The 117,813-nt window shown below is 41.6% G+C and overlaps 3 protein-coding genes across 3 annotated transcripts; 1 reads left to right on the top strand and 2 right to left on the bottom strand.

Moving 5' to 3' along the window:
- The first annotated feature begins 12,709 nt into the window (after positions 1-12,709).
- nat8l (N-acetyltransferase 8-like) lies at positions 12,710-35,591 on the top strand. Its single transcript, XM_080895859.1, has 3 exons — positions 12,710-13,393; positions 14,628-14,792; positions 28,241-35,591. Exons 1-3 carry the CDS (start codon positions 13,090-13,092, stop codon positions 28,606-28,608), a joined length of 837 nt encoding a protein of 278 aa, XP_080751985.1. The 5' UTR covers positions 12,710-13,089; the 3' UTR covers positions 28,609-35,591.
- poln (polymerase (DNA directed) nu) lies at positions 30,753-117,369 on the bottom strand. The gene is made up of 30 exons (XM_080895627.1): positions 117,271-117,369; positions 111,466-111,678; positions 110,581-110,656; positions 108,826-109,194; positions 107,353-108,590; positions 105,149-105,267; positions 100,159-100,920; positions 99,590-99,759; positions 99,382-99,494; positions 98,754-98,890; positions 97,528-97,596; positions 97,384-97,444; positions 97,055-97,119; positions 92,632-92,715; positions 92,379-92,474; positions 90,431-90,487; positions 89,947-90,003; positions 87,511-87,576; positions 71,799-71,856; positions 65,426-65,503; positions 57,717-57,828; positions 55,696-55,778; positions 52,026-52,157; positions 39,562-39,672; positions 39,338-39,416; positions 38,760-38,827; positions 38,270-38,331; positions 36,072-37,761; positions 35,741-35,802; positions 30,753-30,866 (listed from the first exon to the last, which is right to left on the bottom strand). The coding sequence occupies exons 2-28, from the start codon at positions 111,605-111,607 to the stop codon at positions 37,675-37,677; spliced, it is 4,551 nt and encodes a 1,516-aa protein (XP_080751753.1). The 5' UTR covers positions 111,608-111,678; positions 117,271-117,369; the 3' UTR covers positions 30,753-30,866; positions 35,741-35,802; positions 36,072-37,674.
- On the bottom strand, positions 111,865-117,264 carry haus3 (HAUS augmin-like complex, subunit 3). The gene is made up of 5 exons (XM_080895744.1): positions 115,364-117,264; positions 115,065-115,274; positions 114,378-114,610; positions 113,401-113,677; positions 111,865-112,356 (listed from the first exon to the last, which is right to left on the bottom strand). The coding sequence occupies exons 1-5, from the start codon at positions 116,354-116,356 to the stop codon at positions 112,129-112,131; spliced, it is 1,941 nt and encodes a 646-aa protein (XP_080751870.1). The 5' UTR covers positions 116,357-117,264; the 3' UTR covers positions 111,865-112,128.
- Positions 117,370-117,813: the final 444 nt, after the last annotated feature.

Raw genomic sequence — 117,813 nt, 5'->3', positions numbered from 1 at the left:
TCTGCTGCACCTCGTGCTCACATGCAGTGCAGAGAAACACAGTAACATCATCAATAAACTTCAAACACTGATCAGATGGACACTCAGAGGTGAAAGTGGGCTGAAGCCCTCTGCAGCAGAGCTTTAGATTCACGTGTTTTTTGTTTTCTCCATTTAATTTAGTTTGAGTTTTTTTGTGGGTGTGATAACCTTTATGATAACTTTGATTCATCATGTAAAGGAGGCATATTTATTAAGGCAAGAGTACAGTAATACGTAGACATAAACATCTTACATTAATGCCTCCTCAGACTGGTTGTGTTGATAAATCTCACTAAACTTTAAAGAAAAAGTCCTGCATAATACTGTTTTTTGTTGCTGTTAATGTTGTGATGTGTTGCAGGTGTTCCAACTTTCAGCTTACCTTTGCTGAGCCCAGAGGGCAAGGCAAATACACGAGAGGAAAAATAAATATTTACATTTCTTTTTTTTGCTAAATATGTTTGAATGGTTTTTTTACTGGGTCCTGATAGAACATATTTAATTTATATATTGTTTAATTTTAGCCTGTAAGAACCTTTACTCTGGCACTCGTTACCTTGACCTTTGACTAATGACATCTATCCAGTTCACTGAGGTGAGTCTATCTATGATACGTGTACGTTTTCAGACTCTGATAGGACGCAGAGGTGCGCGGAGAGGAGCAGATTCAAACCCAGAATCTTCATCATTCAAGCAGCAAAAAATAAAGAAATGTCAAGATCACTTTGTCTCTATCAGAACAGACAGTGTGGGTTAAAGCAACAAGATCCCAACACGCTAAATGTGGGACAGAGTGAATGCTTATGTGGGACAAACATGTGTTACAAATTCTGTATTTCGTTTTTTTTTCCAGAGATTTATTTGTGTTTTCATCGTATTCCAAGTCTTGTGACTTTGTGACACGTCATTCATGATGACAGGTTTTCTTTTACATCTAGTGAATAAAAGATGGACTTCAGTCAAGTCTGTCCTGCAGATAAGAGAGTCAAACAAAATGTGGGACATTTTCTAAATGTGTGTAATAGGGAGGAGGGCTAAAGATGTCCCATGCCTATGTGGGGCCAGGACCTTATCCCAGAAGACACTGGGAGATAGGTGCGGTACAACATGGACATGTAGCCCATCGATCAAAGAGAAGCAGGTTTAGGAGTCAGCTGAAAGCACATGGAAAACATGCAAACTGCACACAGAAAGGCCCACAGGTTTGACCCAAGAAGATCACTGTTATAAACGGATAAACTGACTGAAATCTCTCCAGACATCTGTGTGAAATGTTTCAGATTAAACACGATTAGTTTTGATGACTACAGTCAGGACCTTGATCACATCTGTAGACTCTTGATAAGATGACAGACTGTTGAACGCTTTGAATGTTATTTATGCACAGAATGAAGAGTCAATCCACGCCTGATCTTTATGTGGCAGGAAATATCTTTTTTCTATGAGAAGTTTCCCGACTCTTCTTTTTCAACGGCTCTTCTGCTTTCACTGAGACCCGGGGGCGAGGCAAATAATCCGAAACAAATATTGTTAACAAATATTTACTCTTTGTTCTGCTAAGTATATTTGGATAATAGATGTCTTCTTACAACAGGGAAATGTCCCATCCAGTGAAATGTTTTCTCATGTTTTGCAAGTTACGTGACACAATATGCTCCAAGCGCTTTAACACAGCGCGGAGGGTCAAGTGCAGATATGTAGCTTTGTAGAAGGTTGTAGAGAAACTGCTTTACACTTTCAGTCCACTGTTACTGTCTGTTTGATCTACACAGAGCATCAGGACTACAGGAGCACTCAGCATCAACCTGATGATGACACGAAAATGATGGAAAAATTAAAGCAGCTCAGACTTCGACTTCCACGTTAATAAGATGCTGTGGAGTTCTATCTGTCACAGGGCAGGAAGACATTTATTTCTAAAAGCAAAAGATGCAGCATGAGATTCCATGTTCCCACTAAATATATAGAAATAAATAGGAACTAGGACCTTCCATGTTGTTTTGTTCTATATCTGTATGATTGGTACGGGTTACTACAGATTCCCACCATCTTTGTTACTATTCTGTAGAATTCATTAAACTCCTGAATCTTTTCTTACCACAGAATCTGTAATACAGCTGTCGTAATCTGTACAGTTTTAATGTGCAAGTGTTAACAAAAAACCAAACAGATGCTCAGAACCTGAAGTGAAAACATGCCGAATTCCTTTTACACGGCTCGTCTACATTTAATGAGTTAGAGTAGGTACGCCCTCAGATCTGATGGAAATCCAGCTCAGAGATAAACCGTGTCAGTGTGAAGCATGCACTGCTCACTTTCTGCTGACACGCTCACTGAGGTGTTAATCCACCTCCAGAGGGAAAACTCAGTGATGCTGTTTCGGTCTGAATTATATTCCTGGAAGGTGTTAGAGATTTTTAGAGCCTCTCGGGTGCACTAAGAATTACTTTAATAATGATCATAGCAACAGCTCTCTGATGAAAACACAGCGTTTTTACAGTTTACCGTGTCACACTAAACTCTACAGTCATGGCAACAAAGCTTTGGGAGTGTCGCAAATTTGGCCTTTCATTTTTTTATTCAGAGGGTTTTCTACATTTTTATAAAGCAAAGAACAGTTTAAACATTTCACAAGTTTTAAAGACTTTTATTGGCACAAAGATCAAATCCTTCTAACCCCCCCAAAAAATTCTTCACCTTTATTTAGCTTGAAGCAGTAATTTTGAGTAAAATGCAACTGAAATATATAAAGTTAAAGGTTTATTTATTATTATCATTTATCATAAAGGAAGATGTGCTTGTTATAAACTAAATGCATGACAAGCAGACACATTCTTACACATGACATTTTACACCATACTTTTCTTTTAGGATGGGGGGTGGGGGATGTGACTGACGGTGATCCATTCTTGCCTTATCAGTCCTTCAAGTAAGTTTTTTTGTCCATGAATCCAAAATATTAATTTGATACTGTCCAGGGGCGATCGTGGCTCAAGAGTTGGGAGTTCGCCTTGTAATCGGAAGGTTGCCGGTTCGAGCCCCGGCTCGGACAGTCTCGGTCGTTGTGTCCTTGGGCAAGACACTTCACCCGTTGCCTACTGGTGGTGGTCAGAGGGCCCGGTGGCGCCAGTGTCCGGCAGCCTCGCCTCTGTCAGTGCGCCCCAGGGTGGCTGTGGCTACAATGTAGCTTGCCATCACCAGTGTGTGAATGTGTGTGTGAATGGGTGGATGACTGGATATGTAAAGCGCTTTGGGGTCCTTAGGGACTAGAAAAGCGCTATATAAATACTTACCATTTACTGTCCAGGCCTCTTAGTTACTGTCTGTGCATCGTGACACGGCGCTCCATTATGCTTGAAAATGGCCAGACTGTTGCTAAGTTGCTCCTGAAACACTGGAAGAAACCAGTGTTTGAAGATGTTTTCAGTCCTCATCCCTATCAGCTTCCTCCTCTGCCACACCAACCCTCTACATGTCCTCCTTCACTGCATCCATGAATCTTCTCTGAGTTCTTCTCCTTCTGCCTGGCTGCTCCATCTTTGTTCATAAGTCTTTGAAACTAATGATTTTTTTTTTTTTTTTACAATAACATAGAAACGTAAACTAAATAAAAAAGGAATCAGCAAAGTGTGTAAACAACAAAACGTGTGGCACTGCCAGAGCCTTTGCCCTGACCGTACAGTACAACTGAACTTAATACACTCATCCCTCAGTGCCTTTCAACAGCTGCTGTTTGTGTTTAGTAATTTAACTCCTTTTCTGCTTGCTAGCACCAAGTTAACAACGTGTGATGAGATGCAGCCCACAGTCTTCTGCTGACTAATGAAAAGCACAAGTGCTACTGCAGCGTTCACTGTTTCTAAAGCCACTTTTGCCGCTAGTGATGTGTTAAAAACACAAAGCAGTGAGACCAGTTTTTTTGCATCTGTTCTGAAGACTGAAACTGAAATGTTACAGAAGCGTGAGGCCGGCCTTCACTTTACAGCAAGACATGTAACAAAGAAACATAAAACACAAGTTACTTTTTCCTACATCCAGCTTTTAACAACGTTTTTTGTTGTTCATGTGTTTTCTTTTACTTGCTTTCACTCGCTGAGTCTCCTTATTTTATTTTCAGTTCAATTTTTTTAATTTTATTTTTTCTATGTGTTTTATTTAATGTGTTTCGTGCTTTTGGATTGCTGTAATAAAAGAATTTCCCAACTTTCAGGTTCAGTAGAGTCGACTACATCTTATGTGGCCTTTTGTTATTTGAATTAATTTTTACTGAGCTGTGTGGTCGAATTAAAAGTGTCATTATTCAGAGCAGCTGTGTGAGATTTTCTCAGGACATCTTGGCAATGAAACGTTGTGTTTCCTACACGATCTAATGCCTTGTTTGTCCCTAAAGAACTTCATAGCTCCAGCCTTTGACCCACGACCACAAGAGGGAGACAGGCCTCTGGTAAGAGCTCACTCACAGAGCCCAGCACACGCACAGATGCCTGAAACACACAGACCTTTTTACACTCTAAGTTTAGAGCACTGAACTTGTCCTCCATCAATATTGTAAGCACATACTGTACGGCACGGATAGATAATTTGCTCTGCAGGGTGGATAATATCGACACTTGGTCCCGGGAGCATAAATCTGAATTATTTCCTCTGAATTTAAGGAGAAATCGTCCTGGACACACGTCTCCCTTCAACATCCTCAAAGTCGGTTTAATTGGATGCTTCCTTGATTAAAACTTTCCATCATTTTGCTTGTTAAAAATTCATCCTTCCCCTAAAACCCACGTTACTAAAACTGCAAGCCAGATCAGGTTAAACTGCTTTCACTGGTAATTTTATTAGGTACACCTTGCTAGTACCAGGTGGGATCATTTTCCCCTGCTGAGCTGCTTTAATTCTTCATGGCACAAATTCAACAAGGTGCTGGAAACATTGCTCAGAGAGTTTGGTTCATGTTGACGTGACTGAGATCTAGTGTCTGTGGAGGTCATTTGCATTCAGAGACGCTCTTCTGCATATGTGTGCTGTAAAATGTGGTCGAGTTACTACTGACTTCTTATCAGCTGAAACAGTCTGTTTATTCTCCTCTAACAACAACAAGGCAGAACTGCTGCTCACTGGATATTTTCTCCTTTTCAGAGCGATCTCTGTAAGATTTGTCAAAGAGAACGGTTAACAGCTTCCACAGATAAATCATCTTCCCCTCAGCACAGACTTTATGTTGCACTAGCATTCTGTAAAGAAAAGAATCGGTGAAAACGTGGCTCCTTCAGATGACTTTCAACTAAAAGTCTCCCAACCAGATTACTGGTTCTGCATAAGCGAAGCAGATAAAAAAAATATATAAGAAAGCCAAATTCATTCCAGCTCAAGCTCAACAAAGCTCACTGAGCCCTGCTTCTACAGCCTCTCTGACAGAACTGTAGGACAAACTCCTCAAGTAACGCTTCAAAGTTCCTTTCTTGGTCTTCCTCCAAGCCCACACCAATTATCTCGCTCCAATAATCAACTCCAAATAGCTGGCAGCCGGACCAAGAGGAGACTCTCCACACCCACGTGGGCGTGGTTAATATCTCACATACACCTCAAACAAAAGCATGAATTAATCAAAACGGAACACAAGACTAAACCAAACCGAGTGTGTGGCAGCGAGGTTCCCTCATTTAGTGCCACATGTTGTAAGATAATCAGTGCAGAAAAGTGTCCGTGGCTGGTTTTTTGATGATTTTGTCTGTAGATTATTACCAGTTTGACCAGTAAAGTACTGGGAAACTTTATCTGAAGCGCTCCAGGTCACATTTTTAACCTTTTCGTGCAGAAATCTCGACGTTATTTAAATGGTAAGTGAAACACTGTGTGTGGAGCAGGAGTGAAAATGGGTTAGAAGAAGAAAAGAACTCAAATTTGTACTTAAGTAGAGTACTTGAGTAAATTATTTAGTTAGTTTAAAGCACTGTTTGGTTCACTAATAAGGAAATATTCTTGGAATCAGGGCTTTCCTATATCCTGTTAATGTCTCTGACATTTATAGGATTTCCTTCCTGGGTACACCATGCAGGTGAAAAATGCGTGGGTGTGCACCTAACCATAAACACTCCATCTTCATTACGTCTCACATTCAGCAGCACATTTTAAGGTCATTAAAAAGCGTCTCTTTCACCCCCGCGTGTGCCGAGTTTCACTTTACCTCTCATGATGTCTTAATTTCTCTAATAACTCGAGGCGTCCATTCACATCCATTTGAAGCAAATCAGGCTCATAAACACAATTTTAAAAAGATCTGTGAAAGAGCAGCCTGTGTACGCACGGCTTTATGAAACTGACAAACTCACATTTCAGAGTTTAACATACAAGTCTATCAGTTTCATGGTCGATGCGGCCTCTGTGGGAAATGTGCTTCAGCCTTAAACTTGTGAGAAGAGTGCCGCCAGTCTGACCCAGTAGCCAAAGGAAAGGGGAGTCAGAGGTCACGGCAGGAGCAGCGGCATGGTGCGACCTTTGGAGGAGGAGGGGGTTTCCTCAGCTGCAAGGAAGCACAGACTCAGAGGTCACATTCGAGATTATTGGAACAATATGTGGGACTTTCAGCCAGTCAGAAGCAATTTAGTCTAATAGTTTAATCCAAAGTTTAATATCCTGATTAAGTGGATGGGTTAGTTTTTCTTTAAGGTAGAAGAATGCTAATTATTATTATTTATAAGAGTGATATAAAATATGGGATTGGGAAATAGTTTACAAGTGAACACCGAGCTACGTTTGACTTCTGAGAGTCCGTACGAAGCGTTAAACGTTGACAGAAAAGCCTTTAACACGAGCATTAAAGTTGAATTCACTTTACATCTAAGCCGCAGCACTTTGTAGCAGCAGTGTCTGATAGATTTACCTGCACCACTGAAAGTCCACCCAGACTCACTCGTGGCACAAACAGCTTAAGGAAGAGAGCAGATGCTGTGAGCTCAAAGCCACATCGCTGTGCAGAGACATCGTTCGACACGTTTCGGGCTTTCAGCTCTCTGTGGCGCTCGACCTCAGATGAATTCTAATCCATAGGTTGCCTCTGTTCCTGAAGCAAAGCCGTGCTGTTCCTTTGATGAAAACGCTGAATTGTGCGATGGCATTTGAAGGTCACAGTCAGCATGTTGCTGTTTTGTGTTGCACAGCGCACCAGCCGCAAAAGACAGAAATGTATTTTAAAAGTGACATTTGTGTTGACCTGAAGGTGAAGCTTTAAATAATGATGGAAATGTAGAGAAAACTTAAAATTTCTGCAACACAATTCAATACATTTTTGAATTTTCTCAGCTTTTGAGGACTTTTGTTGTTGACTTTACTAACATTTACATGCTTAGACTAAAAGTCTGGCAATCTCAATTTTCTGGATCACCTTATTAGAATAAGTAAGTGATGTTAACAATAAAAAATGGCTAAAGCTGCATTTTTAACCTCCCTGAGGACGGCTTTGTTTTTCCTCCTGGTTGAAAAAAACGGGACTTTTAGTGTGCTGGTAAAAGTGGGTGTAGCAGAGTTTTGCAGTGGAAGTGTGCTGCACCCGTAACCTAGAGGTCGATGGCTCAAAAATATGATCTGCTATGAAAACATTCAAAGTCTAAACAACTGGAGTCAACCATGCACAGCAATGGGCCGCAAAGAGAGAAGTGCAGGTTGGGAGTCAAGCTTCAGGGGTGATTTATGGCAGAAAAATCACAGCAAGAGTGAAAGGAAGGCTGGTTTAGTTGAAGATGTTAAACTTGTTTGGAGAGAGAGAAATGAGTGTCTCAGAGGGTTGGCACGGGTTGAATGGGAAGGCTGAGAGAGGGGTGGTGGATGTACTGAACAAAGGGTGTTGAAGGTGGAAATGAGGAAGACCTCAGAGGAGATTCATGGATGCAGTGGAGGAGGGCATAGAGGGTTGGTGTGGCAGAGGAGGATGTTAGGGGCCTGAACAGAACAGAGATATTAACTAAACCTCCAGTATTCAGTATTTGAACCATTCAAATACACTGTTAGTGCTCAGGTGAATGCACAATCTACACTGAACAAAAATATAAACGCAACACTTTTGTTTTTGCTCCCATTCCCCATGGGATGGACGTAGAGACCTAAAATTCATTCCAGATACACAATATAACCATCCCTCCCAAACAGTGGTCACAAATCAGTCCAAATGTGTGGTAGTGGGCACATCTGCTATATTGAGATAATCCATCCCACCTCACAGGTGTGCCACATCAGGATGCTGATCTGACATCATGAGTAGTGCACAGCTGTACCTCAGACTGCCCACAACAAAAGGCCACCCTGGAATGTGCAGTTTTTTGCGCTATTGGGGGTCTGGGGACCCAGAACCGGTCAGTATCTGGTGTGACCACCATTTGCCTCATGCAGTGCAACACATCGTCGCATGGAGTCTATCAGATTGTCAATTGTGGCCTGTGGAATGTTGGTCCACTCCACTTCAATGGCTGTGCGAGGTTGTTGGATATTCGTGGGAACTGGTACACGCTGTCGTATACGCCGGTCAAGCACATCCCGAACATGCTCAATGGGTGACATGTCCGGTGAGTATGCTGGCCATGCAAGAACTGGGACATTCTCAGCTGCCATCTGCCCTGAACAATGTGAACCATGATTCATCCGTGAAGCGCACACCTCTCCAACGTGCCAGACGCCATCGAATGTGAGCATTTGCCCACACAAGTCTGTTACGGCGACGAGCTGGAGTCAGGTCAAGACCCCGATGAGGACGACGGGCATGCAGTTGAGCGTCCCTGAGACGGTTTCTGACAGTTTGTGCAGAAATTGTTTGGTTGTGCAAACCAATTGTTCCAGCAGCTGTCTGGGTGGCTGGTCTCAGACGATCTTGGAGGTGAACCTGCTGGATGTGGAGGTCCTGGGCTGGTGTGGTTACACGAGGTCTGCGGTTGTGAGGCCGGTTGGATGTGCTGCCATATTCTCTGAAACGCCTGTGGAGACGGCTTATGGTTGAGAAATGAACATTCAATGCACGGGCGACAGATCTGGTTGACATTCCTGCTGTCAGCATGCCAGTTGCACGCTCCCTCATTGCTTGTGGCATCTGTGGCATTTTGCTGTGAGACAAAACTGCACATTCCAGGGTGGCCTTTTGTTGTGGGCAGTCTGAGGTACACCTGTGCACTACTCATGATGTCAGATCAGCATCCTGATGTGGCACACCTGTGAGGTGGGATGGATTATCTCAATATGGCAGATGTGCCCACTACCACACATTTGGACTGATTTGTGACCACTGTTTGGGAGGGATGGTTATATTGTGTATCTGGAATGAATTTTAGGTCTCTACGTCCATCCCATGGGGAATGGGAGCAAAAACAAAAGTGTTGCGTTTATATTTTTGTTCAGTGTAGTTTTCCAGAGACAAATGTATTCATATATTTTACATGAACACTAAGCACAAGGAAGGAGACTAAATATTAAGGATAAGCGCTTCAGACACCTCCATGCACTTACAAGGACGGATACATACGTGATGCCTTCATCTGTGAAGCTGACTCCAGGGAAAATACAATCTGCAGTAGCTGCAACTGTGCATGACAAATAATGCAGGGCTGAAAAACTGTATTAGAGTGAAGCTTGGTGCAAATCGTTAATTCCGAGTGAGATAATTGTGAAAACTTTACTGAGAAGAACAATTGTTAGCTGCTATTTTTATTGTGTGTCTGGATCTGTTATGTTGACAGTTCAACAAACAGCAGTGTGACTGCCCATACCCACACCCCACCCACAGATCACTCACACACTACAGGGGAATATAAACAGTAACGCAACTGGATAAAATTAGATCTAAAAATGTTCAGAGAACATCAGCAGAAAGTCACAAATTGTGGTTTATAAATTTAGGATAAATTTCTTTACAAGGATTCTAAAAACAAGTTTAACCGTTTAAGGTTTCACATTCCCACCATCCATCTATTTTATTATGACTATTCTACTCAGAGTCACAGGGTGCTGGAGGTTATCCCAGCTTTCATAGGGCAAGAGGCGGGTACGTCCAGGATAGGTTGCCAGTCTATCACAGAGTTAACACTGACAGGTGCACAACTATTCACTCCTACACATCCTGGTCACGTGATATTTTGCCTTCACTGGATCATCCCCCTTCAGCCTAAATAAACTTCTTGCTTTCAGTTCAACTCCATCTGTCCAAACACGTCTGCTTTTGCATCTCCAGGAAGTTGGAGTACCCAGAGAGAACCTACACAAGCTCATGGTGAACATACCAGGCAGAACCAGGAACCTTGCTGCTCTGACGCAGCAGTGCTAATTATCACACAGAAAAATCAATTTAAAAACTTCAATTTTGATATGAATTCCTACTTCGATTACTGGATTATTGCCTGTGAACATCCATTCTGCTGTTAGCATGGTCGTCAAATTTGATATTTTGGTTGGATGGCACAGGAGATGTGATGAGGTCACTAAAACTGCAGGGTTCATCATCTGGGGACCACGTAATGCAACCAGAAGGGTTCATACCTCTCTAACTGGCACGTTTAAGATTAAACTGAACATTTTATCGTGTGCTAATTTTGTTTTAATTTTGTAACTACTGAAATTTTTTGGGATAGGCTCCGCCCACCCCCGCGACCCTGAAATGGATAAGCGGAAGCGAATGGATGGATGGATGGATGAAATTTTTTGGGATAGGCTCCGCCCATCCCCGCGACCCTGAAGGGATAAGCAGAAAAGAATGCATGGATGATTTTTGTTTTTTTTTGTAGCATTTTGGAAATGTTTCATAAAAAAAGACTTTGTAACCTGCACCTCATTGATCAATGCTCGATGTCTCAGTTAAACTTCTGACCTCGTGGAAAGACTATTTGAAATGATGAATTTCCTTTAAGTCTTCTTTGGACATTCAATTAAAACTTTGTCTTGAGAGCATTATTAGAGCCCCCTCAGAGCACACACCTGCTGCTCTCATTACAGGTCTGACTGCACAGTGCAGTTATTAATGTGCATGCAAAACACAGCATTTACTGCTGCACTTTTGTGTTTCTTGATTTTTAATGTGAAGATATTTAAACAAAAAATAGAAAGCAGGCAGTAAACCAGACAAACTGCATTGCAGTGGGTCTTCAAAGTGAGCGGATGAAATGAAACAGAAGATTTATAAAGATCATAAACACGGATCTTTATTATGTTCTTTAACTTTGACGGTGTCGCATATGTTGTGTTTACAACTTCTACCTTTGCCTACAGCACCTGAAGGCAGCACTACCGGAAAAAAGCGGAAAAAAAAGAGAAGCACTGCGCATGCCCAGAGCATCCTCCACCCGCACAGTGAGAGCCGCTGCAGAGGAGATGCTGGTGCAAAGAAAAATCATCTCTCGCATGTTTGCAGAGCAAACGTCCGGACCGAGCAGACTTTGTGACTCTGCAGGATATCCACCTGTCCTCCTCCTCCCACCCAGAGAGCAGCGGAGGAGGAGGGACACCTTAAAGAGGAGGGAGTGGGGGTGGATGCAGCTTTATCAATAGCAGGTTGCCGCTGACGATCCAGTTCAAACTAGTTTGCTTTGAGTATGCGACTGTGGCTCTACAAAGAGCTGCGAGCTGAGAGCCAAAATAAATCTTCCACGTCCGCTGAGCTTCAACTTTTACTGATGATAGCGCGAGAAAGGCTCGGCAGGACACCAGGAAATAGTTTGGTGATGCCCAGTAATGTTTATACTAATATAAGGAATGGATGTTATACTTTTAGAGTGTATGACATCATCATATGTTCTCAGTGGGTTTTTTGCCTCCTCTAATAGGTGGTGACACTTTTTAGTCTAATCATTGTTCAGAAACCGCCTAAATAAAACTTTTTGCTGATTCTGCACAATAACCATCGCAGTCACACACAGGGAGTGCTGTGGGGGGGACAACAAAGGAGCAGACCAAGCATCACCATCATCATCCTCATCACAGCTGCCACGGACGCGCGTAAAGCCGGCACTGCCGCCGATGTTGATGCGCGACGACTCTGCGGCAAATCGGTTAATGGCAGGTTACAAATGCGCAGTAAGCCGAGACACGATGTCCATGTTGGGGGTGATGTATGACAGGAGCTGGGCGACAAAGCGGAGGGAAGCTGTGGAGGAATCACTGCAGTGCAGCAGAGCTGTCAGTCAACCGGCAGAGGAGGCTGCACGCAGCCCACTGAGAGCCGCCGCCGGGCGTTAGGCTGACCGGCAGCTGATTTCACACTTTATTGTTGAATCTCTGAGGATATTGATGCTTCCGTATCACATCAGGGCATTTCCCCATCCCTTTATTATCACAGCAGCCTCCTATCTGCGCAACAGCAACGGTGACGCCAGCTTAAGAGTCTTTCATTTTTTGCCACAGATTTATTACTTTAAGCGGCTACAGTCACCCTTTAACTTCATAAATCCCACAGGAGTTTTATTTCCTCCATCTCTCCCTCTGATCTGCACTCTCCCCTCTGCTAGGATTTCCTCCTGTTTTACGCATCGCCCCCGCTTTACCTTGCGCCTTTGTGCTGCATCTCTCGCAGCCACTGTATATCACAAAATCGGGGATCCTCCTCATTGTAAGACAGCACGAAGACAGAACTGCTCAGAAGCAGCCTCTCTACGCAATCTCGCCATCGCACCCCCTCCCCTCCTCGTCGCGGGCCCACTTTCTCAAAATACACACTTCTCTGGCACACATACATAAGCCTGCTCAGATGCGGAGGGAATGAGCGAGCCTCCCTCCTCCCTCGTCCATCAGCATCTAACAGCGCACTGCCTCTACCAATCTGTGCAGCCAGAGGACCACCCCAACCCCGTGAACCCGAATCTACCCGCCCTGCTCGCTTATAAATACCGCTCGATTTACACCGGCAAGTCTTGGTCTTCGGAAACGCTCAGGGTTGCAGCAGAACATCCCCCTTTCGTCTTACCCCCCCTCCATCGTTTCGCTGTTTTTTAAGAAAATCTCACGAATCATCCATTTTTCCCCCACTATCATTACTACCCACTCTTTTTCCCCCTCCCTCTCTCCGAACTGCACTTTTTTTTCCTTCTTCTTCTTGCGGCCAGTTGCATGCATTGTTCGTCTCCCAAAATGGTTTGCGAGACTAAAATTGTTGCGGATGAACACGATGCTATACATGGGACCAAAAAAGAGTCGATCCTGTGGAGCTCTCCTCCGTCCAGCACGCCTCTGAACCCCGCCGAGGCCAAGGATGTGAGGAAAGACGTGGTTTTTATCCGCGAGTTTGAGCGCGGGGATCAAAAGGAGGTACGCCGCATCTTTTACGAGGGTATTATGGAGAGGATACCCAACACAGCTTTTAGGGGGCTCTGGCAGCAGCCCAAGACCCAGTTTTTATACGTTCTTCTGACAAGTAAGTACCCTCACACTTCCGTGTGCCGTGCAGCTTATGTGTGTTTCAGACCAACTTTTTTTTCTGGTCATACGCATCTCAAAAGCTTCAAATGTAACCTCTAACATGGATTCATGTGCGCAGGTAAATGTCGCTGTTGCGCGTTTTTATTAGGTCTGCGCCCTGAAGCGATTCCTTTGAGGAACTTGCCTTCAAAATCATGCAGAAATCTGATGCTTCTTTGTTGTCGTGGCTCTGTGGGCGATGTGCAGTTAAGTTGAGAAAAAGGCTGTTGCTGCAGCAGCAGCAGCAGCCGCCTCATACTGTGCCACACCGGCCACGCTGCTCCTACACGCCAACAAAAGGCATGGCAGGCGGCATGGTGCATGTGTTTAACCGATGTGATGACATGCCGGTGCTTCAATGAATGACTGAATGAATTTGAGGATTGGCCCAGAGGGTGCGCGCACGTACCCAAAAAGCACTCCCCCGCCGCGCCGCCAAATACACACAAACACACATGAACACGCACGCACGCACTCCCCCCCAGTCGCCGCCTCGTCACCACCACCACCTCCGCCCCTACACAGCAGTCAATGCGCCACATCTCGTTTGGCTTTTTGTTGATGTTGCCGGTTTAGGTAAACGCGTCTTGCGTCACAACATGTACGGTTACGCACATTAAAGAATAAAAAATCGCATGAAATCTGCTTCACATACCCCCCTCTTTTTGTTGTTTGGATATTTGTCTCGATCCTTCCAACCAAATTTGATCCTGAATACTGAAAACCTCGTCTGAGCGGAAGCTTACTACCCCGCGCATTTTAGCGCTTTCTGTTTCGCTCCACCTGGAGTGCAAATGAGCGAACAAAGTAGCAACTAGGTTACTGCATGGCACGCAACATGCTACGCGCAGCATCCATCCTGCTTGCTTCTGTCTCCCTTTGCGCCCCCCAGCGTTACATCTTACTAATAACTCCCAACATGGACTGCACTGGTTGGATGAATCCAGCACTAATACGCTCTCCTCAGGCAGAACAAACTCTGTCGTTCTGTTAACTTTTGTCTCCCAGAAAATGTTTGATGAACGCGGGTTTGTGTGAAAAATTATCCAAATATTTGATTCAGCTGTTCCTGATATTAATGCTTACAGATGTCTTGTTGTGTATGTGTGTGTGTACGGGTCCGGCAAAAATCAAACATGTGATTTTCTCTTCTGACAGGTTTTGTTTATTTTTCTTCCATTTCTCCATAGTAATGTGCTTTTACATGACCAAATCCCTCACGCTGACCTGTTGTGCACCCCTCATTCTCATGGGTGCGCGCTACTACTACAGCAGGAAAGTTATCCAGAACTATCTGGACTGTGCTCTGCACACGGACATGGCTGACATAGATGCATATTACATGAAACCCACAGGTAAGAGGCAGGGAACACATCACTGTTACACACACACACACACACACACACACACACACACACACACACACACACACACACACACACACACACACACACACACACACACACACACACACACACACACACAATGTGTGTGGTTTTGTCAGTTCCCAGTGCTCCACCATCACCAGCACGCAGTTAGTGGGTGAAAAAAATGCATTGGCGCACTGAAAAGTTTGGGCCTGTAACTTTTAACAAGACAAAAAACCAAAAACGCTGTTTTTAAACACAGCTGTGTCTAAGAGTCTTCAGGCGATGCAGAGGCAAATCATCAAATATGCAGGTCGTCTCCCTGCTTTCCCACCCCTCCTCCCATATCTCTGTCTCCACTCCTTCCCCCACTCTGCTTCCTCTCTGGGCTCTGCTTGGACACTGAGGTAGGGGGCGGGGAGTAAAGGGTGGGGCGGGTGGGGGTGGCATCACAGGGCTATTGATCGTGCAGAGGAGACTGCTGATACACTTTCTGCAGTACACTCGGTGTCGGCAAGGCTCATTTCCTCCACTAAAGCTTCTAATTGGAAAAATCAATCCACCTCTGGTGTCATCTCTGACTATTCATTCTCCTCGGGAGTTTAACTCCGGGCAGCACCGACAGACAGCCACGTACACGTGTGACACACTTTTTTTCAGACATTCCCCTGCCTTGTTAACTTCTTCGACACATTTATTCCCTGTTAACCCAGACCACGTGGCAAATATAAAAAGCAGGTGTTCATCAATTGCCCCCCCCACCATTGTCTGCTTCTCTCTGACATTGTGCCCTTTGGCTTGGTAATCCAGTGCATACACAAATGCAATTTAGCATTCCCATTATTGCTGCAGGGCTGTGATGGTTTAGATGGGGTCAGGCACCACTGCTCTTGGACAATGCTAATGATTATATCCGTGCACTCTGAATGGGCCCACGGGGATGAACACCTGGGTACCAGCACGCGGTCCTGATGGAGAGGCACCGCTGACGTCACTGTGGTGCTTTGTTTAAAGTGTGTACAGAATGGCATGGCACGTAGGGGTGCGTGGTTATATAGAGGAGGAAACATTTGGCCAATAACGGGGAACTTGTTGAACTTAAAGGCCCTGAAAACAGATCATATAAGTCAGCTTCTTTCTAAGAGGAACGGGCTCTAATGCAAACACACACTTTACTGCTTAATGAAAACTGGATGTGTATTAATTTAAGGAAGCCTGCATAGTTTTGATTATTTGCACTCTTTGGTTTCTTATGACATCATAGAGAGGGGATATTCCTAATATGGTCATCTCAGGGTCACAGTTCTGGCTGTGAGCACAAAAGCCCACCGACTTGCTGTTCAAACCTGTTTGTGAGGGGCAGCCAATGAAAAAAAAGTTGGCTTAAAGGGGGAGGGTGCACTGAGGGACTGCACCAAGGTTAAGTATAAGATAAATAAGGATTATATTAAACTGTGAATAATGCAAAGCTACTTTAAGAGAGTTTAAGAGTAAACATGAGCATGCACACAGCCCACTGTATGTATAACAGTAATTAGCCCTCTTTAATGCAACGCTGGCCAAACATGGTGTTGGTTTGTTGACAGCTACGACACTATAAGCACATAACGACATTTTCTGATGGCACTTGGATGATATTTATCTGTTGCATTTCATTTGCTGCTGCTTTAATATTTAAAAACAGTGATTAAGGGATGAAACCCCCCCCCCCCCCCCAGACATTTAAGTTAAAAAAAAAAGATAATTAATTTTTTTCCCTGGTACAAAATGAGAATAATGAAAAAAACAAAACAAACAGGTTAGTTGTTGTTATTATACTATATTTCTTATTGAACACCTATATTGCTATCGTCCCTGAATTTCAGAAGGACTTGGACAATAAACTGTCAAATCAACCTACTGGGTCCTATAAGGAAAGTTTCAATAAGATAATCAAAGTGTCTAAAAACAAAAAAGAACATGATCATGCCATATTTTAGCTTGTTAGCAGCAGATAACAGCAAAAGAATAAATCACAAGATAAATAACACGAGTTCATCTCTGAGGTTTACTTGACAACCATGCAAACACCAACTCTGTGGACTGTAGCTCTCTACGTGAGCCAAGTAGCTAACGAGTTAGCTGTGTCTGTGTGGGTGGGTCTGACAGGGAGCGTTTAAGAGTTTGCAACAGATGAGATAAGGACTTTTGTGTTCAATAATGTGTGTGTGTCTTCGAGGACTTCAAATAGGAAGTGATACAATGTTGAGTGTGTCTGGTGCTCAAGGCTTCTCTGTGTTTTGAGAGACGGTTTGCTGAATGTGGGAGGTCAAATAGTTTGAAACTCAGCATTGAATTTCACAATGCTTGTTTTCTTTTTCACCTTGAATGATGGGGATGTATGAGATGTGCTGCTTTAGAAGAAAGATAGAGCCAAACACAGGAAGACACGGAGTTCTTCGTGACACTGAAATAAAATATAAAAGGAATAAACTCCAATAAGCCAAGTCCACAGAGTAATAAAAGAAAAGCGATTCCTGACTGAAGACACATATCCCTCTCCACATGGCACAACTACACTAATTCATACTCTCACTTCCTGTGATCACTCACTCTGCAGCCTCTTAAGGCCAGCTGTCACTGCTTTCATTAGACCTGTAATGCTGTGTGTGTGTGTGTGTGTGTGTGTGTGTGTGTGTGTGTGTGTGTGTGTGTGTGTGTGTGTGTGTGTGTGTGTGAGAGCAGGCAGACAGGTTGTGAAGTAAATTGAGCTAACAATGGTTGAGAGGATAAATATGTACGTGTGTCTCAAATAAAGACTGGAGGCTTATTTCAATCCATCCATCCGATTCAGGGTTGTGGTGGGCTATCTTACCCAGCTGTTATAGGGTGAGAGGCGGGGTACACCCTGGACAGATCTGGTACAAAAATGCCACTTAATTGAAATTAAATTGATTGATTGATTATTTCAAAAATTATCTGATTTGCACTCAAACACACAATAATGTTTATAAGCTTAAATAAAAACAGCATTTAAAAGTACTCAACAAACCCTGTGAAGTAATGTAAATTTTAATCCGTTTCCTCTATTCAGTTTCATTTATATAGCACCAATCAGGAAAAACAGCTGCCCCAAGGTCAGGGGCGTAATTTCCAGGGGGGTTAGGGGGGTTATGACCCCCCCTCAATAATCACACCCAACCAATATAACCCCCCCAATAAAATTATGAATTATCTGCATAAATAGGCTGTTGATTTTCTTTACTCATTTCAGGTATTACCAGCAAAATAGTTGCATGTTTAATCATCTGGGAATTTACCCACATTTATTTATTTATTTAGACAGAGATCATGACCCCCCCCCCGCCAATGTTCAGCACTGTAATATTAGAGAGAAAAAAACAACAATTTGGCAGTCCCACATGGGCAAGCTCTTGGTGACAGCGGGGAGCAAAAACTCCCTTTTAGCAGGAAGAAACGTATAGCATGAGCGCAGATACAAAAGACTAACCAGCTACAGAAACTATTTAACAGATACAGGCGAAATAAAAGCTGACTTTATTTATTTTTCGACAAAATTTCTTTTTGACCACATCTAGTCATTTCATTTTGGAAAGTTTAAAATCTTTTTTGTTTCTTAACAAAAAGTAGCAGCTAAAACTTTTGGTAACTTGTAAAAACAACCCAGCTGGGCTATAATATAATGAAGTTTAGTGCTGAGACTATTATTTGCTACATGTTGGAGAGACACCAAGAGATACCAAAACCCAGCTTTGTGACTGATTGCTCGTTACAGTTATTATTTGTGCACTAATGTGCAATTTATAGCTGCCATTATTAAGCCTTTCTACTGCTCAAACCCAAAGATCTCCAAAGCAGTCAAAGCATGCTAAAAGACTTCTTTTTGGAGTAATTAAAAAAGTCCCGGCAGCAGTCGGATCATTTATCCCCTCTTTAGTCGTTACTTGATGTGTCACTTTAGGTCATCCTAAAGCCACTTACAGCCTAAAAAGCAAGTGTAATGAAATGAGGGTGTGAGCAGACACTGAACCAAGCTCCCTGGTGAGGCGAGATACCCGCTCATTAATAGCGGCTGTTTAATGAGGCGTCATGATCACTGCAGGGTCTCATCGAGGCAGCGGACATTAAAATACCTGCTCATCTCATTGTAGCCCTGTATGTGTGTGTCTATACATTTATGCATGTGTGTGGAAGAGGGATGGGGGAGGTTTGAGCTCATTCGGTTGCAGGTGAGGGCGCAGCTTCCTCTGCTGGTACTTGTCCTTATTTTAGGACTGAACGACAGAATGAGGGAGAAAGAGTATAAGAGAGAGTGTGTGAGGGAAAGAGGTGAGACAACAGGGCATCTGAGGGAGGGGTGTTGTAAAGTATAGCATTTACTTTATGCGTGTGGGGAGGGAAGATAAATCTAGGGCTTGCTGGCCAGCAGATAGACCAGATGAGTCACAATCATGGCCTCTGCGCCAAACACAGCTCTTTACAAATTTCAGTTTAGCTTCCTTATCACTTTAAAATTCCCAATAAATTTGGGCTCAGCTGGTTGTTACTGTAGTCTGCACAGTCTGCATCCACAACAGGAGTGTTTTTGTTGACTGGTATCGCACTTGAGAAGAGTATGAGCGACATGTATTTTATTTTAAACCGAAGCGTCCAGCCCATGTTGTGATTGTCATGTCCAGTTGTGGCCCAAAATGAAACTGCAACACACAAAGGAACCTCTATGGGATATTTCATGCACATCAGCTGGGATATCTTAGTTTAATGAGCTTCTTTGGATGCTTCCCTCTACTATTCCTTAATCTTTCTGGGATTTTTTTTTCACCCTCACACCTGTATCACTCCTCCTTTTCCTTTCCTATATACTTCATCTGTGCTGAAGGGGAGCAGGTGTGGTGGAACAGCTGGGCTATCTAGAATTCTGGCAGACACAAAGTAATGTCTTTGGTCATGAAGGGAAATGAAAAACACTCTTTACTGGCTACAGTAAACAGTTTATCAGTCCCTAAGTTTGTTTGACTGAGACCTAATATTAGGGAGAAAACCTCAACAACACTACAGTCCTCTATGAGGATGGACTTGGCAACAGTGGGGAGGAAGAACTCCCTTTTTCAAAGGAAGCGGCCTCAAGTATAACAAGGCTTGGCAGTACTCTGCTGGGAGTGGGAAATGAAAGTGAAAAAAGAGAGGAGCACAGAGTGAATCGGATCATGTTGAATCCTTTACATCACTGTGTGACTGCTGTTCTCAGACTGCACACGTCCAGGTTTGCTTCACAACTTAAAAACTAGACTTTTCTCCACTTAAACAAAGAAAAATTAATACAATTTCCACAGCAGAAAAAAAGGTAAATCAACCTTGTATGCCATTTTATCTCTGCCACAAGTGAATGCTTTTTCATGTCTCGAGTCAACACCGGGGAAGCGTCGCTTAGAAAAGTCCATATTTGACTTGTTGAAAATACGCAAACGCCTCTTTGGCCTTCAGTGGTGCAGGTGGCACGCTGTTATGTCTGCGCTCCAGAAGAAGCAGACATGAAAACTCTTTGCCCTCAGAGCTGGTGCTGCTCTGATTTCATAATCAGCTGAGTGGGGCTCAGACTGCTTTTATCCACATATTTTGTCCCAGGTTCAAAATATTTTCAGCACATCTTAGAAACCACCTCAAAGCCTTGCTGGTACTTTTAATGTTGGAGCTAGATGTCCTTAAACTTACACCTTCCGTTACCAGTTTGAGGGTTTGTGCCCACATAAATAACACATTACTTAAAAAATATAATATATATCTGATTAAATACTAGGACATGTTTTAGTTTTAAGTACCATCATAAGCACGATTCCTTTAAAGGCTCTGCTGGACGCATACCACCTGGAGAATACACGCTTGTCTTTTAATTTTTCCTGCACGCTGAAAACACGTGAGCATCTGCCACTTGTCGGTTCAGTGTTTTGAGGAAGTCGATCCCATCATTAATAATAGATTGCAGTCTCGCTACCTCCGGCTTTTGTCTTACATTCTGCTTAAATCAATGGCGAACAAAGGTGCTCGTCAGAGAGACTAGATGGCGTGTCAGCGGCTTCATTAGTTTTCGCATTGTGTATTTTCTCGCTGTCTTGACTCGCTCATTACAGAGGAGCCTGTTATCAATAGACGAGAGACTACGTGCATGAAGATTAAGACTGAGTCTGCAGTTTAAGGGTCGCGATTTCTAAAGGAACAATAAATGTAGATGTAATAGGTTTGAGCTCCAGTAACGTTAAAAAGAGATAAAAAATTATTATATTGAGCAGAACTGAGTTCAGCTTATTGAGCTCAACAGTCCCAGATTCTCACGTGGCCCCTCGGACAGGAAGATTAATCGCCCACCTCTGGGTTAGATTAACATTTTGCATTCGGTCGTGAAGCCCACACGGGTGACCTTTGACCCCGAGAATCAAACCAGAGAGAGATCGAGAGAGGGCAGTCGGAGCAGCAGCTGTACGCTGATGGATGCCACGTACACATTAAAGCGCAAGTGTGCAAGAAAAAGGAAGCGTACTCGCACGCTTGCGTACAAACAACATGGAGACGTGCTGGCGGACAGGCAGGCGGCAAGACGAACAGTCGGGCGTGCGTAATGAGTTCCTCTGTGTGTGTGCTCATGAAGCGTGACAACACACACGTAGGCGCATCAGTCTGCTTTGCATTGATGAGTGCTCACGCGCACATCTGGAAACCGTGTCCTTTGTGTGACAGTCATCTCTTCTCAGCATTCGTCGCCCGTGGCCAAGGAAGATACTGCTGACGTGTGGGGTTGTGCGTGACAGGTTAATCCATACTCCCAGCATGCACTCTGACCTGAGGAGTACAGTGTATCTGTGTGTGAGTGCATTACAGAGACTCCGCCTTAAGTCTTTTTGCTTTAAAGTGAAAATAAAACAGTATTAAGGGATTTTTATATATACAAAATAACTTGGAACCCCCCAGGTCTCCCCCCCCCCCAACCATATAAACATAATGCAAAATGCTACAAATTGAAACTCATATGTGCAAATTAATGTTTAATTAATGTTTTTTAATTTGTCATTTTCAAAAAAATGTAGTTTCTGGCGTTTATTTCATGATTCGGGCTATAACGGGTTAACCATATGTGGACCACTTATGCTAATGTGCCCAGTGGAACAAAGCGCAACATATGTGTGTGTTTTTAGCACTACAAGTGACAAAATGTGACCAGAACTGTTGGGAAGAAAAATAATCGTATAACACAGTCTGATAGGCACCTGATGAATACCACAGGGAGATCTCATTCCCCACAGAAACGCGAAATGTAATGTCTGGCGGGGCCGGATTAATCGTGCAGCGATACGACACTTTCAATCCAAAGCCATAAATCACTGTTGCTTAAATTGACTTTAATGTTCCCTGCAGCAATGAGACGCCTTCTGCAGGGAAATAGAAAGAAATACTTTGGTCACTAGAAGCCTAAACAATTAGCAAACACGCCCAAATCCAAGCCGCCGCCGATCTTTCGCCCAAAAAGCGTTAATACGGTGTTCGCTTCACAGAAGAGTGAGCTCCAGCAGAGCGAGGCAGCGTCTAGACGGAGCCCTTACCATATTAGGCCTCCAGGACAATCTTCTTGCACACAATAAAGCCCATTCCTGTCTATGTGCTCATGTAGTTTGTAGGTATGTGTGTAATTTTTAAAATTTAATGGAGGGTTCATATCACAGCATCAGCCAGTATCTAACACTCCCACGCGCATGCATGGAGGATTATTAATATCTACTGAGCTACTGAGAGAAATTAGATCCGCCGCATTAAGAATACAGTAATCAGATTCTTACTTGTGAGAGAAAGATTTCCACAACTCAGAGCTCTTGCTCCCTTTCTCACCCTTCACTCTCTGCTCAATCTATTTCTTATCTTGACATCATCTGTATTCTCCGTGACCCCCACCCCCACCCCACTCCCCCTGTAATAATGGCAGACCCCCTCCTTTGCGTTTGTATGCCCTAGCAGCAATAATGGATCCTTTCAGTCTCATCGCATTTACTGTTAACTCAGATGCTCGCCTTCCTCCTCCTCCTCTGCTGCTGCGTCTTTCACACAGGACAGCTGAATGACTTCTTCTTTTTTTGTTCCTCTTTGCTCTCTTTGACTAACTCCTTTTTCTGACTGAGTAACCTCATTCATACAACCTTCCAGTTACACACACTCGCTCACACACCAAAACATAGGCGGTACACTGTAGTACCGCTCCACTCTTAAACAGCTGCGGGAGCATCAGAGAGCTTAACGCTTTTCTCAAAGCGAGTTCCTCCTTCACTCACTCCCTCTTTCTAACTCGTGATACCTTGAAAGACTAAATTAATTGTTATTTATCATATTTAGCAGAAAAGTGGAAGCGTGTAGAAGACAGATATTTACAGCTTTAGTTAACTATTGCCCTCAAATATTTTTATGATGACCCTTCCAAACTCTAAGACAGGGAAAGTCTTTGACTCAGAGAGCTCGCCATCATCCTGTCTTAAAAGAAAGCCACCATGGGTGTGAAGTAAAGCCATGCTAGAAGCTCTGAGAGGCTCTACTACCCTGCCCACACACAGGAGTGTGTTTCCATCTTAGTGTAATTACTATGCATGCTTAGATTTGCTAACAAGCACTAAAAAAACACAGCCTCCAAGGCGGGCAGTCAAACCAGGCTGCACTGCTTTGTGCATACGTACACGCCACACTCCTCAGGTCATCAGGACACGTTTCCCAAATTGTCTGTTTAAACTGCTAAGTTTCCAACATGTTCTCATCTTGTACCAGTTTTTCAGATAGGATCGGATCTTCCTTTTACGAACAAGCTGTCCTTTAATACACCAGCTAAGACTGGTTGCGTAGAGATAACGGTCCAGCTTTTGGACCCACAAAGTCCACCTTAGGAGTTACGAGCTGCAGGTTTCTCAGGCGGGACCCCATGGGTTCACCTCTATTTTTCTTCTTGGTTAGAAAAACTTGGTTAGATTTACGAAAAGATCACAGTTTGGGGTAAACAAAAGTAACACTGCGGGATAAAATGACCAATTTATAGTAGAGGCCCTCTGAGTTATGCCGTAGCCTGCAGATTCAGGTCACAGATGCCAAACGACACCCGGTGAGTTAATGAGCCACACCGAACAGGCTAAAATTTCCCATCTTCCCCTCTGACAGGTCAGTGCCTCTGCTGCCCCAGTTCACTGATTGTTCTTTAAGCTCCTCAATCACCTCCAACATTTCAGTGCCCAGATGCCAAACTTTAAATTTATTCTGCTGCTGTGTTCAATCATTTCCAATGTGAGTTTAACTGTGCGAGACTCCCAAAGTACCGTAAAAACTCAAAAAACATTTTAAACTTGTGAGGGTGTCAGGTGAGGACAAAAAGTTGATAACTTATCAGGACATGAGCGCGTACTGACGAGTAAAGACAAAGCCTCTGATCAGCTTAATACAGCAAAGAGTGCTTCACTATGGCTTCCCTCAGCATATCATAGCAAAACTGCAATGAGGACGAGGTCAAAGGGACGGGTGTACAGTGCACCCTCTCAGCTGTTTGGTCTTTGAATAACATGTTCTAATTAAACCAGCTGCAAACAAACATATGTCAGACATTTGAGTCATTAAATCAACACATCTGGACTGAATTTCCTCCAAACTGTAATCAACCCTGATTAAATTTCCAGCTGTTGTTCAGCAGTTTGTCGCGTGCATTTGTTTTCACTTAAACTTTAACGACAATCTCTCCAGTTGTTTGTGAGACACTTTACTTCAGATCACATGGACTGGATGGATTTACATTTTTTTCTAGTCTTAATGACCATTCGAAGGTCCTTGGACTACGAGCCGCATGTAACCACACACAAAGCGCTTTTTGCAATACACTTGATCTATCGCACATCCACGGCCACTTCAGAATCACAGATTAACCCATAATAACATGAGAAAAACTTTATTTACTCCAGATTTAAGGAATCCATTTGTTAACAAATGCTGCAAAGATGATAAAATGATAAAATTATTAATGATAACAATAATATCTGACAGATCTGGCCTCTCTGCCAGACACATGTATTGTGTTAGAGGGTGACACCATTGCTAACAGTCTCATCAGTGACCTCCTCCCCGCCACCGCTTCAGAAGTGTCCAGTTTGGAGCCAAAAACTGCAGATTTCCCTGTGCTCATCACAACCAAGTGATATAAAATCAAAGAATTTGCAGCATGTTGCAGGATCTCAGTTTCCTTTGGAAACAGAGCCTGTGACATATATGTCTTGAGTATCCAGAAAGAACCAACTGCATACAGTCAGGGTTCAAACCAGGAGCTTTCTGATCTCACTAGAGGAAAACTACAAAGATCTCAAGAGTCATTTTGGTTTATCCTCTGACTGAAATCATTCAAATGTGACCGACTTACTAAAAAGATTAGTTTCTATAAACAAGTGAGCTTAGATGACAAATAGCACCGAGCTAACAGTTTACTAATCAGCTCCAAGCTTCCTTAAAAGGTAGCTGATGAATCCAACACTAATGGTACTTAATACTAAATCACTTAAACTCTGCATGTGAGCTGCACAAACGAGCCCCTTAAACCATCATCCACCAAAACTCTGTTATGCAGATCCAAGTGGCCGTGAGAAAATAATGCTGTGACTGTTTTTTTTAGGGTTATAGGACTTTCATTAACCAGAGATTAAACTATATCGCCAAAGGTTTTCACTCACACATCCAAATCACTGATTTCAGGTGTTTCAATCACCTCCATGGCTCAAGTGCATGAAATCAAGCACCTATGCAGACTGCTACTACAAACATTTCTGAAAGTATGGCTCACTCTCAGGAGCTCAGTGGTGGTACTGTGACAGGATGCCAGTAGGAACAGTTTGGGAATGCCCCATTCCTGGTAAAAGATAGCTGCACATCAGTGCATGAAGCAAGGCCCAGAAACACATGGATGAGCGAGTGGTGTGGAAGAACTTGACTGGCCGGCAGAGTCCTGACTTCAACCCAACACTGTACCTTTGAGATGAATCACAGAGACTGTGAGCCACGTGTTCTCATCCAAAATCATTGTTTGACCTCACAGATGTGCTTATAGAAGAATGGTTAAAAATTCCCATAAACACTCCTAACCCTTGTGGAAAGACTTCCCAGAAGCACTGAAACTGTTATAGCTGTAAAGGATGGGCCAACATCATATTAAACTCTATAGATTAAGGATGAGATGTCACGCAAGTTCAGCAAATACTTTTGGCAACATAGCCTGTGATATTCTGTGATATCAGCAAACTGCACAGTCATCTGACCCACATTTCCAGAGAGGCAGACAAAATCTCTGATCTATCGCTTCTAGTCTGCAAAGTGTTCAAATCATTGTTTCTATATCCGATAATTAAATCCAATTTGGCTGCAACATCTCCACACTTGGGGAAACTCGAGGGGCTTCCAGCTTATAATGTCAGCACTAGGAGAGTGGGGATCACTTGGGGGCTGCCCGTTGCCACAGTTGTTTGACTCGCTAACAGAAGCCTCTGGATCAGCTTAACACAAGCCTGCAGGGCCATCAAATCCTCGCGAACACGTGGGACTGATGCATGATGTCAATTTCACCGCATGTTTAGTGTGCGTGTCTGTGTGAGGGAGCAGCAAACAGAGAAGAGGGAGATGTTGTGTGTAACGGCATAAAAAGTGAGAGTAAGGACAAAGAGAGAGAGTTAGGATTCAGAGCTCGTGAACAGATGGAGGCAGATTTCTGCTGTCCGCAGGTCGGCCTCTGCCGGTCACAGAACAGTCAGATTTACTTTGTCTGTCACAAACAGATGGCATTTTAGTACAAAACCACAGAAACACTGCCAGCACATGGAATAAGTGCTGCTGATGTTAGTTATCTGACCACTGGTATGCAACACAGCAGAAGGTTTAGAAAGTCTTTTTCTTTGAAAGATTACTGCAAGGGCACATGCATTGTCATGTTGGGTTTAAAAGTCACAAAGCTTCCAGGCTCCTAAAAGTGTCATTAAAACATCATGAATAGCACAAGTTTCTACCTCAGAAACATTTAAACGAATGTTAAATTACACTCAGGATGATTCACATCCTTCTGGCCTCTGAACCTGAAGTATTATCACTGAAAAGTTTCAGAGGGGAAAAGGAACAATTGCTCTGTATCAAAGCGAACCGTTTACAAACTGCAGCAGGAATAAAGATTGATGGTAAAACGGGCTGATATTCAGGCTCTTAGTGGTTCTGTGGTGGAGGAGCATTGTCTGCTGACATTTTTCTATGTCGGTCAAACCTCATTTGTCTGCCTGGACGTGTGTTGAGTGTCTTTGTCTGTCTGTCATCAGTCTGATTAATCCTGAGATGCAGCAAGTCCCTGATAGTGTATAAGCATCTGTAACATGACAGTGTTTTGGCCCAAAAACTCATCTTTAATTGCTATCTGACATCAGAGTCTCTGCTCCAGTATGCTGTCAGCTTTAAGTGACTGCTCTGTCATGCCTGCACTTTTAATCAGCAGTCCTCACTGAGTGGATAACGTTATTAAGCTCCAGTCAGACCTGCTCATTCAGCTGCTCCCTGCATCCCCTTTTTTCTATTTTCCATTCATTGGTTTTTCTACCCAGAGCCCTTAAGTCATTACAACAGCCATGCAAGGCGACGTTCATCTTGAGATCAGTTCCTGCCTCATCCAACTATTTTGCAACCAGTTATAGTTTTCATGTCCTGTTTAATAGTTTAAGACAGTTATACTGCTTGTTTTGTGTTCCATGCAAGAGATATTTCAGAGGTCTGACATATGATCAAAGTCATGGCAGTGTACCGGAGCAGCTGACTGTGAGACACCTTTATCCAAAAACACAAAAAGATCACCATCACAGGCTCTGTTCTTCACCTTCATGTCAAAGTTAATTATTTCCTCTCATACATGGATACAGTGATGTTAAATAATGAGGTCAGTGTATGTGCAGCTAAATACTCGGTTTCAGACAGTCTGTTTTCTGCTCTTAGCAACCTAGAGAGAGTAAATATGGTCGCTTGCTATTCAAACCTCCTGTTTGATATGGGTGGCCAATCAGAAGAAAGATGGTCCAAACAGGGGCAGATAGCCTATCCTAGAATGGATTATTTTGAAATGTACAACTATTCTAACAGAGGAAAGAATAAAAATATGGAGCTATGAGCTTAATAGGATGAGAGGCTGACAGGCTTAGCACAAAGACAGTAAAACCCTCAAAATTAAGAAACGTAGACAATAAAGAAAAACCAAACACCTGCTCTCAGCAGGTTCAGCTCCACTAACATTGGAGAGATCCCAGTTGGCTGTTTGCAGTGTTTACACGAAGCTTGGCTAACAGGCTGCTAAATCATGTCTAATATAATTCTTGCTTTCGCAGTAAGACTGGATTTTGTTTCCTGTTTCCTCCTGTTAGGTTCCTGTTTCTGGGTGGCAGTGCTCGATGGTCGTGTGGTGGGCATCGTGGCGGCGCAGGGCCACGAGGACGAGAACATGGTTGAGCTGCGGCGGATGTCGGTGGACTCTCGCTACCGCGGCAAAGGCATCGCAAAGGCGCTGGGTCGTCGCGTCCTGGAGTACGCAATGCGCAACAACTACGCCGGCGTGGTCCTCGGCACGACGGCCGTGAAGCTGGCTGCCCACAAGCTGTACGAGTCGCTGGGTTTCCGCAGAACGGGCCAGAGCGAAGACTACCGGCTACCCGGGATGAGCCGCTCGCCGCTGGAGAGGCTCTTCTTCCAGATCCGCCATACCCGCTATCGCCTGCAGCTTCGTGAGGAGTGAGAGGTGACAGGGAGAGAGAGAGCTGGAGAGTTGGAGATGGAGAAAGAGAGGGACAGAGAGAGAGAGAGCAACGACCCTCCTTCACCTGAGAGCCCTGACCACGTCCTCTCCTCTGACAGCTTTTATTTATTTTGTGTCATTAGGGATAACTTTGAGTATGACTTAACACTTCTACTATTTCACCCTTAAGTCACTAACGTTTTTACTACTATTATGCTTTTTTTTTTTGATTTTTGTATTATACTTTGACATTTTAAAGAAGAGTTTGTTTCTATTATTAATAATCTTTTATTTTTTGTATCTTTAATCCTTCCTCTCACCTGCGGGAGAGAAAAATTGGCTTTTTCCAGAAGACATCTAACTGGCACCCCCATCTCAGCACCCTCCCCAGCCCCTTTGGCATCAAGAAAATGTGATTTTGATCAACATTACCTTTCATTTATGTTTCTCTGCTCTCCTCAAACCTTCCCTCCCCACAGCAAAATCATGTTTAGTTGCTCAAGAGTGCAGTTTTCTATGTGGGGTGGGTGGATAGAGCAATGCGTGGACCGGGGGGAGTACATAGACTCCTCAAAAAAGGGTTAAGGGAGTTTTTAGCACACACTCTCCTTCATAAAAATGATTTGGTGTGTGAACAGACACACAAACCGAGTGATCCGGCTTTTAGCCACCTCTCCAAGGCACCATATTGAAGCACAGCGAGAGTGTGTTACTGACCCCGACAGTGAGAGAGAAGAGATGGCAAGGATGGTTACTGGAACATGTGCTGTGTGCATCCTGCATCATGAATAAACACAGCGCATCTTCCTCACACACACCTTCCTCTTTACTCTCCTCACTGATGGTCCGATTGGATAACAACCCCCCCTTTTCTATGTTCTTTCCCGGATCGATGAATCACCTCCTTTTCTCACTGGAGCTGTGGGGAGGGTCTCTGGCTGGTTGCGGTGACAGGAGGGTGGCGCTTTCTCGCTGCAGTGTGTCACACTGACAGATCCCGAGATGAGATATAGCTGCACGTCAGAGCTTGTTATGTGTGTGTTGTGAATATGTGACTGTGTGTATGTGTGTGTACGTTTGACGAGGCTCTGGTCTGACAGCAGACCGAGTCTCAGCTGTGTGCGATGAACCTTTCTCACTGAATCAAGTATTATGAAACTAAACATTAGTACTTTCTTTGTGTACTTTTAAAATAGTTTACTGATTGAATCAAGGTCAATTCTAACACTTTGGATACAGTTCAGTGTTTAACTGATGATTAGTAATTTTATAACTTTGAAGAGGAAACAAACTTCATTTAAATATGCAAATTTTACTGTCAAAACTACAACAATTACAAAGTCGCTGCAGTCTACACTCCGCCTGCTTAATCCAGGTTATTGGGGAGCAACTTGAGTAAGACTACAAGCAATACTCACAAACCTACAGTACATGACTGAGCACAAACAGCAGTTGATTATTTTATCTGATCTATTGGCACTAGTGTTTCCCTTTCCTCCATGTACTTATATTGTGTATACAGCTGAAAAACTGAAAAACTCATGTAGCGAACGTCAGAGTTTCTCCCATAACACCTCTCTCCATCTCCATCCTCCGAGCGTACGACCACCAGTAGATTCAGCCATCCATACTCTGAGCCTCAGTTATGTTATTAAACCATTTGTAAAAAGTCCAACCTAAAGCAAAACATAACAAAAAAAAGCACATAATATATAAAAAGGGAAAAAAATACAGATGTAATTGTCACAATCTTAGCACTGGCCCTTCTTGCCTTGCTTTCCTTCCCCTCCTACCTCCCATTCATGAATCTGTCTGCAACCCTGGGCTAGACCATGCACCCTCCATTTGAACCCTCCGCTGACCTTTGACCTATCCTGCTCAAGTTTCCAGCCATTCCTGGCCCCTCTCTGCATGTGCCACAGGAGCCTTGCTGCACTGCTTTTACTACTCCATTTGAAGCTTGTCGCATCAGCCGTAGACCCCCGCCCCCTGATCTGATGTCATCTAGGCAGTGTGGCGCTGCCTGGACTGGCTGGAGCTAAGTTGCACATGATGTATGGTTGTATGGGTGTGACGCAAAAGACTCAGAGAGTGAGGGAGAAAATGCCTGTGTGTGTGTGTGTTCAGAGTTGGTGCAGACACTCACCAAATGCAGCACTGCCTGGATGACATTATGCCTGCCAGCCAACCAACTGTAGAATGCAAAAGCAATGCAAGTGTGGCATGCCTCTGTACCCGGTGTGTGTACGGTGCCTGCCCTAGAAAAGTGTAGAAAAAAGTGAATTGATATATATATACTACATATATATATATAAAAAAAAGAAAATAAGCTTCTTCTTTGATATAAACATATAGAAAACAAATATGTGTTTCTTTCTTCGGAAAAAAAAAAGAAAAAAGTTGTACCATTTGCATGAAATGTGTCTTTGAATGCAAATATAACTTTTAGGAGAGAAACTCCTAACACATGAATTACAATGGAAAAATGGACGTATTTTATTTTCTCTTGTTTCTTTTAAAGTAATGGTTTACGTTCTTAATTGTCATGACAAGGGCGTGAAATTAATACCAGCCACAAGCCAGTGCTTGTAAACCTTCACCACTGTATCCGAATCTAAAAGCCTTGCAGAATTGGAAAGTAATCAGATTAATCGGTCACCAGCTGGGGGTCGATTAGCAGTATATCCTTTCATAAATTGGAGCAGGATTGAAGGAATGTGACTCGAAGTGTGTTCTTCTTTGGTAAGATTTGCTAGATTTTCATTGAGCATTTGAAAGTTGATGATGCAAAAGGGGGAAAAAAGTCCCTGCTAAGTTGACACTAAAGGAAACACAAGTTAGATGATTAGATTTTAATTGTGCTCAATGCCTAAAATGAAACATGCACTCGTTTTCTTCTGCATCTAATTCTGAATTACACTCCCCACAATATTATAGATTATATATAAGGATATTTGTATATTATCCCCATAATGAAGGCAAGACCCTGGACGCTGGGTCCGATGACACTAAGGCTTCTTCTCCTTAACTCTTCCTTAAATTTGAGCCACGAGAAACAACGCTCTTGTAAAGGAGGCTCAGCCGCTGGTACGCTTTTATCTTTAAAATAGCGCCAATTCAAGAAATCCCACTGAAGCACTATAGAGTAAAAAAACGAGGCACGAAGGCACTGAAAGCATCAAACAGTTCTTTCAGATGTTTTCACTGGGCCGACACGTGGAGGATGCCTCACACCACCTTGATGCATCTGCTTTGAACTTGGTTGTTGCTGGAGAGTCAAAAGGGAGCCACACTTTATTTTATTGTGATGTTTCTGGAGCAACAGCTTCTCGGGAACTTCACAGAGTACCGAACACAGAAGTTAGAGCCAAACTACAGCATGAACACTAAAAGCTATGGATCAGACTATAACATTTATTTCACCTCATGTACAATCAGATATCACAGTCAGTGGGACAGAAAACACAGTGGTTATCCCTGCCAGTGTATTCAGGTCCTCCCTGCATGGCTCAGCCCGGTCTTTATCAGACTTGCTTGAGGTTGAGCCTTCCTGAGGTGGACTGTTAAAAAACGAAATAAAAAAAAAATCCTGTCTAGATCTTGTGGAGGAATGTGAAGTCTGTCGATTCTGAGCCATTTCTGCTGCTGCCAATCTCAGTTTTCTGCCTGATGAAATTTTATAAAGCTCCTTCGTGTATTATGGGAGGAACTATTATCCACATTCATACATATTCTGAACAAAAAGGGACGGTATTCAAAATGCCTTTGCCAAGGCCTTATGCACTGGAATCAAACACTGGAGTTTAAAAACGCTGTGGACTGCATGACTTGAGGTAGTTGAAGGGTGACTTTGAATTGTAAAAGGCAAAGTGCACTGACTAAAATGCATTTATTTCTAGTCTGAGTAATGTCTGTTTTCTACTTAATGTGAATGCTACACCCTGTGAAGCCTGACCTCCGTGTAAAACTGGTAGAGCATACTTAATGTTAGAATGTAGACGGTATGCAGCGTCTATCAGAGTGTATATTTAGTTACGCACCGTTCCTATGACGTATTTTGCTGATGTACAATCCAAAAACCAATCTCACCGCTGGTTTCTGTTTGTTTTTCCTGTGATTTGTTTGAGCGTGAGCTTTCCTTCCTGAGAAGGTATGCTGCATGGACGCCTCTCCTGCTGGAGAAGGCTCTTTTAGTTCAGAGGGCTTTAAAATAATAACAAAAAGATCACCTGATGCTCTTCTCTGATGGATAAAACAGAGGCACATCTTCAGCATTTATGTATTTATTTATTTTAACTCAAGTGGCCGCTTCAACTTCACGCTAGGTACAAAAACGGTTCCAGTGTCACGATTATGTCACAATATTCATTCAGTTTATCTGCTAGTAAAGGAGCATAGACCTGAAAACTGCACAAATGTACAGATCCTGTGGGTGTGTTGCGTTACTCTGATGCTGCGTGTCCGTGCTCAGCCGCTTTGTGGGCGAACATTCAAAGGCATGAATGTAAACTACCGACATTTTATGTATGTTTTTTTTTGGTCTGGTTGCTTTTTGAACGAGAAAAAGTGTAAAATAACAAAAAACAGAAAATTGGGTCTTTTGTTAGATGACTCAACCTCTCAACATTAGACGTTAGACTTTTCGTGCGATTGTAAATAGCCGCCATCTCTTCCTGCTGCTTATGTATTATTTACTGCAGCCTATCATCCTTGCTGGTTTTAACCGATCCCGATGGAGTTTTTTTTTTATTTTAGTCTCGGAAAATGGATGTCGCCTGGACTGTTCCACCTGACGAGGAGGGCGAGGGGCGAGGGAGGAATGTGCCACGTTGGCAATTGACGGCGGGTGGGGTGGGGGAGCTGTGGAGGAGGGTGGAGGAGGCAACAGAGCTCCACAGCATGGACTCCCTCTCTCTCTCTCTACCTCTGGTGAGGACTTTGCTCCACTGTGGAGAGCGCTGAAGGACTCACTCTGGACTGAGGCCACGGGTGCCAAGAACACATGAAGCACTTGTAGCACAACTGTGTCTTGTTTTGCTAATACAGTACAAGGTAGTTTGATTTTTTTTACCATTTCCTATAAAGAACATGGATAAAGTTTCTCCTGTATCATCAACTGTATGTATCATAAAGATATATATATACAGGATACAATGTAATAGTTCATGCTACAACCCAAGGCTATTTTAGGAGGTGGAAATTTGCCAAAGGTGACAGAAACTGCTGTATTTTTAATTCCTCACACGGCTCCATTTTGTTCAGCACAGCCCTGTAATTTACTCGTTATTATCTGGAAAACTTCTGCCCATGTGCCATCTAAGCAAGCAATAAACACAAGGAGGCAAAAGAACAGAACAATGGCAAGGATTTTATCAAGAAACATGAAATGCTGCATTGATATTTACATGCCCGACACTGTAACAATTAGTATTGTAACATTACCGCTCATTTATGCTGAAGCCTGAGGGGGTGTTTGATTGTAAAATGTTTGGGGTTATTTTTTTTTTATGTGTCTTTACATAGGGGGTGTCAAAGATCTGCTTTTTAAAAGGGGTACCGCTACATATTTGTACAGAAGTCAAAGGGAAATGACACAAAGGGGCTAATGGATGCTAAAAAAAGAGTTCAAGCAGACAGGACCAAAAAAAAAAGATTGTGTAGTCCCACTCTGTAAATGCTTGCTTCTGTAAATCTCTTAACAGAGCTTTTATTCAACCATAAGGACTTTCTGATTAACTCGCACCATTTAAACATGCACTGCGACTTCACTTCCTACAGTCTGTCAGCACGACCGAAGCTAATCAATTAAAACCGTGCTGCAGCCGCCGAAATCACTGCTCTCAACTGCGTATCTTACCAGTGATTTTCAAAGGCTTCTTTTTTGTTTTTTAATCTACGATTTATTACCTGTAAAGCTGTAAAGTATATTTTACTGTATATAGCATCTGGGGGTCATTTTTACTCCTTTTTGTAACCATGCTTGTGGATTTAAAAATATATAAAAATATATTTTTAAAATAAGAGAATTGATTCTGCAGTAGTGCAGGTGTCTTAATCTGTGCTACCTCACAAGAGTCACACAGAAACAGCAGCAGCCACTTTCAGAAGCGCCGCCATTGTGGACTTCCTGTCTGCTTGAACTCTCTGGCGTTGTCGTACTGCGAGCCCGAACACTGCAGCTCTTTTAGCTTGTAGCACGCACACACACCAGCCATGACCATGAACATCAGGGGCTCTGGAGCTATCTAGCTATAGTAAGCTGCTGTAATGCAAAGAGGGCTTTCTCTGCCCTGGAGCCTTGTCATTGCTGTTGTCTGTTGCCAGGAAACTGACCACACAAAGCACAGCAGGGGGACTGATATGCAGCCACACTGTGGGGAGGCAGGCAGGTCAACAAGCCCGCCATGATAAAGAAATGGAAGGAGCGTAGATGGATGAGATGGATGGACTTGAAGTAGGGGGGTGGAGGTTAAACAGCATCTGAGGGAACTTTGTACCCGAGGGACCTGAAGGGGATGAAAAAGAGGCCCCTTTTCAAGTAGAACAGCCAGTACACAGCACCAGGGGCCCAGAAGGTTCACATGTATGAAGGAAGGAGGGTTAAAATCCAATCTTGCAACATGATTCTAATGTACATTATTAGACCAAGCATGGTGTGGTGATTTTTGCATATTTATTTATTCCCAGGGAGTTTGAGAAGATGGAGCATGAGATAGACAGAGAGAGAGAGAGCAAGACAGTAACACCATGTGACCTCTGTGAGACTGCAGTGGCATTTATTGAGATCTATTAGCTTTCAGTTCCCTTTCTGCCATTCGTTTGGAAGACTTCTGCATCACCACATGGGGATTACTCTTAATATTGTGATTATTAACCCTTTCTTTTATACTGAATACAATTGGAACACTGTATAGATGTAAAGATGGGATTTCTTGCATTATGATGACTGAAACATGGATGTACATATATTGTATCGATTAAAATGATGATGCATTTTACACGGTGCTGGAGTTGTTTTTTCCCCCCCAAAGAGAGCAGAGGGGAGGAGAGAAATGAGACAGCAATATTTGAACTGAAGTGACATAAATGTCAGCTGTGGGTGGGTGGGGGATATACTGCAGGTTCTACTTACACACCTCCTGGCAGCGAGGGAGAAGCTCATCTGGAGTCTTGAGAGGGATTTGGGATCGGCTCCTGTTAACGGCACAGGTCGCTGAGGTGAAGTTATCACTTAAATGACCACACTCAATAACCTCAATTACATCCTGGAAAAGAGATTAACGTTCAAGAAGTCTAATTACGTTTTTCATTTTAATTTAATGCCCGACCATTTTAACCTATCAAATCAAAGGTCAAAGCCCAAGTCAGAGTGGAGCAAAAGTGGGATACCAGCACAGTCTGCTGTGCAACTGACACTGCTAAATAAAACACACTCTGGAAAAACAAAGAAGTGTTTGTTTTACCTCCCTCGTGCTTCGAACAACTCCAAAAGCGCGAGTGTCCTCTTGAATTTGAACATACCAGGCTTTCGTTTCCCTCGCAAAGAGGTGGAGGAGGAGGAGGAGGGGGGGCTTTCACCCTTTAACCACAGAACAATGAGAGAATAGAGGGGCAGATTTCCATAACACTGTCCCTTGGTCTGGCTCTGAACTACTCAGACTGACCTGGTGAGAAACACTTCTCTAATGGAGCGGAAAAGGGAAGGTTGATTCCTCTGGAATAAAAACAAAAAACAAGGGAAACTACAGGAATTTAAGTGCATGACAAGACACTACTCATGTTGGATCTGCTGGATGTTCCACATGCACCTTTGTCCCGACAACTCCTACAATTAGCAGCCAACGTGATGTGACATTTCAAATGCATAATGGGGGGGTTAGGCTTTGTTGATCTTGTCACAAGGCGTATGGTTCTGCCAGACACATTTTGCAGGCTCGAAGGGTCTTAATTGCAGGACACTATAAAAAGTGTCTAGCTGTGGCTGCCACAGATAAAGAAAGTCGGTCAGTGTGCCTGGAAGCCGCTGAATGTGCGCGAGCGCATTCATTTCGGCTGCACGGATGGAAAGTGTGGGTGTCGGTGGACGTGCGTGCATGTACGTGTCCATACGAGCATTTGTGGAATGTGTGCGTGTGTGAGAGAGAGAGGCAAAAAAACAAGACAAAAGGGGCGAGTGGGCTGGAGCCAAGTGAGCAGATAAAAGATGAGCTGCAGAGAGCGAAGAGCAGAGAAAAATTAGATCATCTGCTCTGAGTCATGAATGCAGCCAACACGAGGTGAAGTTTATTACACACAAGTGTCTCTGAACACATCGAAGCTTCGTTGCATTAAAACAGCAAAATGTTTTAAATGCAGCTCATTTCTGTTTTAATGCTTTTTCCAAGTATGATTTATCCCTCAAAGGACTCGATAAACACGAATCCACGAAGAGCTTGCTAAAATGTAGCATGCAAATTAGCTTCAGAAATAAATGCATGAAAATGGGAGATAAACGGTGGGACCGGGAATATTTACAAGAACATGTGAGGTTTATTAAACACACACACACAAAAGGCAAAAGAACAATAAATACAAGGAAGTCTTTTCTATAAAACACCACAGAGATAAAGAGGTTAACTACTTCTTTTTTTTTTTTTTTTAAACCTGAAACAATCTTATGAACCGATAAATATCACGCCCTCTCTTGAACATGAAGTGTTCACCTTGGCAACGACCAGAAAAACATCTAAGAAAATAGTGAGAAAACGGAGGAGGAGATGAGGAGGAGGAGAGGAAGAGGACAAGGAATCTTTTTCTGGAGGATGGAGAGAGAGCAAGAAAAAAAAACACCAAACTGGTGCGATCCAGTCTGAGGCTCCTGCCGTTGCCCCCGGATACGGATGGAGAAAAAGTAAGTGGGAGCTTCAGCTGGCTGGTTTCCATAGTGATGAGGATACAGGACAAGTGAAGGGGTACAGATGAAGAGGAGACTATGAGGGGAAGAAAGGAGCTCATCGAGGGGGAGAAGAAGCAGATTCAACAGAGAGGCGTCGCCGTCGAGGAGGTGAAGGGAGGGAGGCGACGCGCTCAAAGAGAGGGGAACATTGGAGGGACGTCAAGCTCAGACATGGACCCCCAAGACTTGCCACTGGAGACTGCCACCTTCAGGGGCACCTGGGAATCACACAGATGAAAAGGAAGGGCGTTGGCTCTTTTTTTTTTTTTTAAATACATTTTTCTTTAACATGCACCAAACACCACAAAACAACAGCAAACAAACAACAATCTGCTCCTTTTTATCAAAACATGGCAACCCGTGTCCTACATCTCAAACCTTCATAAGGTTTAAAAAGAACAGCCAAATTTTTATCTTCTAATATATCAGTAATTTATTCACGTCAGACTTTTTCACTAAAGGGAAAAGCATCTGACATTTTTGTAAATTTGAGCTTGTTTATTGTGGAACATGTTTATTCTGTTTGGGCTTTCAAAAAGTGATTTGATTCAGAATAGTAGGACCCAGTGTGTTAGTTCAGTCTGTTTGCAGTAACCTGCTTACTGACTGCTTTAAGCCACAGTCCACTAGCAAGAAAATCTACAGTTTCCCATCAATCCTGCACTCCACTTGACATGTGACAAGACCATACCGCCATCTGATTTCAATTACACTTCTTTTACTCACTTTCAGATGGACTCCCAGATGATCAATGTGCTGTAGCGACTCCATGCTACTTCTTACCAGAGCTGCACAAACAAAATCTGTATTTATTTTTGAACAATAAAAAATAATGGTGCATAGCAATTATATGTTAAAGCTTAGGAAACAAGATTTTAATTCACTTAAAAAAATCTTTATTCAAATCTCAGAGTGATCTAAACACTACACTGTTTAAAACACCAACTTTACACATTTCAGGTATTTTCAGTGTGTTATATACTGTCCCCACTGTGACATGGCTCCTGTGTACAATACATTAATGCAGAGAGACGGCCCCGGAGACTGAGGCACAGACAATTGGCTGAAACATATAAAGTGAAACTAATTTAAGAAACAGTTTTGCTTAAAGAAATAAAAGCGTGCTGAAGCTATTGGACTAACCTTTATTTAAGTAAAATTTGACCTGGACCTTTTTTTTAAATTGTCAATAGCTGATAAAAAGATTTTTTTTTACCTGCAAACTGTTGCACCTGGGAGTCCTCCACTTCATACACAAGCTCATCATGGAGCTGAGCTATAAGCCTACACACACACACACACACACACACACACACACACACACACACACACACACACACACACACACACACACACACACACACACATAGAGTAAACACCACTGTTGCTATTAAAGCTACTAAAAATAAAGAATGAGGCATCTGACTGTTTCAGCAGACTCCTCCGTTTACTTCGCACACTGCTCTGTAATTTTGTTATATATTGGCTTTTGCTTCAACTTTGTTTACTCCAGCTGATTGTTTGGCATCATTACCAGCATTAATCCAGGATCATGCCTCATCTCTACAAATGTAGCTGGCTGGTAAACCACAGCAAGTCGTTTGTGTGTTTTGGTAAGACAAGCTCTGTCAGATCTCCTGCATAAATATGGAACATGAGCAAGTTCTGATTGTGTAGATTTAGTCCGGTATGGAGAGCCAACACGCATTTGCGTATTTTGTCTCGTCAAAGGAGAGAGGAGATTTTGGTAGTCTGTGCATCTTTGGTGAGCAGTGCCATGTTTAGAGGTGGTACCTGGCAGACAGCGAGCTGGAGGAGGAGACCAGGTTAAAGATTCTGATCATGGCCATCTTACAGAGATCCGCAGCAGAACCTGTACATACAAATAAAAACACATACACAACAAACAAGAGGCAAACCCTCCAGGTCAGAGAAGCAGTTTGAAAGCCTACTTCACATGTGAAATATAAAGAGAAGCTGAGAAAAGCATACACAAAGAGTGCTATCAGTCTTCCTACCCTGGACCACAAAGTTGACAGCTTGCCTCTCAGCTTGCATGCGGATGGCCCAGTCTGGGGAGTTGATATTGGGGAGGTTCCGTCTGCGACCCATAATGGACAGCACATAACCTAAAAGAATTGAAAAAATGAATATTTAAATGGAATAATTAATAATGATTTTTCTAAGAATAGTACATTACTTGCTCTGGTTTCCTTGGAAGATATAGTATTTTTTTTTAATACCAAAGATCTGATGATCTGGAGGTGTGTGTTAACACAATGGACATTAGGGTTGGGGGGAAAAATTGATACTGTGTAGTATCGTGATATTTTGTTTGCTAATAATGTATCGATACAGGGACAGCAGAAATCGATATTTTGTTACAAAAAAAGTTTTTGTGGACTGGAACATGCTCTGACTTCAGAGCATGTTGATCCTTTTCTGAGCAAGAATCCTGACACTGTCCAAATGTGTTTAACTTTTTTTATTGCAGCAATAAACATGACAGTTTGCTTATTTTAATTTAAGACATGTTTTATTTTAATTAAGTTTAAAACTTTTTTATTTAATGTAAAATTATATTTTGTTTTAATTTACTTTCAAATTCTTCAGTTGCTGAAGGGGCTGCATAGTTTTCATAAATTGCATAGTTCAGAATAGCTATAATTGTACCAGATGGTTGCATTCAGTTAAGTTGGACTAGACTGTAATACAAACCGTTCAGTTTGTCAACAATAAAACTGACTGAAATGAGAGAAAGACTGAGTGTGAGACTTTGATATTAGATAAAATGAATATTGATAAAGTTTACCTTTATGTACAGAATCTGAATATCGCAAAATATTTTTAAAAATTGCAATAATATCGTATCGTGGGATGTATGGTGATTCCCACCTCTAATGGACAAATTCACCCCAAGGTCAGAGCATGGAGTGCTCAGAGAGACTGAAAACTCCCAAGAGCTAGATGCAAAACTCTACAGGCCTCAGTCACCAAGTTAAAAATCTAATGACAGAAAAACAAACAAGCATGGTGCCAGCTGCCAGGAGTCATGTGAAGTAAATGTATTTATTCATAGGGTCATTTAAAAACAATAAGCGTTGATCAAAGTGCTGTACAGATAAAAGATTAATATGAATAAGAATTGTATTTGCTCCTTGTGGATAAATTCAGTTGTTTTTGTCTGAGGATAAAACATCATAATACCAAGTTAAAAAAAACAAAACATCAACTACAAAACACAGGTTTAAATGCCAAATAGTAAAAATTAATTTTCAAATGGGTTTTGACGATGTGTTGGTGAGGTCCCAATTTGAAAGGGTGGATGTTCAGTTTAGGTGTAGCTACAAAAAGCTTCTCTCTAAAATGAACACAGCACAAGACGCCTGGAACAATGACATGAACACACAATGATGCAAAGACCACATCTGGAGAAAAGCTCAGCATATGAGCACAAACACCACCGGCTGTCAGCACGGTGGTGGAGGGTGATGAATGATGTGAGAGACCATCAAGTCACAGAGAAAAAGATGAATTCAAGTTATTGTTGCTACAGGTGGTTATTTTTTTTGGGTTTTTTTACACACTAGAAAAATGTTACCTCAGTATAATCATTCAAATGACAGAGGAAAAAACAGACATAGCTACCTTGGCCTGGGGTTGCCTTTACTTGGTATCCACAGTGTGAAATCATAAATGTAACATTCCCTTTGTGTAGCAGCGTTGTACTGACAACGGTTAATGCAGCCAAAACAAACTATATTTTTTGTTTATTTCATGTTTATTTTATTCCTTGTAAAATCACAGAGACTTCATAGTTCACAAGTCAACTGTGTCAGCTGTGTTGAAGCTGCAGATGTGTTATGCTAGCAGCGGCTAACAACACAACCTAAAGCTTTGAGCCTCAAAGAGAGAGCTGCAGAGATGAGGAGCAGTCTGAACTGATAAATTCCCTTCTTTCTAATTCCACACACAATTTTTATCTCCCACATTTTCAAACTTACAGCCATCAGCTCCAACTAATACTGACTTAAGAGGCATCACTTTAGGCAAATGATCAAAATCTGAGCAGCTCCCGCTGGAGAAACAGAAGGCTTTTTACAGCCCAAGATCTACAAACAGATGGATGCAAGCAGACCTGCAGACGAAGAAAAATGCCAAAAATGGTGGTTTTAAAGCGTGCTGTACACTCGATGACCTGTCAAGAAGCAGATTATCATTCAAAGCTAAAAAACCCTTTGAGTCTTCAAACCCCCCCCAGTAACAAAAGCTGTTTTAACAACTATACTGAAAGATTCATTTACAACCACGTTTATACAGCTATAAATTTACATAGAATAGAATGCCTCTATTGTCACTATACAGTTGTACAATGAGATACAGAGCATCTCCTACTCAGTGTAAACATGCTGGGGGGGGGGGGGGGGGGTACAGTTCTGTAGTGCTATATACATATTAACATAGGGAAAAAGACATACACACACACACATATATATATATATATATATATATATATATATATATATATATATATATATATATATATATATATATATACACATATACACACACACACACACACACACAGTGGGGCAAAAAAGTATTTAGTCAGCCACCGATTGTGCAAGTTCCCCCACCTAAAATGATGACAGAGGTCAGTAATTTGCACCAGAGGTACACTTCAACTGTGAGAGACAGAATGTGAAAAAAAAATCCATGAATCCACATGGTAGGATTTGTAAAGAATTTATTCGTAAATCAGGGTGGAAAATAAGTATTTGGTCAATAACAAAAATACAACTCAATACTTTGTAACATAACCTTTGTTGGCAATAACAGAGGTCAAACGTTTACTATAGGTCTTTACCAGGTTTGCACACACAGTAGCTGGTATTTTGGCCCATTCCTCCATGCAGATCTTCTCGAGAGCAGTGATGTTTTGGGGCTGTCGCCGAGCAACACGGACTTTCAACTCCCGCCACAGATTTTCTATGGGGTTGAGGTCTGGAGACTGGCTAGGCCACTCCAGGACTTTCAAATGCTTCTTACGGAGCCACTCCTTTGTTGCCCGGGCGGTGTGTTTTGGATCATTGTCATGTTGGAAGACCCAGCCTCGTTTCATCTTCAAAGTTCTCACTGATGGAAGGAGGTTTTGGCTCAAAATCTCACGATACATGGCCCCATTCATTCTGTCCTTAACACGGATCAGTCGTCCTGTCCCCTTGGCAGAAAAACAGCCCCATAGCATGATGTTTCCACCCCCATGCTTCACAGTAGGTATGGTGTTCTTGGGATGCAACTCAGTATTCTTCTTCCTCCAAACACGACGAGTTGAGTTTATACCAAAAAGTTCTACTTTGGTTTCATCTGACCACATGACATTCTCCCAATCCTCTGCTGTATCATCCATGTGCTCTCTGGCAAACTTCAGACGGGCCTGGACATGCACTGGCTTCAGCAGCGGAACACGTCTGGCACTGCGGGATTTGATTCCCTGCCGTTGTAGTGTGTTACTGATGGTGACCTTTGTTACTTTGGTCCCAGCTCTCTGCAGGTCATTCACCAGGTCCCCCCGTGTGGTTCTGGGATCTTTGCTCACCGTTCTCATGATCATTTTGACCCCACGGGATGAGATCTTGCGTGGAGCCCCAGATGGAGGGAGATTATCAGTGGTCTTGTATGTCTTCCATTTTCTGATGATTGCTCCCACAGTTGATTTTTTCACACCAAGCTGCTTGCCTATTGTAGATTCACTCTTCCCAGTCTGGTGCAGGTCTACAACACTTTTCCTGGTGTCCTTCGAAAGCTCTTTGGTCTTGGCCATGGCGGAGTTTGGAGTCTGACTGTTTGAGGCTGTGAACAGGTGTCTTTTATACAGATGATGAGTTCAAACAGGTGCCATTCATACAGGTAACGAGTGGGGGACAGAAAAGCTTCTTACAGAAGACGTTACAGGTCTGTGAGAGCCAGAGATTTTCCATGTTTGAGGTGACCAAATACTTATTTTCCACCCTGATTTACGAATAAATTCTTTACAAATCCTACCATGTGGATTCATGGATTTTTTTTCCACATTCTGTCTCTCACAGTTGAAGTGTACCTCTGGTGCAAATTACTGACCTCTGTCATCATTTTAGGTGGGGGAACTTGCACAATCGGTGGCTGACTAAATACTTTTTTGCCCCACTGTATATACACACATATACAAGCCGTTCTTTTAAAAAAAAAAAAAGTAATATGTAATAAATAGTGTTGTGTATATACAGTTGAGTTACTGCACATAGAATTGGTATTGCACAGTGGTGGTCCATAGAGGAAGTGCGAAGAAAAAAAATTGGGGGAGGGCTGTGTTATTGGTGCATGTGTTTGCTGCTCTGCTGAGGCAGTGGGAGGAATACATGCCCATCAGGGAGGGGAGAGGGCAGCCGATGATCTTTTGTGCTGTCTTGACCACACTCTGAAGCCTCACTCTATCCGCCTTGGTGCAGCTGCCGTACCATACCGTGATGCAGTAGGTTAGCAGGCTCTCAATGGACGAGCGGTAGAAGGTCAGCAGCAGGTTGTTGGGCCTTCTTGACGACCGCTGAGATGTTGTCTGTCCAGGAGATGTCAGCAGAGATGAGGACACCAAGGAACCGGAAGGTGTGGACCCTCTCCACACACTCCCCGTTGATGTAAAGGGGGGCCCAGTCAGTGCTGTGTCTCCTGAAGTGAACAATGAGCTCTTTGGTTTTCTTAGTGTTCAGTGCCAGGTTGTTTTCTGAACACCAGGCTGCCAGCTTCAGGACTTCCTCTCTGTAGTCTGCTTCGTCTCCCTTCGAGATGAGTCCGACTACCGTGGTGTCATCAGCAAACTTGATGATGAGAGTGTTGTTGTGGGTCGAACTGCATTCGTGGGTGTAGAGAGAATACAGGAGGGGGCTCAGCGCACAGCCCTGTGGGGAGCCGGTGCTCAGTGTGCGAGTGGAGGAGAGATGAGGGCCGAGTCTTACAGTCTGGGGCCGGTTTGTGATCATGATCAAACCTGCACCGTTTCATCCATTTATGAGAAATACTCTAGTCTAAAATAATCTAAGGTCAGTAATTATGGTTAATTATGGTTAGTTATGGTCAGTAATTAAGTGTTAAAAAAAACAAACTGTACAAAGAAAATTAGATTTATTGAGAAAATGATCTTTGTTTCAAAACTAGAAACAAAAAACCCTAAACTTTAAAACATAGTGTTTTATTTTAGTATTACAGTATGATAATGTCATTTTAACACCATTATTATAAATTCACTGACCACTTTATTAAACAACAGCTTACTCCCTTAAATATCCAATCAGCCAATCACATGGCAGCAAATAATTTTGTTTAGGCATGCAAACATTCATGACTTTGAATGTGGCATGATCGTTGATACCAGATACGCTCGTCTGAGTATTTCAGAAACTGCTGATTGACTTATTTTACCCACACAACCATCTCTGGTGTTGACAGAGAATGGTCTGAAAAACAGAAAATGGCCAGTGTGCTTTGAGGTGATAGGAAGGTAAGAGAAACTCTAATAAACACTCTTTACAGGTCAGGTATCCAGAAGATCCTGTCTGAACACATATAACTGCCACAGCAGCAGAAGACCACACCGGTTACCCCTCCTGTCCTGTTAAAACAGGCTACAATTCACACCAGCTCACCAAAACTGGACAACATGCTCCAACATTCAGACGGTGGGATCAGAATTTAGCATAAACAACATGAAAGCATTGATCCACCCAGGCTTAAATTACCACTTCAGCCTGTTGGGATATTTTCTTGGCATATCTTTGGGCCCCTTAGTACCAACTGATCATGATTTAAATACCACAACCTACCTGAATATTGTTGCTGACCATGTCCATCCCTTTATGCCCACAGTGCACCATCTTCTGATGGCTGCTTCCAATAGGATAACAAACCATGCCACAAAGCTTAGATGATCAAACACCACACACAAAAATATTTAGATTATGGAAATACCTGACAATTTTAACTGTCAAAACTTACTATGAAATAGTTACAAACAAATCCTAACATCAAAGCATCGAATTTAAAAAACAAACATCCATAAAAAACAATTTCCATTAGTGTGGCTACACCAATCTCTGCCATCTACCATTTATTAGTTATATTAAAACATATTTTAGGCTTTAAATATCTACAGTTAGACAATGAGAATTTTATTTATATAGCAAATTTCATTATACGCATATTCAACTCAACTTACAAGCTTGTGTAAAACAAGTTACCAATGTTGAGCACCTGTGTAAAATCTCTGCAGGTTTATGATGCCTTAAGGCAATAAAACCCCAGCAAAATATAAAAAAACAAAGAAAACAAAACAAAACAAAAAACACCAGTGATTTTGTGTGAAAAGCCATTTGTTGATAGAGCATTACAGGTGATTATGGTAACAGCAGGCTTACAAAGACACACGCAAACGGCCATCCGCACAAAAACACCGACATCCAAACGAGTCGCACCGTAAAGAAAAGAGAAACACACACATTCCTAGAAAAGTGACACGAACACACAAAGGGCAGCAAGAATGTGCACTGATGTGATACGTACATAATACACATTATCATATGCAGGTATGCAACACACACACAAGCAGCCACACTTACACACAGTGGGCCAGAACATTCCACTAACTGGACAATGGAGCAGGCTGTACAGCCAAATCCCTCTGATATCCCTTACTATGAGCTAATCCAGCTAGGACATGAAACCTGAATGACCCTCTTCCCTGAACGCACACACACACAATCCCGCACACAAGCATAAATGCGCTGGAAACAAGTGCTCTACAGATAGCAACAAACATTAACACTCTGCTCATTGTGAACTGACCCGTGACACATGCATGTGACCTTTATCCCCAGGTATGGTGGTGAATCATACTGGAATGTGTTTGTTTTCACTCCCAACAGGCTGTGTTTTTCCACTGAGAGTGACACAGGCCAGTGTTTTTCAAGTTCAGCCTGTTTTTGTGGTCAGCCTTTTGGAAGTGTTACGGCAACATCACAGAAATCCACGGCTGGGTAACCACGCTGTAGTATAATTAACATCTGGTAAATATATGCTGTGTTATTTCATAATTCATCACCATCCTCCTAATCAAATTAATATTTATAACAAAGACATAAAAAATGAGTTATAAGAGCCCATTCAGCATCAACATTATAGTCAACAAAGGCTGCACTTCCATGCACCATAACAATGCTTAAACTAAAACTGTTTGACAGCTGGTGAGTTTCTGCCATTCAAACACAAACCCACGCAGTCCTAATCAAGCAGACTAGTTAAGGGTTAATGAACAACACTTACAGTGTTTTTTTTTTTAATTTGTTACTTTAATTGTTGCCTTTTGTTGCCAGCAAACAGCTGCTCTTTAACAAACCCAACATTTACAATGCAACATGGCGTTTTAATTTGTTGTTTTTTTCCTGCACAGAGGAGTATGTGGACCTCCCCTAAGAGCTTTTACCAAGAGACAAAGCATGACCAGGAGTGTACCTAGTTTTATTTTTTTTTCTCAAATCGGGTTACAATCATTCAGTTATTACAATCTTTGCAGATTGATTGTGCTTAAGAAGGTAATCACCCCCCTAAAGACCCATCATGAGTAAAAAACTGCTTGAGATACATTTCTGGGTAACAGATCAACTGAAGTCCAATATTTACTGTTTTAGCTTAGCCAGTTATTGGTCATTACCAACACCTAAAGAAGCATTTTTTTCTAGCTGATAGATTTTATTTTTGTACCCGGACTCTTGCCTTCAGCTGGGACAGGCTCCAGCTCCACTCCGACCCTGATAAGCAGAAGAAAATGGATCTACTGATGGATGAGCCTTCAATTATGTTTACCTGGTAATTGCTGAGCAAGGGTGTCTGCACGTGAAAGCTGTTAGGGTAGATAATGTTTAAAGTTAACTTGAGGAGTAGTTTAGTTTAGTTTTGACGTTCCAAATACATCAATAAAAAGGCAAAACTCATAATCCAAAAGTAACACTAAGTCCATGAAAACGCAAGTAACAAAACAAACTACAAAGAAAATCAGACACATGATGATATAACAGCCACCAAAGGAATGACAGGATTATTTATACACACACTGCTTGAGGATTGAACACAGGAGGGTAACGAGTAACAGCTTAACCAAATCTAAATAACTACACAGAAGAAGTAAAACAGTGAGACTACTGACTGAGACACAAGACAGCAAACAAAAGGAGCCCTGTGGAAACTAAACAAATAACAAACTCCATTAACACCATCTAGAACTGTCACGGTCCTGGGTCTCCTGACCCAGCGTTTTTAGTTCCTTGTGATGTTTGTAATATTGTACTTGTGTGATTTATTCTATGGTTTCTAGTTTCGATCCCTTGCCCTTCATGTTTCTCTGTGTCCCCTCTGTTCTGTGTAAGTCTGTGTCTGCATGTTTGAGTTCCCCTCTGTGTCCCCTCTGTTCTTAGAGTCCTCTGCCTTATGCTTTATGTCTCTGTGTTTCTTAGTTGCTGTCTCCACTGTGTCAAGTTTGCGTCTCTGTGTGATACTTCCTGTTTTACTTTGAAGGTCCGTGTCTTATGTAAATGTGTCCTGCTTTGCTTGTCTCGTCAGTCCTGATTTCTCCCAGCTGTGCCCTCCTTCTGTGTCTCATTCCCCTCGTTACTCCCCAGTGTATTTAAACCCTGTGTTTCTCTGAGTCAGTGTCACGTTGTCCCTCATGCTGTGTGGATCTCCCTGTGTCTCCTTGTGAGTTTTAGTTTGTTGTTCCCAGTTTAGTTTAGTTTAGTTTGTATGTTTTTTCCCTGCCAGCAAATAAAGCTGTGTTTTGAGTTCACTCCCCCGAGTCTGTGAGTCCTGCATTTTGGGTCCAACTCCTGCCTGCCGCACAGCGATTCATGACAAGAACTCGACTGTAACAAGAAAATAAAACTCAAAACCTAAAGCAATCAAGAAAAAACGGAGAACACAGGCTCACGGTAGGGCTGTTCGATATAACGATATATATCGGATGATGATATAAAAACGTCTCATTTTACGCTATCGTTTGTTTCGTGGTGTCACAAAATAAACTGTTTACGGCAATATTTTTTCATCGTTTTGATGGTCACTGTAGTGGCTATATTAATTTCTTAAAGTTCTCTCTTTCTCTTATATTTAATATAACCACACTACAGACGGACAAGCGCCTGTTTTTATGCGTTGTGGTTAGCAACAACAGTAACACCATCGCGTGTCCGCTTGTTTATGTTCCACATAAACCTTTCACAATAAAGCTCAAGATCCTGTTGAGACTTTTCAAAATAAACTGAATCACGCGAAAGAGCAGATTATTTACGGATGAGAAGTAAAAAAAGAGCCGCCAGGTGCTAAAAAAATAAACCTTAGACTCAAACATTAGAACAGGCTTTCCCCCGCAGCACGCTGCGTAATGAATACTCACAAAGAAAACGGCGGCCTTTACAACTTATGTCTAAAATGTAGAGTTTCATGCATCGGTTAAAACACTCGACTCCAGCTACATGACGCGTAGCTGGAAACACTTCCCGCAAGTCGAGCTGCCCAGATTCACAGAATTTACAGAAAATGTTACGTTTTTGTGATTTATATCGTTATCAGACGATAGAATTCTTATATCGGGATATGAGAGTTTGGTCATATCGCACAGCCCTAGCTCACGGTGAAAAAAGACACAGAACATTTGATTCTAAACAAAATTCAAGACATTGAAAGGTTAAAACTCTGGGACCACGACAAAGACAGCTACACAAAAGTAAGTTATAAATTATGTAAGACAGAGTGGGAAAACCTCTGTAGGCTCGATTACTCCATGTGACCAGTCAAACTGTTATGTGATCAACTGTTGGTATAAAAACACAGCCTATAACAGCTTTACTCATATATAAAACGACTCTGAATATGAATCTGATTTTTATTTCAGTTTAGGTATGTAAAATATTGTAATATTTACTGACAACAGAAAAGATTTTATTGGTACTGATTGTGGTGATGTTGCCTAATGTACTGAAATGTTTTCAGCTTAATCTTAAGGTTTGATCATGTAGGTTTTCAGGGATTAATTATTTTATCACCACAGCACAAATCTTTCTCAGTCATTTCAGACCCCTGTAGGTTTTAATCTATATCAGATATTATTATCATGTTGCAACCATCTAGCGACAGTGAAATACATCCACCATAAACTGAAAATCTCAAAATATTGGTGAAGTAGTATTTCAGGATTAAACTTATCTGTGAGTTACGTAGTTACTGAACAAAAGCTGTGTGCACAGCTGAGAGTTGCAGCCATTTGAGACTACATGTGCAGAGCATGAAATGTGAAATGAGCAGTGAAACGACAGCCTCCTTTTATTTTATTTATGACAAGTATTTCACAGTTCTACTGTCTGCAAAAGTCTGCAGGAGAACTGCACGCACCTGTGCATGAACAATAGGACATCGCAACAGGACGTCTTCATGAGAGTGTTTTCATATCCTTGCATAGCTAGTCCTCCCTATGTCAGTGTAGCCTTAAGAAAGCTTCACTGTTTTTTGTGATCTCTGTGATTCCCTGAATCTGAAGAATTTCAATAAAAAGTGCATGATGTGAGGAACAACAGCAGAGGCTTACCCACAGTGGTGGCAAAGAGTGTCAAACAGAGTGTCAACCATTATGAGAAATGCAGCTGTGACTGAATCATTTTTGTGGTTTGGCATAAACAATCAAAACAACCCTGGTTTTTCTTCATCTCTGCCTTGTTCCTTCTTGGCTGATGCCCTCATTTACTTCCACACAGCTCCTCCTTTTCTTGCCCCTCTGCAATTACGCCGACACCGTGATGCTGACCTCACCTTCGTATTGCCCTTTCCAATACATTTTCAGCAAATATGACAGCAGATGAGGTGGCTCTGTTCATCTCATCTCTGCTCAGTCAACATCCTTCTGAGCAAAACATTGTAGTGTCAGATCAGCTGTGCAGAGCAGGCGAGAGGCTACAGCACATATTAATCCCTGCTCCCTGAGTCACAGCACAGCAGCTAAAACAGCCAGGGACTCTGGTGTAATACAGTATGCTGCCGCTGCTAGCATTGATTCAAGAAGGCTGTTTTATCGATCAGCTAACCTGCTGCTGTGGTATAAGGGAGGGGAAGAAAAGGGAAAGATGAAACATAAAGACTGTAGCGTGGATCAAAAACGCGAGGTTGAAGAGAGAAAGGAACGAAAGAGACAGACTGATGGACAGGATGAGAGAGGGACACACAGACAAAGAGTGTGGGGCGAATAACTTCTAGAGCCGTCCCTGATGGGAGCATCACCATGGTGATGGGCTGAATTAAAGCCCCTGTTTGGCACATCATCGCTCTGGCCCTGAGAACGAGGAGGCTTCCACTGCGATCTCTGCACGGCAGTCTGAAAGAATGAGTCCATTACGGTGCTTCGATCGGCGCCCGTATTGCAGAAGAAAGGGGAAGTGATGAGCAGGTAGTGGGCTGTGTCACCAGTGCTGAGGGTGATGGAGCACCTGTCTGTGTGTAACGGCGTGTTGGTGTTTGTGGAAAAAAAAAAAGGTGTGCGCCGCTGCAGCTGGCGTGAAACACATCCACTGGTCTGACCTAATTTTTGATGTCTGCTACAAAATGAGGTTATTTTTCAACATTTATTAGACCAGATAAATGCTGTTTTTCTGCGCGGCCACAGCCTGACAAAGAATCTGAAGCTGACATAGTGACACAGCTGAATGTTTCTCACTGATGTCGGCTAATTTATCTGGTTTACTCTGTAATTAGCTAGTGTTTTTCTTAGCGAGAGGAAAGTCATTATAGCACACATAAGATAAAGTTAAGAAGGGATTAGATCCTTGGCTGGAGGGTGAGATTAGCTCAAACAGCAGTCAGTGAGTGTCAGAGGGTCTGTTCTGAAGCATCCCGCCCCCTGTTCACGCTTGGCTCGTGCACTATGCGCAATCAGGGTTAAAGTGCAGACTTTACACTATTTTGTGTTCAAGTCTCAAGTGTGCTGCGCTGGCAGTTTGGTTAGAATATAAATAAAGGGTCTCGTCCTAACCATCAGACCCTCCAGCCCCTCCCCTCTTATCCACCCCGTCCCCTTCAAGTATTGACCCAGGGCAGTTCGTCTTCTTTCTGCCAATGCAAGCACATCTCCAGCCCATCCAGCACATCTCTTCATCTCCAGCCAAACACACACAAATCCACAGAGGGTGTGGATGCTTAAGAAACCTAAAGTCTGCTATGCATGTCAAAAGTGCAGGCCTAATCAGACTGACACACACAAACGCAAACAAACCAGCAAACACTTTTAATTTTTTCTTTAACTCTTGATATATTTCTACTGAGTTCTGTGAAGTAGCTTCTTTCCTTTCAGGAATACATATTCGTTAACCTTGAGGCAAGCTTCTTATTAGATACAACACGACTGTGAATGGACACAGACCTTGTTTGTGGCTCTGCTGGATGGTTCTCTGGATGAAGCCCTGGACGTCTCTGTAGGTCTGGAGGAAGCGATCTTGGAATTGGCTGGCCTGCTCACTGCTAACCCCCAAGATACCCGACAGACGCTCGCGACCTACATGTGATAAGACGTATCAGAGAGGAGGAAACAAACAGTTCAGTCAGAAAACTATGAAATTATTGATTTATTACAGCAGCAGGAGAGCAGAAGTTACAGTTTGGCGTCTAGGCGTCTAGGCTGCGAGCTCATCACTGCCCACAAACTGGCGAGTGATGAATAAAATATCCCCCCCGGAGCATGCAGGCAGGCAGCAATGCAGGGCAGCAGTGGCGCTGACATGCCAGTGGAGAGATGGGATATTTGAGAGGATGTGTTTAGTCTACGATGTCAGGAGACTCGGGTGTGTTAGGGTGTATGATGCAGTGTGCATTTCTCAAATGTTTTGAATTGGGCATGATGTAAAATACATGCATGTATAATCTGAGTAATGTCTGGTACATGCAGCGATTAGCTTTGTGACATTATTCACTTTCCTTGGATTTCCTCTCACATGCAAATTACTTGGAAGATGTATTCTCTGCAAGGAGAGTTTAACAGGTGGTGCTGATCACATTCACCTCAGTGGAGATAATTATAATTATTAGAATTCCTGACCAAAGATGGTGGCGACAGATAGGTGAGGCCTGAGGCCGAGAAGTTGAGAGGAGCTAAGTGAACAGAGGACAGACTGGACCAGAGGGCAGGAGAAAGGCAAAGGAAAAAAAGTAGAGCAAACTGAGGAGTGGGAGGATGAAAAGGACAAGATAAAAGATCACTGGGAGACTTAGAGGTGAGTATTTGTGTGTCGAGATGAAGACTAGAACACAAAAACCTAGTGTGGATGTGTTTGCTCAGGAGGTGTTAAAGGTGTGCAGCCTGTAGCATGAGCACAAGAGCAGGGCCCGAGCAGAGGAGTGTAGAGGGTTTGCTAATGGGCAACACAGTTACTATGTGTGTTTTTCAGTGATGGTGACAGTGATTAAAGCAGGGACTCAAAATCACAACAATCATGTAACAGAAAACACACAGCCCTATTGTGTTGGATGTGTAGGATGTCTGACCTTCACAGACAAACATCAACTGTGATTGCAGCTTGACTATTGAAATGAGAAATATTTCTTAAAATCTGGATTCCTTGAAATAAATTTGAAAAAGTGGTTTAATACACCCCAAAAACATATAAAAGGCAGTAATTTTGACTTAAAGCACATCAGGGAGAGAATGTTTACTGGGTAGCAGTGTGATACAAGGATCTGGTCAATTACACAATTTAGATACTTTAAATTCAATAAAATTAAATACAATCAAATAGACTTTTACTCAATATTAAGTCTGTATTTGCATTGACTGGCACATTTATGCAGGAAAGAATATATATATTTAGGTTTTTTTCTATTGACATAAATACTATAAAACATACAAATACATACATCATGCACTCATATCAATATTAAAATGTATATGAGTTGGTATGCCTGTATTGCAGGTAAACAGTTTTTTAAGGAAGTATTTTCAGAAATATCCCTGGTTCCCTGGTTTTTAGCAGGCGGATGTTGGATAGATATTAATTTAGAAAGCCCCCTGCTGGCCATTATAAAGAATGCAGGTTTAAGTCGCTTCCATATTGGCATCTTTTATGTACAGTCTATAGTCTATCCTACCTTTTGTCTGTCAGCATCATTGCGTGGCCTTCTTATTTGTGGCCCCACTCTATGTATGTATGTGTACGGCTGTGCCCCTCCTCCCTGACCCGATTATTGTCTTGTTGAGCAGGATTCTTTTAGTATTCTGTAACCATAGCAACACATCCCTCCATGAAGAGCCGTCTGTCTGCGTGGATCAGCGGCTCCTTATATTCCTCTTCTTGTTTCCCTCTCGGCCCCGCCTGCTCTTTGCCAGTGCATTTCCCCTACATTACCCTCTGCACAAATCGCCACATTTTCCCCTTTACTGTATATTTTGTTCATCTGACTACCCGCTCTCACGTTGTTGCCCTCTTTCAAACACTTAATACTGACTCTGCATTTTTTCTTTAACCTTTTCCTGTGCGATTTGTCCGTGCATGTTTTGCCCCGCACGCATGTCTCACATGAGTAGCTTTGATATGTGCCTCTCATTGTTGTTATTGTTAAGGGTTTATTGAGTTTACAAAAAATGATTCATTTAGTATCGCGTGTCTGAGAGTGACTGTGTTTGAGCTGTGAGTCCAGCTCAGACTGAAATGCCACAGAACAATAAACCATCAGATTGAGAGTGTTTTTTAATGAAGCATATTAAGTCCAAAGCATGAATCTTAAATGCAGATTCTGTGTTTCAGATCATTGTCGTGATATTGTCTAACAAATCCATAGGAGCAGTAGTTCGGTTAGGTCCAGTATAGTCAGAATAAGATTGTTATTTCCAACTACATACTTCATGTTTGGTGAGACATGATCATCTTTCCATGTGCAAACACAGAATACTGGAGACAGACAGAGCAGCAGCAAGACCACTGTACAGAACAGCGCACGCAACATTAATGACAGACTTTAACTAAAAAGAATGATGGGAGGGGCTGGGGTGGGTTGCAAAGTGGCTTGCAGACCAACGCAACCTCGAGGTGGTTATGGTGACAACAAGATTAAATAGTTTAACTTTATTTTACTCAATGTTGAAAGTAATATTATTTCTTTTTTTTTGCTTTGTCCTAAAGTCAATTATATTGTTTTATTAAGTGAATTTTTTCATGTCCTACTTTTGGTTATGTAGCTTCAGTTAAATCTATAATATTCTTGATCCACAGATAGAGACACATGCTGAGCCAGGACGCCAGTGGAGCATATTCTCTACCAAGTCATCTGGATCTACAACAAAACAGAATCAATTCTTTCTTTGTCCATGCTCCACCTCTCCAACAGCTTCATGACACTCATGGCTCAGACGTTTATGTGTAATCCTGATGACAAGCATACAAACAGCAGATATTTCAGACACCAGAATCAAACAAGCAAGCTCCTGTGACACTGATCTGTGGTCACGTGTGTCCATGTTCATAAGAAAATGCACCTGTGTGTGAACCATAAATGGGTCACAAGTCACACAAACAAGTCTCTTTAAGGGCCACATGGCTGTTTTATGTATTTATCTTCCTTTCAGCTCTCTTCTGTCTATTTTTATATTAATCTTTCCCTCCATCGCCCATCCCTTGATTCAGGACTGTGATTCAGTACATAAAAGGAACAGGAAAACAGCTACAGTATGTCCCAGCAGAAATCGCTGGACATTTCTGAGTAAACACCAAGGAGCAACCTTCAGAGGTGGAAAACAAAGACAACGTAGAAATAACAAAAACTGCAGTTCCTCCATGTGCCGCTTAAAGCTGGCTTCAAAAAACAAAGTTGATCCGCACAGAATAAAACTGCAGACTCTTCTTGCTGTTTTTCTTTCACTTAAGTGCTGCACAGCACTCTAAATTATCTATAATGCTGATTCATTTACCCTCTTTAAACTATGAACTGCTTGCATTTCAAAACCAACGACACTTAAACCTGTTATGCTTTCATTTGGAAACATACTCATCATTTGTCCTATTCATTGACAAAACCACTTTTCTGTGAGGTGTGTTTGTACTCACCTGCTCCATAAACAACAGAGTACACAACGCGTTTGGCATGCTCTCTGTCCTCAGATGTCACCTCTTTCTCACTCAACCCCTTCCTGAGAGACAGATTCAGAGAGAGCGAGAGATGCATTATTCCATTAGTGACAGAAATTTCACTAATATTTTATCCATTTTCACTGCTGTGGAAGTGAAGAGTTATGATTTAAAGTCGACTGAAAACACCGAAGTGATACTTGCTTTTAAAGAAAAACTGATGTTACAATAAAATAAGACTTTTTGTTTTAAAGACAAGTAAGAAAATGAAGTCTTTGGCTGACAAGTATTAAACATTTACAAATGAAAAGATGGCTACGACTAACGAGGGATGTGGGGTAAGATTTCTGTCACCAATCAGAGATTAAATATTGTTCAAGCTGATTGAGGTGTTATTGGCAGCAATTTTAAAGAAATGGCCAAAGTGACACTCGGCAGAGAAAGTAAAAAGACAGAAAGAGTAAGGGCAAAGATAAAAGCGAGAAAAAGCCCATCAGGCAACAGATTATAAGAGCAAGAAAGAGAAGCGCAGTGTGAGATGTAGACGTTAAAGCCGCATAAATACAGAAAAGAACAGAGGCTGCAGGAGAGGGGAAGACAGACAGTTATGTAATGTGACTTCCAGACAGCCGTAGTACTGGGGATCAGGCTGGGTGGGATGACACGTCTGCAAAGTGGCATTTCTGGAGGGGCTGACAGGGAGCTGCCACAGCTGATCAGTGTTGCGGGAGTGCCCCACACATACCCACACTACAAGTCTGGTGAGCTTCAGTGCCAGCCTTGCATAATGACATGTGACTTCTTAGATATGATGACAGTACAGTACACTAAAATACCTCTCTGCTGTTTTCTCTCTGTGGCACACACACACATGCACAGATATGTATCTGTTAAATGACATGTGGGGGTAAATGGGGGCAACCTATGAGGTCCAAAAGTGAGCATTATCCTCCAATGACATCTGGCTGAAGAAAAAGCTATTCTGGATTTTCATTGCCCCCTGCTGGAGTGGCATCAATGCACTGAGTAAAAAAAAAAACTGCAAAAATAAGTGCCTTTAATTCGTTGCAAGGCTAAATAACAAGCAGAGCAGCAAGTTGTCCTCTTAAAGAAGAAGTCCACATGATATTCAATCAATTCATTTTGTAATATGACAAAAACAAAAAATAAAAGTCCGGTAACAGCTATCTCTAATCAGAGAAAGCAGAGGAACATTACTGTGCTTTAGCTGAATGATGGCTGAGGCGAGGGTGAAAGTTGACCAAATATAAGTAAAAATGAGTGACAGAAAAGAAAAAAGCATAACAACAACAGGGGCAAGAGACATACATACACACCACAGCAAAAGCTGAGGGACAACTGGATGAGCAGAAGACTAATGATGCGATAGAAAGAGGAAGAGGTCTATAAGAGAAAGACACCGAGGTGGCGTAATCCCAGCGGTGCTGCGGTGACTCCAGTTAATTTGTTTAAAGGTGAAAGAGAGATAATGAAAGAGACACACTGCAAAGCCTCAGTGGAGCTGTTAATATGGTAATCTGTTTAACCGGCGCCCTCTGACACACACCTGTCTGAGATGGATGACAGGAGTGTAGGTATGACACACACCATATGCACATCATCAAAGAGACAGCACAGACCTGCACCAACACAGACACACACTCACAGAGAGGGGTAAGAATACACACTCACACACACACAAACTTCAAAAGCCCAACAATGTAATCAGCAGGATGACCAGCCCCGGGTGTCCTGCCCAGTGAAGAGAGACAGAAAAAGGCCATTGGCATGGTAGTCATGGCAACCAGACTATTAGGATGTGAAGTGAAACAAGGGAGATTGGGAGGCAGAGAGGGAAGGAGAAACCCTGTATAGGACCAAAACTCACCTTGGCAAGTCGATCAAGGGAGAACCTGAGTGTGTGTGTGTGTGTGTGTGTGTGTGTGTGTGTGTGTGTGTGTGTGTGTGTGTGTGTGTGTGTGTGTGTGTGACTGACCCACCACTGAGAGGCCAGCATGGTAAAGACGTCGGCCTGCGGGTTGGTAAAAATGCGAAGCAGCTCAGGGTCAGAGGACAGGTGAGCCAACAGGCGCAGCTCCACCTGACAAAAGTCTGACACACACATACAAACACACAGACACAGCCATGTTTATCTCTGACCGCAACCTCTAACGAAACTTCTCAGATTTAAGGTTTAATTCTCTGTCCCAAAACACGAGTCGAGTCTGTGAAAGGAGATTTACTTTGTGTCCCCACAACATGAGTAATCCCAGGCCACAAACACATGCCTTATTTGGTCATCATCTAATCACAACAACTCCACAGAAAGCAAAAGGAAAAGCTTTAGATTGTGAATATTTTAAAAAGTGTTTGACATTTTGGGCAAAGGGCTTTTTCACTCACTGGCAGTTTTGAAGATCAATACCACTTTCATGTCTGGATAGTCGATATACAGCTAGAGCCAGCAGTTGGTTAAAACAGCAAGTGTGTTTCCTTTTGAAGGTAACAACATCCTACCACCTCCACATGAAGTTACTCCCTTTTACTGTTTACAATTAATCTGAGACATTTCTATCAGAGGAAAGTGTTACTGGTGCGAAAACTACTACTTTCTGTTCCCCAACCTGCCCTCCTGAGTGGAGCAATCAATACAGACACCAAGGTCTAAAGAGCGAGAGCTTCCAGGAAGAAATAAGAGCTAAAATAAAACTGTGTGTAGAACATATCTGCGTCTTTGTGAGCCACGTGTTTCTACCAGCTGTTGATGCCAGTGTTCGATCACCAAACCAAAATGTATATGTCAAACTGCTAAGATTAAAGGTGATTAAAGACACAGTTAAAGCAGCCACTCCACAGTCCACGGGTGGTGCCATAGAGGTTCCCAGTTGGATCCAGTTGGACCAGGAGGAACCCAGGGCATTTCATCCTGGTATCTAACAGAAGTCAAGCTACTGTTGATTAGCATGTGGAGGCCTGTGCTATCCCCCCAAAATATGCCTTTCCATACAATCACTGACCCACATGATAATGGTGCTAATAGCATAACATTCACCATGGCATCTGTATAGTCTTTCATGTCTGTCACACATGCTCAGTGTGGACCTGCTCTCTTCTGAGACTGAAGCACCAGAGGCAGATCTCCCAGTTCTGGTGTTCCAGCCAATCATGATGCACGATTCTGGGCTGTGAGCACAGATCCTACTAAAGGACATCATGCCCTTATTCTGTTCATCCTTGCACAAAGAAGCACATACTGGGCCTGTTGTTGTGTTGTCTTGTTGCCTCTCCACTGCAGGATTTGTCACTTTCATTTGCACCAAAACAGGTGAAATAGATTCACAATGGTTTCTAACTAACTGGACTGACTGATATTCCTGAAGTTTAACTTTAATTGTGTTATCCTCTGATAATCAAGTGTTCCCTGAAATGAATCTCACATAACCACAGAGAGTACATAAAACAGCAGTAGTCCGAGTTCGCTACTTACTTGACATTTGACTTCAGTAAACACTTTGCTGGGGAGTTTATGACCTCAATTGCTAGTTTAAAAGTTAGGTTATAAAACATAACCTGGCTCTGATCCCCCAGTCAGAGCCATTCCTCACTAAGAACATGTGGGTTTAAAATATAACAAAACAAAAAGATGGTTAACAATGTTCAAATCATGGCTTTAAAGCAAGACTTCCCAAACCAAAGGTGCATATCACAGTCTCATATCCATCATTTATATACAGGCTATGGAGACAACACAGACAAGGCAGCCAGATTTACAATCAAAGTTTTCAGTGTCTACTCATGTAAATCAAAAGAATTGATCCAGAGGCACTCAGCACATTTACTGACCCCGACGATCTAATTTTAGCCAGATTCAGTGAGTGCTGAAAACCAGCTGGAACATCACAAAGAGCACCTAGAGAGATTTTGTGTTGGCACTTTGGATGAAAGTAATCTTTCTCCCATTATTCCTGCCATTACCGGCCTGGGAATAAGCTACTTTCCTTACAAACATCTGCTTTATTGTTCTGATCTGGAAAACCACTGTGACTTAGTGCATAAGTTTCCACTTAATAGCACAGCCCTGAGCTTTTTCAGCCGAGTACTTTAAAACTTTACTGTACGCAGGTGTCAAAAAGCTCCCAACGGGAGCTGACTTTCTTACGTGACAATGTAATGAAGCATGCTGCAATTACACTATTGTATCTTGCTCCCTAATTCTCCATAATGCCCCTAACAACAGGGTTTCCTGTGAATACATCAATTTGATTTCACTAGGCACTTTGATTTTATTTTCCATGTCATAGCGTAATTGACGTGATTTGGATCCATTTCACTGCATCCGCCTCAGAGTGAACAAACTCTGCCACGTAAATGTGGGCTATTAGGGAAAGGACACGCAACTTTCTACATAAATGCTGTTATTAAAACCTGATGTGACTATGGGCAGCGCACATTTAAATGTCACACTGACTATAAAGTATTTTAGTTCATCTAATGGTAATTACATTTAGGCATTTGGTGAACGTGTCACCAAAATGATAAGGCCATGTACTGTGAATGACTTTCATGCTGTTTAAACTCATTGATCTCCCAAGAGAACTCACGAACTAAAGAACAAGCTAATATCGACCTACCGTGGTCACGGCCAAAGTTTTAAATAAGTCACTGATGGCATCAGTCTACTCTAAATGCTTCGTTTTAAACTGTTTATTTTACTTGTAGCTCTGTATGATGTCATAGGGAGGGATTAACGTGGCCACCTCAGGCTCACAGCTCTGTTATAAGACCATAAGCTGCACCCAGAGAAATATGTTTTCTTCAACCTTAAAAAAGCTAAAACAGTATTTTAAATAAATCTGATTCTTACTTGCAATCCAAAATAGGTGAAACGCATATTTTTAAAGACTAATATTAGTCAAAAAACCAAAATAAAAAAGTGGCAAATAAAATAGAGATAGGAGAGGAGTGAGTAACTGCAAAAGAGGAAAACAGTTTCATGGGAGTACAACTGCAGATCAAATACATGAATAAATAAACAAATAAATAAATAAATAAAATACCTGAACTAAAAAGGCCTCTGACACCTGACCCATTTCGGAAAAGGCCTTTTCATAAGCAGAAAGATAACCAGAGGCTGAAACTACGGACAAACACAAACAGTACACAACATGCGCACAGATGCAAACACAAACACACAGATCAGCATGTTAGGGCAGCTGCTCTCTTGTCAGTTTGGTAGATCTAAATTGAAACACCTCTTAAGATGTAGTCACACATACTCACACACAAGGAAACCCAAACACACATTTCTATTCACTCTGACAAAGCCACTGCAGTACATTACATTTACTGGTATTCCAACCAGACAGATCCCTTTCCTTTGCTTCCCTGCTCCAAAATCAAATTAAAGTCAACCAAATGTGGGGAAAAGAAACTGGAAACAGGCAGAGGAAAATATTCACTCAGGATAAAAATACCAGCTGCGGTAGGTTTCTGTTGGTGTATATGTGGATGGTGTTCTGAGGATGAATATTTTATATCCTAGTGCATTAAAAATAAGCAGCATTAAATTTGTCATTATTGTGCTAAGTCTGACAGTTTATGTAATGCTGATTTCAGGTCAAATCATTCAGTCCTACAAAGAAGGGAAGGAATTTGTAATAGCCTCCCTCGACTGTTCGGCTCACAATGTGGGTTCAAACAAACACTGATTTCCATTTAGCCAAGCTCCGAGTATAAATTGCAAAGGAAATTTTAAAAGGGATGGATAAAGGCAGAGACTCCAGGGGGTTGAATGAAGAAAAGAAAGCAGGATGGAGGGGTGATAGTGAGGTGAAAGATGGAGGAAAAGAGACAGAGTCTTGGTTCTGCTGAGATGAGCGAGGGAGTTTCTAAAGATATCATCTCATTAATGTTTCATGAGCTCGATCACACTTCCTCCAAGCATGGCTGGCAGCCTAAGAAACATATTGCTGACCAGGATCCTTGTGTGTGTGTGTGTGTGTGTGTATAAAGAGAAACAGAAAGGAGAAGAGAAAGTTTCTGGGCTGATATTATAGAAATATATGCAGCTAGAGTATGAAACACGTGAATCTGTGATCCTGACTTAGCCTGTGTGTGGTCTATATATGTTCTCCAAGGCCTGCAGTCAGGAAACCTTGAATCGATCCACACAGAAATAACCCTGACAGACAAAACGCTTCTCTTTAACTCAACCCTGCTTTGTTTCTACAGCACTGCACCCACCAGTAGTGCAAGAAGCTCATGCTAGTGACAACTTGACACGACTTAAACATTAATATGGACAGCATATTAAAAGAAACTGAGTAGTAGTGCCATTAGTTTTTCATGATTGAGAATAAATTCTAGAAAGAGAAAGCTGCTGATATTTTTAAATATATATTCTTTGTACATTTTTTGTGCAAATGCAGCCAGGGTTTATTCAGGAAAGAAAACAGTATCAGGATCAATAGAGGTAATCTCCCTGTAATCTGTTCAGCACTTTATTTCTTTCATTGTTTCTTTATTCTGATCAGCTTTGCTCTGTCCTCTTCTAATACTGTTCAGCTTCAGTTTGTGATAAAGAAATAAATGATTTTTTTAAACTGAGCTGCTGACTTTGAAGCTCAAAAGATACCATGGAGTAAATGTAAACAATTTCAGTGGTTCCACCAATGAAAAACTTCATAATTTTTACCACTTGTACTTAAAAAAACAGGCTTCAGAGACTTAAAGCCAAATTAAAGCCAGGGAACTAATAAATATGCTACATGAGCCATGTTTGGAGGTCAAGGTGAATTTGTTTCTCTAAAAACTTAACTTAAATTATAATTAAGTTAGCAGATTATGAGTCATGCCCGCACACAGATGTGAACAAAGTCAGCCTTTGATCTCTAAAATGTCTGCTGATACTGTAAAAGAGCACATTATGCAGCTGCTATTAACATTTTAATTTACCTTCAACTTTGTCATTCATCTGCCTGTTTGATAGTCAAACCATTTGAAAAGCTTCATAACATATTTGAATGAGGCTTTTTCTAAATTAAAATCTCTGATGAAAAGCTTGCAGGATGGCCAAAAGTATTGCTTTTATCAACTTAGAAAGCTAAAGAAATGAAAATAAAACCAATCTAATTGCAGGCCTTTAAGAAGGCTTGATGAGGGTCGGAAGCTTGCCTTGTTCTCATCTTGGCTAGCTCCCTTTCTTCCTCACTCTGCAGCTCCCACACACCAGCAGACATCTCCCAACAGAAAACAAACGAGTTCAGAAATGTAAAAATAAACAATGACACATCAGATGCACACAGGTTGCTTTGGGAAAGGGAGGATGTTCAAAATGTAGTACGAAGAACAGTTTGTTTATCTTAGGTGAAATGGGGGGGGGGGTAGGAATCAATAGACACACACTGCTTTTACAGACTAGAAATTAATATTCAGATACCTTCTGATGCGTCTCATTGAACTTTTTATAAGGACACAGGAAAGGAACAGCGGTTGCTTTCCTGTGTAAACACACACACGGATACACACACTGTACCAGTTCCAGTTTGGAAAGGACATCAGAGGACATGCAAGTGGCGGGGCTCTGCGAGGCCTCCCTCGGAGGGGTTGTTTCCATGGCAATCTTGCCTCTAAGTCCATGTTTTGGTGTGGGCATGTGTTGGCTTGCTGGCGCGAGCGTGTTAGAGCCTCCCTGCTCTTTGTGTATGTGTGGGATCCTCACTCTTACTCTGCTGCTGTCCTCATGCTAACCCTGTTTTATCTGCCTGGTTATGTAAGTGTGCCACACTGTCAGGACCAGCAGACACCCCGGCTTGCCACAAAGCTCTCCCAGACTGACAGTGTCCCGACTCTGCCCTATCTGCCTGCACAGCTACATCACCATTGCACCCAGGAGTGACCTTCTGATGCCAGTCGAGGTCATGTCAGCAAAAGAGGGCTGTTTGGGCTCACAGTTAGAAACTTCAGCTGAAGTACGGGACCTGAAGTCAGAACACTGATGCTGCAAATGTTTGTCAGAAAATAAAAGAAGATCAGTGAAACTTGTGTAATGCTTTAGAGTCAGATCTTTGCAACATGCATTAGTTGATAGGCAATTCTATACCTGCTGATAAGAAACATGTATAATTAATGTATAATAAAATATTTAACTAGGAAGGACTCTCTCTTTAGCTGCAGTAGCTACAAAAAAACACTTAGGTCAATAAGCACAGAGCTGAATACCAATAAATACATAAATAAAGCATATAACAATTCTAATAAAGTAGCCTTTAATTTGCATTCTTAAAATGTCTATGAACTTTTGCCAGGTAATTCCTGAATCTAAATTCAGAAAAACCTGAGGTTATTGTACTCTGCCCTGAAATTCCAAGAAATACAGTATCTAATCAGATGCTTACTTTGGATAGCTTTACCTTGGTCTCCAGCCACACCGTGAGGAGCCTTGGAGTGATTTTTGACCAGGATATGTCGTTCAGTGCACATATTAAACAAATATGAAGAGCTGCTTTCTTCCATTTGCACAATATCTCTAAATTTAGAAATATCCTATCTCAGAGTGACGCTGAAAAACTAGTCCCATGGATTCCCATGATGCACTGAGTGTTTATTCTTCACTCAGCATATGTTTATACACTCTGCATTTAAAGATGAATTATTATTCATCTGTGGCTCTTTTGTCCTGTCTTCCTCCCCTCACTCCTAACCGGTCACAGCAGATGGCTGCCCCTCTCTAAGTCTGTTTCTGTTGGAGGTTTTTCCTTCCCACTGTCGCTTACTGTCTGCTCATAAAGGGTTGTTGAATTGTTGTGGGTTTCTCTGTATTATTGAAGGATCTTTACCTGACAGTATAAAGTAGCTTGAGACAACTGTTGTTGTTTGGTGCTATTTAAATAAAACAGAATTAAACAAGTGATTTTGTCTAACAAGGGCTTATGATGCTATAATTAACACCTTATCGAGCATAATTAACACATAATACATGCTGCTATTGTATGACAATTATCTTGTAAGTACCTACAATAGTCTTATTACAACTGACATTTATTACTGAGACCTTTCTTTTTACTAAGTGTTACTGAAAAGGCTTTAATTAGTCTTGTTTTACTCACATATCTCATTTTAATCTGGGCTGCTGTCAAAACAGATGTTCATACTCTTCCCACTAGGCTAGGCTACAAAAGCAGAACTAATGCTGGCACTACTACGGTGCAAAGACATGCCTGAGCAGGTAATTTCTGTCGACTCGAGAATAAATGATGTGTCAAAACATGAGCAGTGATTAAACTGCTCATGTACTCTAAGTACAAGTACAGGAGATACCTTTGTGTCCAAAGCAACATTGGGTTATTCTGCACTGACAAAGTGCATTTAAAGAGATCCGATACGCTGTATGAATCCCAAAATAAACAGATCTCTGGAATCAAAAACAAACACAGGAAGATAAAGATACCAAATGACTCTATAATATCATTTCACATGCACTTAATTAGGTTGAATTACAAGTCGTTCCATGGTGTAGTCGTGTACACATCCACTGGCAAGTAAAAAGGCTGCTGGTTCAATTCCAGCCAGAGACACAAATCCAATTTGGGGTTATGGCACAAAGGGCATTTGGTATAGAACTTTTCTAAATCAAACGTGTGGTGCTACCTGCTGTGGGAACAAGCGAGGAGCCAAAAAGGTTATGTTTTGATACTTCCTATTTCCTCACCTGCAGCAAGAAACGTGCAGCCCTCCTGAGGAATGAACATGGCCCGAGGATGCACAGTCACCACCTCGTCTTCTTTTCCTTTGAGAACCAAACACAGGCGCTGAGGAATAACTCTGTAAATCATCATTTACTGTAAAGCAAGAGATACTCCAAACTACAAATGTATAACTATACACAGGTTACAGCCTCTTGTCACTTGTCCTCAAGGCTGGATTCAAAACAGGTTTTTGCATTAAAAGTTGAAGGTGAACAAAACTTCTTGTCCAATTAACAAGAAAAAAATTATAATACACATTTCAAATGACTAATTATTGTTTTTCCAACTTAATGCAATTTATTCATTTATGATAGGATATCAACACTAATTTAGCTTGCTAGTTCATTGTTATGGAGGTATAAAATTACCCTTATTAAATTAAATTAAAGTGAAATAAAATCTCTTCTGGATCCCACTTTTACTGCTCCCTGTTTATTCTTATCTCCCCATAAACAGCTAATTTAATTACTTTTTAATGACCTCATATACTGCTAGCTTAATTTATAAAAATGTAAATATAACATAGATGTGACATAGAACATTTTTTAGGTATTGCTGTTTAAAAGAGACAGGGTGGCTGCTATCAGAGTGCAGGAAAGTTTAAATGCATACTGTATACAGACAGCTTGTTCTTAACTTACTCTTATCTGTGTTGTGATGTCGTTTATTAATATTTTTAATGCGATAATACTGGCTTTAAATAAAAAACTACTCAGTGAATGCCATCTGGTTTGCTTCACAGGTCTTTTATGGCTCAGTCACACTGGAATAAAAATAAAACTCACGATTTATTACAAACAGACTGAATGTAATTGCCAACTTGACCCCAGTTAATACCAAACTGCTGGCAGACTGACTCCGTCTAGCTGCTGTTTTATCGTCACCTTCATGCACCAAAGTTGCTTTGAAGATGGCAACTGACTATGAGCGTCCGCAAACCAGGTTCCCGTCTTTGAAGCGACCATTTCAAAGGCAAGATAAGCCACAATCTTAGCTGTTTTGTGGTCTTAGTCACTGTTTTCCCCATTGTGACTATAACATTACTGGACCATTGATCCACTGAGTGTTAATGAAGGTTATGCACTCTTTGTGCAATCAAAATGTCAGGCATTTAATAAATAATGATCAATATACTGTAAACCACACAGATGCTGAGCTTAATGGAAATGTCTTTGCCCGCTTTATCACTTCCCCTTCTTGTTAGAAATGCCATGGCTAATTGAATTCAAATTCATTTGACCCACTATATATATGTGTAGAATCTCAGTGTGTAATGTAGGGATATCTTTCCCGGCACATTTAAAACCATGAACAAAACTGAATGAAGAGTTTGTGGAGTATACAGAAAGAGACACTCAGAGGAAATGTAAGCAGGGGATTTAAAGGAGCAAGAAAAACACTTGTATCCGACTTCATAAAGGGTTAAGTTACGCTGCTGCAATACACCTTTAAGAGGAACCCAATCAGGACCAGGCTATCACAGCCCTGTGCTGAACTGAAGTGCTGACCTTTGTAAGGGAGAAATGACCACAATAACAGCCATCACACTGTGTGAACCATCACGGCCCACGTCAGCGTGATTAAAATCCCACTAAAGCTGCACACACACACACACACACACAAATATCATAAACACAAACTGATGCACTGCTATCCTTTGTGATTAGTGTCTCCACCTCGCACCTCAAGTCACAAAGTGATAACTGATAGGAGAATGACAGAGGGAGGGAAGCAGGGATAGTGATGGAGGAAGAGCGCGGATGATACGAGGGATGTAGCAGAGGCTGAAGAGGATTTGATGACAAGGACCTTTGGGAGCCTGAGTGAGAGGGGAGCAGAGGTGCTGATGTTAGCACCTATGAATCACTCACACAGGAAGAAATAAAAAAGGCACTGAGAGGACAGAGATAAAGCAATAAAGCTGAGTGCAGCACCAATGGCTGTGCCTGACAGCAGCGGTGTCTGTGTCAGTGGTCACGCCAAGACGGACGGACTTGTTTTAATGTTTTATTCATCATCTTGTGTTTGGGACTCGCTGTCAGCCGGCTGATCTGGTAGCTGTGAAGCAGGCAAGGATTAAACTGACTCTCCAGATACCAGATGACCTCATAAAAGCAAGGAAATCCATCCTTAAATAGGAGCTAGTAATCTGTCACAAGCTCTTTGCATCACAGTTGCATGAAACAAATGTTAGGTTGAGATGTTCAGTCAGAGACATTATAGAAGGGAGGCACAGCAATAAAGGAATGAAAAGAAAATATAATATAAAAGCAAAGACTGTAGTTTTCCCGTCTCTGTCCCCAAAGAGACAATCAACAGCTGGAGTGCTAAACATGATCAAAATGTGTTGTTGAGCTGACATACGCATTACAGCTTCAACTGTACGTCGATAACTATCTGGATAAAGACTCAATCTTTGTAATTCAGCATCTGTACATTACCACAGAGGATTTTAATGTTGTAATGTTGTAATAAGAGTATTTATTCTGATTCGGTTTCTACACTTTTTATCACTTTGTGGGCCCTTAAATTAAAGTTATGGCTCTTTTCCCATTTGTTTAGACAGGGGCCTTGAAAACTGCCCAGAGACATCATCAAGTGCCAATCAAAGATTTACTGTACCTGGGTAAAAACAGATTAATTACACTCGATTAATGTGTCGTGAGTGTCTAGTTTAGTTTATGGGATTTGGAATTTAACAAATCCAGTTCTTTAATAAATGATGGTTGTGAAACTTAGAATATATAAATATAAATGTAATGTAAAGAAATAATGTCTTAAAGGATTTAAGACAGATTCAACATCATTTTTAACATTTTAAGCTGCATTGATATGAAATAAAAAGCACTGATGAACCCTGTTCTGGACAGAGCTTCAACCTATAATCTACTTATTCGGCCTATAAACTGAAGAAAACTTCGTCTGCTCTTGCTCTTGACGAAGGCGGTCGCACTTTTCTCCTCTCCTCCTCCTCTCCCTTAGCTTCCCTGCTTAGCCTCTTATGTCCTTGTCTAGTCTTGTGTTTTTTGTATTACTTTTCCCTGGAACATTCTCTCACAGTCTGTTCTCTAAAACCTAAAAGAGGAATTATGGATTGGATCAACTGGACCCTAGATGCAATTGACACCCCTTCTCAATGAGAAGTCTGGGCTCGGGTGAGCCTGAGTGCTGATGATATCTACCTATTCGGAACCATGGTAACAGGGTTCTTGCTGATCGGAGCTGGCTTGGCCCTGGCTTACCGAAGAATTAAGGAAGCGGAACCGGCTGTTCAAACCCCCACAAGGCTGCCCGCTGGGATTGAAACGATGGGAAGAGGCGTGAGTTTCTCAAAATGGGCTCATTGAGTGCAGCACGGATAAGATCTTGGAGAGGCTACGGCTGCTGTGAATACTCAGAATAAGATCTCTGACTGCAGACTGGATTACATCTTGGAAGGGCTAGCCCGGAATAACATTTCTGGGCGCAAATTGGATGACATCTCGGGGAGGCACACTGCCGTGAGTTCTCAGAATCGGCTCCTTGAGCACAAGAAATGACAACATCACAGAACGCAAGTATGGCGAAGCTCGCGGCTCACCAACGGGAGATTGAGAGACCAGTGTTGGACTGTAGAACTGCTTTGAAATTCATATGAGCTGTTCGCACTAAAGTAAAAAATACCATCACTTATGCGGATACCCCTTTGGCGCCAGCTGCTGTCTCAAGGCTGGAGCTGAACAACAACACCCTGATAACGACTGTGTCAGGTTTTGTATTGTTGATTGTCATTTATGCTTAGAAATATCTACTTATATATGCTTAGAGTTTTATAATTAGTTTTAGATTGGTAGAGGGTTGATCCTTAATAGTCTGCAAACTTTGTGTGCATTCCAGAGCACTCTGGGAGCACGAGAGAGGTCGTACCTTGTCTTATTGTTTTATGGTAGGATAACGTATCTATATCTGTTTTAGTCTAAGTGCCTTTTGTTTAGATAAACTGCTGGACTTCCAGACCAGCAGGTTTAGGGAAGTTATTTATGGGGTCACACTCTGACCCCCCCCACACACACACACACACACACACTTACACAACGCACAGGCAAGGTACTCAATGTTTGTATGTCGACGTCATATGTTAATGAACCTATGTATATTCATGTAACCTCAATAAAAGAGCGGTGTTACGGGGGAGCAGACGAGAGCAACTGGGGTCAAGCAAAGGAACGGCGTTTGTCCGGTTCTCTCCCGTGCACGAGAAACATGAAGAACTTTGCCTACTTCGTGTCTTGCTTGCTGTGTAATTATATTGTCTTCAACGTTCCAGCGAATAGGTTCAAGCTACAAACCTATCAGACTGTGTTTAGTCTGTTCTTTCCCATTCCATGCAAGGCCACCTGGGTTGGCTGGAAGACTGTTATACACTGACACTCATCCCCCCTCCCTTTCCAAACGCCTTCAACGCTTATTCCCTTCCGATGCTGACGGTGGATCAAGGAGACCAGCGCACGCAGGCCCGGATGTACTGTCTAAATCGGCTGTCTCTCACGCTTTACCCACCCCTGTTGCTTGTCATGTGTCTCTTTGGTGTATTAAGAGTTTTTTCATGTGCTATGTGCAGAGGTGTTTTTTTCTGTTCTCAAACTGATCTCCCTGTTGGAGCTCAGTCTGGGGGGAGTTATTTTTTTCTCCTTATCTTTCCTCGTGTGGTGCATTTTCCATTGTTATACCTCTCTGACCTGTCTTCCCCATGTGATGTTTTGCGTAATGTATGTATGGTCTGATGGTAAGATGGCGCCGCCATTGCGTGCAATAGGTCGGCAGCCTTATGAAATTTCCCCTTGTAGAACTAATAAAGGTATATCAATTCAAAATTCAATCCAATTCAAGTTTGCCATCATAGCCAAATTCTGTCATAGAGTAATTTTCCTGTAGAGTTGTCAAAAAACTTTCATGTAAACTGAAGACTCCTGCTGTTTTCATGCTGGCAGTTTGAAAGTATTTACCAAATATTATAGTGTGCAGCAAGGGAAAATCACAGTAATTAAAGCTTGGAGAAAGCCTGACAAGAACACTTACTGGAAAAATAATCAGGTCTAAAACTGCCAAGTGGATGCTTGTGTTCATATGGATCATGAAAGCAACACCACATGCAGAACGGAGATAGACTGGTTTTCTGTGTATGATACACTATACAAACCCAAGTTTGTATTTTAGTAATAAATGCAACCTTAATAATGCATCCAGAGATGTTTTAATGAAAATGCGCTCTAAGAAGGAAAAATATTTCACATTCTGGTATGTTCATTTGAGGATCTTGGTACTATGTGCAGAATTACACAAACACCCATCATTGGCATGAATGTCATGTTACGTTTGGGTTTTTAATGACTTCTTGGAAGTGCTCTTTTCCCAGGGTGGAATGATTGCACAGCATACAACTTTAATGACTTGGTGCACAAGTTTGAATTTATTTAGATTTTCTCTAATTCCCACAGGGTCAAAGGTATACCTTCAAGCTACAGCTACAACCCAAACACCTTCTGGAGAAAAGTTTTATGTGAGATGTGAAAAATATCCAATCAGAATCAAGCCAGAAGCTTGTTGATGGCTACCAAAAGTGTCTGGTGGGCGTGGAGAGGATATTTAATGAGGTGTCCGTGTAGAATGTATGCATAAATTTGAGCTTGTATATATTCTTTTCACCCTATGCGGCTATCTGAAAATCCAAAATAAATTTAAACTTGTGCACCCAACTCTTTTTAAAAGTCATTTAAGTTGTATCTGGTACTATCGTTCCACCCTGGAAAAGAGCAGTTCAAAGAAATCATTAAAAACCCCAATTTACCGCGACATTCATGCCCACGATGAATGGATGTAAACTTCTGAGCTGTACGTCCATAAAACTGATTATTATTATAATTAAATGCAACAAACTGCATTTTTAATTATCCACAGGCTGAAATCAGAAGTGTGCTACAGCTGCAGTCCTGAACTAACAAGCAAAACAAGAAGAGGCTACAGCAGGGGGGTAGTACACAAACATGTAGGAAACACATTTGACACAGTTTGGTAAGAAGGCCTTTGCTGCTGCTGCTTTATCGTCCTTTGGGGTTTTTTTTTTTTAACTTGTTCCAGCTTATTCTGCATGCTCCAAAGGAGGTCCTCCTCACTCTCTAACATACACTTGCACTGCACTTCCAATGCATCATTGTCACTCTCTGAGGTGTGTGGGAGGGTTTTTTGCTCTCTCTCTCTATTATAATAAGTAAGTGTGTGTGTGTGTGTGTGTGTGTGTGTGTGTGTGTGTGTGTGTGTGTGTGTGTGTGTGTGTGTGTGTGTGTGTGTGTGGCATACCTTGGATGTACTGCTTCCTGGTGATTTGAAGTGGCTGCCTTGGCAGGGCCTGGAAGTTCTAGTTTAGGAGAAGACATATTATGTAAGTCAGATGGAGTTAACTCTAGACCTGTAACAGTGTCTCATTATTCCGGGTCTCCCTGTTCCTCTAAGTTATTCTCTGAAGAACCCTGAATAAGATGATCTAACTATACCTATGAAGGAAAGGTCAGAGTGCACAGTACATCTACAGACACTTGGAGCATGCTTATTAAAGCTACAAAGAAGACACAAGGTAGACAAGTAGTGTCTTTAGTCTGCAGTACTTTTGATGTTATGTGTTTTTATGGAGTATGTCAGAAATCCTCCTTTCAAAGTGTTTAAAGGAAGAGTAAAAAGAGTCCAAATCAAAGTAGCAGACTTCCAAAAAGATTCCCAGACTTTTAGTTTCAAGTTTAGATTGAGCTACTATGAAATTGGATCCTACATTTTCCACAAAGCTAACTGGGAGCATATTTTGTTAGGTTATATTTTGCCAGTTATACTTTCCAACTGGTAATGGTTTGATTTTGGCTTTGATTTAATTGTTGTTTTTATGCTTTAGTGTTCCAGTTTTCTGCCATGTTTGCCATGAGTCGTCTTTGTCTGCATGTAGTATGTGTAATCTTGTAGGTTGTTTCTTGTTCTTGGTTTTACTTCCTGGTTGGTTGTCTTGATTAGCTTCACCTGTGTCTTGCTTGCCCCTAATTTAGACTCTTCTATTTGTCTTCAGTGTATAAACAGTCCTGCCTTATTCTTTGTCTTAATCTCGCTATCATTTGCGTCATCTGTTATGACTTTCCATGTTTATTACCTCTATGTGTTTTGAATTTTACAGCTTTTTGTTCATCTACAGTTACTTTTTCTGAACTGTGGGCATCAGTATGAATAATTCTTGCTTTTAGTTTTACTCTAAATTTTTGCTGTGTATTTGGGTCCTTGGGACTTTTTTTCTGTGACAAATGCTTGTTGTAAAAAAAATGTATAGCCTAGCTTGGTTTCTCAGATTTGGTTTCTCAGACTTCCAATATACCCACACCTTTAACGGATGCTGTACTTCAGGAAATTCATGGTTGCAGATGTCTTTATAGGGTTAGGGTTACATGTAGCTTCTCTGTTTGGCTTCTCAAACAAGTGTTACTTTTGCATCCAGTTGACACCGTGTTGTTAAAGACTAAGCCTGATATGTGTTCTGAATTTGGAGAGTGTAAAGTTATATGGATGTAAGGATTAATGTCACACTCACAATGATGTTAATGTGACTGGCTGACTGTTTTCATTAGCCCTCCAACTAAATGTTGACATTTTTTTGATGCTACAGTGGAGAAAAGTTGAGCAATTAACCTGATGAAGGTCAGATGGCCTGAGATGTTGTAATTTATTAAATAAACCAGTAACAAGCAAAGTGATGTCTGGAAGTTACATTTGATGACATTTCTAAAAACATTTGCACAATATTCATGTGCTGCATGTCCTGCTGTCTGGTTAATGTAGTGTTTAACCTTCTGGTCTCAATAGACGGGACAGCACGTACAAATCACAGGCTCGCTGACTTGTATCAAAAACGTGAACTTCAAACAACATAGCAGTTTTAATCCCAACATTGCAGTTATGTGGATTTTATTAACAGTTTGATTAATGTGAGTTCTGTGCCATAAAACAAGATTGAAGCCAACAAAATAGCCATGCTTATGCTAACTACACATCATTTTGTAAATGAAACACAAGCTTTTTAGAGATTTTATGATGTGAAAATTATAGCATTAAAATGTGTAAAACAATACATAACCAAAATCTGAATCATACTTACATGTTATATTTTAGATCATCTCAATATACATTTGGACTTTAGGTTTTTGCTTTACTTTAATACTGCATTTGCTAGCAATACTTGGTGCTGCTCTCCTAGATTGTGGAGTAGGATTAGGGGTTTGCACATATGATGACTTTGACCTCAGAGGGTTAAACCTAGATTTGCTTCCAGGACGCCTAACCTGCACCAACAAACCACAAAAAATTAAGCAACTTGTTGTAAATAACTAAAATATAAATTTGTAACTTTATGGTTGGGCAGGATGGAAAGCTGCACCAGGAGCCTGATATTCCAGTGAATGCAGGCGAGTCCTTGAGTGTCCTTGTCTTTCTCTGCACCACATCACACCACCTCATTTTTATTCCTATAATTCAATGACTTGCAGAAATCCTGCGCAGCATTTATATACTGCTGGCTGCTTTGTTTGGCTAAGATAACAAAAAAGCTGAACGCCAACTTGACTCACCTGCCAACACTACAGAAGTTTTCAGAGACACATTTTAAAAGAGGAAGAGCCTGATTATCACTGGGCTCTTAGCCCACCCTGCATCCGCCCACTGAGTAACATAAGACACTGTCAATACACACACACACATACACGCAAAATTACACAGATAGAGGAGGGTTTTTTTAGCCTGAAGAAGGATGAAACAGGACAGGATGATTTCCCCAGAATGCATACATATAGTTTAATGGAGGGAGTAGAAAAGCAGGTTCAGACTCAGCACTTCCTTTTTAATCCCTGTTAATCCCACTGTACTCACCCTTTGAAATATACCTGCACAAACAGCACAGGGTCTGTGTGTGTGTGTGTGTGTGTGTGTGTGTGTGTGTGTGTGTGTGTGTGTGTGTGTGTGTGTACAAGTAGGGTGCTTGGATGTTAAAGGTTATTATCAAGGACGAGCAGGACTCATTGCACAGAAGCACACAAAAACATTCACACACAAGATAGGTTAACATGGAGAAGGAGGCACGCAAAGTAAAACACACACTAACTGAAGCAAACGCATGTTTCCGGTCATGGTCAGAGTCAGTGTTCGATTTGACCCTGTAATGAGCGTGTGCGAATGTTAAACACAGAGAAAAAGAAACTGCTGCCTGCTCATGCCACTAATTAATTATTTAGTAGAGGTAAGGAGAGAGATGGGGGGAGGACTGCAGTGCCAGAGAGTGGGCAGTGGAAAGAATACATTAGAAGCTGGGCAGACACCAGTGACGCACACACACACACACACACACACACACACACACACACACACACACACACACACACACACACACACACACGCTACGAGATACGTGACCTGGAGTGTGTATTCGTGTTGGAGTGAATGGGAAAAGGTGCAAGTAATTAGAAACATGTGTCTGCTATGTGGGTACATTGTCCTGATGTGACATGCAGTGTGTCAGGTATGACTGCTCAGCTTTCCCATCAGACACTATTGCATAGTACCGTGATGGCAGCATAAATCAACACACACACAAACACACAAACACACACACACACAATAAAAATTACAGAAACTAGTGGAGATGCTAGTTTTTTTTCTAAGGTGCACTTAGAGTTTTTCTTCATTTTTCTGTTAGTGCAACACCTCATAAAGACAGCAAACAGACAGAGAAGATTTCCATATGAATGTAAATGTAAAGGCTGCTTTTCTGCTTTATTCTGTCACTTTATTCTATGCTTTGAAGAGCTTTTCTAACATCAAACACACACAAATGCTCCAATGGATGCTTCGGGGATAATCTAGGGTTCAAAATCTTGCCCAAGGACACTTTAACAACCACAGTAGAGGAGTTAAAGATCAAAACGCCGCCCTTCTGACTGGTGGATGACTGGCTCTATCTCCTGAGCCACAGCCATCCTTGATAATTCGCACCTGTTGTGTCACATTTATCGATAACAGCTTTTCTCGCTGTTGTCATTTTGTCAAAAGAAATGCTGCTTTTTTTTTTTTTTACAATCAAATCGACTGGATGGTCTTGAAGAGCAAGTTAAACCTGAGCCTGTTAAAGAGGTGATAGAAAAACAGAAGAAAGCAAAGACAAAATAGAAAATCAAAGAGATAGAAAAGGCAGGAAAAAGAGCGGGGCGGAGATCAGGAGATAAAAGATAGATAAAAGAGAAAAAGACGAACAGAGACAGAGAGAATCAAAGAATTTCAGAGCCGAGGTGCAGGAAGGCTATAGTACATGCGTCACTGCAGCTGAAGAGAGCGCATGAATGAGAAATTGTAAAATATAAAAGAGTCCAGGTCAGCTTCGTCTGCTCACTGCTGACTGTACAGTTTGGCAGAGATCCTCAAACGTATTTATAGACAGTCACCTTCCCCAGCTCTGGTCAGTACATATCATCCATCAATACACACACACACTTACATGGTTTATGCACAGTTACGCTTGAAACACGTAACATAATCATAACGTATAAATAACAATGCACCTGTTATTAAACACAGATGCTGCAATTACCTAAGTACATTCATGTGTGCCAAAGAAATTGATTAAACATTTTACGACAGGATGAAGAAATGTTGCTTTGTATTTGACTTGATGGGAGAGCAACTCCCGCTGATGGCATCACCTAATGGAGAAAAGCTTTCACTGCATCTGGCTACTTAAATATAACTTAGAATGTGAATACAGACACACACCTGCTCTGCATGTGGTCTAAGTCATTATCGCCCTTACTGTGTCACGAGGGATGGAGATGCAGTTCATTAGCAGACGCTGTAGGAGTCAGACTGAGAGGGCGCGCTCTCGCACCTTCCTTCTGATGTATTCTGCCTTCAGATTGTTTATAATTCATAGCTGAAGCACAGGCGTGCAGCAGCACAGCCACAACAGGTATACAACAACAAGCTCATGTATGTACATTTAAATGCACAGACACACAAACACAGCGGAGACACATTAGCGTTGGCACAGGAAGGGCTGTGTTAAAAAGTGGCTGTGTCGGTTCCTTTCCTCATCACATCACTGTGTGTGAATTATACAGAACTGACACATACTACTGCTGCACACCTACAACACACACATGAAATATTCTGGTTTGTTGGTCTCACACACGCATATACACACTTGTAGGAAATAAATCTGTACTATCAACTCCCAAACAGACCAACACGCTTTGCTGTGTTTTCCCTCCTGGGCTCATTGACTATGATTGAGCCACTTAATCATACAGATGTTTGTATTTTTGAGTTGTCTTCCCACCACTGGCACTGTGCACAACATCATTTTTTATTCAACATTACAACCCAGACTTGGTATTCTTCACTTCCTCCTCATGTCTTAAGCTGGAATGGGTAAATGCGTATGAAGCTGAAAGTGGCCCCTATTGGTCCTTCACTGGAGTCTGCATGGATCCCTGAAGGGACCACACAATGACACTGGTAGCTAAAGCATCTGTCAGCACAGCTGAACTGTGTTATTAAACTATAATAAATATAATAATGATCGCTTAGTTAAACCTCTAAAAGTAAACAAACCAACGAGAGATTTTGACTATACCGTCCTACCACGATAGCCATGTTGATGATGTCATCAAGCTGTGCCTGTTTGCATGGCAGCAGCTGCAAGCATGGAGCTTCCAGGTGGGGAGGAGGAGGAGGTGCTCATAAAGAAGACCGGTGCGACGTCGGTCATATGGAGCTGGTTTGTGATTAAGCAGATGGATGTTGAGCAAAAAAATATCATCTGCAAATTATGCTGGGCGACAGTAAAGAATGGCCAAGAATCAATCCAAGTGATTTATTGAATCTAGACATTCAGGCCACACTTTTAGGAGTAGAACTGGTTCATACCAGAGTAAATTCAGTATTCACACAAAAAACCTGATCCGAATCATGTATGAGAAATCCTTTAAAGTGTCTTCTTATTGGTTAATTGGACCGTAACACCTAATTCTGGCTTCTGTAATTTCCCACTTTATTTTATCTTTAAATAAAATAGGTTCATAAAGACCTCTTGAGCTGGAATTACAGCTCTGTGTATGTTATACCATATATTCCTTTGTATCAGGTTAATGCAGTAATTTACAAGCATGTGATTTTTAAGTGATCAGCTCAAAATGAAGTGATTTCGACTTCTATGAGTGGCCTGGCACTAACTACACACAGATTGTGGGTGCAAATTGAATGAGGGGTTCACTAAAAATTTTGCCCTGCACTTCCATGCACGTAAATCTGGCCCACAGCGAGCCAGAGTGCGAGTCTCAGAGGAGCGGTGCCTTGTTAAACAGATGGGGACGACTGAATCACGCTCGTGTGGGGCAATTTAATCACACAGTGGCGATGTCATGAATCACTGCAGAACACGCGCACACATTAAAATACGCAGGCGTGTTTGTGCGCACACATGCCTGCTACGTGCGAGCACAAACATGCTGAGACACAGTGACACTGCAACAAATACACATTCACCAGAATCCATCTGCTCAACATGAGGAGAAAAGCAAACTCCTAAAAATAAGACCCATCCACTGGATACTGAGGTGATGGACAGAGGGGTAAATAAAGTTTATTTCTCTTAGACTGCAAGTTTACAAGTAAAATCATGTGAAGCCATGCTACTCTCCCAGTCTGTTCTAATTTCCAGGCGTTTACTGGCGTTGCTGGAATCTCCAAATTTTCTTTTTTCCTTGATGTCTCAGTCATTTTTACAGTGCTGTTTTTCAAAATGTAGGATCAACGATGAGGTGTCTTAATGGCTGTGTGAGGCAGGCAGGAATGGAGCCAAAATGCAAGACTCACTGAGATGAAATCTAAACTCAAGAAACTAAAAATCGGAAAATACTAGAAACTAAACTTAACAGACAGACTGGCAGAACACAAACATTGAGGGAGATCACGCAGACATTAAATACACAAGACAAAAAGGGAACAGACCACAGGTGGGAACACAGCTGAACATAGTCTAAGTAACGAGACAGGGAACCAAAACAGAACCTGCTGAACACAGGAGACTATCAAAGTAAAACAGTACAACACATTTAGAGGAAGACTGACTAAATACAGGGAACAGAGGGAGCGAGACACACACAGATTATTTATGCTTATACCTTGGGCTTCTGCCAATCCTAGATTCTCTGATACTGGCCTAGTGAGAGCTGGTCATTCTTGCTAATAAACCGTAAGTAGGATTACAGAAGACAGAACAAGGGTGAGAGAGCGAGAGACAGGACTTACCAGACAGGACAGGCCACACAGAAACATGAGCGGGAAACAGACAAATTAACATGGAGACAAGACCGACTTCAAAGAGAGCTACTGCTGCAGGATGCTAGACACAGGAGGAGCGGGAATGAGGACAGAAAGCCTAAGGCTAGATAACAAACCTGGGAATACAAACATAGATCAAAACTGTAACAATTAAACTCAGAATATTAAATAAACCAGAATCAAGTCTACAACAGAAAACACTGGTGTATTTTCACCTAGTTCACAACCTTTATCTGAACCAAACCAAACCACGATGAAGACAAAATAAATGAGCTAAAAAAGTTCAAAATGCAGCGCGCCTAACCAGAAAGTGAAAGGAGTCCCCAGGCTGACAGACTGCTGATTTATCCTGCCTCTGGTTGTTGTGTGAAGGCACTGATGGCAAAGGTTACTTAGTACATTATTCGGAGACATCAGTGGCATCAGACAGAATGGCAGTGCCTGACAGCCTGAGATGAGAGCACTGTTGGCAGTTCCCCTGATGATTGACAAGCTCCATAAAATTTGAGCACACACACGTACGTATGATGTCGATTAGAACATTTTAGGTGACTTCCTTCAGTTATCACATTCACAAGATTTTCAGAAAACTTGACCTCCGAGATCGAGGTCACTGAGACTCAAACTCGTCCAAGATTGTTGGTAGATACACCTACTATATCATGATCGTAATCCTACATCACGTTGTCCCAGTTATTGCTTTCACAAACTTGGGTGTTTATACCGTCTGCCTGCCCGGTGCGGTGACGGAAATGCACCGTCAGTCTTTTATGGAGTCAAAGTTTGATGATTTGCTGGTACCTCTTTTTGTTGGTTAACTAAATGCACAGACAGAGACAAAGACAAAGAAGAGGATGGGTTGCAATACTGCCTGCTATAATTTCAAGTTAAATAAAATAATAGAGGTGTGTAGTAGTATATGCAAAAAAAACGTATCCCTGCATGTTTGGCTTTGTGTTTCCAACCACTCTGGTGTCAGCAAAGAACATCACGCACACTTCAGTGAAGTGCTGGTTCAGCCTTGAGAGAGCTGCCTGTGCAAAACACTTAACGACTGAATGCAGAGCGGTCTTAAACAAAGGTTAAACTGCTTGACAAGCCCTGGAGGAAACTTAGTTGGCACTATGGGAACAGACACGGCTGCACAGTCTTAACACCAAATACACAACATCAATAATGCAGCTCTTTTCTAATGAATCATCAATCTCGACTGAGATAGACTGCATCATATAATTGTACCCGAGACACTGGATTGATTAGGTTATGATATGAGGAGGTAAATGTGCACAATCTGTTAGGGGGCGAAAAAAAAGTAATGTTATCTTTAAAATTTAAGAAACCGTTACTTTGAAGCCTCTGAGCAAACAACAGGGAAAAAAATAGAAAATGGAAGCAGAACAGAGTGTTTACATCTTTCTTTTGCCCTGGATCTGCATGAGTAAGTGAGCATGTTTGATGCATTTGTGGGTGCCACGAGTGTATAAATTTTAAAAACCCATAAAAGGCTTTGAAAAAGAAGAGGGGACACAAAAGGATAGCTGATACAGTGCAGAGTAGATTCAATCAGAACTATGGTTTCCTCTCTTAGAGCTGAAACCAGCAAGACCAAGGGTAAGGGAGGGGATGGAGGCGGTGGGATTTGTCTTCTTTGGTTTCACCATGTTAAAAATTATTAATATAAGGGGACGAGTACATGCGGGAAAGAGCGTTAGACAGAAGCAAAGCAAGAACAAGAAAGAGAAAGACGTGGATAGAAGAGCCACTTGGAGACTATAAATGACAAAGAAAACATACTTAAACAACAAGGGAGCAGGAAGAAGGGGACCAGGAGAGTCATAACAAATGAGAGAAGGAAAGACATGGCACAGACACGGGAGAAGCACTGAGGCTCAAACATATTTTTGCTTTCAGCAGATAAAAACAGACGAGCCAACTTGTCTCTCCAGCAAGACTCACTTCTCGCTGCGCTTTAAACTCAGCACCAGTTTCATAGCTGTCCTGCTTTCATTCAGGCGCCCCTTTGTTACTGCAGACAGCCTTCACTGTGATTGAACCCACAACAGATGAAAGCGAAACCCCCTCTGCAACGCTCCTCATTTGAATATGTGCGTGTATGTGTGTGCAGAGCGGAGAGTGGCAGAGCAACGTCTTTTTCTACCTTAAACACCAACTACAAGCTGAACCTTTTTCCACTAAAAGCAGTGGGATGTGACGTGTTAATGATCACTGAGCGAGTCTTCAATTAACGCCCAGCACATTCTGCTCTCCAGTATGATGAGAATAATAATGAGCTGACTTAAATTATGCCAGAATAAGTTTGACTCTGGAGGGTTGAAGTTTCTTCCTTCTTGCTCTCTGATGGAGAAAGATTCTTATTTCAAACCTAGCAGCACAATTTATCACCATGCTCTGCTACAGACTACCTGACATTTTAAGAAAGATGAAAAAGATATTTTATATCAACTCATATCTGCACCTATTTGTATGTGTAACATCAAATAGGGTTACCCAGACTATTTAGATCTGCATTGCTAGAGGAACTAGTATAAGATAGTTGATCTCAACCATCAGCGTGACGTGTACACAGGCACTGGGAGCAGGTGAGAGCAATTCTGGAGAGGTGGAGGTATACTCTGGAGAGAAGAGGAAATCAGCAAGAAATGAGACAGAATACATGTATGAATGAGAAGGAGACGATTGGAAAGGTGAAGACGCAAGGAGTAAAGGTACTGAAGATGGATGAGCTTAAATACCTGGGGTCTACCATCGAAAGAAAGAGGGACGGCTCAGGCTGAACAGTTTGGAGACAAAGAGAAGCAGGGCGGAGATGGTTTGGACATGTGCAGAGGAGGGATAGTTGATATATTGGGCAAAGGATGTTGAAGATAGAGCTTCCAGACAACAAGAAAACCACAGAGTGGATTCATGGATGTAGGAGGACATGTAGAGGGGGATGCTAGGGATGGAGTAAGATGGAGGCAGATGATATGCTGTGACGACACCTAAAGGGAGTCGCTGAAAAAATACGTGCAAAATTACCATAATATACTGATATTTCCTATTTGAACTGCGCTGTTATTGTATTACTCAAAGATTGGCGTATATCTTGCTATAAGCTTCTGTGATTGGGTCAAACCATAAACAGTATAAAAGATGGCGGTAGCCATTGTTACTTCACCATGAGTTTCTGAAGCCTTGAGCTGAGTCTTTTTATCACTGTAGCTTAGGAACAGCTTTACTAATGTGTGCTCCAGTGGAAACTGTGTTTTCGCTTAAAAAAAAGTACCACTGGTATATCAAAACTGCAAACTGTGAAATTTCTGACATTTAGAATGACCCATGAAGTCATCACAAAAGCGTTTACAGAGGTCGGGGCAGAGGGCCATGTTCTCATACTCTTCTACAAGAGAGAACATTTGTTTGTAACCACAGGTATTGCCCCCTGGTACTGATCAGAGAGGAATACCAGCACTTCCATGTTGGCTGTATCCATCTTTTACACCCTTTAGTGGTCAAAGTGAATTATTTTATGATGTTGTGGATAATTTTGCACTCTAGGAGGAAGTGCCCACCGTCCACCATCCATGACTGTTAGATGAGTATCGCTAGTGTCTGTCAGGCTTTTAGTGTCACGGACCCGGTTCCGGGGACTCGGGGTTCGTGAACAGTGTGGACCTTTATTGTTATTAGTGTATTGGATGTATGTTTGCTGCACTGTGTTCTTGTGTTCAATGCTGGTGTGTGTATGTGTGTGAGGCTGGAGGATGAAGGACAGCCACCTGCAGGCCTGATGGGTGTGGCCCTGCCAGCTGCTGGTCACGCCTAGCTTACCACACACCTGCTTCTGATCAGGAGCTACTTAACAGAGCGATGGAGCTTCCTCCGGCGCAGGATCCTTGAGTTAGACTCCATGTCAGTGTTTGTAGTGCTGGTCAGTGTATGCCTGCTGGAGTTGGTGCCATAACGGCTGTGTCTGTGTTTTTTCCTCAGGAGAGTGGAACACAGGACTGCAAGACACACGGGGTGTGTGAAGGCACAGGGGCAGAGAGCACGGGATACCAGCACTTGGGAGAAGACACGTCACGGGAGTCGAGGGAGCACTTTTGGAGATTCAATGTGTGGTGTACATTTACCTCACTGTAAATAAACCCACTGTTCATTTCATTAAGTCCAGCGTTTGGGTCCTTTCTCCAACATCCCCCACGGTCTGCCCCCCAGACCGTGACATTTAGAGCCACAGTGTTGGATTCAGGATGATGGTTATAGAAAAAAAACAGGCGAGCACACTATCTTTTTTGTAACATTAATAAACATTAAAACATATACTAAAACAATTCACGCTTCAGATGTAACCTTCTAGTATTCTGAGGGAAAAGCATGGCATAACAATTCCTTGGGCATTTTTAGCATGTACTAGCTGTGGCAATAAGAGTTTGGAAGCAAACATGGCAAAAAAAAACCTAGGACAACATGAAGCAAAGGCCACTATGACCTCTATTTCTGTAGCAATAGAAATAGGAAAACAAGAGTAAATATACATGGCATGTACTTTAATCATTTGGTCATTAAACTTCCACATAACATGGGCACATCCATATTGCCTTGTATTATTTATTGTTGGGAACAAATTACTATCACAGTACAATAAAATCACTAAAGACCACACTGGCGCACAGCACAAACCACAAGCATTCACACGCTTAATAAGATGCTCAACCAAATCCCACATCTGAGTAACAGCAGGAACAGAGCAGTGATAAACCACAGCCGCCCACAGTCACATATATCATTTAGTAGCAGCACAATCAATTCAATGTGTAGCTCACATCGCTCACAATTTGCCCGGTGAGATTAGAAAAGTTCAGTGTCTTTGAGGCTTGGAGAGGATCTAACAGGAGAAGAACCAGCGGAGCCTGACAGCTGAGTATTGTTGAAATGAGCTATCGACCTCCCCATACCGAGACAGAAGTCGAAGTACTTTTTTGCAGTTGTCTGTTTTATAATATTATTTATTACAGGTATTTTGATTTATATTTATTATTTCATTGTCATAGCGTCAAGTTTATTTTCGCTCCCACAATTCGATCATATGCAGCCTTCAAATTGGCTTTTATAATGAACCACTGAAACTGATGATGTGACTTTTCAAATGCTTTTCAACAGTACATAGAAATGCTGCTAAATTAATCAAAGAAAGCCATCAGCACAGCTTCTCAGTAGAGCAGGGCGATATGACCAAAAATATTTATCACGATATACATTTGAAAATTTGCGATAACGATATAACTGACGATATAATTGACACTAGACAAAGTACTTTACAACTCCACAACTTTATTAGTGCAAAAGAACCCCATCAATGTATTTTCACTTAAACAAGCAGCTGTTTTTTATGTGCATTAAAGCTACATAAAAATGTAACAGTGTAAATGCAAATTCCTTACTGGCAGTTTAACCAAAAGGCATTTCCAGTGGGAATTGGCCAACATGTCCTCAGCATAACCATGTATAATATCCACAAAACTTAAAAAGAGGTTATACACACAATACGGTAATTTTATGTTGAAGCACAGTACGTATCACTCTGCAAGGCTCCTGCCTACGATGGCCGTAACACTCCGACAATCCATCAAGTGGTGCGGGTTCGTAGCTTAGCAAAATCGTACTAAAACATTTGACAGATTTTCGAGCGCCGTGTACATACAATCGTTTCGAGGTCAGTAAACACAACCAGAATTCATACATAAAGCACACGGGATTATAAGGTAAGGGGAACTGTCGATTTTCAGAGAAATCAAAGGGTTGATTTAAAGTGTGCCGTATTTTCCAAAAGACACGGTAATAACAACAGCCCACTAGCATGCTCTACCAAAAATAGTGCTTTGTTGTGTATCTGACGGACGAAAGCCAAACCAGCTCTGGTTCATCCGTTTCATTCAATGATCCTCGTTCGCCCTTCTCATTCTTCGTCGCCGCCATGCTTTTTCCGCCACGTGCGTATGAAAACAAAAGCACTGCGCATGCGCATTTTACCCATATTCTATCGCGATATTTAATTTTCTTATCGTTGCCCAACATTATACCGGTATTACCGTGAACGGTATGATATGGCCCAGCCCTACTTCTCAGGCTTACAGAAATAAAGCTTTACAATTACAGAAAAAGCACTGAGTGCATTTGGCTCAAACTATTAAACAGAGGGTGTTTACCTTCACTGTTAATACTGATAGTGTGTGTGTTATTTCAAAATGCCACCTTAATGTACCTGTACTTACAAATATAAAGAATCAATTCAATAAAAAAAACTGTATCAAAGAGTACTGGGCGACAACTATAATTTTCTGAGTTTTTTCTTCATTAATCTATGACCTCAGCACCATCTGTGTGCAATCTTACAAAGGACTGGGTATCCCTTTACTTTTGTACCAATTACATTGTAATTGGATAATTGCCTAAAACGCTAGGCTTTAGTTTTTTTTAGCGAGGTTACCACAGGCTTTGAAACTGAACAAAACAGTGGTGTGAAAAGGTGTTTGCTCTCTTCCTGAATTCCTGGTGTTTTGCATATTTATCACACTTACATGTTTTAGATCATCAAAAAATGTTAATATTACACAAAGACAACTTGAAAAATAAAAAAATGCTGTTTTTAAATGGTGATTGCATTGATTAAGAGAGAAAAGTTATCCAAACCCACCTGGTACTGTGTGAAAAACTAATTTGTGCCTCTTGTTAAATCGTGAATTAACTGTGATTAACCACTTTTTTTTTTTTTTGGAAAGATGGGTTCACTTTCACTAAACACACTCAGGCCTGAATACTGGCAGACCTGCTGAATCGAGAAATCACTTAAAGAGAAGCTGTCTGACAAAGTGAAGCAGGCTAAAAGAGCTCAAAAAGCAACACATCACACCATGATCTAGAGAAACACTTGAGAAACAAAGTCACTGACATCTATCAGTATGGAAAGGGTTACAAAACCATTTCAAAGGCTTTGAGACTCCAGTGAACACACATGGAGAAAACTTGGAACAGTGGTGAAGTTTCCCAGGGGTGTCCGGCCTCCAGAAATAACTCTAAGAGCACATCGATGACTCATCCGGGAGGCCACAAAAGAACCCAGAACAACATTAAAAAAACCAGAGGCTTCACGTGTCTCAGTAAAGGTCAGAGTTCATGATTCAGCAATAAGAAAGAGGCTGGGCAAAATGCTCTGTGGACTGACAGGACAAGTGAATTAGGCCAGGAAAACCACTGCATAATAATTTAAGTCAGTTTAAAAACATCAACAACACCAGTTTCTTTATTGAGATGTTACTGCTTACATTCGGAAAATCAACAATTTATATCTGTTTTCTACTTGATTGAGTCTACTGTCATTACACTTCACACACTCGGCATAAAGTATTTAACATTTTTTTGATTCAAACAACAAATCCAGATCCAGCACTTTTAACTTTCATTAGCTCTGACATCACCACAGAATGAATGCCAGTGCATTTTATGAAAAATCTGAATAATTAACGAACTCGCTGCAGTTTTCACACTTTGCAAAGTCATTCAGTGGACAGAATTTGCCCATTTCACGCATTGGTCCTGGCCCCTAGGCCTCATATTTGATTTACTAGTTACACAGACCACATTTCTAATATCTCTACCAAGAATATTATATTGCAAAGACAACTGAAGCCAACGACTGCCTGATAAAAAGGGGAGGTATATATAGCTTCTAACTAATTTTCATACCATAGAGGATAACAGTAAGAAAATGATAATTATCAACTCCGTCAAAAAAACGAATGTCTTCTTAGAATGAAGTCTTCCTCTTTGTGCCTCACCTGCTCTTTGCTCCAGGATGTATGAATATTTCAGCAGGACTATTTCTCTGACTCTGTAAAGCCATTCTAACTCAACATGCTCCCTATCAGCCAGGCGTCCAACACCCGCCCCTTTATTCACACTCATGTTTTAAACATTGAGCTGCTGTCTCTCAGCTACACCTCATAAAAAACTCTGCTCATAGAAACCTCCAGCTTGCTGTTACACAACAATCCCAAAACATCTGTTTCTATGAGAACTCAGCATTCACGACTGAGCATGTAATTACTATGCAGTCAGCTTCCTTAAGGAGTTTCTCTGACAAGGGAGAAAGCCAGAAAGAAATAGCCAATGAAAGCTTAGTTATAAAGAACACAAAAAGGAGAAGATTGTTAGGATCTTAGAAATCCACGAGCAGAAGATTTGTGTGTGTGTACAAATCTTTCGTGAGATTTTTCAAATATTATTTCTGTTTAAATACTTTAAGCAAAAAGCTCTGAAAAAGGCTTTCCTCACTCCATAAAAATGTAAAAATATTTTGTGCTGTAAGTCATTAAAATGCCAAATTTTAATTTCTCATAGATATAATCCAGCGTTTCTGTTTCTATTAATGCACATTGATGTGGTCTTTTAGGTATTCTATGCATGTGCCTTGAACTCTTAGAAAGAAACTTTCCCAATTCAGTGCGCTGAATTTTCCCAATTCAGAACCATGGATAGCTCCTCCAAGGATGCTTAATCCTGTTGCAGTGTTTTAACAGTCCAAGATGTATCAACTAATTCCAGTGCAATGAAGGCTGGGAGAGATGGGTAGGAATGCAAGGCAAGTTTGACTTACTGGGTGTTTTGCAGAGATTCTCCCAGTCACAACACTGGTCTGGTGCCACGTAGAGGAAATGTAGCTCTGACATGAAGAGACAAAGGGAGTCAAATATGAATTAAAAACAGGGAGAACCTGTAAATTTAACACATTATCACATGAACATTTCAGTCAGCTATGTTATCACTAATGTTTCCATATAGCCAAAAACAGCCTGAAAACAACAGCTGCGGTCTTGATTGCCCTGATCACTCTGATCCCGTGTTTGGACCCACACGCCTTCAACAGTGCCATGCCCAATCTGAACAAGCTGCTTGCAGAGTAGGGTGCCAGTTATGTTGCTGCAATAAGCAGGACAAAACATCAACAGCACCAACAAAAACAACACTATAGTGCTCAAGACTGCAGTGTAGTTATGTAACCCAAACATCTGCACACTGTCAAACCTATTAACCTAATAAATTAGACGACAAGATAATTACAGCATATAGTAGCTAAGGTCCCACGCAGCAGACCTTTGCTACTATTTCATGGTCTGTCTGTCTGTATGGCTTCTGTAGTATTCTTAGTTTTCCCCCATTCACTTTTAGTGATCTCCACTGCTTGTGCCTCATTGTTTGTCTGTCAGAATTTATTCACATTCACTCTCAAGGTTAGTTCCTCATGTGGCTTTTTTACTTCCCTCATTTCTTTACTCCTTATATCTACGTCTAATCCAACTCTGGCATCTGACTCTTTCAACTGTGGCTCCATTCTGACTCTTGCCTTCTTTTCGGATGTGGTGTTTTCTGGTTTTCCTAAATCTTTCTTTTTTATTGTAAGTGCGAATAAAACGTCATTCGATGTTGTGGTGTCAGCCACAGGGTCCACGTAGTTGTGACATTTTACACTTTACAAAAATCTATTTTATAAAACCACAAATACTCAAGTTATGACTGAGTAGAAATTTGTATACATTTGTTGTTGCCAGCTTTTTTCCAAAATGCCGCCAAATGAATCACGATGATCCGAAGCCAAAAAGCTTTGGAGAACACCAGGCAGACTCATTTGCACGGTTGAGTAAGCACAGATTGACAAACACAAGCTGCTGCTCCCATGCACGAGGCTTGAAAGAGGCCCATGTGGAGGGACAGTCAGGCACAGAGATACATCTCTCTTCTGCCAAATGAATACAGCAGTGGCAATAAAACAGACCAACAGCTTCGAGAGTCCAACTCAGACAACATGTTTCACTATTTCACTAATAAGTCAGCACAGCAGAGCTCATCCACACTTGTGATGACTCTGTTTCAGGAGCTGTGAAACCACATCTTGTCACAGCCTCAGAGAGATGGTGACATTCACACCGGCAGCTGAATTTAAAAGGTGAAGAGGAAAAACACGGGTTTGTCCAGCAGCATAAATTACTGTTCTAGTGCACTGACGCAGCAGCAAACTGTAAGCAAATGAAAACAAAAGCTGTGGGAGCTGCAGGAGTCCTTCTAGCCTGCAGCAACTTCTAAACCTTTGGTTTCACTCTCGAGTTTTTGTTGTTTCAGTCTCACAAAAAAGTCTAAAAAAATCCACATCAAGAAAAAAAGAGTGCCAGTGGACTGAGTACATTTACCTTTTATACATTTTGTAGAAAGTTTGTATTGCAAAAAGATGCATGTTCAATCATCCATCTAAGGAAATTCCAAAAAGTAACTTGGATGAGTCATGAAATGCTTCTCCCACTAAAAACGCTTTGACCCGTTGAAAACAAGCAACTTTTTTGGGATGTACTGCCAAAAATATTTGCTCGTCTGCCTTCATACACATATAAAATTGAGTCACTTCCCATTCCTAACCCATAAGGTTTTGCCTGTTGCAGATATAGCAGCTTCAACTCTTCTGGGAAGGCTTTCCACAAGGTTTAGGAGTGCTTACGGGAATTTTTGACTGTTCTTGCAGGAAGACATTGGTGAAATAAGGCCTGGATGCAGCTGCTCGGCCATGGAAATCCGTTCCATGAAGCTCTCTGTGCACTGTTTTTGAGCTAATCTGAAGGCCATATGAAGCTTAGAGGTCTGTAAGACTCTGCAGAACGTTGGTCACGTCTGAGCAAAATGTGCCTCAGCACAGGGCTGATCCCTGGCCCTGTGATTTTATGTGGCCTAATGCTTTGTGACGGAGTTGCTGTCATTCCCAATGACTTCCACTTTGTTATAATACCACTAACAGCTGACTGTAGAATATTTAGTAGCTAGGAAATTTCAGGCCTGGAGTTGCACAGGTGGCATCATATCACTTAGGAATTCACTGAGCTCCTAGGAACAAACATTGTTTCACAAATGTTTGCAGAAGCAGTCTGCACGCCTGGGTGCTTGACTATATACACCTGTGGCCACGGACGTGATTGGAACACCTGAATTCAATGATTTGGATGTGACTGAATACTTTTAGCAAAATAGTGTATAAACAGAGTTGACTCACCTTGCTCATCATGCACGACAAAATCCCATCAATAAAAGTAGATTTGATTTTGCGAACCTGTGAACAACAATGCAATTATTTGTTACAATAAAACTTTATCTCTATACCTTATGTAACCCCCAAAAGGTAAAGCTAAACAATGATCATCTTAAAAAGAACAGATTTAATAACTTGGGAAGAAAACATCATAGTATAAAAGACAGATAAGGTCAAAACAACACACCCATTGGTTAGAGAAGTCCCACTTGTCTCATCTGGTAGTGGAACTGTATAATCATTATATAATGATCATATAATGATTTGTGATTTTGGCCAATGAACATAACCTGGATAATCCTTTCTGACTGACAAAAATTAAACTGATTTCTACAGAGCTCAACAGTGACCGCCTAGTTTTTTAGGGGCTCCTGCTCAAGAAGTGAATTTCCCATTCATTCATTTTTCATAATAATGATGATTCATAATAATAATGAACATGCCAGACCTGCCTGTAGTCCAGGATTATTTTTGGCAGAGGGTGCAGGTCCTGAAGCTGCAACAACTGCAACAAAAAGAAAGGAGACAAAGACTGAAAAGCTGCATTTTTGTGCCTTTCGTGTCAGGTACAAAAGAAAATCGATTGAAAGTCTTTATATTTTGCTTCTAGGACATGCACATGAACAAAATTTTCTGTAAAGCGGTTTTAATTAACAGGAATGCAGTACAGTGTATAAGTAGTCATATTATTTTGTGCTAAGTTTTGTTAGGGTTGGGGCAGGTTCCTCTGTGCTTTGTTATTTCAGATGCAGACTTCAGCTGGTCTGTGCTGCCCTACACGAGCTTGCTTCCACACCTCTTGTAAATCCCTTTATTGTGGCTGTGTTTTTTAAGGACAGGGTCTGGCTGTTGTTATGTGCCAGTTCATTATGTCCACAATTGTGGTATCTTGGCTCACTCAGTCTAGTGTTTGTTTCTCTGTTCCTGCCTCTAACCCTGTGTCTTTGTTTTTCTCCCAGTTTCCCTGCCTGAAGCATGTTGCCTGTTTTTGGAAAGTCAGCCAGTGTTCCCTTGACCGAAGCTTCTGTCACCCACACACCCAAATACTGCCAGTGGATTTCTCAGTCTTATCTGTGACTAGCCTGTCTGCCCACTCTCCACTGATACCCAGCTGCTCACCCCGGGCCTCCGACCTGCTCCCGAGCTCAGCCTCTCTGCACTCTCCAGTAATGCCTCAGCCTTTTCAAACCTTTTCAGTTGCTGCAACTCTCTAAATCAGTAGTCCATTCTTCCACAGTCTATCGCTGCTTTTATCACACTTGTAAATAAATCTTTACAAGACAGCTGTCTGTTCTCTGGGTATGAAAAGTGTAAAATCATGACATTGCTTAAATTTCGATTTTTCTTCAAAAAGATGATTGCATGTGAACAAGAAGGAACAATTTTATTTTGATGCAAACATGAATACAATAGCAGGAATGCAGTGTTATATTTACATCAAAGTGCAATATAAATGTTTTTTCACTAAAATTAACAAATAATTGTGATTAACAAATAATAATAATTACTATAAAATTGTCCACATTGATCTTTATTGGTGGTAATTTCAGATGTTTTTCTCTATTCACTGCTATGAATATGTTTGGGCACGCACTGTATTATAGTACAGTTTTCTTGGTGGGTATTCAAGAGTTAGGTCCTTTGATTTAAGAGCACAATTTCTTGTTTTCATGATTTGATATACAAATTTTAGAGTTAAGTGGTTTTGCCACATACCAAGTTGGTCAGACCTGAGTGCTTGTCAATCTTCTGCTCCTTAACAGTCTACATTCAATCCATTAGACTTTCTCTCCTGGGAGGGTTACATCATTTTCACCATTAAGTTAGCACACTACCACCAGGAGGCCAGATTAGGGCTACTATATATAACTAAGGAGCTTTTAATGACATAATGTATATATCACCTTCTTTTTAATTCTAAAGTCATACAAGAAGGAGGTACACGTATTAAAGCCCTAAAAGCTGGGAACAGATGAATTTTATAAGAGGGCTGTTACATATAAAACTATTTAAAAGATAGCAAAAGCTCAAATAGGCAGAAAATGTGGGTAAAATGAACCAAAGACTGACATGCAACAAAAGTCGGGCTAATAATCAGGAGGCTCGCTGCTTACGACGCTTTAGCCAATGAAACTATTCCGCGATTCGGTCGTCAGCTGTGATTGACTGCTAGTACAAAGGTGGACATAAAATCTGTCCAAGCAGCAGCTCATGTATATTTGTACAGAGATAGAGACGTGACTAAGAACAGTGACTGTGCACTGAAGTTTGAGGGGAAACATCTAAACATGAAAAAAATAAATCTTTGTCTCTAATCTAAAGACATTTTTGGATTCACAGAGAACTGAGGGTCAAACTGAAATATCTGTCTGTGTCTATACACGTGTGTGTCATACTGCAGCTTCGGATGTTGACTGCTGCTGTTTGCCGATGGTCTTGGGAAGCTTCTTGTTTTCGCAGCGCTCATGAAGACGCAGCTTCTCAAACAGAATCTACAAACATTGTAAATCCACAACATCCACAAAACATGAAGCAGACGCAAAGCGTAGAAGAATACAAACGTTTGCATATGCACGGTATACACACACACAGACACAGAAAAGCCATATACTGCACACAGTATCCAGATGTACACATGAAGGTACGTACTGTTCGTAGCTGAGTGTTGCTGGTCAACAGAAATATTTGTCCAGCTGCTCGGTGTGCTTCCTGCTCCAGTTGCTTCAGTTTAGTCTGACAGAGTTGGAAAGACAGACAAAATCACAGCAGAACGTGGCAGCACGGATCAGGTCAGCAAAGTTCACAGACCTCTAGAACAACATACTTTGGATAGACAAAAACAAAGCGGAGATGTTTGAACACCACGCTTGGTGAAAACCAACTGTCATGCACGGTGGTGGAGGGGCAGTCACTGAGTTCACCATGAACTCCTCTGTATACCAAATATTCTAGAGTCAAACGTGAGGCTATATGTGTGACAGATAACAGGAGAATGATCTCAAGCACAGCAGCAAAACTACAACAGAATGGCTGAAAAAGAAAAGAATCAAAGTGCTGTGATGGCCCCGTGCTGACATAATGAGTGGTTACTTCAAGTTATTGCTGCTAAAGATGGTTTTACAAATGACTAAATCTTAGAGGGTTACTTAGTTTCTTTTTGACATGACTGTATATGTGAAACAGGAAGTCATTTATTACACTCTGTATCTTACTAGGTGACCTTCTTCCTACACCTTTCCGTCCCATGGGAAACACATGTGATGCCTAAAACCTGCAGGACCCTGGCCCTTGAGGCCTGGATTTCCCCACCCCTGTTTTAGAAAAAACCCTTGCCGCAGGAAAGCCAGGGCAACATAAGAAACATAGAAAGAGGAAATGATGGAAAACAAATGGCACAAAAAAGAGAGGAGGGGGAAAAACAGAAACTACGCTACAGAAATGGGGCAAACAAGTGACTTGGCATAGAAAAAATGGAGAGACAGAAGAGAGGACTGAAAGATAGAAGCACTATTAAATAACTTGAAGATGCAAAGAGGATGAATCCCGAGAAGAACGCGATTGTGATAAAAAATAAACGTGAAAGTTTTAAATGAGGACATAAAGGCGTGAAATTCATTCTTATACAATATTTAAGCTAAATGTGAAGATTTTGAGCTGTTTTTTTAATGAAGGGGACGACACCCTCATCACAGCTCACTGCAAGTCTGAACAAAGCACTTGACAGACAAACCAGGGAATGAGGTTAGAGAAACGGAGACGAGAGGAAACGAGGCGGAGTGTATCGGGGTAAATGTGTTGATGAAATGAGAGACAACAGTCTGAAAGAGCAGCAGAGTGACGGATTTGGGAATATGGGACAAAAAAATGGGTAATTGGAAGAGTTGAAAGAAAGTTGAACTGGGAAGTAAACACTGGTGTGGGTACATGGGGGAAAATGTGAGAAGTAACACTGGTTATTCATGAACTGGTGAGAACATGTTTAACACAAAATTGCATTTGGAACAAGAAGGAGAGTTCAGAGACATGACTTGACAAAAAGGTAGGGGGAAGTGGAACAACTGTGGCACAAAATCAAGGACAGCAGTGTGGCGAGAGACTAACACGAAGGGACAGAAAGAAAATGAAAGGAGAAAAATTGGGGTGAGCTGTCAGACATGTACCTAAAGTCCAAAATATGCACTTTTCTCTTGCCCAGAGCAGGCACCAGACTGCCTCATCAATATTGGATGGGAGCCCCTTAGTACTTTGCTTGACACACAAAGGCACACATACAGAAGGCACAGGGCTCTGTAGGGCAATATTTTATTGCACTTCACACCATGTGGATCAAGACGTGGACTTTTTTGATGGAAATGAAGAAATAGATGGCATCTAAATCAAGGTGGAAGAAAGCTTAAGGGACTTTTTAAACATATGTAGAGTGGAGAAGAACAATAATCAGCGCACAGATTAATTTTGATTTTGGTTTTTTGGGAGATTTTTTTTTAAAGAAATGCTACAATTGTGTTAAAAAAGAAAATTTTTTTGTTGTTTTATATAAAAAGAATTGTTAAAAAGAAAATATTGGGAAAATGGATATTAAACCTAACTGTGAAATGGCATACTTTCGTTTTATATCAATCTGGAGACAAATCAGTCCCTTTGCTGAGAGGAATGTGCCGTCAGACGAGGCCCTTCTGAAAATAAAGGACAATGTCAGGCACAAAAGAACTGCTGACCTTCACACAGTCCTGTGAAAAACTAAATGAATGCCATGATTCAGTAGTTTGTAGAACCACCTTTAACAGCAATAACTTACAGTAATCACTTTCTGTATTGCTTCATCAGTTTTGTCACATCATCGTGGAGGAATTTTGTCCCACTCTTCTTTACAGTGTTGCTTCAGTTCATTGAGGTTTGCAGACATTTGTTCATGCATAGCTGTCTTAAGGTCAGATTTACAAACACGCTGCAACGGCAAAAACTGGATCTTGGTACTGTCAGTATTTGTAAGGAGAGCATCCTGATAATACTCCGGCCTTGGATTGAAGTTTTATTACACTTAAATTTAAATGGTTACAACTTCAGGACCGTGGACAGTGTATACAGTTTTTTCACTGCGATCTCTTGAGCTGTTCTCAAACACAATTTGAGACAAAAGAGCAGGTGAGTATGTTTTGAAAGATGAAGCCTGATAGACAGGAGGGATTTTCTGGTTGGTCTTTCAACAGGTGAACTTGACAGCTCAGATAAAAACAACATCCAGCACAACAGAGTCTGGACACACATGACAGCACACGCAGACATTTCACAAAAAGGCACACAAATGTATTTACACACAACTCTGCCACAGCCTCAAAAACTTGAGTGCCTCAGCGCGTGTGTGTGCGTGTCTCTGCAGAGGCGTTCTTCCTGCAGCACAGCCTCTTAAAGGAAAGAGACAGACTATCCGTCCTATTTATAGTAACACAGAGAGCTATCAAGACTGCCTCCACAACAACAACCCTGCTGCTGTTTGCAAGACTTGTGAGTTGAAACTAAACTGACTATGTTGTGTATTCTTTGTGCGTGTGTTTGTCCATGCCATCTGCATCTACATCTTTGTGCATCCGTGACAGTTCTCAAATTTCATCTCCAGAACTGTTTTTTACTCTTTGTGTAAACAGGACAGGCCCCCAGAGGACATCCACCCCACACTTCATGAAATCTGCTCAGAAGAAGGAAATGAGATACCATTTTTCTGTTTGTCTTATGTTTTTTGTTTGTTTTTTCTTTTTTTTCCCTGAGGTCTGTCCTGTTTCTCATATCCTGCTACTGTCATCGCTGCTGATACAGCATCAATCAACAGCTCTATGCTTTAGCAGCCAGACTAAAATACAATCAACTCAGAGTGACTCAGGACAAATCCAAGCTGACCCAGTCAACCAGACACTAAGCTTGGCCTGTATTAAAATACTGTGTGAAAGTCTTGAACTTATTTATTTATATTTTGTTAGGAAAATAGGAAAAAGTTGCAGAGATTTATTTAATGTTCACACTGATGTCTGTAGACGCTCACTTTTGTACCTCACTCCTGACTTCTTTCATAAATATGGAGGATAAAATGAACCAAAAAATGACAATTTAGATTACCATTGATTTTCAGCTCTTGTGTAATTTGACATACCTCAGCCTTTTCTTATGAGTTCCCTTCCAGTAGATGGATCAACTGAAGGACCCGAGGTTCCTATGTCAGGTTTTTGTTGGATTTTTCCTATTTCTTAACAACATAACTTTCACATACTGTTCGTCTGAAGTAGATAGCATTTTAGGCCTGACACATCTTTTGAGGCGCTGCACACCATGCTGAGATATTCCAAATTTTCAGCTAATAGCTCTTTGAAGATCAGCAAAATGCCTAAAGAAAACATTTAAAACTGGGTCTTTGCTAAATTATCTTTTCTGTATGGGCACAACACTAGTTCATCCCTTGAGTTAGGTGTCCTTTTGTGCTTGAACGATTTAACAGGTTAAAGAAAACAAAACTGACTGAAAATGAGTGAAAAAGCTACTTTAAAAAAATTGAAAGACCTTCAGAAAGCCTGCAGTATTATTGCTCAACAGCACTTTAAAAATGAGCGGACAGGCTGGCTCCTTGGAAGCAAAACATAAAGATATAAGGGGTGACTTTCAAGCCTTTCATACAGTATCGTATTTGGTATGATCACACAACAGCCTTTAAACATAAGAAAGAAACCAGAATATCTACAGTATATATCATGAATGTTAACTAATGCATTGGCCCAATGGGTTTTGTTGGATGTCCAGTTTTGCATTAGTCTGTAACTTATTTCACAAACTCACAGAAATAATGGTTGAATGGTTTAAAACACAGCATGCAAACACACACTTTTTACAAATATTTGCACTGATCTTGATTCATCAGTGTATTCTGGTTGGGGATTAACATTTACTGCAAAGGCCAATAACTCCTGGCAGTAGTTATTTTTCTTCTAGAAATCTTTTTCTTATTTATTAATAACTCTGACTGTGAAAGTTTAAGATCTACCAGTCAAACCATTCAGTTTACCACAGAGTTTTTTTGCCATCTTACCCCCAGCAAGTCTGAAGTTCTCTTTAGTGCCTCCTTATCAACATGGATGCGGTGGCTCTCCATGGCTGAAACAAGAAAAAGAATTTATTGATTCATTAACAGCAAATCTTTCAACAGCTGACAGATTTTTATTGTGGATATAGAAAACTGGAAGAGCCCAATAAAAAAATTAATTGTCATCCAGTATTACATGCTTTTACTCTGTTTATTCAGGGATATTTTTCACAATAAATCTCACAGGGTGTGGGGTGAAGAATCTGTGAGAAGATTTCATTGTATTTTAAAACAATTCTGAGTGTCTGGAGGGAAAAAAGTAAAGCAGTGCTCACCTGCCAGAACAGGGATCATGTTCAGCTCCATATCTGAGTAGAGCTGCCACAGCCCTTGGCTCTGGACACACAAATTATCAGTTAGGTAATCTGTTGGTGTGTGTGTGTGTGTGTGTGCATGTTTGTATGTGAGCATTTACCTACATGTAGCTCAGAGCATAGCTTCATATTAAGCCTGTAGAGCCAACAGAGACCTGAGATAATCTGAGAAACCTGAGAGAGACACAAACAAAGAGAGAAAAAAGAAAAGGGAGGAGGAACATGATTCAGGTTTGTTGTGTAGAAGTACTTCGTGAGTCATGGTTTCTTCTATAGTTAAAATTAGTATCTTTTCAGTTAAAAAAACAACACCAAAAACATGAAAACATCAACTGTCTGCTGAAATCCTTTGGTGTCAAAGTATAACTAGCATCACCTTCTTTTCTATTCGACATTTAACAAAACAGACCTTTTAATTTTCACGTGAAAATGAAATGGGCAAAAATATCGAGACCTGACATTTCGTGGCACAAACGTCTTGAGGCAATCACTGCAATCGCACACTTTTGTGGCTCTTAATCAGCCTTCCACAATCCATAGCCAGAAGTCTGCAGTTTTGTTCAGTTTGATAGGAACAGGATTATAATTGTTTGCAGGTGCCCTCGTCGTACTCATTCTTAATGTCCCTTTTCAACATGATTTGTCTGCTTGCGAGATGGAGTTACAAAAAACTGACAGACACGTGGACGTCCGCACAGAGTCCTGAATTGACCTATTCTATGTTACACACACACACAGGTGCTGTACTACAGTCAGATTCTTCTCTTCAGATTGATCAGCACACACAGCGAGCAGCCTCAGAACAAACTGATGTTACAGTTTAAGATGTACGTGGTGGGTTATTATACTGTAAAAGGAGCCAGGATTGCAATAGCATCACTATATAACACCTTTAATGAGTTAATGCACCCCATCCAGTAAAACAGCCCTATAATATAACTCATCCCCCTTCATATCTTCTTCACTGAGCAGAGAGCTTACCAGAAAACTGCTTTTGTTGAATATGTCCAAAGGAGTTTCTCTCAGGCTCATTTTAGCTTGTTCATGTTTCTCATTTCATGTTTCATAAAAGTTGTACACAGATCTGTTTTAAAGTCCTTGTTTTTATTTTCTACTATTCAAACTTTCTTCATAAATATAGGGCGTGTGGATTTTCTTCAGTCCAGATCCAAGCAGGTTTGCAGCACCCCAGTGGACCTTAAATTTTTCAATAATTAGATGCTGTAGTCCCAAAAACGCTGCTTACAAGACTTCCAGCTCTAAGAATTTGTCCTATAGAAACATTACTTAGCAGTCAAGTGTAACAAATGCCAATTTAGACTTAAGCTTACTTTCTGGGCACCCAGGGCGGGTAATGTGTGGGGTCTTTTGCAGTATTTATGGAGAAGCTCCTGATAGCAGGAGGACGGGTCTGTGGGATCCAGCAGCCACCCTGACACCTGTGGGTCCTGGATATGACAGCCTGCCACTGCATAGGGAGAAAAGCTCATCATGATAATGAGCAGCATTTGGTTTCCTCCACACTGATCAGGGACTGGCATATGAATACTGTATAAAGTCACACCAATAAAATATGGGATGTGTTCACATTGTATATGACCAAATATGTTTGCTGTAGGAGTCGTGTGCAAGCATCTAAGTGTCCAGTGTATGTTTTTCATGACTCCTGCTCTTTAATGGAAACATTTTCCAACAGCGCCACGCTGCCTTGCTTCCATAATGTGTTTTTACTATGTTTGTTGAATAAAGCTCTAATTTTCTACCAGCTGTTTGTGGCTTGGATGGTTTACTGACACTAGACTACGTGGAATAAAGAAACAGATAGGGGCATTACTTAAGTCTTTGATAAATGTGGATGTTGACAATGAATTTGCAAAGCAGTGTTGTGCATAAACAGCTAGAAGCAGGTGTACATGCGTGAAGGTCTTTAGGGAAACTGTTTTTATTTTTGTGTCATGCCTTGTTTCCAGCTGAGGTCTCGTCTGTAAAACTGCAGAACTGTACGTAGCAAATCCTTGGATTTATAGCACACCACCAGTTGACATCTCGATAGCACCTGTAGCAGCATATCTCTGTGGGACACACACACCTTTAAGTACTCCTGCTTTAGTATCAAACACTTGCAAATGTGGATCTCGATTAGACACACATATATAGAAGCACAGACCTAGTAAAGAGCTGCTGGCTCTGATGGACTTGTTGTTGGGCCCATGCAGGTGTGTGTTCTAGTTTTAAGTAGACCAGAGTGTCGTTTGGGCCGAGCGCACCCTCCGGCGTGCTGCAGTCCAGTTCGTTCTTCATTAGTATGAGGAGGCCACACGCTGGTGGAGTGAGCTTCTATATCAGGGAACAAAAAGCAGAATTACAAGAGCACAGGGGCTGCAAGTTAATGATGAAGCAAACAACAAGAGTATACAGTTTACACAGTGATGAAAGGCACAGGGCAAGCTTCAGCCAGTTTTCTGAGCCGCTAAAGATGTAAACGTTAGCTGACTGATGCAGTTTTGGTTTTCTTAATTAATGCAACCTTCAGCAATCTGAGGTTTGGTGCATGAGAATGCAGAAGTGAGCTTGAAGACTTTAGCCAATCAGCATTAAGGACCTGATCTATAAGATAATAAAAGTTACCCGCAATGAAATAATGTGTCTCAAGTTCACAAATCCTAATTTATCTTAACGTATTTATGTTATTTCATACTAATGACTGCGTAGATCATAAACATTTTGCGTCCTTACCTGTTCTGCGTCTAACTGAGTGCTTCCATCTTGGTACACCATTGTTAGCACCAACACCTTAGCCTGCCCAGCGATCTCAAGCATCTGCACCTTCTCATCTGGTTTAAGTTTTCCAGAGTACTTTACTCTAGGGTCACATGTCAAGCTTGCAGCCAGACAGCCAGCTTTGGATTGGGTCGGCGGCTCACTGTTCCTAACTAGTTTTTGGAAACCTTTGGGCCCACTTGTGGTGGGGTTGGTTTCACATGCAGCTTGCTTGGGTTTGCATGGTTTGGAAAGTGGGGGGTGAATGGAAGCCTTCCCTGGTAATTCCCTTGATAGTTTTTCCATTTTATTCTGCCTGTTTTGCTGAGTTGGGTTTGAGGCATCTAGATGTGTACACGCCCCAGACGCTGCTCTTGTTTCATGTGAAGGACTTGCTTTCCCCTGTGGTTCTCTGGCACTCTTTGACTCCCTAACTCTTCCTTCCCTTGGTTTCTCTTGTGGAGGAGGCTCCCATTTTGGAGGGCGTCTGCTTAGGCTGATTTTGGCAGGAGGGTCAGTGTTTTCGTGCTGACATGCTTCACGTTTCCTCTTTAGGGGGAAGGAAAGTTTCATGCAAGGATGACTTGGAGAATTTTTTAGTTTTCGATTTTCTTTCTTCGGTGCTACAACAGTTGAAGTCAATTCCTGCACTGAGAAGAGGATTTGTCCAGGCGCAACAGTGATTGTTGGGGCCAGTACCAAGCTCGAGCTACTCCCTCTGGTGCTTCCATTAGTGGTCTAAGCAACAAAAAAGGTGAATAATGTGCAGAGAGCGACAAAGGACACAGAAAAAAAGAAGCAGGCACTTGAAATAGACTCCCGCTGTCCCTGCAGGTTTTGTTACACAGAACATCAATACTTCACTACTTAGAGGACTGAAGTGAATGAAATAAAAACTTCTAGTTGGACATGATTTGTTTTAGCACTTAGAATAGAAACGTAATTTAATTATTCCCATTCGCGCTTTGACGTAGCAGGATCACACAGTTTGTGAGAGAGAGCATAAAAAAGAAGGCCTGAAAAGTAAACAGGTAAGAGGAGAGAAGCCAAAGAAAGAAGGATGTGAAAGTCAGCCCTGAGCACTGTGTCCCAGACAGAAACACAGCCGCGATACTGTCTGACAAACCTGCCTGAAGCTGGGACAGGGTCAAAAAAGCAGACACACACACAGACACACAATAATAGCAGCTCTACTTTGCTTCTTTGGCTGAATGACGATGATTGTTTGACTATAAATAGTTACATTAAAAAGGGTTTAATGTACCAGAGCTGAATTGCATGCAGCATACATATAATAAATATACAGTATTTATCGTCTATATTTAAATAGTGCCGTGCAAAACTTGTGTCACTCTTCATTTCTTTATATTTTCCTTCCAAGGAGCCAGACTTTCTTGTAACTTTTTAAAGAGGTCTTGAGCAATAGTTCTCCAGGCTTTCTGAAGGTCTCCCAAAGTTTTTCTTTGGCTGCTTTTTCACATATTTTCAGCCTAGTCCTTGTAACTGACCAAGTTTCTTTATTTGTGTATTAAGCCAAGTATCATTAATTTAAGCATAAAGAGTCAGCTTTGTCTACACATGATGGACAAATTAGAATGAAACTGCATCTTTAGGCTCTTTTTGATATTTGCAGCCTGTCACAAAGAGGTATTTGTTCAATTTTTTCACTGGAACTGATGAAAAATGCTTTTAAAAATAGTATTTTTTTCACCAACAAGATAATAAAAAGCTGGGAAACTTGGCATATACTGACATGCAAAGACCTGCCACAGAAGCTGAGAGATCCTTCAGCTGATCCATCTACTGGTCACTGAAGCCGCATCAGAAATGGCCTCAGTGGAAGAGCAACTGCCAAAAAGCTGTTCTTAAAGAACAAAAACAGGGAGAAGAGTTTGTGGTCTGTCAAAGTATACAAGAACTGGACTGAAAATAGTGAAAATCTAAGGTCTTATGGAGTGACAAACCCAACTTTGACATTTACGGAACACGCTCAGTCATTGGCTTCCCCAGAGCAGGGCTCTAGAGTGCGACCAATTTGGTCGCAAATGCGACCAAATTTTTCAGTGGTGCGACTAAAAATAAATATTTGGTCGCACAGGTGCGACCAACTGTTCCGGTAACGAAAAAAAAAATCTCTGCAACTCTCCGTGTGGTCAACAACAGACACACATTATGCCCCTATCGTGGACTAAACCAATCAGAGATAGTCAGGGGCGGGACTTCTCTGATTGGCCGTGGTCCAGTTGAAAGTGCAGGTGGAAGAGAGAGGTGAGTAGCTTGAATAAAGCGATATCAATTCATTAACGGATTCCACACAAAGACCTAAACACGGAGCGGACCTGACACATCAGAATCAGCTTCGTCTTTCTCGTCTTTCTCACCCGACGGCCCGAACACGGACACGCTGTCGGAGCTTAGCGATTCTTCGGGTCCGCGCTGTGTTTACGTCTTTTTGCGCTGATTCTGAGCTGCAGGTTTTGCCTCTCTCCAACCAAAATTCACCGAGCCTGCAGCAAAAGAAGCAGCAAACTGCGCTTCACATTTGATCAATGTCGTCATGAATTCCCTCTGACGTTTGCTGTTTTGCTTCCACCACGATAAAAATCACACTTCCTGCACAGCTCTCTCTCTCTCTCTGTACTCCAGGAACAGTTTCCCGTCTCAAATCTGTTTTCTGCATTATTCATTCGCTTATTACCCACCAGTCTAGCGTTGTTTACAGCGCTTTTTCTTTTTTCACTTAAATGACCTCGGACAAGAAAGCCTAATTTCTGCTGTTCAATACTGAAGAAATGTAAATTTCTTAAAATTATGCAAAATTGCAGAATATTTTTAAGGTTATCTGCTATAAAAAGCCAGACCAGGAAAATCTCCTTCATGTTTTCCTGTGTTTTATTCTCAGTTACTTTCACACAAAGGCATCTGCTGTGATTTTCACAATTCTGATGAAGTCTCATGTGTATCAGTACTGATAAATGATCAGAATTATAATATTTCTGACTGTCTGAGGCTAAATTGAATCAAATCAGGACTTTGAGAACCGGAATTGAATGGATTATAGAAATCAGTGATGATACTCAGCCCTAGTGAGCAGCCTAGGCCTGAGAGAAGTGGATGTAGCTGTGGGTAATAAGAAAAGATGAAAAGAACTATTGATAACTTTTTTGTTAAGTTAAGGCCTGATCTGTCTGAAATTCATAGCCAGTGCTCTGACACGGTGCCATCAATATTTGAATGCTGAAAAAGCACAGTGTATCCAGAAAACACATTATATGCTGCAATAAATGCACTGCCCAAGTGTCCCCTCTCCCCACGGCCTTTCAGCAGCAGACAGCAGCAAACAGGTCGTCAGAGGAGGCCAAGATGATGATTAAGTTTAACATTTTCTACAATATTGACAAAGCACTTTAAGCACAAGTTTGTTAGTTAATAATTTAGAAATTAATATTGTCTGTATGGACTTCCCCCCCCCAAAGAAAGTGCACATGTAAAACTGCGGTGTTAAGCGATGCGGTTGAAAAATTTGAGTGCGCCTAACTTTTGTGCCGGTACGCCTAAATTTTTAAAGTTAGGCGTACCGGTGCGCCCATGTCAAAAAGTTAATCTAGAGCCCTGCCCCAGAGCCTGGACCTCAACGTTACTGAAGCAGTGTGGGATCATCTTGAGAACATCCAACATCCAGAACATCCAAAGATGCTGAGGTTTGAATGTCCTTCAAGAAGCCTCGAGAACTATTCCTGAAAACTACATCTATAAAGTTCAATGCAAAAAAATACAATGTGAATACGCTGAACTCAATATATCAGTACAAATGATCATAACATCAAAACTGTTATGATCCCCAAGTCCCATCTACCACAAGTACAATCTCCCCTCCCTGTAACTTTAATGGCATCTTTAAAAAATGTATATTATTCATATCTTTAACTCCTTTCTTTTTATCCAAAAGCACCAGGTGTGCAAATGTTCTTTGAAGTCTTGACAAGCGATAGAGAGATGGGTATTTCTGAGGATTTTCAGAGATGATATGTGACTGTATTTATGTGCATAATTCTGCAGGTTGTTGGCTGTCGACCCGGGAGGTAGGAATTCCTGTGATTCAGCTCCCTGAGGAGAGACTTCATTCATTTCCCTGTAAACACAACCCGTTTTCCTGCTGACAAAGTCATGAACCCCCCTCATGGGTGCTGTGCTACAGGATATAGATAGAAAACCCAGGCAGACCGTGGCCCATAGCCCAGTACTGATGCATATGGAGAGAGTGAAAAGAGAGAGGGAGAATGGACTGCTGTGTCTGCTGCTGATTGTAGCAATACAGTAAAGTCCTGCCCTCTTTTTCTCTCCTTCTCCTGCTGCATCCTTCTCATTAGCTCTTCCACATTCCATGCATCCATCCAACCACCTCCCTTACTCCCTTTATAGCACTTTCTCTCTGCAGTTTGCTCTCCTTTTTCAGCTAATATGTATCATGGACTACGACTCTGTCGGGTCTTTATGACTCAGTGGAGACCCATTACTTGTTGTGTGCTGCAGTGCTGCTGACAAAACTCTTATTTCACACTAGCTACATTTATATCTATGTAAATGAGAGACACAGCAGCCTTGGTCTAACCTGAAAGCACGTATTTAAATTTTAGGACTTTTTAGTTTTTCAGTGAAAAAAGCAGAGGCAGAGATAAGCGGAAGAAACGGGGAAATAAAGACACATCAGTTAAACGTATAAGAAAAAGGACAAGTAAAAGACTGCAAGTGACAACAAAGCTTAGCAAGTACACTTTCTACCCAACTGAAGTGTCAAAGCGGATTTGTTATGGGCAAAACACTTCATGTCCTCTTCCCATCTTACTGATTATGTGAGCTAAGTAGGCATAAATTAAGCTCAGCATTTATGCCCTATGAGCATTACTTAGGGTTGCAATGTAAAGCAGTTTTTGGAATTTTGCAACATTTCTCTTATGAAACTTACTTTTGCATTGTCATGCTGCTGCTGGCTGCTACTGAGACGGGCAGCTCTAATCCACGACCAATTAGCCCCACACTCCTGGGACAATGTTGGCATAGCAGCCCTTTCTCCCTCTGAGTTCCCTAGGAGAGGATGTTAGAGCATTTTTCATCTGTTCATCACTTTTCAAGTCAGTCCTCAATCAATAAACCAGTTCTGTTATGTAAGCATGTTTGAGGCAGCATGTATGGATGCTTACACAGTGTGTGTGGCACCTCAGCAGTGTGTGATAGGACAAGGTCAGGCAACACTATAAATCTTAGCTAAGATCAAGCTGACGTTTTGCTACGACACAACTTCCAATTTGTTCGAGAGTGTTTGTGCCTGTGTGTGTGTGTGTGTGTGTGTGTGTGTGTGTGTGTGTGTGTGTGTGTGTGTGTGTGTGTGTGTACAATGGGTCTTGACTCGGCATTGTCTCTGCAGCTGAGACTCAAGCACCTTCATGCAGCTGTAATGTGAGCAGGCACAAAGTCTCCCATCAGTGCTGAGTCTCTTCAGCCCTGCCATGTCATCAGTGCCAAATCAAAGAAAGAAAAATGGCTGAGAGCCACTGGAACTGATGTCTGACACAACTTTACGAGCTTTAGCACCCCCTAGAGTTGCTTTTTCTAATCCAACCATAGCTATAACAGCCCAAGTTTTATTTTAATCTCATTTTTTCCAGGTTAAATCATACGGCAGACACTCTATAGAACTGAGAAATGAACTTCTTTCGTTTTAATTACATGTCAAATATTGTTTGTGTGATGTTATACAAACGTATACTTTATAGTCTCTTCAGGGCCCTTCAAAATCTAAACGCACACTCTCTGGGGTGAGTTTTAGGGGAAACAAACATATTCAACAGATATGACAGTGTCACTGATAGTGATTATAAAAATCAAGCATAGTTTTATTTCAGGCTAGCCAAAACTCCACCTGAGACATCACCTAATCCTCTGTTATACTTCCGATTGTAACAAATAGGACATGCTATTTAAGCTGCTTTAGTCTGTATAGTTACTGTGTATCTACAAGTCACTTTACAAGCCATCTCCACACCAGCTCCTGTGCTCTGTTTACGTTGCTGCTCCTCCTGCCTCCATTTAGTACAACAAATATTAACCCAAATGGAAATATCTCTCTTCTTTTGACTAACTTAGAAAAACACATTAAGACAATAACAAAGTCAGCTTACTATCACCTCAAGAATATATCAAGGATAAAAGATCTGATGTCTCAACAGGACCTGGAAAAACTAGTCCATGCATTCATCTTTAGTAGGCTTGATTACTGTAACAGCATCTTTACAGGTCTACCTAAAAAATCAGTCAGACAACTACAGCTCATTCAGAACTCTGCTGCTCGAGTCCTCACTAAGACCAAAAAAGTGGACCACATCAGTCCAGCTCTGAGGTCCTTACACTGGCTGCCTGTCCGTCAGAGGATAGACTTTAAAGTTCTGATGCTGGCCTATAAAGCTCTGAATGGTTTAGGACCAAAATACATCAATGACCTCCTGACCCAGTATGAACCTTCCAGATCCCTCAGGTCATCTGGATCCGGTCTTTTATCAGTTCCCAGAGTCAGAACCAGACACGGAGAAGCTGCATTCAGCTTTTATGCTCCTTATATCTGGAACAAACTCCCAGAAAGCCTCAGATCAGCTGAAACACTCAGTTTATTTAAATCCAGGTTGAAGACTCACCTGTTCTCAGCTGCATTTGAATAAAGCACCAAATCCACACTTTAAGCTTAAATTTCAAAACTTACATTTAACTACTGATTTTATCTACTGTTCTGATTTTATCTGTTTTGATTTTATATACTGTTTTGTTTATTTGTTTGTTTGTTAATTAGTTAGTTAGTTTATTTGCTTGTTTTAATCAATTTTAAATCATGCTTTTTATTTGTTCTTGTTTCTAATGTCTCTGTAAAGCACTTTGAATCACCTTGTTGTTGAATTGTGCTATACAAATAAACTTGCCTTGCCTTGCCTTGCCTTACTGTTCCTGACTGGACTAATCTTGTGATTGCCACTCTTTTGAGCATAACAATCGTAAACCTTGAATTAACCTATTCAAATTAGCCATTATGAAGGTAAAAATCGGTGGTAAACCCAATATAAGTAAACCCCATTCAATGTCAGGATAATCATATTACAGAAACATCACTAGCAACACACTTACCTGCAGATTTATTGTCAACATCACTGTCCACAGCTGCCACTTCCTCTGCCTCTCTGTCTTCTCCCCCTTTTCCCTCTTCAGTGTCCATTCCGAGAAACTCTGCAAGTTTTCCATCATGTGTCTCACACTGTCCCTGCGCCATCTGATGATTAGCGTTTGCCATTGTTTTATTCTGAAATGTAGCTTCCATTTTGGCCTCCATCACCTCTGTCTTTTCTATGTTTTCAGCACTGTTGTCCTGGAGGCTGACGCTCCTGGCCTCAGGCTGCTCCTGAGTGTGGTCGTTCTCTGCTGTGTTGGTCCCAATCTGACCCTTGTTCTGAGGCTTTTCAGTGTAGCAGTGGCTCACATCCTGGAGTCCACTTCCTAAAGATATGGAGATCTTTTGTGGATTTTCATGTTCAACTGTTGTTGCTTTATTCTCAGTATCAAGGGAGTGTTCAGTATTGACTTCAGAGGCACTGACTATATATTCTAAACCATTTTCTTCATTCTCCCCACGTGTTTCTCTTTTAGTGCCACTGTCAACAAAATCATCTCCGATGTCTAATGAGTTCAAATGGCTTTTAACTGTGGTGTCTTCAATGGTTCTCACAGGCACAACTCGCTCCATTTCATAGGCAGATCCTTTTGCATGAAGTGCACTCACATCTCGATTTTCTCTCTCTTTCCTTGCAGCTTCATTTACTGCGTTTTGAATTTCACGGCATATGTTTGAAATCTGTCTGGTTCCCAGCTCAGTGATATGTTCTGTATCTGCTATCAGCACCTCATCTTCCTTCCCAACTATATTTCTCATCAACTTGGGCAAATGTGCATCACAACAGTTCTCCTGTCTTGTAATAAAGACACTAGGGAGTAGATGTGCCCTTCCAGTGTTGATTGTTTCAGATTCTAACTGCTGGTATAGCACAACTCTGTCTCCTGCTCCACCACTGGCTGCTTCAGTGGGGTCAGATAGAGGCTGCTTCCATTTTAATCGACTTCCTGGAGCTCTGGTGTCTTGTAGTTTTGTGGCAATATGCCAGCTGTCTTTACCAACCTTTTCTGTCTGTGCACCTGATGTCCTGCTTTCTCTCCCTTCATATATTTTAAGGCACGACGATACTGGATGACAAACTGCAGCAGGCTCCTCTTTATGACAATTAGATTGTTCTGTTGTTGGAAGCATGATGTCAGGAGCTTCATCGTCTGGAAATATATTCAAGATGAAAGGTGGTCTGATTTCTTTTGTTGAGCTACAAGTGAAAAGAAAATAAGCAAACAATTTTTTAAAATCCATCCTGCCAAGCATCAGCACCAGAACAGTGTCAATACATGCTAAACGTATGTCTCTCTTAATATCACCCGAATTTGCATAGTTTTAATATATCAAAGTGCAATTCCTAAAGCAGTGTTAATATATTTTGGGATTCCTTTAAACATAAGTAGTCTCTGCAATAAAACTGCATGTTTATTTGCTTTGTCTCTTACTTTTTCCGTGGTGTAGTTTCATGTTCAGAGAGCCTCTCTGGTATTTGGAAGGACAGGGTATATCTGTCTCCATGACAGAAAGTTGCTGGCGTCTCAGGAACCTCATGCTGAGAAAATGACAGAGACTGGCTGGACTTGTAAGCAGGGGGTTCAGAGCACTTTCTGTGGGAATATGTCTGTGAGTACTGATAATAGGCTTCAGTCTGCATTTGGAGAGAGAAATCCCAGTAGGAGGAGGCAGAACAGGAAGCCTGAGATGACAGGGAGCTGTCTGGTGTCTGTGAGTACTGATAGATGGCCAAGGTCTGAGAGCTCTGCCTCTCACTGGAGGAATTATAGTGAGCGGTGGAAAGGGAAGACACCTGGGGCCTGGACCACAACATGGAAAACCAATTTCTTTTATCTTGAATTAAACAGAGTACTGGGTACTGGGTCAAAGTCTTGTATCACCCATCATTTCTTTAGATTTTGCCAGAGAAATGGGAAATAAATACAGAGATTTATTGAATTATGTGCAAACAGCCATGGCAACACAGTATATGAGGTAACAGCATAGTTCTAATGAGCTTAGAAAATCAATATTTGGTATGACCACCTTTATTCATCATCAAATCCTTAACTCTCAAGCTTTTGTCTTTTCTTTCAGTAGCCTTGAGTAGATCACCATGCTTCTTGAAGCACACTCAAAGCTCTTTTTGGCTGCTTTTAGATGATCCCACACTGCTTTAATAATGTCAATGTTTGGTGTATGGGGAGGCAAATCCCTGACTGATAGCGTTTATGTGTTTGAGATCACTGTCGTGCTGAAAAAATGAAGCTGCTGGCAATCAGATGCTTCCCAGGTGGTATTACATGGTGGATCAATATCTGATGGTACTATTCTGTGTTCATAGTTCCACGAATTTTCATAAGATTGCCGAAACCACTTGCCGAAATGCAGTCTCAAACCGTAAGGGCTGCATCATGTTTTACTCCATCATGTCTTACAGATGGTTGTAGACAATCACTGCTGTATCTCCTGTTGTTCTCCACAAATATTGACGAATTTAACCAAAAATTTCACATTTGGATTCATTGATCCATTAAGGTCTATGGAAATGGATTTTCTAAGTTGCTAAGTGGTCTGTTATGTGTAGAAACAACACTGCTTCATCTGTTCGTTTGGTGACGTATATTGCTTGAATGAGTCAGTGCCTTAACATCCTAAGACCCGAACTCTTCCACAGCATGCATTTTTAATTTCTTTGATATTTGGGCTGATTGGGACCCGATGAATGAGACCCAGTCTCATTCATCGGGAGACCCAGTCTGATAAAAGAATTATCAGATTTTTTTTTTTTACTAATTTGTTTCTAAGAAAAATGAGAGCCACATATGAGGATATTCGTTTAAAATTTCAATAGAACAGTAGCAGTATAATGTCCTCGTGAGTGGATATCAGGCCCTTGTAGAGCAAAATTGAGTACTTTGGTCTAAATAACCCAAAATGTGATGTCCACATATGTGGACGCCAGGTTCTAGGAGGTTAAAAGACATTCCTCTGAAAATAGTTAAGTAAAAGTATTGCCCTGATAATGAGTGAAAAAGCAGCCAAAGAAAAACTTTGGAGAACTATTGCTCAGGACCACTTATAAGGGGCGGCTCATGACTTTCGCACAGTATTCCACAATAACGATGAGTAATAATCATTAGGATCAGCTTAATATTTTGTTGAGGTGTTGATAAAGCTGATATCTGAACATTAATCTGACTTACTGATATGTGCATCTCTCCTCCTGACTCCAGCTGCTGTCTGCCCAAGACTCCCTCTGGCTGCAATTATACATCTCCACTACCACAAGCACATCAAAAGAACACAGAACTAAATACAGACAGCATTATATAACTTGCATGCAAGGCAAACTGAGCAGTAAAATGTTAAATGAGATGGGACCTACTTTATTCTTTTTCACATCTGCACTTAGCAGCAACTTATAAAACACTGATATCTATAATAATAGTTTGCAACAGCCCTCCTAGAAGTTGTATTTTACAAAACTTCAGTCTCTTTGAGTTTTCTTGTGTTTCAAATTCATACATAAATTCTATATTTTTTCTCCTCTTATTATTTTTAATGAAGTGGTTCCCAACCTTTTCCTGCTATGCCTTCACCTCCAGATTTTGTCATTCCGCAGCAATAAAAAGCAACCCCAACTTGAAATGAATGTCAGCACAAAAGATTCAGCTGATTTTTCTCCCTCGGATAAATGGTAAATGGCCTGTATTTGTATAGCGCTTTACTAGTCCCTAAGGACCCCAAAGCGCTTTACACAACCAGTCATCCACCCATTCACACACTGGTGATGACAAGCTACGTCGTAGCCACAGCCACCCTGGGGCGCACTGACAGAGGCGAGGCTGCCGGACACTGGCGCCACCGGAGGACACAACGACCGAGACTGTCCAAGCGGGGGCTCGAACCGGCAACCTTCCGATTACAAGGCGAACTCCCAACTCTTGAGCCACGATCGCCCCTCATAAATCCTATTGCAGTGTGTTTAGAACATATTATTCCCCTCTTAATCCATGCGACCCAATGCTGTCTGTAGTTTGAGAACCACTGGCATACTGCAACAAGCTCAACTTGTCTGTGCTTCTAACCTGCCTGACTTTGTCTGCGATTGCTGGAGTAGTTTTGGTTGCATCTGGCTCCACGCAGACTTTGGGCCCGCAGAGCAGCCAAGACCTTCTGGGCTGCCCGTGACAGGGGTCCTGTGTACAATCTGTTGTTGGACCACTCCATCTCATCCCCAACAGAACAACTTAGCTCTCCCACTGGGCCCACAGAGCTTTGATTCTTCAGCTATGAAATGCCTGAATAGGACAAAGAAGAGAGCTTCTTCAGTGATAAACAGGCAAGCTTTAAACTGGCGTTTAAAAAAAAATTTTTAACAGAAAACAAACAAAAAGAAAACATTTTCCAGGAACTTTCACCAAGTATACTGACAATAATGAGAAGCAATCACAAGGCATTTATAATAAAAATCAAAACTTCAGAAATATAGTATTTCACTTTATTTAACTGATGACTGGAGACGAAGAAAAAAAACAAGAATTTTTGAACATCAAGACTGAACAACACAATCATGGATGCTTTTCACTTATGAATGTTTACATGACTTAAACACATTCAAATGAATCCCATATAAACAGCTCCATCTCCAACACAAAAAGATGAAACTAGATTATCAGCAAAGATCATTTTTGTTTTTTCAGCTCAAGCACGGAGAGTGCCTGAGCCGCCTGTAAATAATCTCTGAAGTTTTACTGCTGCCCTCTCTTTGCAGACATTTTCCTTTCCAGATCTTCAACTATTTTCTGCAGCAGTCGGGCATCCAAGTGAAAGTAGATGTACAATTCCCTCTCCCGCCTGAGGAGGGCATTACGCTCCAGCTGAGAACGCTTGGTTTTAATTTCTCCCAGAATTTCTTGCATTAGTTGATGTAAACTCTGCAGCTGAGACTCTGCTTCCATGAGCTTCGCTGTGAGCTCCTGGAGAAAAAATTAAATAAAAAATTATGGAGGGTGAATGAGAAACAAAGATATAAGCACAGACCACACAAATAACAGATACATAAGTAATTGTAGCTGGAGTATTATTAATTAAATAATCATTTGTTTTATAATAACAATAATGATAATAATACTGAATTACATTATAAGCCTCGCTGCAGGGCCAGAAACACAATACCATATGAACCCATCTATGCAGCTTACTACAGTTGTGGGACAATAAGCAAAGATTTATGTAAATTTACATTAGTTGGTTTATTAAAAATATTAAGAGAATCACTGTCACAGAGCCTATATCGTTAATGCTATGGCAGCATTAAAAAGTGCACATTCACATTTTAAAACAGATTTTTTTAAGACCACTTTGTATGAAGGCTGAACTTATAACTGCTGAAATGTAGTAGAGATGAATAGCTAATAGTCATTGATATTAAATCCCATGCCATGCAGTAAAGCTGATCCTCTTGTGAACAATTTATTACACAGTGCTTCTGTGCCCAACAAACAAATGTAGAGTGGAACCCCGATTTACAAAAATTCAAGTTACGAAGGCACTGGACGGCAATATTTCTGCCCGTGTTACGGCAAAATACCCGAGTAACGAAATCCGCTGGCTCTGATTGGCTGAGCCTACAATGCCCACAATGCCCTCCGAAGCATGTGACAACCCCTTGGCTTCCGTACTTGCGCTTCGCTGTTCCACTTGAACGACATATTGTTGTTCTAGTTAGCAATTAGCCTATAGCCTATTGTTCAGCATCGCCTCACTCAAAACGCGCAATGGGTGCTTCGACTTACGAGTCGGGAACTAATTAATTTCGTAAGTCGGGGTTCCACTGTATTTCTTTACAATTTAACACGTAAATTTAACAAGAAATTCAGAAAACACAACATGCTACCAGGTTATTCACCAATTGTGTCAAGTATTAGGTCTAAAAATCATCTGACTCACATGAAGGGCTGAGTGAACTCTGTCACCTTCGTTAACTATTCAAACTATAAAGTGAAAGGAAACACACCCACCTGTGCACTGGGGCAAAGGAGCTCCTGGTCAGTTAGACGTACCTGCGGGCCCAAAACCAGCTGCTGGAATTCAGTGTACAAGGCCCTGTGGAGCGACTCACAGTCGCCATAAAGACAAGCTGCTGTGAAACACTGCTCACGGCCAGCGCCAGCCAGAGCATCTTTGATCAAATGGAGGTTGTTTGCTAGATTACTAGCAGCTTGGTCCAACGCTTCATATGTTCGAAAAGGCTCTGATCGACTGTGGGCTGAATCATAGTCAAGCATCTGAAGGAGTCTGGGTAAAAAAGGGTGAAAATAACACAAAGTTATTCCAAAGTGATACAGCCTGCATTTATACAAGGATCCAAAGGGTCATAAGCCAAAAGCAGAGTGCTGAGGTGAGTCTGTCCTCCTGACTGACTGTCTGCAAACAAGAAAAATGCCACCTAACAGCTGCTAGGGTGAAGCACACATAAATAAATATATGGAGTTTCAGGTTTGATACTCAAACCTTCTGTTGGTGAGGGGGACCTAATCAAAAGGCTCAAAGGAAGAGCTAAAAGTAGATGAACTGAGGGGCAGCACCAAGATTCAGTGAAAGATAAAAGGATATTTTGAACCATTGAAAATGCAAAGCTACTCTAGCAGAGTTTGAAAATAAAAACTGTAAGGCTGGAGATCTACATTTGTACACACACACACACACACACACACACACACACACACACACACACACACACACACACGAAGGTTGAACTGATGTCGACAAGTACATTTAATCATGTTTGTCCAGTTTTTGAAAGGGCAGCTAGTCAAATGTGCATGTGGTAAAACTAACTTGTTAATAAAAACTATTTTAGAATAAAGTAAATTAACATACTACGACAGCTGGCTGAACTTAAATGATTATTTATGTGTTTGGCTCGTGCTTTTTCTGTCTATAATTCCAGCTCTAAAACAAAAGCCTATAGTAGATAGAGTTCAAATCTTCTCACCTGCTGAAAGCTGCATCTTTAGAGCTGATGATAGGGTTGGGTTTAGGGTTAATTATCAGGTCAGGATGTGCCAGAGACTTGATCCGGAGAGACACTTCTTCACCTTCCTTTTTCAGCTTGCCTTTAACATCACACAGGTGCTTCTGACACGTCTTCCACATTCTTAACTCCATCTCCTGAGCCAGTAGGAGCAAGTCAAAACAGGCTTTCTGACGGAGCAAGTAGTCTCGTACCTGGGTGGACAGTGTTACACTTGATTTAGTTTGATGGATTCCAATTCCTAAAAGGACATGTAATGACAAGGAACGGTGGCTCCACAACTTTCTTAAATCTTACACAATTTCCACAATACAGGTGTCTGTTGACAGACAAAGGACCAAATACATGGCACTTACATGATGCTTACGAATATGCTAGCTTACAACCATTGCCTTTTTTTTGAAGTGAACTTAAAGTTTCAGCTGTTTTGTTCAGGGCATTTTTAAAGGCTATGGTCTTTTAAAAATGTTGTGTTTTCAAGGATCTGATATCAAGAATATCATTAATGGTTTATATGAGTTTTCAGTTTCACCATAATTGCTTTTCAACATCTGGGCCTGACCTCTTACCTGTCTGAAAGACAGGCTGAGAACGAATTATCTCACATTAAAATCTCGTAATGTAATAATCAGTGGAAATGCTGCTAACCTGATTCTGTCTGGAGGTGTAGTAGTCCTGCCTGGCCACTTGCAAAGCCAGGTCTCCCCTCACTACTGGTAAATTAAGCAGTCTGGCTGACTCCCTCAGGGCAGCAGGTACTGGTCCATGAAGCAGAGCTTCAAGCTCCGCTTCCACAGCCTGCAGCTCCTTTCTGGACACAACCTCACGCACATGTAATGAGGAGGAGGTGGAAATGCTCTGGTAGCATAAAGACAGATGTAAGAAAGCACTTTATAGAGGAAGACAAAGCATTAATAAGACAAACAGTCACAACATGTTTACTTTACCTTAGTATGAGAAGACTTGTCTGACAGCCAGTCTAGTCCAGCCCTGACGCTCTTCTCCTCAGCCATAGCCTGCATCAGTTGGTGCTGAGCAACAATATGAGACCACTGAAGTCTGGCCATCTCAGTCCTCCTGCGATCGACCAGCCGCTCCTCTCCCTCGTGCCCAGTCTCCTCCTCTTTTCCATCATCACAAGAACTGAGGTCAAGGACCTGGAAACGCTCAGAACAGGAACTCTCAACAATGGCTGATATGCCCTGGAAAAAATGTTTCTGTGTGAAGGCAGCAAGTGCTTTAGTGTTGAGCTCCTCCTGATGCAGGTATGGATCCAAGGGAAGCAGAGAGAGGAGAAAAGTGGGCTTCTGGGAAACAGGAGGGTCTTTTCCCTTTGGTTTGGCTTCTGGCTGAACTGGAAAATATGATGCAAGATTGCTGACCTCATCTGTTAGGGTTTGTAACAGTGTGTTGGTGTCAGCATTCTCAGCTCCAATAGAAGAGTTGGCCTCGTTGAGCTTACATGAAGTGCTCTCCAGCTCTGCAGTGAGTCGCAGGTCAACATCTGCACGGGAAGTGGCGACAACCTGCAGCTTGTTATAACGTCGCTGCTTCAATTCTTTCTCTTTACGCAGGGCCTGGAGCTCTGCCTCCAAGTCCTCTATAGGGAAAGTCTCCTCTGCCGCAAACATAGATGATGAAGAGGATGACCCCAAGATCTTACCACTGCTCCCATGTGAATTTCCAATGGTTTTAAGAACTTCACTCAAGGCGGTTTCATCTAAAATTGGTTTGCCGGAATTTTGTAGCTCCTGAAAGGCACGTGCCTCCTCTGGGGTGAGGACGTTGCTCTGGTTGAGAGTCCGACAGACAAACCGCAAGAAGTGAAGGTTCTCCGGAGCACAGTCAAAGAGCCAGTCGAACTCTGAGGCCTTCAGTGATGATGAACCAGGATAACCCAGGCGGCCTAGGGCCTCCACAAACTGTCCACCGTCTAACATGTTTAACCTGTTTCCCACAACACTGTGCTAGTCAGTCATGCAGCAACACAATGGAGATCAAAGATGATTAGATGAAGGCACATGAGGCAAGAAAAATATACAGCAAAGCATAATTCTGACTTTTCTAGACTAAGGATATTCTTGGGTTAATGTGCATTTTTTTCTGGTCAGCTACATTATCAGTTCAAAACACTGCATAACACATAAACATAAACTGAAAACACAGTTCATTATTGACAACCAAACAATCAAAATGCACATAATCGTAACCCTGAAATGATTTCCCCAGAGCTTCAGTATTTCATCATGGCATTTCTTAACATTCCCTGTAAAACATCATCAGAGCCATTTCTTCTTCGTTCAGTTAGCTTCACCATCTCTGCTCCTTCCAGCTTCACTGTTATACCTGCCTCTCTTACACATGTATTGTATGGCATCTACTGACTCTTCTTCTTAACAGGGTCACTTTGACCTGCTCCCCACAACACCTCTAAATTCATATGACAAAAACCTCCACGACATCATAAAAACAATTTGGACTTAACAATTACTTAAGAAATTCTGTACACAAAATATTTTGTATACAAATACAAAATATTTGTACACAGAATTGACTAGGAATCCACAATATTACAAAAATATATAACTGATCCTGTACCTAATACTAAAAGCTAACAAATGAAAGCATATGAGCTTAAGACAAAACACCGATAGCACTGACGGCTATGATAATACAACTGTCACAACTAGCTACCGAGCTACCTAAGCATACCAGCCGTTGTGCATTAACTAGCTAGTCGATGGTTAGAGAATGGCTACACTCGTAAGTACGCCTGTAAAGGGCTGCTGTATTTCGCTTGTTATCTGAACATTTTGAGTCAAACCAGACAGTAAACTGCCAACAAAATACTCACAATTTTAATTTTAAAAGAAGAAACCTCCGGTCTTTAGCGTCTTCTTCTCGCCATTTATAGGTTCGCGCCAAACATCCAAACCGAGCAGTTGCCAACTCCTCTTCTTCTTCCAGTTTAACGGCAGCTTGCAGCCATCGAGGTTGCATTACTGCCACCCTCTGGTGTTACTTAGACTGCACTTAGCTCTTTAAATCCTCTTAAACAACCCCATTCTTCTCAGAAACCGAAGAACCACTCCTTTCCGTTCATGACATCCTAGCCAGTCAACCACCTTTTCAAACCTGAGTTCCCCCCTAATTCCCAATTCTATCCTCATCATTCCCCTGTGGTTATCATACCTTCTGCAGATAAGAAATACATGCTCTATTGTTTCCATGACACCACACCAATTACACAGCCCCGTTAAACGCTTCCCCATCCTAAAAAGAGTGCCATTCAGGAAACAATGCCCTGTTCTTATTCTACACATGACAATCTCCTCCCGCCTATTCATTCCTGTATTTCTTTTAACTTCTACTGTATTTTGTACCCTATACAATCGTC

Source organism: Rhamphochromis sp. 'chilingali' (assembly GCF_963969265.1).
Source record: "Rhamphochromis sp. 'chilingali' genome assembly, chromosome: 1".
Lineage (NCBI taxonomy): Eukaryota > Metazoa > Chordata > Actinopteri > Cichliformes > Cichlidae > Rhamphochromis > Rhamphochromis sp. 'chilingali'.
Note: the sequence above shows the minus strand (reverse complement) of the source record. Positions and strands in the feature narration are given on the sequence as shown.

Excerpts from the sequence above, each read along its gene's own strand:
- nat8l (XM_080895859.1), top strand. The coding sequence starts at position 13,090 with ATGCATTGTTCGTCTCCCAAAATGGTTTGCGAGACTAAAATTGTTGCG. Across the intron at positions 13,394-14,627 it reads TTTATACGTTCTTCTGACAA|TAATGTGCTTTTACATGACC; the intron begins GTAAGTACCCTC and ends ATTTCTCCATAG. Across the intron at positions 14,793-28,240 it reads ATATTACATGAAACCCACAG|GTTCCTGTTTCTGGGTGGCA; the intron begins GTAAGAGGCAGG and ends TCCTCCTGTTAG.
- poln (XM_080895627.1), bottom strand. The coding sequence starts at position 111,607 with ATGGAGTGGTCCAACAACAGATTGTACACAGGACCCCTGTCACGGGCA. Across the intron at positions 92,716-97,054 it reads GAACTTCAGACTTGCTGGGG|ACTAAACTGAAGCAACTGGA; the intron begins GTAAGATGGCAA and ends CAACTCTGTCAG. Across the intron at positions 92,475-92,631 it reads GCAACACTCAGCTACGAACA|ATTCTGTTTGAGAAGCTGCG; the intron begins GTACGTACCTTC and ends CAATGTTTGTAG.
- haus3 (XM_080895744.1), bottom strand. The coding sequence starts at position 116,356 with ATGTTAGACGGTGGACAGTTTGTGGAGGCCCTAGGCCGCCTGGGTTAT. Across the intron at positions 115,275-115,363 it reads ACAAGTCTTCTCATACTAAG|AGCATTTCCACCTCCTCCTC; the intron begins GTAAAGTAAACA and ends TTATGCTACCAG. Across the intron at positions 113,678-114,377 it reads AAAGATGCAGCTTTCAGCAG|ACTCCTTCAGATGCTTGACT; the intron begins GTGAGAAGATTT and ends TTTTTTACCCAG.